Raw genomic sequence first — 137,050 nt, 5'->3', positions numbered from 1 at the left:
TTGGCACATTCTCTTCTCCTATCTTTATTGGTGGTTCTGATCTCTGTTGTCCGATGCACACATATTATATCTTCGATCTGCTTACCCTTAATCCCCTCACTTTCCAACACCCGCCACCAACCCTCCAGTTCCTTTTCCGCCTCAGCTTTTGTATCGTTCAAAAGCACTACATCATCAGCATACATAATGTTCCATGGTGCCTCTCGCCGAGTGGGGTCTGTGAGGACATCCATTACTATTGCAAACAGCAGTGGGCTGAGAGCAGATCCCTGGTGTAATCCAACGCTTACATTAACCCTCTCCTTACCACCCACGGGAAAATCGTCACATTCGTTACGATGCAGCCAACAATTTTCTTATTCTGATTTCATATTGTTATAGTTATAGCCATAAAAACTCGACACTGTGCCGCAGAGCTCATTTTTCTGAACAAAATATAGCATATACTCGTTACTATTCTGTTTGAAAAATCAATTTTTGAGTGTTGGGTGTGTATGACGTTCCGGGTAAAATTCTAAAAATAGCTGGTAAGGAGAGAGTTAAATGGATCAGTTGGGCCAACAGCTTTCCTTACCACTATTTTGTTTCCTTTGTACATATCTTGGATGACTTTGATATATTTCTCTGTTTCAAGGATGTATACTCTATCAGTATTAATACAAAAAGACACCAAAAAGGCGACTAAAACTGTTTTTATAAAAAATCAATATTATGTTCCCGCACGATCGTCCAGTTGGCGGGTTTCCCTCGCCGTACCAATCTCCACGTTTTCCCCTCGGGCCAGGTACTCATTTTACACCTGAGTACGGCCAGAGAATGTGAATAAAAAGCCTTTTCCAAGGATTCAACTCTGCGCCGAGCGAGGTTCGAAACCGGGACATTCCCATCAGAAAGCGAGTGTCATACCACCAGATCAAGTAGCCGCACATATTATTATCATCATCATCATCATCATCATCATCATCATCATCATCATCATCATCATCATCATCATCATCATCATCATCATCATCATCGTTATTATTATTATTATTATTATTATTATTATTATTATTATTATTATTATTATTATTATTATTATGCCTGTAAGGCTATATTTCATTTTTATTTTCGACGGAAACAACGCTGTTAACGACCAGGTACTCATCTTACACTTGAGTACGATGAGACAATGCGATTTTTTTAAAAACCCTTTTCCATGGACTCAACTATGCGGCGCTCAGAGAGGAACTCGACCCCGCAAAGAAAAGACTCTGGAGACGAGTGCCTTACCACAAGACCATATTATAGCCCCACTTTAACAACGCCTGCTTAAAAAAAAACAAAACAAAACACACACAAAAAAAACCCCAAAAAACAAGCAAAACAAAACAAAACACGCAGTGATAATATTGAATGATAATTAACCCATTCGTTTGCTCAGCAATAAAAATAAACACCTCCTCTCTCTCGAATCGGAAACGCCTTGGCAGAACCCTTAGTTAATTTCAATATTTGTACAAACACGCGAGAGACAATAAAGATCGCAGGAAATGGGTTTTCAGCTGAACAGAGTTATCAATAGAACTGTGTAACTGCGCAGACTAAAAATTATTATCTCATTTATCTAAAATTCGAAGAGGTGTGAGGTGGTGATAAGATTTCTTACCGTGTGGCTAAAAATATAATTTCTTAGCGTTGTGTATTCTATTTGAAAATAGACACGGAATCAACGTCAATACCGACTTATACTTATTTGCAGGTCTGATAACCCAAATTGTCATGGACTCATTGTTGTAATGAAAAGATGTATTATCAAGCCAGTGCAAAATATTGTCCATTACAACAATGATAAATCAAGCCCATAATTGCGTTAGGTTATCAGACCTTCAAATATGTGCACATCAGTTAATACAAAACGATTTCATTGCAGGCTTTGTTTTATTGCCACATAATGAATTCATTATTATAAATTAAGTCAAACTTGTATTATGCTTTTATGGTTTATTGTGAATAATAGATGTATATATTGAAGTTCTCTATAAATAAAAAAAAAACCAAAAAAAAAACAAAACACACACACACACAAAACAACAAGTATTTAAAATATTAGCCAGAAAACTTGTCCTTTAAATATCGATGGATTAAAATGATTCTAATCTTGGGGAAAACTCTCAAATCTGGAAATTGCAAAGTCCCAGGTTTGAGATTTTTTGCCAAGATGAGGCTAATTTAATCGATTAATATTTGAAGGACGATTTTTCTGGCCATCTTTTTAAAAATTCGTCTTTTATCCATAACGCGACAATGAACTGGTTATCTTTAAAACATTGTTTATTCCCTAAGCGACTTCCATATCATCTGTATTCGTTACTTAGTTTGAAGCTTCCATTTAATGTTACCATTGGCATCTATTCTTAATTTGACTAACACAGTGACCCAATATGTTAAAAGTGAATATATGTATTATACATACATAGTTATATCGGAGACAGCGATATAGATAGATAGAATTTGACGTCACTCCGGCCTTTGTTATTGTTTTTTTGCCATCTGCGTTTATGAGTAATTCTCACTAAACTGTATTAACCAGACTATAAACGTTTAAGCTTACGCATAGATTTGTGTGTGGGTCCGTTATATTTCTGGATGGCATTGTTGTGAGTTTCTTAGCCAAGCCCACACTACCTATGGAGACGCGAAATTTCTGAAGTGGCAATAAGGTTTTAATAGCAGACGATGCGTGTCTATGTCAGGCCGTGTCAAGTCGGTAAACATCCTCTCGCCCATAATAATATTAATAATAATAATACTTTATTGCATCCCAAAAAGGAAATTTTTTGTACAGACCTGTTATAATTTACACAATAAGATAAAAATACAATCGAAATAGGATGTATATATAAAAAAGGAACAGCTCCATAACCATAGCTGCGCTTTATAATATGAATAATTTCAACACTGTAAAATAGTTTAAACTCACTATAAATTGAAAATTGAAAAGATTGCAAAACAAATAAATTAATAAATTAATATTTACATTTTTTTGAAAGTAAAAATGCGAAATAATTATATGAAATGATTATTGCTTGTTGTTATAAAGCCTAATACTGGACAGCAGAAAAGATTTTCGATGTCTCTCTGTTTTCGTTGAAATAGAGAAAGGGCGACCACTTCTTTCTGACATAATAACTGATGGTCTTAGTGGATGATATTGGTCATTTAATATTTTAGTTATTTTATTTATACAAAATTTCTCGTATAAAAGATCTACATCGTCAACATCATTTATATAGCGTTTAATGGATTTTTTTTAATATTTGAATTTATTTTGTTCCTTTCTACTGCTAAGCAATTGCCTCCCCAAGCTGTTATACAAAATGACAAAACACTTTCGATTACTGCTCTATAAAATAATGCGCAGAGGGTTTTATCTATTCTAAACTGAGAGAGTTTTGATAAAAAATATGTACGTCTGCACATCTTATGCCTAATTATTTTCGAGTGTTCATCCCACTTGAGCCTGTCATCAATTGTTACACCAAGGTATTTGTAGTGAGGAACTCGCTGGACGAATTGGTCCTTTAATTTTAACGGTTCTATCGGTTCCTTCACTCTCCTAAAGTCAATCACTAGCTCCTTTGTCTTGCTTATGTTAAGCTCTAGGTGGTGGGCATCACACCAAGACACAAATCTATCAATTTCTTGCCTATAAGCCACTTCGTTGCCATTTGTTATGAGGCCTTGAAGAGCGGTGTCATCTGCAAACTTTATTAAAGGGACACTCAGGTTTTGACTTCTACAGTCATTCGTGTATATTGTGAATAATACAGAGGACAATACACAACCTTGAGGAGCACCAGTATTTGTAGTTATACAGGAAGATTTGTTTTGTCCCAATTGAACATATTGTGCTCTATCTGTAAGAAATTCGAGCACCCAAGCAATTATATACTTGTTTAAATTCAGACTAGTCAATTTTTGAACAACCAACTGAGGTTGCATTGTATTGAACGCTGAAGAAAAATCTGCAAAAAGCAATCTGCAATAGCTCTTAGCGTGATCCAGATGCCTGTAGATGTTGTTTGTAAACAGCAAAATGGCATCCTCTACGCCACGTCCTGGTTTGTAAGCGAATTGATGACTATCACTCAATGGCATAAACTGGTTCCTAATTTTAACAAGAACAAGTTTTTCTAAAGATTTCATGACTATTGAAGTCAGTGCAACAGGTCTGAGATCGTTCATAGATTCAAGTTTTTCTTTTTTGGAACAGCAATAATTTTTGAAGTTTTCCAAATTTCAGGGATCGAAACGCATTGGAGGGACCAGTTAAAAATATGTGTATAAATGGGGGAAAGCTGATGGGCACGTTCTTTTAATAATTTTCCTTTCAATCCATCCGGCCCAGCAGCCTTCCTCTCGTTTAGTTTCGAAAATACGAATCTCGTTTCTTCTTCACTGATCTCAATAGTCATTTCATCTTCCAAAGTCCTGTCTAATTTATGTTTTTCATTTTCAATATCAAATTTGTTTGCTGTGTCGAAACGTGAATAAAATTTATTTAGAGTGTCAATTTCGATATCTTCTGATATAATCGTGGGCTTTGGATTATAGTTAACAGCAGTTTTAAGCCCCCGCCACGTGTCCCGTATATCCCCAGAAGAAAAGCATTTTTCAATTTTATTTTTGTACCTGTCTCTACAACTAGATATTACTCTCTTTATCTCTTTTTGTTTTGTTTTCAGATCTTTTTTGTTTCCACTAGTAAAGAGAGTTTTCTTTTGGTTCAATAAAAGTTTTAGATCTTTTGTTATCCAAGGCTTGTTGTTAGGATAATATTTTATTTCTTTTTTACAAGACACTAGCTGTTCACAAAATTTTAAATACTCACTCACACAGTCATTCAGCTCATCCAAACTATCACATGATTCGATAAAAACATTCCAGTCAGTGCATTCAAAACAACCACGCAACTCCTCACTCACACACACTTTCGTTCAAGACCTGAACACACTTCACTACTACGTTTGATGACAGGCGATATATAGGTAATAATAATAACATATTGTGGTCCGATGAACCGAGTGGAGCTCTTGGAAAACATTTATTGGACTTGTCAACATTACAGAAGAATAGGTCGAGGGTCGATTTGTCACGAGTAAAGCACTGAACAAATTGTGAAAGTCCAGGAATTATTATATTATTGCAATGATTAAAATCGCCAGTCACAAGAAAAACACAGTCAGGCGATTTGCTTTTTTCATTTTCCACATGACTTATTAGAGTTTCCATGGCAACATTTGCATCAGCACTGGGGGGAATGTAAACTGTCGTGATGTTGACTTTAGAAAATTCTCTAGGTAAGTAATATGGCCGTGCACCCACTGTCAAAAGTTCAATGTTGTTGTTGGAAATTGACGAGATATTATTTATATTGTTGGGGTGACACCAATTATTGTTACGCACACACCACCGCCCCGTTTTTTGTTTGAACTGTCTCTATCGGTCCGGTGTAGAGAACAGTTGTCGATTTCGACGACAGATGATGGTGTGTTGGGTGTCAACCAGGACTCTGTTATACATATAATAGAGGCTTGTCTATAATCGCAGCAATGACGACACAGTGAGCACAGTTCATCTATTTTATTTTTCACTGAGCGCACATTTCCAGTCACAACGCAAGGCAAGGAAGGGCGATTGTGTCGACGTTGGAATTTTTAGCTGTAATATGTAATACCATTGAAATTGGACACGGGTTTTTGCAGCTTTCTATAGATAGTTCGAAGATGACGTCACTCAGGTCTTTGTTATTGCTTTTTGCCATCCGCGCTTATGAGTTATGCTCACTGAACTGTTTTAACCCGACTATAACCATTCATGGATACACACAGTTTTATGTGTTGGTCGGTTATACTTCCGGATGGCAATGTTATGAGCTTCTTAGCCAAGCGCAAACTATCTATATTCAGTTGGTTGATTTCTTCTCACTAAATTCTCTCAGACTATAAACGTTCTTGGTACTTGTACGATTGGCATAGCGAACAGAAATGCTGTGTATTTTATTTAAACACATACCATCAATACACAAATGTTATGTTTACCGACTTGACATTGGACACCCACATACAGAAGGAAGCCCATCCGTTTCATGTCTCCGTATATTTTCATTTTAGTCTAGGGTTATATGGTTATAATAACGAGAAATGAAGTGAGTAGGAAAGTGCCGAAGACAACATAGAAAAAAAACTTCGTCGCCATTTAGATAGATTTTGACTATGATGTACGATCGTTTTCTTTGACAACGACAGCGTTGTAACAATTACATTCAAAAACATGACTGGAAACTCTCTTTCTATACTCATTGTAATCAACATTACAAGTTTCAGCTTTCATCGTGTGATCTCTAATGTAAATGATAATACCAAATCATTGTCCTCCTCCACATCATCATCATCGTTGTCGCCGTCGTCGTCGTCGTCGTGGTCTTCGTCGTTATCACCATTATCTTCAGCAACATTATTGCCTCGCAGCATTGCTTTTATGTCGGATTCGAAAACTTACCAAAGGAGAAGTAAATCTATAGACTACAGCAATGCAAAAACATTCAAAAATGACCTCAATGAGAAAAGCAACAGCGATACTAAAGTCATTGGTACCAATGCCATCGTCGCAGAAGCAGATATATCATCAGCCACTGCAAAAAGTATCGGCACCAACAAAATCGACTCAGACACCGCGTTCCTCAACACCGGAAGTCATCAACAAACACCCCAAAACCTTCCTCTGCAAGTAACAATCGTCACTCTCGAAGCAGAAAATGGCTCGAAGGCAATCAAGACTTTGCCCTATGTCCAACCTGTCATGGAAATGGCCATCGAAAACGTCAGCGAGCTCTACCGCGGAAGAATCGATTTCAGTCTAGTAGCAGAGGTTGGAGGATGTACTAAGGAGGTCGGAGTTCCAGCAGCAAGGGTCAGCTGTAAACATAATATTTCTGTCTTTATTGGGACAGGTAAGAGAAAAGAGAGATTGATTACGTAAATACATTTGTGGCTTACCTCTAAAACTGGTATTGTGTCCGGTTGAACCAAAAGCTGAATAGTTGATTAAATTTCATATATATATATATATATATATATATATATATATATATATATATATATAATATATATATATATATCAAGGACAACTATACTGAAAGGACAATCATATGGAATCTTCAGGCAACGCTAGTGGGGGCCAACAAAAAATATAGAAAATTTACACCAAAATAACAGCAGGGGCATTATTATATGGCAAGGTCTACCTTTTTAGAGAGTGATTGTGAATTCTGGGTCCAAAAAAATATTTAATGATTATTATCATCAGCAGTGAACAGGAGTAGCCAAGAAACGGAAAGGATGAGTAGTTAGATATTCTAAAAACTGACCTAATAGTGATTGATTCAGGATGATTTCTTTAGAAGCTTGATTAATGAATGCACATGTAAAATGATGATGAAGATGAAGGTGAACAATTAGATGAAGGGGAAAGGAGATGTAAAATATCAACAAAGGGAGGTAATCTGCGGAGGATGATCCCAAGAAAAAGATGAATACCAAAATATCTACTAAGGGATACAATAGTCGGATTTTTAATAAGGGGCGCACCTTTGTCTTCTTTTTCTCAGCTGTTCACAATGTACAGCTGCAAAAATTTGTATGAACCTCTGGATAATTTTGTCCTAGTAAAATATATTTTTTCACGAATTTTAAAACAATAGGAAAGAATTTCGTTATTACAGCTATATTAAAATCGATAACTAGTAAGTATTGGAATCTAAATATGATTATAGTGTCAAAAATATGATTTTCCGCTTATCAATTTTGAAAGAATTTGTTAAAATGGAATGTTTGGTTAATTGAAACTTATATGATGTTCGTACAGAATCCGAATATGAAGGAATGACAGACATGTTTACATTATATAACAATCAATATACGTTATTGATGAATACAAATGAAAGTGAACATTACGCGCTTCCAACATTATTTTGATTTCAAATTTTTGAGAAATAGCTTGTTCTTTATGCCAAAGAGGATTACATAAATTTAATGGAGACCAGTAGAAATTCATCAATTTATGATACAATGTTTCCACAAATATGTGCTTGTGTTCAACAACAATAACATGCAAAACTGAGGGTTTATTGTGAAATAGCAATTCCATAGCTGTCCTCTTTAATTAATGACTTATCGATAGATAAAAGTGGACTTCTTTTCTCAGCCTTACGAGAGAGGAACCGATAGAGATTCCGTATCATATCGTATTGTTTAAGAGCTTATAGGTTTAAAAGAAAACTTAAAATGCTGTGTGAAACGTTCATGCATAGATACAATTTTTCAAAGTTAAATATAAACATTCATTGTTAATTTGACAATTTTGAGTATTTAATCACTAGTTCAAATGAGTTAAAGCTAGAGATTCATATTAGTCTTCGGTAATTGTGACGTGATGTAAATAAAAAGCAATAAATTACAAAGTCAAAATGGGATGCAAACTACCTTAGTTGTTACTTTATAACATTTATGTGTGTTGCTTTTATTCGGAAAATAGTATGATATGAACTCAAAACCATTAGCCGGAACTACCGTGTCACAAGATTATTTTGAAAAACGATGAATTCAGCTCTTACTTTGTGGTGCGAAAATGTTTACATTTTTAGCAGAGTAAAATCTCTAATTTTATGACAGGGGTTTTAAAGTAGATTTTTATAGGTCGTGAAGAAGAAATCTTTTTTGTGATATGGCATCACAATACGGGCCAAAATGTATATTCAGTTTATAGAAATTGATTCGGAGGTTGACACAAAGTTTTACAACTTTTGATAGAAGGACATCTGAGAAAAACTAGAAAAACATGCGCCATTCAAAAAAAATCTGACTACTATACCTTAGAGTAGCATCAGAATCAGATCCATAGTTCCCTTCCATGTAGTCAAGAGTTAATTAATAGAGTTACTTCTCAGATCATTGAGACAAAACTATACATTCAGACTACTAGTACAATCCTTTCAGTCAATAGATCCATAATTCCCTCCCATAGTCACAGAGATAATTAGAGTGATTGAGTTGGGTGAGTGTAACTGTTGTAACAGTAACATCTCAGATCATTTTGATCAATGAGGCAAAACTATATTCAGCGTACTAGTCTCATATGATTGACAGTCATATCAGCAACACCAGATCCATGTAATCGGCATAACTATATATTCAGAGTCCAAGTTCCATCATATATATATATATATATATATATATATATATATATATATATATATATATATATATATATATATGTATATCGTTAAAAAATCCGGAAAAAAATGTTGACACTATTTCAATACGAAGTAGACAGAGATATTCGATAATGTACCATCATTATCATACTTATCATCATTACTATTATTATTACCATCATCATTATTACCACTATTATTAGAAATACTCCCCTCCACCTCTCCACGCAACTACATTCCACAACACACACACACACACACACACACACACACACACACACACGCACACAATAAGAACATACTACAATATGTCACTATATTATAACAACAGGGGAAAAAAACATTAAATCTGATCATGTTTCGATTTTTACATACTCTGATCACAAGACATATGAAAAGTTCTAGCCAGCATGAAAAATAAACAGTACCGATTTCCTTTGTTTAGAACCACGATGGCCGCCGTTGCTGGGCGACGTGACATCAGACTATTGAATCCAATTGCCTTTACATTTTTGAATATATATATATATATATATATATATATATATATATATATATATATATATATATATACTTGAACTTTGTCGCCTTTTTACCCACCTAATGATAATAATAATAATAATAATAATAATAATAATAATAATAATAATAATAATAATAATAATAATAATAATAATAATAATAATAATAATAATAATAATAATAATAATAATAAATCATAATCATCATCATCATCGTCATCATCATCATCATCATCATCATTATTAGCAGCATTCTGAGCACCGAGATATCGCTTAAGCATCACCAACAATACCGTGATCAAGTCACTTAACCCATTAAATCATGGCATTGACAATGTACTAAATCTTGTACTAACTACCAACAATTATATAATTGCAAAGCGCAGTATTGAGGTGAAGTCAAAATGTTTTATTTGTCAAGAGATAAAAAAAAAAAGATTAAAAATTAGAATGCCCATCTCTGCCAGAGCGGAAAGATTGTGGACAATGGTACATGACTTTCGTAGCGTAGCGTTCTACCATCTATCGTGTTAAGACTTTAAAACGGATTTGAAAATTATAGTGACAAGCTAGATTTGTCTGTTGAAGACCGCTCTAAGGATACAGTGGGGGTCCTGAAGCAAAATGATACCAACTGGCACAAATCATGTCGCTCTCGATATACAGCCACAAAAAAAACAGAAGGCTCCCTGTGAAAAATGAGAAATCACAAGACAACTTGTCAAAGTATCCCGATCTAGCCAATCTCTCATCATCCCACTGTCCAAGGAGGCAGAATATGCGTTTTTCCTCAGATGACGGTATGACAATAAATAGGACACATTGTATGTTTTGTAGCAATAATATGGAGCTTCCCTCCATTTGATAATGACAAAAGAGATGAACGAAAATATCCGCGTGGCTGCAGAAATTATAAGCGATATCCAAATTCTCTCCATGTTCTCAAATGGTGATTTGGTTGCGCAGGAAGCTCATTATCAGAAGATTTGTCATGTCCGTTTTAAGAACATGAAAAAAAACCTGCTGTACAAACAAAGTTCTAGTTTTATTGTTGCTGAAGTGGTTTCTTCTTATTCTTATTCTTCTTCCTCTCCAAGCTGAAACTTCCTCGTGGAAGACTAAGCAGCAGCATTCACAATTGCTTTACTGGGAGTTATCCAAATTTTTCCACAGTCTTATAGTTGAGGGCAGAAACGAGTGAAGATGGTAGTCCAATCTAGATTGTGGCAACATAAATTTGCCAGGTTCCCTCTTGTTCTGTTGGAGGCTGTGTAATGACACCTGACCTGGTTTTTCTGACCTTTGGAAATTTTTTTTATTATTTTCTTCTCTCTCCTGTCCTTCAATGGGGTGTCATTTATGGCTTTGATTTGTTTCGGGATTTTGTTGAAGGAATTTCGTATCTTTTTTTTTTGGATTGATTCCATTTCCCTAATTTTGGAGATGTGATCGGGATCCCATACCGTACTGCTTTACTCGAGTGTTGGTCTAACATAAGCTTTACAGCATTTCTCTTTTATGGTTACTTTGAAGCCGAAGAGGTTTCTTCTAAAGAATCACAGGGTGGAGTTTTCCTTCCTGCATATTATGTTTGCAATGTGGTCTTTCCAGGTCAGACGATTGTTTATCATTAATCCGATATATTTTGCTTTGGTGACTTCTTCTAGTGTGTTGTTGTGTATTGTGTATTGTGGTGGTATCAGCTTCCTTTTGTTGGTAATTTTCTGGAATCAAGGTCCCGATGAAGAAGTTCTGAGTCTTCCTTCTGCCCTATTGCTCTGTACAGAATGCTGTCATCCGCAAATAGTCTCAGTTGAGTTCCTGGCGACAATCTTTCAGGCAAATCATTGATGTAGATAAGGACCATGAGGGAGCCCAGTACGGTACCTAGTGGCACGCCTGTAGTACTAGAGCTAATCCTGACAATGCTCTTTCAGTTGTTTACTGTTAGTGAGAAAACGCATTGTCCAATCGTGTGTGTTACTCATGATTCCATATCTCCGCAGTTTAATAGCCAGAGTATGGTAATGGACTTTATCAAATGCTTTACTAAAGTTTAATAAGATAGCATATTATGTTTGGAGTTGTTGATTCATGTTTTCTGCAACGTTGTTGCAAGTTGTTATTCGTTGTGTTTTACAAAAGCGCTCCTTTCTGGAGCCATGCTGTATATAAAACATTCAAGTATAAAACAGAGCAAAGAAAGTGTCCATAAATTGTCAGAATTAGTCAAGATGTATAGCAAAGAACGCTATGAAAGAGGTTGCACCCAGTCGTATGTTCACCCAACCAAATTCAGAGACAGACTCCAGACGGTACTACCAGGCCTCGACAGCTATACTTCAGGAAAGGAAACATTTTAGCCTTCAATAAGACAACATATGGTTTTCTTGAACACACTCGCATGGAAAATGCTGACAACGAGGTATTGGCTTTCAACTCTCCCAAGAAAAACGTGTTCCTCAGTCATTTGTCTAATAAATATGAATTTTGTTGGATCCTAATCATCTAAGAATGTTAATATACGTCACGAAGAAAGTCTTTCATTGTCGAAATGAATAGTTACCAGCACCACGATCATCATTAACACTATCACTACCACCACCATTACCTCATCATCATCATCATCATCATCATCATCATCATCATCATCATCATCATTATCATCATCATTACCACAATCACCACCACAATCACCTCATCATTATCACCACAGCCATCATCAATACTACCATCTCCTCAATCACCTCATCATAATCATCATTATAATCATCACCACCATCATCATCATCATCATCATCATCATCATCATCATCATCATCATCATCATCATCATCATCATCACTACTACCACTACCACCACCACCTCGTCCTCATCATCCTGATCATCATCATCATCATCATCATCATCATCATCATCATCATTACTACCACGATCACCACCACCACCACCTCATCAACATCATCATCATTACCACCATAATCACTACCATTATCACCACAATCACCTCATCATCATCATCATCATTATCATCATCATCATCATCATCATCATCATCATCAACATCACCAACATCGCTACCACCATCATCTTCATCATGATGACGACCAACACAACACCAATAAAACTAACACCAGCACCATCTCCACTCCCCCCTCCCCACCCCTCCAGTCCTCATAATAAAGCTCTACAATCGGCCCGTACGGTTCCTATATCACATAAAGTCACATTTTTAACGATAATTATTTAGGCCAAAATAATCAACTGCTTACACGGCTAAAAACAATATATTTTTAAAGCGCCGAATTGTCAACAAATATTTCATGGATTACGTCCCTTTGTTTTAATATAGCTCATATAGGCGGATTTTCATCTCCCTATTTTACACTGTTAGAAGAATTTCTCAATGTGGTTCTATATCAACATCGATAATAGTGGTCTCAAGTTACTTTGTACCAAATTTGGTGCTTTCATCACTAATTTGCACAATTTTACACTAATTACCCTCGATAACAATGTTATAATGGACAATATTTTTTTTTGAGATTTTCATTACAATGGGCTCATAATGAATTGGGATAGTTGACCTGCCAATAAGCGGTCGCCCCCCCCCCCAAATAAAAGACTGAAAAAACCCAAACAGCAAAACAAAACAATACTTTTAAAAAAAAACCAATAAAAACCAAAAAATAAAAAATAAAAAAAAGGAAAAAAAAGCAAAAAAAAAAAAAAAAACCAAAAAAAACCCCAAAAATCCAACCCCCCCCCCCCCAAAAAAAAAAACACAAACAAACAAACAAAAAAACCCCAACAAAACTGTATTGTCAATTGAAGACAGTATCGGGTGGCATTAAATAATTCATTTCGATTCTGTTGGATAATATTGGTCGTCGATATTTCAGTCTCACAGCCTTGGCTTGACTCAACAAAGATGTTGTGACAAGACTTAATGAGTACTGAGCAAACATACACAAATGCATAATTCATGAGTTTGCATGATATTGTGTTTGATGATGGCAAGGTAGAAGATTGAATTATCATTAGTGACCCTATTTATCATTTCTGTCAGTTGTGGATGGAACACTAATTCAGACTAAACACCGGATGTCGTCAGTTTGGCACATAATCAAACAAATGATGTTAATGGTAAATTTCACGATCAAATGCCGTTTGGTGAAATTAAAACTCGCAGTTAAACACTCGGTGTTGATAGATGTATAGTTAACCCCAGAATGTAAAGTGCACGGCGAAAGATCAATAAATGTACATAGTGAACTGCACTGTTAAACACATGATGTAAAGAGTGAAATGCGCGCATAAACACCGGATGTAGATATTGAGATGCAAGGTTAGCTGAACCAAATTTTAAACATGCCCTTACAGAGAGAACGTCAACATGCGTCTCTCTTACCAACTGAGGAAATCTATCGTTTGGTTACTGAGATATCATTGTTGTAAACATACCCATGGGTCATACTGAGCAAAATGACCAATTGTGACGTTTGATATTTCCCGAACTCTGAACACCTTTCACTCTGTGGGTCATTTTGAGCACACTTTGCAATGTGACCAATGACAACGAGCATAATGGAAATGTAATATATATTATCCCTATTAAGAAAGTTCTATATATGCGACGACACAAAGATGAAGAATAAAATCTGCCAGCATTGATTAATGGGCAGATTGGGCCCAATCATGTGGTGTCAAATATATTTGTGGCTTTTTGGCTTCTCCTTCTTTGCAACCTGTTGTTGAAAGACTTGAAACCCATTGTGCAAAGATGTCTTTGGAACAGGCTCTTAATTCGCATATTCACAGCAAATTCTTGTAAAAATTAGTATAAACAAGCGAGACTTACCTGATGATGCTTGTTTGTAATCATACCTGATATACAAATCAGGAAGGAAGGGTCAAATGAGAAATAAACCATCAGCCATCAACTTGTTAGAAAATTAAAGCAATTACCCGTCATGCACTAACTAAAGATTTCCAAAATTCTAATAATGTACAAACATACATTCGGGTGGGTTCAAACTTGCACGGAGGGCATTTGAGCCTTCGTTCCTGGTTTGTACATCAGTATGATGAGATTTGAGAAATGAGATTTCAGAGATAGGGCAATCGCTTCCATTCACACAGAAATCGAGTAACTTGTTACCATTACCGTGTAAGGTAACATACCTATTTCTATACATATGCATCCAACAAGCTCTGAGCCATACTTTCTGTTTGCTTCCGATAGAACTGTGAAAAAGTTGTGGTACGGCCCCATCCAGCCGCCTTCAAAATTGTGTCCACCGGCACCACTTCTTTGACTAGCAACTGACACACATGCTACACAGGTGCTGTGGGCAGAATATTTTTCCTTTTCAATCCCGAAAACTCATAAACTTTCCTTTATCCACATTGCCAAAGTTTTTCGATACTGCCTTATGTTGTTGTGGTTTGGCATAACTTATAAATAGTCTGGTCTCAGACTGCCTCAGTATACTAGTTTGTTTGAGATAAACATTCAATTATTTTACAATGCATATATTCTTATTTTATGAGTAAGCTTTAAGTTCTATGGGGGAAATGTTTTTCTAGGGTCTGTTCCAAGGGAAGACTGAAATAACCCAGGCGTCAGCTAGGGCGAGGTGACTCGCTCAAAGCCGCACAGCGCAGCGGCGGGTGATCGAACCCGGTACCTTTCGGGTACGAAGCAAAGACCGTACCGCTGAGCCATGCACTGATTTTAGATAGTTAAATAATCCCAAACTATCAATACAATTTTAAATCAAATATTACCCTGAAATTCTCTCCCGACTCAAGACTGGGTCTAAAAATAAAATCAACGCCTCTTTGCCCTTTTATATAATCCACAACCATCCACTCTTACCTTCACATGAAAAAATAGAGTATGACTAACTTATAACTAATCCAACAAACCACACAATCTAACAGGGTTTTAACAATAAAGCCTATAGAAAAACAACTTATGATCAAAAATGTAAAATTCCAATACTAAAGAAACTTGAGTGGTTTGGCCGAATAAGGTAAACCGGAAGTGGATGGCTGATGGTTTACCGCGTTCTCATTTGTCACGTAGTGAATGATTGTACTGAGGTTAGATGAGAAATGGGCACGTATCGACACTGTCTCTACCAAAAAGATAATGTGATTGCTTCTTACATGCTCCATGGTTTGTATTTAACCAATAACTGTCTGTCTCTGGAAAACCACGTGTTTCACTTTTTTGCCAGAAAACTCGTCTTTGAAATATCGATCGATTTAAATGGCTCTAATCTTGGCGAAAACTCTCAAACCTGGGACCTCTCGAATATGTTTTTCACTGTCTTGTCTTCTTTACAACAGGACGCAAGTCTCTCTTGTTGTTTACACTTTTACACATGAAGAAAATGAGAAAGTCTTGTCTGACCTAATAAAACAGTCACTGGGTCAGAGGGAACCATTGTTAATTTATAGCCTGATACAAGACACCTCAAAGACTTATTATTTGATGTCATTTTTAATGTTTGTGCAGCGTCTAGTGAGTTGTCGTTAGTAGTGCTCAAGGAAAGAAGTGATTCCATTGGTTGAGCTATTGAATACAAATCACGGTTAGTTTTCTTTTGTGGTCAAAGACTTGTCTTTTGACGTCATTTTTTGGTCAGTGTCAGGCAATAAGTTAACGATAGCTACGGTCAGAGTCACTGTCAACGCAATGGGAGCGATCTATATTCATGTTTTTGTCCAACCTAGTCATCGATCACATGATTTGTAGGTGTACAACGATTAGATATTCCTCAATAAATGTAAACACGCTGCTGTGTTTATGAAATTTGTAAACATACCAATGAGTCATGCTGAGCAAAACGACCAACTGTGATGATGAATATTTATTCTCAAACTGTGAAACTTTTCACTATGTGGGTCATTTTGAGCACACGTTGTCATGTGACCAGTAACATCGAGCACATGGAAAGGTAATATAGATCATCCCCATAGAATTACAATGTACTCTTAGGTTCTCATAATAATGATCCGATTCTAGTGTGAGATATTTTGTCCTTTTTTTTCACCTGTCGATTATGAATATATAGGTGAACATTCCTTATATAGAACGCTCTTCCACGGGACACCAAAATCAGGCTAATTAATGTTAATTATTAACTGTCAACACATAATGAATCCACAATAATGGCAATGCTCTTGAAAAAGAAATCAGAAATATTGCGACCTGTTATCTATAGAGCACAATCTGCTCTACCCACTGACGTGCACAAAGTGCTTTACAGGTGGTTCCAAGCAACATGACTGGATGAAGAGGAAATTCTGCCTGCCATTATTGATACATTGAATGGTGACGCCCGATGCTGTGCTTATCAAATCCATTTGTGGTGGTCTTTTAAGAACATCGCGCAAGTCACTCTACTTGCTTACATTACTCAATAGAAGCAACGTACTTTACAAGCAATCCGCAAGTCAACATAGCAGTAGAACTAAAAATGTAAGCCTAAAATTAGACGTGCAATCAGGGTTATGTGGTCTAGTGACATGACTATCCGCCTTCGAATCGGAAGGTACTGGGTTCGAGTCCCGAGTGGCACATGGTTTAGTCCTTGGAAAAGGATATTCACTCACATTCTCTCACCGTACTCAGGTGTAAAACGAGTACCTGGCCGTTAACAGCACTGTCTCTGTCCGAATGAAAATATTATAACATCGCCTAACAGGCGTCATGTCTCATCTTATGTATTATGTGTTTCTGTTAACTAAGGAACCCCTGTAAAGCAATTTGAACATGTTTAGTAGATATTGCTCTATATAAAAAAGCTCAAACAAGCCAAATTAACTGTGACTTTAGGCTATCCCATTCTTAAAGTCAGGTACATATATTTTACTTCCATTTTCATCTCATCTTGTCTTCTAAAAAGCCAACGAGGATACCATAATATCATTTCAATACATGGCACGATATTGGGAAAAAAAACCTTAATAAATCTCATTTTATTTGTTTTTGATTATGATATAGATATAGTATTATTTTACTCTTCCAATGAAATAGGAACCATTGTTCTTTTTGGCATCACTCTTTCCTTCTTTCCTACTACACAAGACATGTATCCAGACCACAGAAAGAGCGCATTTACACTTCCAATGAAATCGGAACCACTTTTTGGCATCACTCTTTTCTTCTTCCCTACCAAACAAGACATGTATCCAGACCACAGAAAGAGCGGTTTTACACTTCCAATGAAATAGGAACCATTGTTCTTTTTGGCATCACTCTTTTCTTCTTCCCTACTACACCAGACATGTATCCAGACCACAGAAAGAGTGCATTTACACTTCCAATGAAATCGGAACCATTTTTTTTGGCCTCACTCTTTTCTTCTTCCCTACTACACCAGACATGTATCCAGACCACAGAAAGAGCGCATTTACACTTCCAATGAAATCGAACCATTTTTTTTGGCCTCACTCTTTTCTTCTTCCCTACTACACCAGACATGTATCCAGACCACAGAAAGAGTGCATTTACACTTCCAATGAAATCGGAACCATTTTTTTTTGGCCTCACTCTTTTCTTCTTCCCTACTACACCAGACATGTATCCAGACCACAGAAAGAGCGCATTTACACTTCCAATGAAATCAGAACCATTTTTTTGGCCTCACTCTTTTCTTCTTCCCTACTACACCAGACATGTATCCAGACCACAGAAAGAGCGCATTTACACTTCCAATGAAATCGGAACCATTTTTTTTGGCCTCACTCTTTTCTTCTTCCCTACTACACCAGACATGTATCCAGACCACAGAAAGAGCGGTTTTACACTTCCAATGAAATAGGAACCATTTTTTGGCATCACTCTTTTCTTCTTCCCTACCAAACAAGACATGTATCCAGACCACAGAAAGAGCGGTTTTACACTTCCAATGAAATAGGAACCATTGTTCTTTTTGGCATCACTCTTTTCTTCTTCCCTACTACACCAGACATGTATCCAGACCACAGAAAGAGTGCATTTACACTTCCAATGAAATCGGAACCATTTTTTTTTGGCCTCACTCTTTTCTTCTTCCCTACTACACCAGACATGTATCCAGACCACAGAAAGAGCGCATTTACACTTCCAATGAAATCGGAACCATTTTTTTTGGCCTCACTCTTTTCTTCTTCCCTACTACACCAGACATGTATCCAGACCACAGAAAGAGCGCATTTACACTTCCAATGAAATCGGAACCATTTTTTTTGGCCTCACTCTTTTCTTCTTCCCTACTACACCAGACATGTATCCAGACCACAGAAAGAGCGCATTTACACTTCCAATGAAATCGGAACCATTTTTTTTGGCCTCACTCTTTTCTTCTTCCCTACTACACCAGACATGTATCCAGACCACAGAAAGAGCGCATTTACACTTCCAATGAAATCGGAACCATTTTTTTTTTTGGCCTCACTCTTTCCTTCTTTCCTACTACACAAGACATGTATCCAGACCACAGAAAGAGCGCATTTACACTTCCAATGCAGTTTTCTCAACATCACACGTTCCTTCCTTATTCATTCATTCATTCTTTTTTTTTTCTTCTCCTATCAGCATGTAGTTTTGCCATGGAAACCCTAGCGTACATGGCAAACACCTGGAATGTTCCGATCATTACCCCTATTGCTAACACGGAGTTGGCCAATCGAACAGAGTTCCCGAGATTGACCCGTATCAACAACTATCTTCAAGCGTCTGTGGTCAACACAATTATTTACGTGTTACAATTGTATGGCTGGAAAAACGTAGGTAAGATATGAATTGCGTGTTCGTGTTCGTCCTTCTCAAGAAACTTTGAAACGTCATCAATAAAGCTGATTAAAGGTGATTTACACGAGTGACTGGACCTAAAACCATGCTGGAGTGCATATAGGATATCATACCTATCTGTGTATTTCATTATCTCGCTGACAATGATGTGCTCAATAGGGAATGGGATTAGCGGATTGGACGTCACATTACAGAGAGAACGTCAATTTGGTTTTGCGCATGCGTCTCTCTCGTCCTCGCTTTCGATGAAGTGTCTCAAGCCGCTTTCACCGGAAGCGAGGATGAGAGACGCATGCGCACAACCAACATGACGTTCTCTCTCTAATAACTTTTCAGCCGGTGACGTCCAATCAAGGGACGCTACTCTTCCGCTAATCTCATTCCCTATAAGCTTGCTTGACATACAAGTGAGAGACACTGGGCGGTAATTTGAAGGGATCGTTCTCTGTAGCTACAGTAGCTGTTATTCAATCCTCTGGGACTTCACCAGTGTCGAGTGATCTCTGAAAAATCAAACGGAGGCAGGGTGCTACGCAGTCTGAAGGCTCTATCAAAATTCTTGCTTGGATGCTGTCTGGTCCTCAAGCATTTGTAGAATCCACGTTTTGAAGAAGTTTTGCATTTATGTTTTCTATCACAGGCTGTTTTTCATTGACTTGATTGCTTCTTCTGCTATACAGTCTTCTTCAATCTGTTTGAGGGTTAAAGGTTGCTTTTTAGAAAAGACAGACTGAAATTAGGCATTTAGGGCTGTTACTTTATCAAAAGCAGTGGTGAGGAGCTTCCCATTGACATTGATTGAGGCTATTCCACTTCTTTCCATTTTCTGTGTTTAATGTATGACCAGAATTTTTTTTCATACCAAGAAAAATACAAGAAAAAAAAAACATTCCCAAAAATCTGTCTTTCTCTACAAGGGATTGAACGTCAGACCTCCTGATTACCGTAACCAGGAGGTCAGAGGTTAGATTCATCAGTCTAGGCAGACTGACTTTTTGGGATGTACTTTTTCCTGTATTTTTTATTATTCGTTCTTGTTTTGTCCGACACTGTTTTATACACACTTTTCAGACCTCTATCGTACACGAGTGCCCGCTCCCTAATTTCTCAACTTAAAAGTTTGTAGAATGAATATTTGATATATCAAAATATCACCCCCCCCCCCCCCCCCCCCAGAGATCTAACATACTCAACAACTCAATCTATGGAAAGTGGGCAGAGCTGTTGGAATGAAAAAAAAATGTCTCGATTGCAAACTGTATCGATACCTATCGATTTTGCCTGTGAGGCGAGTGTTTTAACAACTGATCTATCTGCACTCCCCTACGTGTACATATCTGCAGCTCTGATAACCAAACGCAATCGTAGGCTTTTTTTAACACTCTTGTAATGGACAATTTTTTTCGTTGGTTTTAGAGTATTTCCATTAAAACATATAAAGCCAAACAATTTGAGTTATAGGGTCTACATAATATAAGTATACATGTGTACCTCAGCATAAAATGCAATGTTTCAATAGTATTTCAGTATATTTCTTAATATTAAAAAAACAAAATTGCTATACTGGTTTGTTTGTTTTTTTGTTTTTTTTTTCAGTGATGTTCGCCGACCGGGCGGATTCGGATTCCAACCTCTACAGGATATCACTAGAAAAGAGAATTGAGTAAGTTACACAGTCATAGAGGGTAGGGGGAATGAGATTAGCGGAAGAGTATCGTCCCTTGATTGGACGTCACCCATAGTCTGTGACGTCACCTTCAGCGAGGACGAGAGACGCATGCGCACAACCAACATGACGTTCTCTCTCTAATAACTGTTCCGCCGGTGACGTCACAGACTATGGGTGACGTCCAATCAAGGGACGCTACTCTTCCGCTAATCCCATTCCCTATTGATCTGCTGCCGTCATATGGTAAATGGACGAAAGCGCCAACGTAAACAAAAAATTATGAACTATTCATTTTATGGGAATCCCAGTTTCACGGCGCACAACACTATCTTGGTCATTTGTACATGCACATTGTAACACCAGGGTGGGGTGTTCCAATTCGGGCCCCCATAATGTCTCTTTCAGATCAATGACTTCTATTGGTCGCACACCGAGAGTAATTGTGAAAATAACTGTTGCATGTGTTGCAAACACCACAGGAATCTAAAGTTTTAGATAAAATACTCGTCCATATCACATTTATTATTTTATGTGTTTGGCCTTGATTGATGGGCTTTGGGTCATTGTCCAGACACCCGGTGTTCCAATTATGACACTCCGTCCGTTGTGCCAATAAGGACACCCAGTTGTGTCAATTCGGACACCCAGTTGTGTCAATTAGGACACCCAGTTGTGTCAATTCGGACCACCCTTTGAAAATTAAGCCATACAATGTTTCAATTTATTTACATTATCACCATTACTATAAAAAAAACAACAAACTTGAGCTTTTATATAGCGCAATATCCACTAAACGTGCTCAAAGCGCTTTACAAGGGATACCTGGCCAACAGCAACACATAACATGTAGGACGAGACATGACGTCTGTCAGGCGATATTACAAATTTTTGGGACAGAGACAACGCTGTTAACGGCCATGTACTCATTTTACACCTGAGTACGGTGAGAGAATGTGAGTAAAGAGCCTTTTCCAAGGACTCAACTATGCGCCGAGCGAGGCTCGAACCCAGGACCTTCCGATCCGAAAGCGAGTGTCATACCACTAGACCACATAGCCGCACTATACTTAAGGAGTGTTATTTATTATTTGTTAAATCTTTAAAAACATTGATTATTTTAATGTTCTTTAAAAGCGTGTTTTTTTTTCTTCTCACATATCTTCAACTATCTAGGCCTAGTTTTTGTTGTTGGTGATTTAATGATAACCTTAGCTGATGAATATCTCATTTTATTTGAAGGAAGAAAAAAAAGAAAAAAACTAGCACCAGTCTGTAGCAGCGGAGAAATTACATTTTACATGCGAATGAATTTGTTAAACGCAACTGATTTTTAAGGGGTGAGGGGGTGAATGGGAGTGGGGGAATGGGAGGGGGGGGGGGGGGCGAGGAGGAATATTTAAACTTCAGCCGGGTGGCTAATTTAATACAGCTGGGTGTCTGAATTGGGACAACTGGGTGTCTGAATTGGGACAACTGGGTGTCTGAATTGGGACAACTGGGTGTCTGAATTGGGACAACTGGGTGTCTGAATTGGAGCAATTGGGTCTTCAATTGGAACAACTGGGTGTCTGTCACTGGGTGTTTTGTGGCAAACGTTTTCAAGATCTATTTAAATAAATAATCTTTTTAAAAAAACCTAGATATACTTACTTATTGAGTCCAGATGATGTTCGACCTCAAAAATTTCATTAAATTTTTTTTTAAATCCTGTTCAAATGTGCGAATTAATATTGCAAATGTTGTTGCTTTATAATGCTACTTCGACTGTCAGATGCCTTGAATTCGTGAAAAAGCAAAATGATGATGATGATGGTGATGATGATAATAATAATAATAATAATAATAATAATAATAATAATAATAATAATAATAATAATAATAATAATAATAATTATTATTATTATTATTATTATTATTATTATTATTATTATTATTATTATGATGATTATTATTATTATTATTATTATTATAACATTGATAATAATAATAATAATAATAATAATAATAATAATAATAATAATAATAATAATAATAATAATAATAATAATAATAATAATAATAATAATAATACCACCATTGTATTAATTCTCAATTCGGAGATTTACAGCAAAACATCGTATCTCGCTCATGATATTTGAAATTGTTGTAGTGGCAGGTATTTCAATGATCTAGAATGAAAAGTTTAAAATATTTCTTATATAAATTCAAAATCTACCGAATCTGTCTCTTTCAGGCAAGACGCCAAAGAAGTCAACTTGATCGCATCCTTCATGGAAGCGACAAATGAATCCTTAGATTTTTACACAAATATACTGAGGAAAGCTTCGAAAAAAGCAAGAGGTATGATTGTGCGGCTATGTGGCCTTGTGGTATGACACTCGCTTTCGGATCGGAAGGTCCTGGAATCGAGCCTCGCGCTCGGTGCATAGTTGAGTCCTTGGAAAAGCTCTTTACTCACATTCTCTCACAGTACTCAGGTGTAAAATGAGTACCTGGCCGTTAACAGCGTTGTCTTTGTCCGAAAAATTGTAATATCGCCTCACAAGCGGCATGTCCCATCCTACATTTATGCTGTTGACCAGGGATCCCTTGTAAAGCGCTTTGAGCACATTTAGTGGATATTGCGCTATATAAAGCTCAATTTTTAAATTAAAAAAAAATATTTTGACGGTTTCCACAAACATGAGCATCTATCGATGTTATGCGTCTATTAAAACATTCACAACATCACCAGCTGGATTTAACGTACCGACATACAAAATGAAGTTTAACCTTGTCAGATTAAAATAGAATTTAGTGAGAACGTCTCTTAAAAATGGCTGACAAACAATAAATAAGAAATAACTGAGTGACGTTGATTTTGTTCCTTCTATTGAGTGAAATATCCAATAAAAAGTATATGGACAGTGTCGCGTGTATGAAGGAGAAGTGGCAAATAGGGAGAGAAAATAGAAGTAAAATAGTTTTGCCCAAAGACAGAAGTCGTCTGGTACCTCTTTTGTCCTGTTATACGCAGTTGGGTTAAAGTTCCTGACAACTCGACAGATAGTAATAAGGTTTTAAGTTAAAAGAAATAGGTAGTAGAAGTGGTGGTAGATATGACACGTTATATATAGTATATAAGCAGTATTGATAGACTTGTATATTGTACATTATGAGTAATGTCAATGACTGGATAGAGTTTGTATATTGCACATTATATATATATATATATATATATATATATATATATATATATATATATATATATATATATATATATATATATATATATATTTATATATTTATATATTTATATAATCATGTTGAAGAAGGTGAGAAAGGGACGAATACTGATCGATAACATCAGAAAGAGGCAGTTACGCTTTCTGGGACATGTGTGGAGAAGAGACGGAATAGATAAGTTGGTAACATCTGGGATGATCGAAGGAAAGAGAGCTAGAGAAAGACAAAGAATGACTTATCTAAATAACCTAAGAATGGCCAAATGTGACTTAAAAAGCAACCCAGATTTCATGCGCACCGCAGAGGATCGTGATTCGTGGAGACAGCTGACCGGCAACGTGCTGAAGAGCACAAGCCACGATGGATGATGATGATATATAATATATATATATATATATATATATATATATATATATATATATATATATATATATATATAAACTCTATCCAGTCATTGACATTGCTCATAATGTACAATAGATAGAATGCGCTTGGCCAAGGAGTTCACAACATTGCCATCCGGAAGTATAACGGACCAACACACAAACTCTGTGTAACCATGAACTTTTATAGTCTGGTTAATACAGTTTAGTGAGAACAACTCACAAACGCGGATGGCAAAAACAATAACAAAGGCCTGAGTGACGTCATCTGCATACTATCTATATACAAAGTCTATCAATACTACTACTATTATTTATGTTTGCTTTGGTTTATTATTGATTCGACATATTTTGATATGTTATTTGGAAATATTATGTTTACGTTTCAGTTATATCTATTGACAATTGCTTTAAAATAATACCTTTAAATCTTTGAATTCATGTTATTCAACCCAGTTTTCCTGGTGGTCAGCTTGCCAGCAACACATATGGTCAAATTACTGTATTGTGCTTCCCAACTGGGATACACAACAAACGGCGAGTTTGTTTGGTTATATATTCTTGACAAACATCCCGAGGAGAGCCAACGATTTCATCCATCCACCTACGCTGCCGCTGCCAAGAATATCTCTCAGAGTACTATAGACATGGCACGGGTACGTATGTCATCGTTCTTGTCATCAGCAGTAGCATTTATATAGCGCAATATCCACTGTTCGTTTGGTTATACATACTTGACAAACATCTTAAGGAGAGCCAACGATTTCGTCTATCCTCTTCACTACAAAGGGAATCTCTCAAAGTACTATTGACATGGCACGGGTATGTATGTCATCGTTCTTGTCTTAACATTAGCATTTATTTACATAGTGCAATATCATCATTTTTTTTAATGGAAAGGGGGAGGGGGGGAGTCGTATAGCTTATTATTATTATTAATATTATTATTATTATTATTATTATTATTATTATTATTATTATTATTATTATTATTATTATTATTATTATTATTATTATTATTATTACTACTGCAAGCAACATTTTTTTTTTACAAAGAAAACATGAATCAAGATGACTACAGGTATGTTTTAATCCCAAAGATTTATAAGGGGAAATAATCTAAATGTAATGTTTGCGATGAATACGCTTCAACAGTCGTAACGTCACCTCCCTCGTAATGACGCATGGTAACTTAGTAACTATCGGAACAATGGCGGACGCCCTTTTGAAATATTTCTCCGATGAGCATAAAAGCGTATCCAGAGGGACAAAAAATTATAAATCTGATCATTTTTTGACTTTTACACATTCTGATCACAAGACATATGAAAAGTTCTAGCCGGCATGAAACATGAAAAGTACAGATTTTCTTTGTTTAGAACCACGATGGCCGCCGTTGCTGGGCGACGTGACATCAGACTTTTGAATCCAATCACGTGAAATCCGTGTGAGTCAAAACGCAACACTGATTTTCTACTGATCACGGCAACGCGATTCAGTTTTATATCTCACCTCGTCAGAAGTTGGGGGTCCCGATAGCTCACCAGGTAGAGCACACTCGCTTCAAACACAAAGGGACCAAGCTCGATCCCGGGTGCAGTTGAGATTTTTACTGACCTCACCCCCCCCCCCCTCCTCCTTCTCTCCGCCTCTGTCCACCCAGCAGTGAATGGATAGCTGAGTCTGTTTGATTTGGCGGTAAATGTACTTTGCAATAGACTAGCGTCCTATTCAAAGGATAGCAAGTTATTGCTATTGTCTGTTTCACGCTATTGAAACCGGGATAAACTCCGGCTCCATGGGCCCAGTGGCTCTGAAGGATTACTTTTTATTTTTTATTTTTTCATTTACCAGAAGTTGGACTTCCCCTCCCAACAGAAACAAGCGCTGTTCTTCCACATTGACATGTCTGAACGTTTACTTCCCAAACAGTTCAAGGAAGAGTTGATCAGAAGATCCGTCCAATTTGGGGTCAAATACACCGACAATCATGTCAGTCTTAAAGTTTGTCATATTATCTATCTATCTAGATGTGTACCTAATTATCTACCTTTCTCTCTCTCTCACTCCGCCTCTCTCTCTCTCTCTCTCTTCCTCTCTCTCTCTCTCTCTCTCTCTCTCTCTCTCTATATATATATATATATATATATATATATATATATATATATATATATACATATATATACATATAAATATATATATATATATATATATATATATATATATATATATATATATATATGTATATATATAATGTAAATTTTCACTCACATTTTTGAGTGAAAATTTACATTATATATTAGCTCTAACCATCATTATCGAGCACTTTCGTACCTACAAGTACCCACCAACACTCATAAATATGTGTATATATATATATATATATATATATATATATATATATATATATATATATACATATATATATACATATATATATATATATATATATATATATATATATATATATATATGTATATATGAATATATAATATGAATGGATTCACTCACTTATATGGCCGATACACATGTTTCTGTGGCTTTTATCCACGTCTTCAGTCGGCATACTATGTCCGTAAAAAGATTATTCCAAATTGAGGTCAAGACTTGAACCAACGTTTTCGAGCACTCTCGTACCTACACGTACCCACCAACACTCATATGTATATATATATATATATATATATATATGGCTAGCACTATTCAGTATCTGATACTGAATAGTGGTTTTGCACTATTCAGTATCTGATACTGAATAGTGGTTTTGCACTATTCAGTATCAGATACTGAATAGCGGTTTTGCACTATTCAGTATCTGACACTGAATAGTGGTTTTGCACTATAATACGTTGTTTTTTTCCGAAACCTGACAAAGTTATGGGAAGAGTGCAGCTGTGGGAGTGAATATGGGACTCAGAGAAGTGTACACCAGTGGGGAGTGAACCTGGGACTGGGTTTCGGCGGGTTTCTTAATAAAAAGCAATTACTTTTATAATAATAATAATAATAATAATAATAATAATAATAATAATAATAATAATAATAATAATAATAATAATAATAATAATAATAAAAGAACAATAGTATAATATCAACATTAAAGTATATTTCAAGCAAATAAAATTATTAAAACAAAAGTTTAAAAAATATAAAAAGACAGAAGGAATTTTTAAAAAATATTGGGAAAAAAAAAAAAGTTACCCTTACCGGGATTTGAACTCTCGAACCTTAAGCTCAGAGTCAAACAGCTTATATGCACCATGCCATGGTGTCACTGAACTTCTAGAGAAATTTAATCATGTCTATTCAGACATTAAAAAATGTATTTGACTGCCTCTCTTATTTTGATATTTTGAACTCTGTTAATTGCACGATAGCAGAAATTTAAAAATTTCGATCAAAATATTTTTACAACTTTGAATCGGGCTGTCAGTTACTGCACATGTTCAATCTGGAAGTAGGTCAGCAGTTCAACCGAGATTGTCACACTTTTCACTCTCTCTATAAAAAAGAGTTCCTTATGGATACTGAATAGTGGCAAAGCACTATTCAGTATCTGATACTGAATAACCACTTCCTATATATATATATATATATATATATATATATATATATATATATATATATATGTATATATATATATATATATATATACATATATATATATATATATATATATATATATATATATATATATATATATATATATATATATATATATATATATATATATATATATATATATACTATTCGAATAACTATTTACTCTAACAGTTCTGTTTCATACTTATTGGGAAATCTACGGGGAGTTTTATTTCCTCTTATTTATCTTACAGCCTATCTTTCTATCTGTCTATATAGATATCCATCAGTCGATTTACTACAAACACAAACATGATATCATTATAATTAATGTTTTTGTCATTAATATTTCATTGTACTATGAACTTTGTACATTTGTGATTCATTCGATCATGAACAATTTTCAATTACCAGTATTCTATGATAGTTAGGTTCTATTTTGTTCTATTTGGTCACTTTTCACATTGAGCACGGCTGTGCCAAGCATTTTTTGACGGGTATCCCATTTCTTCCTTTCTACTAGCCCTAAAATGACCTCAATGTTGTAAAAGCACCATCTAACCTTTAAAAACAACAGAGCCCTTAAAAGAATGTAGAGTCATCTTCCTTGCTGCTCACGTCGATACTGTCTACACCAAAAGTGTCCCAAGTTGTAACCTTATAAATAAGGATAGGAGCCAAAAGAAAAGGATTAAATACATTGTGCGAGTACAAGTAGCTAGAAAGCAGTCCTTAACCCCCCCCCCCCCCTCTCTCTCTCTCTCTCTTTCTCTCTCTCTCTCTCTCTCTCTCTCTCTCTCTCTCTCTCTCTCTCTCTCTCTCTGACGCTCCCTTAAATATATTCAAGACCCTATAAATATAGATTTGTTCTCTTTTCTTTTTTTCTTCTTTTTTTTTTGTTTAGTATTTTTTGTTTTGTTTGTTCGTTTTTGTTTCGTTTTTCTCCGGACTCATATTGTTTCGTGCAAAGAATGCACAATGCAATAAATTTTGACGTCTTCCTGTGTTCTAACTTAAAATACTGATATTAAAAGCGAGTAAAAGTAAATAAATAAAAAATGATAAAAGTCGATCAAACTTCTCGAGTCAAAGTGTTAACGTTGAAAATTAAGATTTTTTTGCCAAGGGAGTACCCAAAAAAAAAAAGAAAGAATATATTATGCCTAGAAAGGAGCTCAACCCGTAGTCATCGTTATGTTATAGCCTGATACTGAAATCCAAAAGGACTGGCAGTTTGACGTCATTATTTGGTTTTTGCACCGCCTAGTGAGTTGTCGTTAGTACAGCTCATGGAAACAAGTTATTTCATTCATTGGTTGAACTATTGAATACAACTCACGATTTGTTTTCTTTTGTGGCAAAAGACTGGCATTTTGACGTCATTTCTTGGTCAGTGTCAGGCCATAACTTTACGAAGGCCACGGTATCAGGCCATAACTTTACGAAGGCCACGCTCAAACCCCGAACTCACCCCACTCCGGTTACAGTTACGCTGTGCTAAAACAGGCGGCCACCTCGCCTTCTCGCATCGGTCAAACAGTTGAGCCCGTATAATCTCTTCCGATGGACTGAATACACAGCTGTGTGGACGGAAAACAAGGTTCCTAGTTAAAACTCAAATTAGTTGAATCAGAACACGTGTTAAGTTACTTTTGCACATGTTGTATAACTGATCCATTTCAGCAACCTACCTTCAACCTTCTGGGCTATTGGGATGCTGTGCAAATTTACGCTTTCTGTGTCAATGAGAGTCTGACGGAAGGAGGAGACCCTTTCGATGGATTGGCCATTACCAAAAAGATATGGAACAGAACATTTCAAGGTTAGGTCTATTTTTCACAATGTTTTCCTTTTCATTATCATTTTAGGAATACATATTCATTTTAGGAATAACTATATATATATATTAGGAATAACTATTCACTTTAGAAATAACTATTTGTTTTAGGAATAACTATTGATTTTCATCATCATCATCATCATTGCCTTTTTCACCCTGGGTCAGGGTATAGGCCACAGACAAACAGTTTCCATCCTTCTCTATCCTGAGCCAACTTTTTTATCTCATTCCAGGTCTTACCACTTCTCTGTATATAAATTCTGTAATTCCAGAAACTCTTCGGTCTCCCAAGCTAAGAAAAGGATTTGGTTTGTCTGTCTGTGTTTCTGTAACGGTTTGAGTTTAACGGAAAGGGGTGTTAACCCTTTGCCAACCCCCAACCTGGAGGACCAGGTGACTCAAAGATGGGGGAATCACACACCATTAGTCGTCTTTTACGACACGCTGGCTTGGCGTTGGGCTATTCTTGACCCTCTCAGTTGGAATAACTATTCATTTAAGAATAACTATTCATTTAAGAATAACTATTCATTTAGGAACAACTATTCATTCTAGGAATAACTATTCATTTTAGGAATAACTATTCATTTAGGAACAACTATTCATTCTAGGAATAACTATTCATTTAAAAATAACTATTCATTTAGAAATAACTGATCATTTTAGGAATAACTATTCATTTTAGGATTATTTTTTCATCTAAGAATAACGATTATTTGTAGGAATAATTTTTCATTTCAGGAATAACTATTCATTGAGGAATAACTATTCATTGTAGGATTAACTATTCATTTAGGAATAACTATTAATTTTCGGATTAACTATTCATTTAGGAATAACAATGCCATAAAATTGTGCGGCTTTGTGATCTCGTGGTATTCCACTCACTTTCGAATCTGAAGGTCCTGGGTTCGAGCGTCACTCGACGCATCGTTAAGTCCCTGGAAAAGACTCTTTACTCACAATCTCTCACCGTACTCAGCTGTTAACGTTGTACCTGGCCTTTACCACCCTTGTCTCTATCCGCAAAAATTGTAAAATTGCTTAAAGGCGTCATAGCGTCTCGTTCAACTTGTTAAGTGTTGCTGTTGGCGGGGGACCACCTGTAAAGCGCTTTATAGCACATAAAATTGATATTGTTCTATACAAATGCTCTAGTTTTTCGTTTCTTTTTCATTATCATTTTTGGAATAACTTTGCTATAAACAGTATGCGTTTGGCAAAGTAGCCCATAACATTGCCACCCGGAAGTATTGCGGACGAACACACAAAACTATGTGTAACCATGAACTTTTATAGTCTGGATAATACAGTTTAGTGAGAATTACTCATAAACGCGGATGGCAAAAAGCAATGACAAAGACCTGAGTGACGTCATCTTCATTCTATCCACTGATAGAACGAATTTGACACCACTCAGGTCTTTGTTATTTTATTTTTGCCAGACATGTTTATGAGTAATTCTCCCTAAAATGTATTAACCAGACTATAAATGTTCAAGTTACACATAGTTTTGTGTGTTGGTCCGTTATATTTCCGGATGGCAATGTTATAAGTTTCTTAGCCAAGTGTACAGTATCTGTAGATAGTATGTGCTTGTAAGAAGCTCACAACATTGACATTGAAGTAAAACGGACCAACACACAAAACTGTGTGTAACCATGAACCTTTATAGTCTAGTTCATACAGTTCAGTGGGAAGTACTCATAAACGTGGATGGCAAAAAGCAATAACAAATACCCGAGTGACGTCTACTTCATTCTATCTATAGATAGTATGCGCTTGGCTAAGAAGCTCAAAACATTGCCATCCGGACGTGCAACGGATTAACACACAAAACTGTGTGTAACCATGAACGTTTATAGTCTGGTTAATAGAGTTTAGTGAGAACTACTCATAAACGCGGATGGCAAAAAAAAAAAAAACAATAACAAAGACCTTAGTGACGTCATCTTCATTCTATGTATAGATAGTATGCGCTTGTCTAAGAAGCTCATGACATTGCCCTCCGGAAGTGTAACGGATTAACACACAAAACTGTGTGTATCCATGAACGTTTATAGTCAGGTTAATACAGTTCAATGAGCAATACTCATAAACGCGGATGGCAAAAAACAATAACAAAGACCTGAGTGACGTCATCTTCGAATATCTATAGTTGGTGAAAGAAAGTCAAAATGGTTCTTCTTCTTCTTCTTCTTCTTCTTCTTCTTCTTCTTCTTCTTCTTCTTCTTCTTCTTCTTCTTCTTCTTCTTCTTCTTCTTCTTCTTCTTCTTCTTCTTCTTTCTTCTTCTTCTTCTTCTTCTTCTTCTTCTTCTTCTTCTTCTTCTTCTTCTTCTTCTTCTTCTTCTTCTTCTTCTTCTTCTTCTTCTTCTTCTTCTTCTTCTTCTTCTTCTTCTTCTTCTTTCTTCTTCTTCTTCTTCTTCTTCTTCTTCTTCTTCTTCTTTCTTCTTCTTCTTCTCTTCTTCTTCTTCTTCTTCTTCTTCTTCTTCTTCTTCTTCTTCTTTCTTCTTCTTCTTCTTCTTCTTCTTCTTCTTCTTCTTCTTCTTCTTTCTTCTTCTTCTTCTTCTTCTTCTTTCTTCTTCTTCTTCTTCTTCTTCTTCTTCTTCTTTCTTCTTCTTCTTCTTCTTCTTCTTCTTCTTCTTCTTCTTCTTCTTCTTCTTCTTCTTCTTCTTCTTCTTCTTCTTCTTTCTTCTTAATAATAATAATATAATATAATAATAATAATAATAATATATAATAATATATATAATAATATAATAATATAATATAATGATAATAATAATAATAATAATAATAATAATAATAATAATAATAATAATAATAATAATAATAATAATAATAATAATAATAATAATAATAATAATAATAATAATAATAATAATAATAATAATAATAATAATAATAATAATAATAATAATAATAATAATAATAATAATAATAATAATAATAATAATAATAATAATAATATGATGATGATAATATATATAATAATATATAATAATATATGATGATGATGAGATGATGATAATAATAATAATATGATATATATGATAATGATAATAATAATAATAATAATAAAATAATATATATAATAATATATAATAATAATAATAATAATAATAATAATAATAATAATAATAATAATAATAATAATAATATCACCATCATCATCATCTCTACTATAAGCCAAAATTTTACTTTTATCTAGCTCCATTATTTTCATCGGAGTTTCTTTGGGTTTTTTTTTATATCTTCAGGCCTGGAAAAGCCTGTGACTATTGGGGATGATGGAGACAGAGATTCACAGGTGACCATATCGATATATAACGAAGACGTCGGTCAATACCAGGTGAGAACAGCCCTGCTGTGGCATTTGGATCATTTTGGCATGAACGTTTTGTACTCAAATTCTATCCTGTGATAATGATAGTAATAATAATAATAATAATAATAATAATAATAATAATAATAATAATAATAATAACATTTTTCTCCTCTGGATACACTTTTATGCTCGTCGGAGAAGTATTTCATAAGGGCGTCCGCCATTGTCCGATAGTTTAGTACCAGTAACTAAGTTACTATGCGTCATTACGGGGGAAGTGACGTCACGGCTGTTGAAGCCTATTATTAATCTTTAAAGTTAATTGTAGCGATTAAAATTTTAATCTCCTAAAAAATTACGATTTTTAAAAATGTTTAAGTTGGCAGATCTGAGTAAAGGCAACACCGTGCTTCATCCATATTGTATTGTTTCCTATCCACATCCCCATCTTTGACGCTATTCCCTTTCCATCCAGACATATGCAATGAGGGCAAACAAGTCTGGAAACCTCGAATTCACTCAACCTGGTGTGACGTCATTTCCGTGGCCGCTTAGCTATGGAAAGCCCCCGCCAAACGAACCAAAGTGTGGCTATTCCAAACTGAGTTGTAGCGACGATGGTAAGGGGGTGGTGGTGGTGGTTGTGGTAGTGAATGTGATAGTGGTGTGACGTCATTTCCGTGGCCGCTTAGCTATGGAAAGCCCCCGCCAAACGAACCAAAGTGTGGCTATTCCAAACTGAGTTGTAGCGACGATGGTAAGGGGGTGGTGGTGGTGGTTGTTGTAGTGAATGTGGTAGTGGTGATGGTTATAATAGGCATTGTGATTGCTGTGGTGATGGTGATCGTGGTGATTGTGATAGTGGTGTTGGTTATGATGGGGATGGTGGTGAGTGTGGTTGTGGTGGTGGTGGTGGTGGTGGTGATCGTGGTGTTGGTTATTGTGGCAGTGGTGATGGTTATTGTGACAGTGGTGATGGTGATTGTGGTGATCGTTATTGTGGTAGTGGTGATGGCGATGGTGCAAGTGGTGATTGTGGTAGTGGTGATGGCGATAGTGGTGATGGTGATCGTGGTAGTGGTGATGATGATCGTGGTGATAGTAATGTTACCCAAGAATAGCAGATGACAGGACCAGGTGGAGATCCCTTGCCTCGTCTCAAGTGCCAGCAGGCCCAGATATGATTGAGTGAGTTGGGAAGGGTGAAACCTATCTCATGATGTATAGATAGTATGCAGATGACGTCACTCAGGCCTTTGTTATTGTTTTTGCCATCCGCGTTTTTGAATTGTTCTCACTAAACTGTATTAACCAGACTATAAAAGTTCATGGTTACACAGAGTTTGTGTGTTGGTTCGTTATACATCCGGATGGCAATGTTGTGAACTCCTTGGGCAAGCGCATTCTATCTATACTTTATCATTCAGAAAAGGGAGTGGAGCAGGCTGTTGATAATAACAAGAAATGAAGTGAATAGGAAAGTACCAGAAGACAAAAGAGAATAAAAACTTCGCGGCGGCGATGGAGGCTCGAACCCGCGACCTTACTGGTAAGACAACTCCGCCTGGCCGGGAAGATGGATAGCTCATACGGTAGAGTCACTATCTCCCCGGGCAGGCAGAGTTGTCGTACCAGTAAGGTCGCGAGTTCGAGCCCCAACTCCGCCGCGAAGTTATTAATTCTCTGTTGTCTTCTGGCATTTACTATTCACTTCATGTCTTGTCATATACTTTATCATATTTATTTGATAATTTCCAATCTTAAGGATACATTTTGAGTCTGGTTTTAGTCGCTCCATCTACAAATCTCATCGCTTTATTTTTATTTCTCAGGCAAAACGGCTGATAAAATCATTGCCAGTTCGTCTGTCCTCGTCGTCATCATCATCGTGGCAATCATTATCGTCGTCTCTCTTTATAGGTAAATGATGAAATGAATAAATGCATGAATGGATTATTCTACTGATAAATAAATAAATAAATATATAAATAAATAAATAGAAGAGGGGGGGGGAATGGTGGCAGCGTGGCTAGGCTGGATGGTCTTTGTTTCGTACCCAAAAGGTACCGAGTTCGACTACCCGTCTTATTGCATGGCCTTGAGCAAGTCGCCTCACCCTAGCTCAATTTGCGGCGCTGCACTGCGGCTGACGCCTGGATTATTCCAGTCTTCCCTTGGAATAGACCCTACAGACAAATTTCGCCATGCGAATGAAAAAGTGCATTATAATTTATTTTTATTATTATTTTATAAAAATAATAAACAAACAAATAGATATATTCACGTTCAAAAATAATGGGAAAACTTTAACAAAGCACCACCATGCTGTTAACTGTGTAAAACCGTAGCCATCGTTAACTTATAGATAGAATGCGCTTGGCAAAAAAGCTCATAACATTGCCATCCGGAATTTTAACGGACCAACACACAAAACTGTGTGTATCCATGAACGTTAATAGTCGGGTTAACACAGTTCAGTGAGCATTACTCATAAACGCGGATGGCAAAAAACATTAACAAAGACCTGAGTGACGTCATCTTCGAACTATCTATAGCCTGACACTAAAACCCACAAAGACCCATATTTTTTACGCCATTTTTAGGTTAATGGACCGCCAAGTGAGTTGTCTTTAGTAGTGATCGAGGAAACAAGTGATCCCATTGGTTGACCTGTTGAATACAACTCACGATTTGTTTTCTGTTGTGGACTTGTCTTTTGACGTCATTGGGGGGTTACCATTAGTATCAGGCCTTGAGTTTACGAAAGCCACTGGAAAACACGCCCTACTTTTGGTGTGTAGTGAGTAGATATAACAAAGTTATTATTTATGGATGTGTTGTTTTCTTTTTTTTTCGAAGTGATTGCAAAACACTGGAGAGACAGAATCGCTTCTGTGCGTAGCCATCCTTAACTTATAGATAGAATGAAGTTGACGTCTCCCAGGTCTTTGTTATTGCTTTTTGCCATCCGCGTTTATGAGTAATTCTCACTAAACTGTATTAACCAGACTATAAACCTTCAAGGTTACATACAGTTTTGTGTGTTGTCCAGTTTTACTTCCGGATGGCAATGTTGTGAACTTCGTAGCCAAGTGCATACTATCTATAGCCTGACACTGACCAAAAAATGACGTCAAAAGACCAGTTCAACAAAAGAAAACAAATCGTGAGTTGTATTCAATAGTTCACTCAATAGGACCACTTTGTTTCCATGAGCTCTACTAACAACAACTCACTAGGCGGTGATAAAAACAATTAATGACGTCAGAAGACCAGTCTTTTTGGGTCTCCGTGTCAGGCTATAACATAACGATGGCTACAGTATCAAGCCATAACTTTACGAAGGTCACGCTGATACTGACTAAAAAAATGACGTCAAAATGCCAGTCTTTTGCCACAAAAGAAAACAAATCGTGAGTTGTATTCAATAGTTCAACCAATGAAATAACTTGTTTCCATGAGCACTACTAACGACAACTCACTAAGCGGTGCAAAAACCAAATAATGACGTCAAACTGCCAGTCCTTTTGGATTTCAGTTTCAGGCTATAACATAACGATGGCTACGGTATCAGGCCATAACTTTACGAAGGCCCCGGTCAGGCGACAACGAAACGATGGCTCCGCTAATACTAACTCCCGAATGACGTCAAAAGACAAGTCTTTGACCACAACAGAATACAAATCGTGAGTTGTATTCAACAGTTCAACCAATGGGATCACTTGTTTCCTCGACCACAACTAACGACAACTCACTAGGCGGTCCACTAACCTAAAAATGGCGTAAAAAATATGGGTCTTAGTGGGTTTTAGGGTCAGGCTATAAGGATGGCTCCGGTTTTACACAGTAAACAGCATGCTGGGTCTCAGTGTCAGGCTAAAACTTAACGATGGCTACGTTCTGTGCTGCTCTAAACACCAACATGCGCACCAAAGTCTGCGACAATACATGCAGGAAGAAGAAGAGTGAATATAACTAAAATATTCCGTCGTAATTAATCATTGTTTAAAAAACAAAACTAGCCTATATTTTTCTCTATTTAAAGACGATCCAAACGCCAAGGGGAACAAGACTTGTTGTGGTGGTTAATTCAAGGGACAGAACTCGTCATGGCATCTCAGAGGACGAACGTCGGGTTGTCCACAATTTATTCCTCAAGAGCGAGCCTCAAAGGAGCAAACCAAGTGCCCGACATAGCCGTCACGTCGTCAACTGCCGCTTACAACGGCACGGAAAAAATTGCTATTTATAAGGTCAATATTAAATATTACTTATGTTCAATTTTTGTCTATCAATGTTTTTATATTCAGTCTTTAAGAGCTCTGATGTCCATACACCTCAGTTCATTCAGTTTCTATAACCTTAAAAGTTCTGTAGCACGTCTTTTTGCTACTCTCCATATATTATACCATACCATAACATAACATAGCATAACATAATCCTAACATGACATAACATAAAATAACATAAAATAACATATTTTTTGTGCTATTGTGTAGTCTTGTGGTATGACACTCGTTTCCAGACAGGAAGGTCCTGGGTTCGAGCCTCGCTCTGCGTATAGTTGAGTCCTTCGAAAAGATTCCATACTCTCATTTTCTCACCGTACTCTGGTGTAAAATGAGTACCTGGCCGTTAACAGCGTTGTCTTTATCTGTAAAATAAAATGTAATATCGCCTAACAGGCATCATGCCTCTTTCTACATGTTACTTGTTGATAACCCAGTGTGTTATGGGTCCATTTTTGTAACTGAAATACATAATCTCAAGCCAACACAAAAATCCCGCGCCCCTATCTTATGCTTGGTTTATATATCTAGTTTTGATCTTGATTTATATTTCATCTCAGTGCTTTATCTGCTTCTCTCTCTCTCTCTCTCCTCTCTCTCTCTCTCTCTCTCTCTCTCTCTCTCTCTCTCTCTCTCTCTCTCCCTCCTCTCTCTCTCTCTCTCTCTCTTTCTCTCTCTCTCTCTCTTTTTTTCTTTTTCTTTTCTTTTTTTCTCTCTCAATCTCTCCCTCCTTCCCTTGCACACACACACACACACACACACACACACACACACACACACACACACATTTTTACCTATGTTTTAACTCCTATGATGCAAATGTAATATAATATATAATTTCCTTTTCTTGTTTACCCGAAGAAGGCCAAAAGCCGAAATGTTTACTTTATTTTGTATCTTTTATAAAAGGCATTTTTTTTACTCCATTCATTTTACTATAGATAGTACGAAGTTGACGTCGCTCAGGTCTTTGTTATTGCTCTTTGCCATCCGCGTTTATGAGTAAACTCTCACTAAACTGTATTAACCAGACTATAAACGTTCAAGGTGACGCATAGTTTTGTGTGTTGGTCCATTATACTTCCGGATGACAATTTTGTGAACTTCTTAGCCAAGCGCATACTATCTATACATTTTATAGACTCATTTATGCACCTCTAGTAGAAATAACATTGTCCATTACAACGATATTGGATCAAGGCCATCATTCCATTAGTTTTAGTTTATCAGACCTTCCAATTTGAGTATTTCATCTCACTGTTTTTGGTCTCTTTCGGATCGGAAAGTCCCGAGTTCGAGCCTAGCTAGGCGCATGGTTGAGTCCTTGGAAAAGGCTCTTTACTTACATTTTCTCACCGTACTCAGGTGTAAAACGAGTACTGGGCCGTTACCAGTGTTGTCTCTGTCCGGTAAAATTGTAATATCTTCTAACAAGTTTTACTTTGATAAATGTTGCTGTTGGTCAGGGACGCTTTGTAAAGCGCTTTGAGCACATTAAGTGGACATTGTGCTATATAAAAGCTCAAGGGATTTTTTGTATGTTTGTTTACTTCACAGGGTCAACTGGTCAGGTTAAACCGACTAGACATCAAACAGGTCAAATTGACCACCGGCCTTCTTCATGATTTTAAACAGGTCAGTCGTTTTCTTTCTTTCTTTTCAAAAAGTTTAACGTTTTCTTTTCGTTTCCGTGGAACTTGTCGGATTTGTGGATGTACTCGTAAAAGACATTGTATTTTAGTGTATCTCCTCCTTTAAAGCCTCTTTGAAGACACAGTAGCTACTTCCGTTCAGTTTTCTGTGAGTGATTTTATTGATGTTATTGAATAATATTATATTATATTATGATCGCATGTGCTTATCTGTATAAACGCTTGCGAGCACTTTTGGTGGAAGGGGGCGCTATAGAAATTACGCATTATTATTATTATCATTATTATTATTACTATTATTATTATTATTATTATTATTATTATTATTATTATTATTATTATTATTATTATTATTATCATTTGTATCATTGTTATTATTATTATTATTATTATTATTATTATTATTATTATTATTATTATTATTATTATTATTATTATTATTATTGTTATTATTACTATTATTTGTATCATTATTACTATTATTAGCATCGTGTCAGATGAGCTTTCTTTCAGAAATTAGATTGTGCAGGTTACTAGTACAATATGTGCTAGTATCTGGTTATAGATAGTATGCGCTTGGCTAAGAAGCTCACAACATTGCGATCCGGAAATAAAATGGACCAACACACAAAACTATGTGTAACATTGAACGGTCATAGTCTGTTTAACATAGTTTAGTGAGAATTACTCATAAACATGGGTGGCAAAAACAATAACAAAGACCCGAGTAACGTCATCTTCGTTCTATCTATAAAGTCTGGACGATGAATGCAGAACTGGAGAGGCGAATCAATGTTGTCGAGAACATGAGTTACAGGAAAATCCAACGAGTGCCATATCTAGAACATGGAAATAGAATGTACGGCTTGTTGTCTTGTGATATGACACTCGCTGTCGCATTGAAAGGTCCTGGATTCAAGCCTCGCTCGGCGCATAGTTGAGTCCTTAGAAAAGGCTTTTTACTCACCTTCTCTCACCGTACTCAGGTGTAAAATGAGTACCTGGCCGTGAACAGCGTCGTATTAATATCGCCTAACAGGCATCATGTCTCGTTCTACATGATACACGTTACTGTTGGTGGAACGCTTTGTAAAGCGCTTTGAGCACATTTGGTGGTTATTGCGCTATATAAAAGCTCATTTTTTAAAGACCATATCATTTTAATTTCACGAAACATTTACAACCCTGCTATACTTTCCAAGGGGGTCCCAAAGGCTCAGATGGTAGATCACTCGCTTTCCAAGCAAAGGACCCGACATCGATCCCAGCTGCAGTCGAGATCCTCCCCCCCCCCCCCCCCCCCCCCTTCCTGATTGGGTACCAAGCTATGTGGACTTGTGGTTTGACACTCGCTTTCGGATAGGGAGGTCCTCGGTTATAGGCTCGCTCGGCGCATAATTGTCCTCGGAAAAGTAAAAGGCTCTTTACCACATTCACCGGCAAGTGTAAAATGAGTACCTGGCTGTTGACAGCGTTATCCCTGTCGGAAAAATAATTGTTTTATCGCCTAATAGGCGTCATGTCTCGTTCTACATGTTACGTGTTGCTGTTGGTCAGGGACCTTTTTAAAGCGCTTTGAGCACGTTTAGTGAATATTGAGCTGTATAAAAGCTCAGTTTAAAAAAAGAAATATTAGATCTCGCAGAACGTAAATCCCGATGGAAAAGCGTCCTATCCAAAGGATAGCAAGCAATTGCTATTCTAAGTTCCACGTTATAGAGACGGGGAAAAACTCTGGCTCCTGGGACCTGATGTCTCTGTATGACTATTGAAGGGGCAGCGTAGCGTGGCTAAGCGGTACAGTCTTTCGTTTTGTAACCGAAATGTACCAAGTTCGATCACCCGCCGCTGCGCAATGTGGCCTTGAGCAAGTCACCTCGCCCTAGCTCAGTTTGCAGCGCTGCACTGCGGCTGACGCCTGAGTTATTCCAGTCTTCCTTTGGAATAGACCCTACAGACAAATTCCCCCTATGGGATGAATTTTTAAAAAAATGAGCTTTTATATAGCGCAATATCCACTAAACGTGCACAAAGCGCTTTACAAGGGGTCCCTGGCCAACAGCAACATTTAACATGTAGGACGTGACATGACGCCTGTTAGGCGATATTACAATTTTTCGGACAAAGACAACGCTGTTAACGGCCAGGTACTCGTTTTACACCTGAGTACGGTGAGAGAATGTGAGTAAAGAACCTTTTCCAAGGACTCAACTATGCGCCGAGCGCGACGCTCGAACCCAGGACCTTCCGATCTGAAAGCGAGTGTCATACCACTAGACCACATAGCCGCACAAACAAAGGGAATGTTATTTATTTATCTATTTTTTTTAAAATATTTTTTTTTGCTTTTCTTTTTAACTCTCCCCTTACCAGCCATTTTCAAGATTTTCCCCAAAACTTCACACCAAACTAACACAAAAATATATTTTTTTTATCACTCAAACACAATGGCAGTAAAGTTTTGAGATAAATGATTTCTTTACCAAAATATGCTCTACAACATACTGTTCATTTTCTTTAAATTGTATGATGTACGAGAGAAATTTTGAAAAGGAACAATGTTGGTTGTATCGTAACGAATGTGACGATTTTCTTATAGTTGGTGAGGAAAGGGTTAAGAAATCTTTCCATTTGTCCAGGTACGTGAGTTGAGTCATAATAATCTAGTGCGTATCCATGGCGCCACTGTGGATGAAACCTGTGTCTGTCTTGTCATGGAAATCTGCCCCAAAGGAACTTTACAGGTAAATCACATTGTCCCAAATTTTCAAGACAATTTGTTGTTGCAATGCGATCCTGAATCCTGAATTGAGAGAATACGCGGCTATGTGGTCTTCTGGTATGACTCTCGCTCTCGGGTCGGAAGGCCAAGGGTTCGAGCTTTTCTCGGCGCATAGTTGAGTCCTTGGAAAAGGCTCTTTACTCACATTCTCTCACCATGATCCAAAAATGCTCTGGGTCTGAGGAACTAATCGTTCAGTTTCAACAACATTTATTGAATCGAAGAGGCGTATGCCGCTCTGTAGTTGAAACCAAAAATTCGTAAATCTACGAAGTTTTCGTAATACTAGGCAGATCTGATAACATTACAACATGGCTGGTTACAGGCTTAATTTAGGATTAAATCCTTTACATGCCTTTGATATGAAAAATACAATATGATCGGGGCATAGTTGAATCCTTGGAAAAGGCTCTTTACTCAAATTCTCTCATCATACTCTGTTCAAAAAATAATTGTAATATCGCCTCATAGGTGTCATGTCTCGTCCTACATGTTAAGTGTTGCTGTTGGCCAGTGACCCCTTGTAAAGCGCTTTGAGCGCGTTTAGTGGATATTGCGCTATGTAAAAGCTCAATGTTTAATTTTTTTAAAAATAATATCATTAATGTACAAGTAAACCAATGAGTAAGAAAACATAACATTCTCATATTGAAATCTTAGATGATACAACTCTCTGTCGATCAAAGTTTTAAAACTACCCAGAGAATATGCATTATTTTTTTCGAATTTAACATATTAATATTATTCCACAAGTATATTTCTGTCGTACTCTGGAAAACACATATTTAAAAATTTGGCCAGAAAACTCGTCCTTCAAATATCGATCGAATTAAATCGATCGATATTTGAAGAACGAGTTTTCTGGCCAAATTTTTAAACATGGGTTTTTCCAGAATACGGCAGATTTACCTCTTCGTGGCCTGGAACTGTCGTCTATATGTCATTCAGTTTTATTTGTTGTTTTGTTTGACCAATGACCAGGACCTCCTGGGCAGCGATCACGTGACTCTAGATGCACAATTCAAGTTTTCACTGACCATGGACATCATCGATGTGAGTTTTTACCACTTTAGTAATGATAATACTACGTAAATAATGGCCTTAGCAATACGTAATGATAATACTACGTAAATAATGGCCTTAGCAATACGCATTCCGCCAAGGCATCAAACCGTCGCCCTGGCATTCCATAAAGGAATATATATATATATATATATGTTTCTGTGAACTCCACAGTGAGTGACTCCATTTATATGTTATATTAACTCTAAACAATATTATCGAGCACTCTCGTACCTACAAGTACCCACCAACACTCATAACTATAATATGATCTAAGTGCATGCTGACATATCATATGCAGATGAAGACAATTTGTTAAGCGTTAATAATTGTTAAGAAAATTTATTAGTCTATTAGTTAATTCTGCAGGTTATTCTGGAAAAAAAAACCCATATTAAAAAATTTGGCAAGAAAAAACTCGTCCTTCAAATATCGATCGATTTAAATGACCCTCATCTTGGCAAAAAACTCTCAAACCTGGGACTTCGCGAAGTCCCAGGTTTGAGAGTGTTTGCCAAGATGAGGGGTCATTTAACTCGATCGATATTTGAAGGACGGGTTTTCTGGCCAAATTTTCAAATAATTATTTTCCATAGTACGGCCGAATTGTCTTTGGTTGATTTTCTACCAGGGTCTGTGTTATATTCACGACTGCCCATTGAAATGGCACGGACGACTGACCAGTGAAGTGTGTCTCGTGGACAACCGGTTTTCTGTCAAAATCGCCAAATATGGACTTTCTTCTTTGTATGACCAAGTAGAATTGGACATCTCCTCGCAGGAATACAAAAACAGTAAGAAATATCAAAGTTTATTTTCATTAATTTCTTAACTTTCTTTTTGTTGTTGTTGTTGTTGTTGTTATTGTTGTTGCTGCTGTTTTGTTTCAGTTAATTCTCTCCGTACCCGGGTGCACTTATTAATTCGCAGGTCTGAAAACCAAATTCTTTATGGCCGTATTGTTATATTATTAGAAATCTCAAAATAAAATAAAAAATGACGCAGAATATTGTCCATTACAACAATGTCAAACTAGGCCCAATAAGTGGGTTCGAATGTCAGACCTGCATACATGTACACGTCGCTCCTAGCCGATCATTTACATTGTTTTCCCCGAAATGGCATTCCCACACAACAATAAGTCATGAAAATGGAAGCCTCAATTTATTGAACAAAGACATATAATGTGAAGGTTTCAGATTTCCCCTTCAAATTATAAATTCCCTTTATTCATCCCGTAGGGGAAATTTTTATTTAGGGTCTATTCCAAGGGAAGACAGGAATAAACCAGGCGTCAGCCGCAGTGCAGTGCCGCAAATTGAGCTAGGGCGAGGTGACTTGCTCAAGACCACACAGCGCAGCGGCAAGTGGTCGAACTCGATACCTTTCGGGTACGAAGCAAAGACTGTACCGCTGAGCCACGCTGCCCCCCTTTATCAACAAAAAAACAAACAAACAAAAAACGATGAATGAAACACAAAAGACGAATGACAGGTGTGAGAACGGTAGAGTTAAAGTTAACTACGGCATTCTCACTCACATCTCTCATTCGTGCTTTGTGTTTCATTTATCGTGTTTGGTTGATAAAGGGGAAACCCGAAACGTCCTCATTATCTGTCTTCGTTCAATAAAGTGAAGCTACTATAATTTTCATTACTTATATTTATATTATTTATTAATTCGAGCTTCAAGCAGCAACATTTTCATCACCTACACAACACACAAATCGATGTCTTTACACACAAACTTAAAAGATACATAATTCTGTACGTGTGTATGTCTGTGAGTGTGTATGTCCTTCGAAATGAATAAGTCCTTTATTTAAATATATAAATAAAAAGAGGAAATGTGTACTTTGGGATATTCCAAGGGAAGACCGGAATAACTGGTGCGTCAGCCGCAGTGCAGCGCCGCAAACTGAGCTTTGTAAAGCGCTTTGAGCACGTTTAGTGGATATTGTGCTCTATAAAAGTTCAACTTTTTGGGGTTTTTTTTTTAATTTTAGGACGAGGTGACTTGCTCAAGTCCACGTAATGCAGTGGGTATTCGAACTCGGTACCTTTCGGGTACGAAGCAAAGACCGTACCGCCAAGCCACGCTGTCCCCTCTCACAATTCTTTATGCAATGGTCATTCTGATTTCAGGTTGTCTGTGGAAGTCTCCAGAAACGTTGAGGGCACAGCCCCACCCTGGCAGCAGGGAGTCGGACATCTACAGTTTGGGAATCATCCTCTCGGAGATCGTTTCACGCGAGGGTCCGTTTGGACAAGAGGTGGCCTATATGACACTGGACGGTAGGTTGGGATAGTTTTTTTTTTTTTAATTGAGCTTTTATAACATGGATAGTTTGCGCTTGGCTAAGGAGTTCACAACATTGTCAACCGGAAGTATCACGGACCAGCAAACAAGACTTTGTGTAACCATAATCGTTTATTGATAGTATGCGCTTGGCTAAGAAGCTCATAACATTGCCATCCGGAAGTATAACGGACCAACACACAAAACTGTGTGTATCCATGAACGTTTATAGTCAGGTTAATACAGTTCAGTGAGCATTACTCATAAACGCGGATGGCAAAAAAAAAAACAACCAATAACAAAGACCTGAGAGACGTCAACTTTGAACTATTGATAGATAGAATGAAGGTGACGTCACTCTGGTCTTTGTCATATTTTTTTTTTTGCCATCCACGTTTATGACTAATTCTCATTTAACTGTAATATCCAGATTGTTAAAGTTCATGATTACACAGAGTTTTGTGTGTTGGTTCGTTATAGTTCCAGATGGCAATGATGTGATCTTCTTAAAAGGTACATCCTATCTAAGCGCAATATCCACTCAACGTTCTCAGAGCGCTTTACAAGAGGTCCCTGGCCAACAGCAACACATAACATGTAGGACGGGACATGACACCTGTTAGGCGATATGACATTTTTATTTTCTGACAGAGACAACGCTGGTACTCATTTTACACATGAGCACGGTGAGAGAACGTATGTAAAGAGCCTTTTCCAAGGACTCAATTATGCGCAAAAGCGAGGCTCGAACTAAGGATCTTCTGATCCGAAAGCGAGTATGATTGCTGAAGTTAGGGAGAAAGATACAAAATTGTGTATATTTTGCTTATCAAATTCACTTTATGATGTCTGCTTTCTCCGAAATACCTGCTCCCAGTAGCGGGTTCCTTAGATGGGACAAAGGGAGGCGCCACGAGGCGCAAAATCTAGCTTAGGGTATATAACACAAGGATTCATGAGCCGCTGCGCTCGCTGGCACGTCAAAGATATCACAGACTTGTCTTCATATATTATGTAGCGCGAGCAAACAGCACTGTGGTGAACTGGCTCGTGAAATCTTGTGTAACTCCTATAAAATGAACGATATTGTCCTCATTCTGCTCTTTGTTATTAATAATAATAATAATATCCCTTCATCAGGAGGGCTCTGGGCGCATAACATAGATTAACTTAATCATTAAGCCCTAACACAGTACACGAACAACGCTAATTATACACATTATCAAAAGAAAGCCTGTCGGAATAAGAATGTCTTCAATCGACGCTTGAATTCCTCTAGTGAAGACGAAGAACGTATCTCTAGTGGTAGTATATTCCACAACCTTGGACCAGAATGCTGAAAGGCGCGTTCACCAGCCTTCACTCGACAGCGGGGTGTTATCAATTTGAGGTCGTTCGTTGATCGAAGCGATCGCTGTTATTGTGTTTTAGACAGCTTTCTTTAATAATTATTTCTCAGTAACTATATCAAGAAGACCATAAACGCTCAAGGTTGCACATAGATTTGTGTGATGGAACGTCATATCCGACTGGCGGAAGTTGTGATTATTTTGCCTAAACGTATAGTTTCAATGTTCACCTAAGATAAGATTTTCGCCTCCCTAGTACTTCTCTTTGCCCCACCTAAGGAACACGCTACTCTTTTTATACGCTAATCACAATCAGTTACTAATTTCTTTATTTTCCATTTGTTCATTGTAGAAATTGATTACATGATGTCTTCCTTTCAGAGATCCTCCAGAAAATAAGCTCCCCCATGTCGGGTGCCCAGGTGTTCAGACCCACAGTGGACGTACCTCCAAAAATGGCCTACATTCAGGATGTGATGGACACTTGTTGGGACGAAGACCCCAAGAACAGACCATCAGCCACAGATGTCCGAACGTTGATGAAAAAGTCTGCTGGGTTAGCTGGCTCTGTAATCCCCTATTGTTGAAAAAAAAGTGTTGGGGGGGGGGGGGTAAATTCTTCTGCATATATAAGTGTGTGGGAGTGTAGAATCGTATTGATAGTAGTAGTAGTAGTAAGTAGTAGTAGTAGTAGTAGTAGTAGTAGTAAGTAGTAGTAGTAGTAGTAGTAGTAGTAGTAGTAGTAGTAGTAGTAGTAGTAGTAGTAGTAGTAGTAGTATGTAGTAGTAGTAGTAGTAGTATAGTAGTAGTAGTAATAGTAGTAGTAGTGTAGTAGTAGTAGTAGTAGTGTAGTAGTAGTGGTAGTAGAAGTAGTATGTTGTAGTAGTAGTGTAGTAGTAGTAGTAGTTGTAGTAGTAGTAGTAGTAGTAGTAGTATAGTAGTAGTAGTAGTAGTAGTAGTAGTAGTAGTAGTTGTAGTAGTAGTAGTAGTAGTAGTAAGCCTCGGAGTCCGAATGACGCTTGCTGAGAATTGTGTCATTCAGTCATAGTCGATGAGTATAGCTGCTCTCTCTCTCTCTCTCTTTCTCTCTCTCTCTCTCTCTCTCTCTCTCTCTCTCTCTGTTGTTAATTGTTTCCATAGGTCACGGTTTTGAGGCTGTCAAGATCTTGTTGTGACTTTAGTATGGAGGGTACTGCAATATTCCTTAGTTCTTCAGGGATTAATTCGGCCTTATCTGAATCCAGAAATGTCTGATTAGTCTGTAGACGTCTCTAGCTCATGTTAATTTTTTGCTCACTAGCACAGAATCACTGGAAAATCTAAAAATTCTAAAACTATTTTTTTTTACAAATTTATATACAAGTACGGCTATGTGGTCTTGTGGTATGACATTCGCTTTCGGGTCGGAAGGTCCTGGATTCGAGCCTCGCTCAGCGCATTGTTGACTTCTTGGAAAAGATTCTTTACTCCCGTTCTCTCACTGTTCTTATGTGGAAAATGAATACCTGGCCGTTAACAGCATTGTCTCTGTCGGGAAAAAAATGTAATATCGCCTAACAGGCGTCATGTCTCGTTTTACATGTTACGTGTTTCTGTTGGCTGGGGCCCTTTGTAAAACGCTATGAGCATGTTCAGTGGATATTGCCCTATATAAAAAATCTCAAAACCTCAAGTAATTTGCAAATCTTAGAAAGAAATTTTAAAAATGTAAGGGTTATTCTATCACTCGTTGACTCAAATGATTATTTAGAAATATCTGCTAGGCCATGTGATCGGTCAATAATTTTGACCTTGGCCTTGAGAATCTCCATCTGGCAGCCCTGTTGTCAGATTCATTTGCGCATACCTACAGATTTCATCATCGAACCGATTTTAAGGCTCAAAATATTCGTCTAGCTCGATCTATGTTAATTTCTACAAAACAGTAGTGTTATAATTAAAATAGACTAGTGGTGAACCAGCAATATTTGTGGAGAAATATAGGTGATTACGAACAGGCATCCATTATAATTATTAACATATTATTCTACTGTATTGTGCACACAAACATAACATCGGGAATTATGTCATCCTCTTCTTGTTGTGGATGAGATAATTAATATATGACAGTATCAAAAGAGATTTAAAATTACGTCACCTTTTTTCTTTTGTTGCGGATGTGCTAGAATCAGTTATATTCGAAAAGAAATCTAAAGTTCAAATTAAGGATTGAGAATATATATATATATATATATATATATATATATATATATATATATATATATATATATATATATATACATGTTCTGGCCTTTCTTAGATGTTTAAAATGAGTTCTTAGCCGCCAACAGCATTTTTCAGAGATCTGAACAGGTGTGTATGAAACGGTGCCAATCAAAGGATGTAAGAAAGAAAAATACAAGACAAAAACTATCTCAAAAACCAGTCTTCGTCGATTGAAGAATGAACCTCAGCCTGATAGGCGATAATACATTTATTTTTCCCCGATAGCGGGATTCGGACCCAGGACCTTCCGATTCGCACTCGAGTGTCATCCCACAAGACCACATAATCTCACCATAACGACAAATTTCCATATGGTGATGAAACGGGAATTTTAGATTCTTTAAGAATTTTACGTTTCACCGTCTTGCATACCATAAATATGTGTGTAGTAATCACACAACCTGTTGCATTTCAGCCAATCCAGTGTCAGTGTTAGCCTCATCGACAACTTGATGAATCGAATGGAGCAATACGCCAACAATCTGGAGATTCTCGTAGAGGACAAAACGGAGGAACTTAGGGAGGAAAAGAAACGATCAGAGGAACTTTTGTATCAGATGTTGCCCAGGTAAATCTGGGGATATGAGTATATATGTATAACATATATAAATATATAATTATGCTCAACTTCTACAATATTGTTTCGAGCATTCGCTCTCATCAGGAAATGCTTCTTGATGAGAGCGAATGCTCGAAACGACCATAATTGAACATTTTATAAAAGCTGCTTTTACCAAAAAGTTGAGTATTACTATTTCATGGTTTGTTTTTATAATATATGCCCACCAAGTACCCACCAACACTCAAATATATTTATATATTATACCGTGCAAGTTGCATGTAAGCTGACTTTTGTATCAAGACGTAAAATATCTGCATTTACAGATACACACACACACACACACACACACACACACACACACACACATGTATATATTCAAATTATTTATTTACCGCACCATTAATATTAAGCACTTTTATTTTATGGTTTTTGTCTTATACCCCTCTCTCTCTCTCTCTCTCTCTCTCTCTCTCTCTCTCTCTCTCTCTCTCTCTCTCTCTCTCTCTCTCTCTCTCTCTCTTTCATTCTCTCTCCTTCTCTCTCTCTCTCTCTCTCTCTCTCTCTCTCTATATATATATATATATATATATATATATATATATATATTTATTATCATTAATGGATGTCCTGTAATTCGGAGAGTGCTCAAGAAATCAAATTAACAATTAATAGCATAATAAACGAGTAAAGAACAACTCACATTTCGTCGAGACGGCCGTTTCTACGCACAATGCGTTTCGTCAGTTGGAAATCTTCTTGGATGAAGGATGATTCCATGGTATTCATTATGAGTGTTGAGTGGTGCGCATTGGTACACGTTGAGCATGGTGAAACAGGAAATTCGGTAAACCGACGTGTTCATATATGCAGGTCTGACATCCGAACGCAATTATTGACCTAGTTTAACACTGTTGTAATGGAACATACTTTGCTCATGTTGTGAGATTTTCATGACAACAATGAGCCCATAATGAATTGGGTTGTCAGACGTGCAAATAATTTCACGTCGCGCCGGTAAACGGATATCTTTTTTTGGTATCATATCATAAGTTATTATATTATAATTATTAAGGGTTACTTAGTTCAAAAGGTTTATCCATTTTCCATTATTCTTACATTCATTTTTATTTATATCTTGTAGATCTGTGGCTGACCGCCTCAAGCTGGGCTTACAAATTCCTCCAGAGGAGTACGACAGTGTCACCATCTATTTTTCCGATATTGTCGGGTTCACCATCCTCTCAGCCAGATCCACACCCATAGAGGTAAAATAGTGCTGGGCGACCTGTGGAATTCAAGAGTCGACTCCGACGGGATAATCGTTGCTACACTGAGTTGAAATCGGAATCGATTTCATTTGGATAAAACTTTGACCGACACGACCCGACCCGACAGAACTCGACCTGACCCGAGGTTTTAAAGACCATAAAATCTCAATAAGTAGTACTGATAGCAGACGGGGAATGATTGGCAATGAAAAGAAAATGAATTATGATGGGTTGATTTCGAGCTTGTGAGGAAGCGTTCGGATCTCTCTCTCTCTCTCTCTCTCTCTCTCTCTCTCTCTCTCTCTCTCTCTCTCTCTCTCTCTCTCTCTCTCTCTCTCTCTCTCTCTCTTCTCTCTCTATATATATATATATATATATATATATATATATATATATATATATATATATATATATATATATGAAGATTAACATGCCATGAAACAATTAACCTAAGGCAAATAACCTACTTTTAAGATTTATCACCGAATGAAGCAAGTTGGCAAAGAATCTCTGTTCGTAAGATGTCGGTCCTGTCGGATGATTTTGAGCATATGAGAAAGTGTTAAAATCCCTTTCACATACACAAACAGACACACAACACACACACACACACACACATACACACACACACACACACACACACCCATACATTCATACTGTCCTCCATGTAAACATAGATATATAGATAGATAGATAGATAGATAGATAGATAGATAGATAGATAGATAGATAGATAGATAGATAGAGTGAGAGAGAGAGAGAGAGAGAGAGAGAGAGAGAGAGAGAGAGAGAGAAAGAGAGAGAGGCGGAGGGGGGGGAGGCTTGGATATATCAGGATGGTAAGGAAATCAGTTTTTCTGTTTGTTTCACGATCGGGTCTGGTCAGGATCGCAGTCGGGTCGGATTCCATTCTTGCTCCAGAGGCCTTAGGCCCGCCACTATGGTACAGATCATTAAACTAATCTGGCAAATGGCAGCAGCTGCAGCTTCTTATGGTTCACACTATTATGTTATGACGATCGACCCAATCAGCAAAGTCCGGTCCGCATTCGTGCACCGTCGCGAACCCGCCTGGTAGCATCGTCACAACACACCTTTCGACTAGATGCTCTGCCGTTTCGGGTTCTTGCCCACAGCGTGGACATATTGGACAGGAAGTTAGACCCCACTGATGTAACGTACCGGCCGTTAGGCAGCTCCTCGACCGAAGCCGATTCGCAGCTACCCAGTGTTCTCCTTTACTGGTATCAAAGCCTGGCAACTTCTCACCAAGCTTAGAGGAGTGTAGGTCCCCGCCCCCAAGAGGGATTGAATTTGTCCAAACCGACTTCCATCTCGTATGTGCAGCTCTGTCCATAGTCAGGGATTCTGCGTACAAGGGTTGCCGGGACTTAATTCGGCTCGAAACGGGGGCACCGTTCATTATGCGCATGAGAGGGGTATCCCCATTCCCTCTCTCTTTGATCTTACTTTGCCAGTTTCCCGTAATAATAATATAATAATAATAATACACATTTATATAGCGCTCATTCTCGTGTAAAACACAAGCTCTGGGCACTTTACAATATAAATATCAATTTTAAGTGAAAAAATAAAAAAATAAAATAATAACAACAATAACAATTCATAGCCAAATCAAGGATTCATATAGAGTCAAGAAAAACAAATACAGTAAAAATGTGTCTTGAGATTCTTTTTAAAAGTAGGTAAAGACTTGCACTCCCTCAGACCACGTGGTAGTTCATTCCAAATCTTGGGGCCGAAACAAGCAAACGATCTATCACCAAATTTTGTTCTTGATCTTTTTTCCGAAATTTTCGTTTGGTCATTACATGATCTTAAAGTGTAATTTTCAAATTTACACATGACCACGTGATCTGTGAGATATGCCGGTGCTATACAGGCCAAACACTTATAAACAAGACACGCTGCTTTGTAATATGTGCGCTTTTCAATGGGCAACCAGTGGAGAGAGGCCAACAAAGGGGTTGCATGATCAAATTTTTTTTTGCCAAAAACTAATCTTGCTGCACTGTTTTGCAGTAGTTGCAATTGTTTAATAGAAGCCTGAGGCAAGTTGACAAGCAGCGAGTTACAATAGTCTAGTTTCGAAAAAATGAGGGAAACAACCAATGTTTTACATGTTCCAATTGCAATATACTGACGGATCGAACTGATTTTCTTCAATTGAAAGTATAAAGATTTACAGAGAGCAGAAATGTGAGCTGACATTTTCATTTCTGAATCAAAATAGACACCCAAATTTTTCACAGTCTTTGAAACTTTGATCTTTTCACCCCCAATCAACACCTCAAGACCATCATTCACCTTCAACTGCCCTCTATTTCCCACAATCATCACTTCTGTTTTTGACTCATTCATTTTCAACTTGTTTGCATCCATCCACTCTTTCACATCCGTCACACATTCTTCCACACGTTTCACAATATTTTCGAGATTTTTAGTTTTATCAGTAGCATAAAGTTGCGTATCATCTGCATAGAGATGATAGCGCAGCCCATGACCAGTGATGACATTAGATAATGGAGAAGTATACAAAACAAAAAGAATTGGACCCAAAACAGAGCCTTGAGGAACACCAAAAGACAATGTATGTTGACGAGAAAGTTTATCTAAAATCATAACCTGTTGCTTTCTGCCATCTAAATAAGATTCAAACCACTGCAAGACAGTCCCAGACAAGCCAAAGGTTATATTAAGTCGTTTAATGAGAATACCGTGATCAATAGTATCAAACGCCGCCGAAAGGTCTAACAATGTCAGAAGAGAAACAGAACCTTTATCTAAAACATCAAGCAAATCACTCGCAACACAGCACAGAGCAGTTTCTGTGCTGTGGTAAGAACGATAAGCTGACTGAAATTTTTCCCATAGATTGTTTTCATGGAGATGTTGTGAAAGACGTCTGAGTACAACTTTTTCAAGGATTTTAGAAAGAAATGGCAGATTTGAGACGGGACGGTAGTTACTAAGGTCATTTACATCGAGATTTTGCTTTTTTATGAGAGGCTTTACAATTGCATGTTTATAGATATCTGGGACTTGTCCTGAGATAAGTGACTGATTTATAATATAAGTTATGCAAGGTAACAATTCAGGAAGACATAATTTCAAAATATTAGTTGGTAAAGGATCTAAATCACATGACTTCGAGGAAGATGAAAAAATTATTTTAGAAATTTCTTCTTCAGTTGTTTCTTTTAAACAAGAGAATCCCTGTGAACCCGAAAAAGGGTGGAAATTTATATCTTCATTTTGCACGAAGTCCAAATTGTTCCGAATTTTCGATATTTTTCCCGAAAAGAAATCTGAAAATGCATCCGGCTGCTTTTCTACCGGGATATTAGTGGGTAGACACATGCCCTTTTCTTCCCCTAAAAGTTCCTTTGAAACAGAGAAAAATTCCTTAGTGTCCCTCACTGATGACAGTTTTGTGTTATAATAGTTTCTTTTTGCTCTTTTGCAGGTGGTTTTATACTTATGCTTTTTTGCTATATATATCAGCCGGTCAATCTCAAGGCCCGATTTTCTCCACGATGCCTCTGCATTCCTTTTTTCCCTTTTGGCAGTTTTTTCACTCTGGTTAAACCACGGAGACGGTTTCCTGGAATTTATTATTCTAGTTGTCTTTGGCGCATGCCTGTCGATGACGTTGCGCAGTACCTCTTCTGTTTTCTGTGCTGATGGTATATCCATTCTTCCTAGTTCCTCTGACAGATTGTTTTTGAAGGAACTAATGTCTATTTTTTTGGTATCCCTAGACACTATCTTGACTTTCTTTGCTTTCTCTTTGATGCATTTGAGAGTTGCCAGAATCAGATTGTGGTCTGAAATTTCTTTTTTGATATTTTTAATTGATTCAACAAGCGAGGGTGTGTCAATGATGAACCAGTCCAAGATGTGCCCCAATCTTTGAGTTGGAGAGGTCACTAACTGAGTGAGGCCATGTTCATTCAGCATATTTTTTATAATTTTAACGAGACTATTCTGATCAACATCAAACTGAATATTAAAATCGCCGATATAAATTTTTCGCTTATTTGATGTGTCTTTTGATACAAAATCTGAAAATTCGTCAGCAAAATCATTCTGTCTCAGTTTGTTCTTTTTGCTTGGGGGTGGTCTGTAGATACAAGTGATTAAAAATGAAATTTGAGGGTAGGTCAATGTGGTTTGGACACACTCGAAACTTTTGAACAAAATTGGCCTGTTTTGTATTTTAGACGAAAGAGCGTGTTTGTATATGATGGCGATCCCCCCTCCTGATCGTCCATTTCTTGGGAACGATTCCATCTTGTAGCCGGGAGGTGTCATTTCTTTCATTATAGGTCTCCCTCCGGACATCGGGGGGCTGGATCGCCGCCATTATCGGGCCCCATTCTCTAGGGGTTGTTGCTAGCGTTCCCGATACTATGTGCATCGACTTGCGAAGTTTTACATCCACCTTCTCAACGTTTCTGCTTCTACCCCACACTGGAGCGCAGTACTCCGCGGTGGAATAGCATAGTGCCAGGGCGGATGTTCTCAGGAGCGCTTGGCTAGCGCCCCAAGTCGATCCCGCCAGCTTCCTCAGAAGACTATTCCGCTTCTCTATCTTCCGGGCAACCCCTTCGAGATGAACCCGATAGGTAAGACTGCGATCCAACGTCACCCCTAAATATTTTGGACGCGGCTCATATGGGAGTGGCTGGTCCCCGACTAGGACATTCAGTTTACGGGTGTGCCAACCACTGCATAAGTGAAATGCAGTGGCCACGGTTTTTGAAGTGTTCATCTTCAGGTACCACTTGTCAAAGTAGGATTTGAGTCTGGTGACGTCCTCGCTGAGTACGCTCTCGAGACGGGTCCACACTTTACTCTGAGTAACGAGTGCCCAGTCGTCTGCGTATCCCAGCCTCAGGGAGGAAGTGTTCGGCATATCGCTAATGTAAACGTTAAACAACATTGGCGCAAGTACCGACCCCTGAGGGACCCCATTCTTCAATTTCCTTACTTTGCTCGTGACGTCTCCCAGCGCGACGTGGAATTGCCTTTCCCCTAAGATCGAAGAGAACAACTTCAAGGTCTTTTTGCACCTTATGATTTTTGCAAGTTTGAGCATTAACCCATCGCACCAGACCGTATCGTACGCCGCTGATAGGTCTATAAACACAGCACCTGTTTGCTGTTTTCTCTCGAACCCGTGCTCAATATGCTCTGTAGGGGCAATGACCTGCTCCGTGGTGCACCTCCCTTGCCTGAAGCCTGCCTGCTCGGGTGGCAGGGCAGCGTCTAGGACCGGCCCCCATCGGTTTAATAGAACACGCTCCAACAATTTGTAAAGACAGCTCAGCAGCGATATGGGTCTGTAACTGTCTGCCTCCTTCGCCGGCTTCCCTGGCTTCAGGATGGCAACTATCTTCGCATGCTTCCACACTTGTGGAAGCTTTCCTTTTGCAAGGATGTCAGACATTGCCTCTGCTAGCCAGGCCCGTGCCCTGGGGCCCAGATGCGTCACCATATCGGGATATACACCATCTATCCCTGCTGCTTTGCCGTTCTTCACTTCGCTAATGGCTGCACCCACTTCTCGGGGACTGAACGGGGCCGTCCAGTCCGACTCCTCCGCAGGTAGCGAGTCCAAAATCGTACGGTACGCCTTGCGGACACCGCGCTCAAAAGCCTGATTAGGGACCCGCTTACTACGGTTCTTAATGTTCTTGGCAATTGTGTCTGCCTCGCCTTCCGGTGCAGCCTTCGCGAAATTCCGATCTGGGTCCAATTTCTTTATCAAACGCCAAGCGTGGCGGCTGGAGTGTGTAAAGTCGAGACTTTCCACGGTCTCCTGCCACCGTTGCTTCCTTCCCTCTGCCAGAGACTGAAGTAGTCTATCGGCTGCGTCCTGGGACTGGGTCTGCTGGTACTCTCGGTACAGCTCTTCCGACTCTGCTGTCCAGCAAGGGGTGTAGAATTTCCGTTTGCCCCGTGGAAAAGAGCGTTGAGCGCTTTTAACCAGTAGCCTACTGAAGCTGGTTATATTCTTGGACTTGGGAGGAATGGCAGGGCAGACCTGCTCGATATAGGAATTGAATTCCTCCCAGTCAGCCTTCCTGAAATTCCATCTGCAAAGTGGGAGAGACTGCACCCTCGGTATTGTCACCCCAGCTGTGACAAGAACCGGCCTGTGCTGGCTATGCGGAAAGTCCCCGAGGACTGTCCGTTTCACCTGCAGCGGTTCATCGTTCGCGCCTTTCGTTACGAGGGTGAGGTCTGGAGTATACTCCTTCTTATGGCGGGTACCCCGGAAGGTACCCTTGGCTGTAGGATCGTACACTAGGTGTAGGTCATTACAGTCCATCCATGAGCGGAGTTGTCTTCCTGCCTCGTTGCAGTCTCGGTAGCCCCATTCGTGATGGTGGCTATTAAAGTCTCCCAGACAGATGGAAGGATGGCTGACCACCGGAACCGGTGGTGTAGTCCAAGTCGCTCTAGGTGGTTTGTAAATATTATGCAAACACAGTCCACCTACTTCCACGGAAATTCGGTTCACCCCATTGCTGTCCGTTACGCTCTCAATGACCCTTACCTTCGATGGCTCTTTAGCGTAAACGCTAACCCCTCCTTTGAGCCTCGAAGTGTCCTCGTGTTGGACCACCGTATAGCCTGGGATCTGGAATCGGGAAGATTGCGCGCCTGAATAAAGGTGGGTCTCCTGTAACAGGAGGATATCTACGCAATGAACGGCCAATAGCTTTGATAAAAGCTCATTTTTTGCCATACTCTGGCTCTCGACGTTCAGGGACAATATACGCGTCAGTTCGCCATCCCCGCCGTCGCATTTTCCGGCAAATGGCAAAACGCACTTCCATATCAAATTCAGATGCATGAATAATATATTATATTTGTGAAAGTCCAATGGCGATGTCGTATTCATAATTTGATATGATCATTTATTAGATTGTTCTACTTTTTCTTTTCAGGTTGTGACATTACTAAATGACTTGTATTCTCTCTTTGATGGAATTCTGGGTGCTTATGACGTATATAAGGTATAAACTAATTGTAATTATCCAAAAGTAATTATTTTTCTCGCGATTTGTTTTCTTTTGTGACATTACTAAATGACTTGTATTCTCTCTTTGATGGAATTCTGGGTGCGTATGACGTATATAAGGTATAAACTAATTGTAATTATCCCAAAGTAATTATTATTCTCGCGATTTGTTTTCTTTTGTGGCCAAAGACTGGTCTTTTGACGTCATTTTGGTCAGTGTCAGGCTATAAGTTAACGATGGCTACGGCTCTACTAACAACTACTAGACGCTTCACAAAACTAAAAAAAATGAGGTCAAATTATGTCTTAGAGGGTTCTAGTGTTAGGGTAAATGTTTCGATGGCTACGCTAAGACCCACTAGGACTTATATTTTGACGTCATTTTTATTTTTTAGGTTTGTGCAGCGCCCTGTGAGTTTCGTTAGCTATGCTTAAGGAAACAAGTGATCCCGTTGGTTGAACTATTGAATACAATTTAAGATAATTTGTTTTTGTCTTTTTGACGTCGTTTTTTGATCAGTGTCAGGCTATAAGTTTTTTACTGTATTTGTTTTTCTTGACTCTATATGAATCCTTGATTTGGCTATGAATTATTATTGTTGTTATTATTTTTTTCACTTAAAATTGATATTTATATTGTAAAGTGCCCAGAGCTTGTGTTTTACACGAGAATGAGCGCTATATAAATGTGTATTATTATTATTATTATTATTATTATTATTATTATTATTATTATTATTATTATCATTATTATTATTATTATTATTAGTATTATTATTATTATTATTATTATTATTATTATTATTATAATAATAATAATAATAATAATAATAATAATAATAATAATAATAATAATAATAATAATAATAATAATAATAATAATAATAATAATATTATAAGTTAACGAATGTTACGCTCATACTGACATTTTAGTCACTTTACACCCAGGTGGAGACAATCGGCGACGCTTACATGGTAGTATCTGGCCTACCGTCACGTAATGGTTACATGCATGCCTCAAACATTGCTAGTATGGCTCTGGACCTTCTCTATGGCATCAAGAGCTTCACCATACCACATCTGCCTGGGGAGAAAGCCAAGCTCAGAATTGGGCTGCATTCAGGTCAGAAAAATACGTATCTATATGTATATCACTACACATCTATTTGTTTATAGTTTGTTATATTGTTGTTTTGTGACGTAAGCGTACCCATTCAAGACTCTAGACTACACATTCAGTACCCATCCCCGTCTTAAATCTACTTTGACTGTGTGACAGATAATGTTGAACAAATGGTCTGATTCTTCTTCTTCTTCTTCTTCTTCTTCTTCTTCTTCTTCTTCTTCTTCTTCTTCTTCTTCTTGTTCGTACCCCATCATACTGTCTCAAATTACGCAAATATCAGTTTAGGCAAGATTGTGGTTATTATCAGTCATTCTTGACATGAATCCAATTGAGAACATGAAGGATACTATGAAGAAAGAAGTACGCTGTCTTGGTCTGCATCAAAACGAGGCTGATTTATACCAGTTTCTTCAGGATATCTGGGATGCTCTTACTCCAGAGTTTATTGAACGATTCACTTTGTCCATGCTAAGGCTTGTAGTTTCCCTGTATCGAGTAAAAGGAGGCTACACAAAGTTTTAATACAGTTGTATGGATTTGCAAACTCAATTAATTGTGAGTTGCACTTATTAAAATTTCGATATCTTTTTACACAGGCATTAATATGTGCATTTGACAGAAAATTAATGCGCTTTGCACTCATGTATAACTTATTGATGATAATACTCTTCAACAGTCGTAACTTCACTTCCTTCCTAATGACGCATGGTAACTTAGTAACACTGGCTCGAAACTATCGGAACAATGGCGGACGCCCGTATGAAATATTTCCCCGACGAGCATAAAGCGTATCCAGAGGGGAAAAAAACATAAATCTGATCATGTTTTGACTTTTACACATTCTGATCACAAGGCATATGAAAAGTTCTAGCCAGCATGAAGAATAAAAAGTAATGATTCTCTTTGTTTAGAACCAAGATGGCCGCCGTTGCCGGGCGGCGTGACATCAGACTACTGAATCCAATTGATTTGTACCCAATATTATGAGTGTTCAAACGAGCGTGAACTGCACAACAAATGTCAGTATAATGATAGTCATGATAATGTTTGTTTTGTCCTTTTTTACAAAACCTTACATTTGTTTTCTACATAAGTTTTAATGGGCATGATCTATATTCCCTTTCCATGTGCTCCATGTCATTGGTCATATTATTGCAAAGTGTGTTCAAAGTGACCTACATACATACTGAAAAGTGTTCACAGCTTTTGAAATATCTCACATCACGATTGGTCATTTTGTTCAGCTTGACACATGGATATGTTTACAACTTTCATAAACAAAGCAGCGCGTTTACATTTGTTAAGACATATCCAATCAACGGAGAGCAACAAATCGTGAGATTGATGACTTGGTTGGATGAAAACCTGAATATAGATAGTATGCAGATGACGTCACTCAGGCCTTTGTTATTGTTTTTGCCATCCGCGTTTGTGAGTTGTTCTCACTAAACTGTATTAACCAGACTATAAAAGTTCATGGTTACACAGAGTTTGTGTGTTGGTCCGTTATACTTCCGGATGGCAATGTTGTGAACTCCTTGGCCAAGAGCATTCTATCTATAGATCGCTCCCATTGCCATTGCTTCGACTACTTAAACTTAAATCGATATCTGCTTGAATATTTAAGTATTTAGCAGACACGCAAACATCTTCGTGTTATCTGAAAATAACTCAGAAGTTGTAGAGAGTAGAACCGGTAGTTGACTAATTTATATTATAAAATGCAGTGTTTCACGTATTTATTATCATTTGTTATTTATTCATCTGTCTATCGTTTTTTTTTTACAATGTTGAATCACTCATTCTTTATTTATAAATTATTATTTTAAATATTTATTTTCTAACTCCTGATTTGTGTGGCTATATCATTGTGGTATGACACTCGCTTTCGAATCCGAAGGTCCTGCTGAGCGGTGCATAGTTGAGTCCTTTGAAAAGACTCTTTTCACGTATTCTCTCACCGCACTCAGGTGTAAAATGAGTATCTGGGCGTTAAAAGCGTTGTCTCTGTCGAAAAAAAAATGTTATATCGCCTAAGAGGCGTCATGTATCGTCCTACATGTTAAGTGTTGCTATTGGATAGGGACCCCTTGTAAATCGCACGTTTAGTGGAGATTGTGCTCAAATATATTTACTAAGGGAGAACCCTCAATATTTGGGAGGGGGAGGGGGGGGAGGGTATTAGGATCGGGCACTCATCGATTTTAATTATCGTACAGCATTGTGAAAATTAATCTAGATCGAGACGAATCTTTTGAGGTATGAATGATCAAGAGAGGTCTGGCAATTAAGTCTGTAGGTACGCGCAAATGAATCTGGCAACAGAGCGACATGGTGGCGTTTCCCAACATCAATTGACCGGTCATTTTGTGCAAGCAGATTTTGTAAATTATAATCATTTAAGTCAATGGGTGATAGAATTAGCCTTCACTTATCAAAGGTTTGCAAGGTCCTCGAATATCAGTTTTTAAAAATAGTTTATATAATTTTATTAGATATGCCAGCATTTCTGGGCTCGGTTGCAACAATTTAGCATGGGCTGTACAGAACAATTTTCACCTTCAACCCTAGTGTTATAAAGAATAGATTCCTTTAACTTTCTATTTTCTGTCTCTTGATTTCATCATTGAATAAGGTCTCTATTTTATAATCAGGTCCAGTGTGTGCTGGAGTGGTAGGTCTGAAGATGCCTCGGTATTGTTTGTTTGGCGACACTGTGAACACGGCCTCCAGGATGGAGTCTCATGGACAAGGTATGGATGAGTGAGTTGATGGATTGGTTGATGGGTGAATGGTTAGATGGATGAATGAATGGAGGAATTGCTGAAAAGATATATGAATGGGACAATTGGAGGAAAGATGACTGAATAGGTCGAAAGATGAATGGATGGGTGGTTGGATGGATGGATGGATGGATGGATAAATGGATGAATGAATTGGTGGATGGATGGATGAATGAATGGATGAATGGATGAATGGATTATATGGATGGATGAATGAATGGGTGGATGGGCGGGTGGATGAGTGAATAGGTGGATGTTTGAATGCACCAATTAATGAGAGGAGCGGTGGGTAGATAAATGGATTGATAGATTGATGTATGGATTAATGTTTATTTTGATGGACTAGTGTCCGATGGAAGGATGTTTATGGAGACAGATGATATGATGATGGATGGGTATATGTGTAGATGATTTGATGGATGGATGGATGGGTTTATGTGTAGATGAATTGATGGATGGATGGATGGGTTTATGTGTAGATGAATTGATGGATGGATGGATGGATGGGCATATGTTTAGATGAATTGATGGATGGATGGATGGGTATATGTGTAGATGAATTGATGGATGGATGGATGGGCATATGTGTAGATGAATTGATGGATGGATGGATGGGTATATGTGTAGATGAATTGATGGATGGATGGATGGGTATATGTGTAGATGAATTGATGGATGGATGGATGGATGGATGGGTATATGTGTAGATGATTTGATGGATGGATGGATGGGTTTATGTGTAGATGATTTGATGGATGGATGGATGGGTATATGTGTAGATGATTTGATGGATGGATGGATGGGTATATGTGTAGATGATTTGATGGATAGATGGATGGGCATATGTGTAGATGATTTGATGGATGGATGGATGGGTATATGTGTAGATGATTTGATGGATGGATGGATGGGTATATGTGTATATTATTTGATGGATGGATGGATGGATGGGTTTATGTGTAGATGATTTGATGGATAGATGGATGGATGGGTATATGTGTAGATGATTTGATGGATAGATGGATGGATGGGCATATGTGTAGATGAATTGATGGATGGATGGATGGATGGGTTTATGTGTAGATGATTTGATGGATAAATGGATGGATGGGTTTATGTGTAGATGATTTGATGGATAGATGGATGGATGGGCATATGTGTAGATGAATTGATGGATTGATGGATGGATGGGTATATGTGTAGATGATTTGATGGATGGATGGATGGGTATATGTGTAGATGATTTGATGGATGGATGGATGGGTATATGTGTAGATGAATTGATGGATGGATGGATGGATGGGTATATGTGTAGATGATTTGATGGATGGATGGATGGGTATATGTGTAGATGATTTGATGGATGGATGGATGGGTATATGTGTAGATGAATTGATGGATGGATGGATGGGTATATGTGTAGATGAATTGATGGATGGATGGATGGGTATATGTGTAGATGAATTGATGGATGGATGGATGGGCATATGTGTAGATGAATTGATGGATGGATGGATGGATGGATGGGTATATGTGTAGATGATTTGATGGATAGATGGGATGGATGGATGGATGGATGGGTATATGTGTAGATGATTTGATGGATAGATGGATGGGCATATGTGTAGATGAATTGATGGATGGATGGATGGGTATATGTGTAGATGAATGGTTGGATGGATGGATGGGCATATGTGTAGATGATTTGATGGATGGATGGATGGATGGGTATATGTGTAGATGAATTGATTGATGGATGGAATCTGCTTGGCTGTTTGAATTAATGAATGGATGGATGGTTGGATAGGTAGATGGATGGATGGCCGGAATGATGGATGTATAGATAGATTCATTGATCCATGGGTTCTTGAATGATGGTCCGCTTCGTGGCCAGGAGGGAAGCTGGCAGTTACGAAAGGCAACATGAATTTCTTATTTCATTCTTTGTTATAAACAGGCTTTTACAGCTCGTGCCTTTTTGCATTTTTTTTTATTTTTCGTTTTATGTATATATTTAATTGTTTTTTTTCTACTCTTTCTACCTCAGAGCTTCGGATTCACATGAGTCACGACTGCAAGACTATCCTTGACAGATGTGGAAACTTTTACACGGAAAAGAGAGGCCTTATTGACATCAAAGTACGTCAGCAGATGTCATTGAAACACGTAGATACAGTCTCAAACATGTACATATACACATAAAAAGAGTTTAAAAGAGTATATAAAATGTGTAAAATAATAATAATAATAATAATAATAATAATAATAATAATAATAATAATAATAATAACAACAACAATAATAATAATGATAATAATAATAATAATAATAATAAATAATAATAATATAATAATAATAATAATAATAATAATAATAATATGATGATGATGATGATAATAATAATAATAATAATAATAATAATAATAATAATAATAATAATAATAATAATAATAATAATAATAATAATAATAATAATAATAATAATAATAATAATAATAATAATAATAATAATAACAGTATATGTCTCTAACAATCTGTGTCAAAACCGTTTGATGTTGAGATGTACCAGGTGCTGGGAAAAGAATCTATCGCCACATAAATAAGAAACTTGGTGATGATTTCTCTTCGTTGTGATGAAGAATAAAAACACATTCTTATAGTACAAACAAAAACCTTAAAGTTCTTATTTCTTATCATTTCATTTCTAAATTTACTCTTTGCTGTCCGATTAATCCCGACATAATACCGTTAAGAGACGGTGGGTGACATATATTATGCTGTTTGAATGCGAGACTTGACTAATCAAGTTATAGATAGTATGCGCTTGGCTAAGGAGCTCATAACATTGCCATCCGGAAGTATAACGGACCAACACACAAAACATTGTGCAATCATGAACTTTTATAGTCGGGGTAATACAATTTAGTGAGAATCACTCACAAACGCGGATGGCAAAATACAATAACAAAGACCTGAGTGACGTCAACTGCATACGATCTATAGACGCTAAGATAACCACTCCTCTCGGACAGTCGTCATACTGTAAATAATGGCAGTGAATGATGACATAGCAAACAACACAGGATCTACTATAGATGGTATGTGTCTAAGTAAAATATTCACTGTTCTACCTCTTGATCAATAGATAGAACGTAGATGACGTCACTCGGGTCTTTGTTGTTTTTTTTGTTTTTTTTGGTTTGTTTTTGGTTTGTTTTTTTGTTTTTTTGCCATACACGTTTATGAGTACTTCTCATTGAACTGTATGAACCAAACTATAAAAGTTCAAGGTTACGCAGAGTTTTGTGTGTTGGCTCGTTATATTTCCGGATGGCAATGTTGTGAGCTTCTTAGCCAAGCGCATGCTATCAGAGGAACCGACATAGAAAACTATAATGTGTAAATTCAAACGTTTATAATACTATGATCGAGATAATCGTGTGATAACTAGTCACTCATTTGGTGGTATAAAAACAATAACAATGATCAGAGAGAGGTCGATTTCATTCACGTTATTGTTTATAAACAACTAACCATGCTTATCCGAGCACATGTGAAGGTGTGTCACAAATTCCATGTTTTCATTGGTCAACACAATCTACTGGTTAATAATTGTTATGATGTTGCTGTTTCACTTTTGTTTCATCCTCAGGGTAAAGGTCAAATGCTGACCTATTGGTTGACGGGGGCAACGGGACAAGGTCAAGGACAAAGGTCACCCTAGAGATGTTTGCATCTAATTTCTTATGATTTGGATCATTTTTCGTTGCTTTTAGCCCAGGTGCAAACATTTACAATTCTGCTTGACCGAACACATTTGATTTAACATAGTTACAATGGATTTATTTCATGGTTCAAATGGATTTGCATAATATGTGGTCTAGTGGTATGACACCCGCTTTCGGATCTGAAGGTCCTGGGTTCGAGCCTCGCTCGGCGGCGAATAGTTGTCCTTGGAAAAGGCTATTTACTCACATTCTCTCACCGTACTCGGGTGTAAAATAAGTACATGGCCGTTAGCAGCGTTGTCTCTGCCTGAAAAAATTGTAATATCGCCTGATACGCGTCATTTCTCGTTCCACATGTTACGTGTTGCTGTATGGTCAATGACACTTTGTAAAGCGCTTTTAGCATATTTAGTGGATATTGCGCTATATAAAAGCACACGTTCTTTGGGTTTTTCTTTTCATAACAGCAACAAAACCATACAAATTTTGATTGTTGGCTAGATTGTCCATGTTCATAGTCATCTTATTTCAGTTTTATCTTTTTCCAATAGGGTTCAACAGTCGTGACGTCACTTCCCTCGTTATGACGCATAGTAACTGTTTCTAAACCATAGGAACAAATGCGGACGCCATTATCTTCATCACCGCCCTGATGAAATACTTCTCCGACGAGCGTAAAAGTGTATCCGGAGCAGAAAAACATTATAAATCCGATCATGTTTTGACTTTTACACATTCTGATCTCATATGTGAAAAAGTTCTAGCCAGCATGAAAAATAAAAAGTACCGATTTTCTGTGTCTGCTGGTTGTTGGGCAGACGTGACATCAGACTATTGAATCCTATTGGCGCTCTCATTATAGATAGTATGCGCTTGGCTAAGAAGCTCATAACATTGCCATCCGGAAGTATAACCTGAGTGACGTCATCTTCAAACTATCGAGACAGCGTTTGACCGTTTATTGGATTCAATTTCGGACCGAGGAAAGAGCACGACCTTGGGAGGTCTATAGATAGTTCGAAGATAACGTCACTCAGGTCTTTGTTATTGTTTTTTGCCATCCGCGTTTATGAGTAATGCTCACTGAACTGTATTAACCCGACTATAAACGTTCATGGATACACACAGTTTTGTGTGTTGGTCCGTTATACTTCCTGATGGCAATGTTATGAGCTTCTTAGCCAAGCGCATACTATCTATATCCGAGGTTACGACTTTCAATAATATTGGTCAAAAACTGTTTTATAACACCCCAGTTGTACAATTTCCGATAAAATCATCTATAAAGACAGTAAATATGAAAATATCAGGCAGAAGAGTCAATTTAATTGCGGCTATGTGGTCTTTTGGTATGACACTCCCTTTCGGATTGGAAGGTCCTGGGCTCGAGCCTCGCTCGGCGCATAGTTGAGTCCTTGGAGAAGGCTCTTTACTCACATTCTCTCACCGTACTCTGGTGTAAAAATGAGTACCTGGCCGTTAACAGTGTCGTCTCTGTCCGAACAAAAATTGTAATATCGCTTAACAGGCATTCATGTCCCATCCTACATGTTCAATGTTGCTGTTAGCCAGGGACCCCTCGTAAAGCGCTTTGAGCACGTTTAGTGGATATTGCGCTATATAAAAGCTCAATTTTAATTAAATATTTTTCTCTCAAGTAAGTCGAGATTAGAAGTAGATTTTAGTCTAAATTAAAGTGTTAACAAACAAAAAAAAACAAACACACACACACATCACACACACACACGCACGCACACAAATCACACTATTGCATATTACTCCCCTTTGTTTTTATAATTTATCTAAGTGACATAATAAGTTATGGTGACCCAACTCAATTCAACCTCAGTTCAAGGTGAAGGTTGGCGGTCAATATGCATTATTTTTTCCTGGTTTATTTTCTAAGACGAAGAGAAGAGGGGTGTAGCCTGTAATGATTTTTTTTTAGCGTGACTAATTTATTCCCATTGTAGACTACAAGTGCAAGAGGTGTGTTATAATATACGATTTGTAATAATTAAACGAGTTATTTTTATCGTTTCCAATAACACAACGAGCTTGCGAGTATAACAATAACACGATAACAATGTAACGAGTTTAATAAATACAAACAAATGAAAGAATACGTTTATTCCACCTCTCCAAGTAAGATTATTGGACACGTTATAACCAAATGGTATGGTATTAGTACTTCTATTCACCATGTTGTGTATCGTTCTCCTTCTAATGACAATTTGACCTTAAACTAAAAACGTTGGATTTGTATTCATGAGCACCATAAAATTATTTATAATTGTTAATCAGCTGTCCTTTACATAAAATTTCACACCAATAAAATGTGCGCAAATATTCTGCAATCGTTGAATGCAATTTTCATCCAACGCGTTCAATGCCTTATTCAACGCTTAGACTCTTCGTATTTACTAAGAAATGACAAGGTTTTCCAAGGAGAGGGGTGGAATATTGGAGAGGATGGGCGGTGATAAACCCAATGCTTTTGTTAATTAACCGATTTTTTTTGTTCATTGAAAACACGGGACGATTCCGTTTTAATCATTTCAATATCTTTTTATTTTCATGTTTTTTATTACCTGGAAAGAAAATAAATAATCTTAAAAGGTTCTCCGAAGCTCTGAAATCGTTCCAGCAGCCGGTTTATCCCGGTTTTTGTAACTTGAAACATACAGTAGCAATCGCTTGCTATCCTTTGGATAGAACGCTAGTCTATCGCAAAGTACTTCCGACAGATCTAACAGATCCAGCTACCCATTTACTGCTGGGTTTACAGGGGTATCAGAAAAAAAAATCTCGATTGCACTCGGGATCGATCTCTGTCCTTATGCGTTTGAAGCCAGTGCTCTGGACCCCCAAATAGCCGGTGTAACACGCTCAAAACACTGCCATGCAATTAAGACTACGTAGTGGTTTTGGCGTAAGACCTTCATGCCATAACCACAACCGTAGTGATTTTTGCACATGTTGTAAATTAGCAATGACTATCCCGCACAAATCTTTGGGCCTCTTTTTCGCTCACGAAGTGCCCGAATTCGCGTCAAAATATGGGACGAAGCCGTTTCGTATATGCTATTTTAAAAAATTAATTACGACGCTGTTTCTCGATGAATATGACTGAAAGTTGGCACACAGTTAGAAAAAAAGGTCATTTTAGATTATGTCAAGCGACAAAACTCGTGCAATTACCAGAAGACCGTTAAAAATAGATTTTTACTCTTTGGAGTAAAATATTTCTAAAACTACCGGGCGTGGAGGTTTTGTCGCTGACAAGGTAATACATGAACATTTCTTCTTTTTGGTTGTAAAATTTCATATGAATATGACGAGTACTTTTCCCGTATCTTACAAAACACCATCCTAATTTGCTCTTCAAGTTTCAATCTTTTAATCCATTTATTACGCAAGATACAACCAAAGGTCGAAAAAAAAATGCCGAAAAAGCGTCCCATATTTTCGCGTTTTTATCGTCTTTGCGGGTCATCCAAATAAATGACACCTTTGAAACTGCATAACTTGTTTATTTATGAATGGATTTTCAAAATTCAAAAACATTTTTACTCAGTGGAGATAGGGCTTTGATGTAAGACAAAATTTTCCTCAAAAAGAGAAAAAAACATTTTTCATAGTCATTGCTATGTACATACTACAGTGTGATTTTGGCGTACGCTATGAACACTATCATTAAGCTAAAAACACAACCGCTTACAAGCCAGATTGACTTCCCACGTCAAAAACACTCTCGTAATTCTTCGTAAACCTGATATTATGCTAAAAGCACTATCCCAGTATTGGTAATACTGGATTTGGTACCTTCGGCAGAAAAAAGCTAAATCGACACAACAGATATTATGGGTGTTTTTGGCGTGAAGGTCTGTGCTATGAACACTACTGATAGTACTTTCAGCGTTGCCAAAATGACTTTGGTAGTGATTGTTGCATAGAGTGATTTTGGCTTATTACACCGGCATACGTCCCGATCAACCATTAGATCATGTTGGACATCTTTGACCACATACTGTAGTCCAATGAATTCAAGTCAGGAATAACTGGACGTCATTTATCTTAAGATATAATTCAAGTGTCATTTCTGCTATGCGTTGACAATACATTGATAGAGGAGAATGAACATTACAAAACTAGGTACAAATATACCTATCAGTCATTTGTTTTTCAACAAGACGGGGCAACTGCTTCTTACACGAGTCACACCACACTGCTAAAAACAAGTCTCATGGTGGACAGGAGATGACTTGATATATTATTCTCTACCCCCCCCCCCCCCCTCCCAACCCTTACATCTGTTTTCCGAATAGCTTTCTGTCTTTGTTTTGGAATGAGATTGGTTTTGTCCTGGCCCTTGTCGAAGTCCTTAGCTGACGGGGAAACAATCAAATGTTTAGCATTAACATTAGTTTTGGTAAATGATAATTTTTTTTCATTGTTAATCATCTCTCTGTTATGTACTGTTCTGTTAGTTATGTATTCTATTTTGGATATAGTATTCTATAATCATTTGAGTGTATTCCTCTTACTTGGATCATTTGGCGGTGTCTGGATGAAACTCTAAGGCGATCTCCAATTAAGTGCACTAATAGCGTGCTCTTGGAATCTACATATATTATGTTCCCTATTTGAACCATTCCCTTTGTCTTTCTTTTTTCATGGCTAACTTTACATATAATTTTATAATTTATTTCACTATCCCATTTTCTCCCTTTCTACTGGCGCGGAAATGACCTTGATGTGTCCCAAGCGTCGTAAAACCCCGTAACAAAGCGAACAAATAAACAAGACGCAAAATTAGAATATTTTGATAAGAAACAAGAAATGAAATGAGTAGGAAAGTACCAGAAGACAACAGAGAATAAAAACTTTGCGGCGGCGATGGGGGCTCGAACCCGCGACCTTACGGGTACGACAACTCCGCCTGGCCTGGGAGATCGTGACTCTGCCCTATGATCTATCCACGACCCCATATATGAAACGGTGCCAGACAACGGAAGAGAGAAAAATACAAGAAAAAAAACATCCCCCAAATAGTCAGTCAGTCTCCCTCGACTGGGGATTGAAGCTCAGACCTTCTCTCTCTCTCTCTCTCCCTCTCTCTCTCTCTCTCTCTCTCTCTATATATATATATATATATATATATATATTATATATATATATATATATATATATAGAGAGAGAGAGAGAGATAGAGAGAGAGAGAGAGAGAGAGAGAGAGAGAGAGACGTCGCTCCCAAATCAGTTGCAACAACAAAGCAAGGACATCTTAGGAAATAGCAATTGGTTTTGAACAAAAATGGCATGAGTGAGTCTCATTTTCTTTTTAAACATGTCACATAATCTGTTTTAATCAGGTAAAGTGTTTTAAATAAAAAAATAAACTCCCATTTTAAAAAATATGAACAATCAAATTGTTGGTTTTATTATTTTTTGAACTAAACTCACACACTGAGAGCCAAATTCATTTGAGCGAAGAAGTATGTTGACCACACAAGAGCGTCCCGGAATGGCAGAGAAAAAATCCACTTGTCGTAAGCAATCATCGTATCAGACCAGATGTAGAAAAGAGCCCCGATGGCTGCGAGCAGGGTGCGGGCACTAGGGCGTGTCTCTAGATTTGAAAGGGCGTAAAATAAAACTGTAGTCAGCATAAATGTGTAGATGAAGATGATCAGAGCCATCTGGATAGATCTCACCCACACAACAATCGTTAAAAATCCTATCCCGTTATAAGGATACACAAGCCACGAAAATCTGGGACGTTTGAACCGGTTTTGGAATCCAATTATCGATAGTAAATGGGCTGAACCGTAACTAAGAACACCGGGCACGAAAGTGGATGGAAATATCATGAATGCGTCACCCATGCTGGAGATAACAAACGCAAGAGTAAAAAATTGTTTGTAAGCCTCTTCTTTCTCCGACTCGCTTTGATTTTTATATCTATGGAAAGAAAAATAACCTAATAACTTGAAGACGTAGGTATTTCGAAAATAAGCATACATATTTATAAAACAATGACTGTCGTTAACTTTATGATAACTGCTTTCAATATTGTGTGTACTTTTTTTGTTACACATGTCAGAGTTTTTCATTGCCTTTTCTCTACTACATTTTATGGAATTTTCATGGAGTATTTTGTTGTTCTCCAACCAATCACCATTGAGCACACAATTTTCCTGGCAAATAGTAGAGCTCTCTCTGCATTTTGGTGGGTCGATGATGAAAACTTCATAGGCAACCTCCTTGTCAAAGTCTTTTGTTTCCGGGTCATGGTTACAAAAACCATCTTTACTCACAAACTCATCAATACTATAATTTACATAATTATATTCCTTTGTCCTTTTTATTTCCATCAATTTATTAGAGTTGGAATTATGTAGCCCTGTGCTATCGTTTAAATCCACTTCTGTATTGATAATGGTTTCCTTTGGCTTTCTGTCTTTTAGACAATTATAGTTTTTACCAACGTCCTTCACTTTGGAGGATGTTGGGAGCCACATGTCTTTGATCACCTGCACGTAAAAGACGAGGTACCAAATTGATGACGTTTTGATCATAATGATAATGATGGGGACGTGTAGGAATTCGTAGTTCATTGGTCTTGTGAAGGCGTAGAGCAAAAACAGCGCAATGAACGGCAAGATTCTCGGCCGTGTCCAATTCTCTAAGACCTGAAAGCAAAATGTTAAAAAAAATGAACTACGCAATACCAACCTAATATGAACAAAGTGCACTTGCAGGGGCTCCAAGGCTAGCAGCAATTCTGCAGATGTGTGGCACCATAATTGTTTTTTTTGTTTTTGTTTTTTCAACATAGACCACGCTGTTACTTGCTAGATGCCCATTGTACACCTCAGAATGGTGGCAAACTATGATTAAATAGTGTTTTCCAAGGTTTCCAAATTTCGCTGCCAAGTGCTGTATTTGGAATTTCAATCTACAATGTCGGAAGCTGAGTGTCAAATCATTAGACCGCAAGCCGCACAAAGACAACAATAATGATAATACAATAATATAGTAAAATATAATATAATGCTATTCAAACTGTTTGAATACATAATAATGGTACTACTACTACTACTACTACTACTACTACTACTACTACTACTACTACTACTACTACTACTACTACTACTACTACTACTACTACTACTACTACTACTACTACTACTACTACTACTACTACTACTACTACTACTACTACTACTACTACTACTACCACTATTACAACTACTATAACTGATACTACTACTACTACTACTACTACTACTACTACTACTACTACTACTACTACTACTACTACTACTACTACTACTACTACTACTACTACTACTACTACTACTACTACTACTATTACTACTACTACTACTACTGCTACTACTACTACTACTACTACTACTAAATACTACTACTAACTACTACTACTATTACTACTACTACTACTACTGCTACTACCACTACTACTAACTACTACTACTACTACTACTACTACTACTACTACTACTACTACTACTACTACTACTACTACTATACTACTACTATACTACTACTACTACTACTACTACTACTACTACTACATACTACTACTACTACTACTACACACATTACTACTATATAAATGTACTACTACTACTATACTACTACACCACTACATACACTACTACTGATACTACTACTACTACTACTACTACTACTACTACTACTACTATACTACTACTACTACTACTACTACTACTACACTACTCTACTACTACATAATACTACTACACTACTATACTACATACTATACTCTGCACTACTACTACTACTACTACTACTATACTAATACTACTACTCTACTACTACTACTACTACTACTACTACTACTACTACTACTAGGTGTTTGTGTATTAGTGGTGGTGCAGGTAGGATGGGGTGAGAGGAGAGATAATTTCTTCCTTGAACCCGTTGCAATCATATACATACTCCCTACAACATATTATTATTATTATTATCATACATTTTACCTCCATGACAATATTCTGAGCTTTACATCGTGTCATCTTCATCACCGTAACACTACACAGACAAGTCGACGACACAGACTCAAACACAGTCACCTCTGAAATAAATAAACAAGTAAATAACACAAAGTTGGAACGACTGTAGCATCGTGGTTCAGTGACATGGTCTTTGCTTGGTACCCGAGTGGTATCAAGTTCGAACACCCGATGCACTGTGTGGCCTTTAGTTATCACCACCATCTATCATACTTTGCGGCGTTGCACTGCGGCTGACGCCTTATTTATTCCAGTCTTCCCTTGGAATATACTCTTAAAGCCATACATAATTCCCTATATGGGATGAACAAAAGGACTTTTAATTTATTTTCATTTAATTATTTTATGTTCAAAGTTTAGTTATTCTTTAGTCCTCTCCTTACTATCTGCAGCAAAACCGTCACATTTTGTTACGGCACAATTTGCATTTTTCTTATCAGATTGATTTTGTACATCACACACTTTGAAGAACAATCTTTGTTTTATTCATCATCATCATTGCCTTTTCACCATGGGTCAGGGTACAGGCCACAGACAAACAGCTTCCATCCTTCTCTATCCTGAGCTAACTTTTTTTTTTATCTCATTCCATGTCTTATCACTTCTCTGTATATCAGCTTCTTTAATTCTTCTCCGTGTTCCTCGTGGTCTTCCCCTTGATCTTCTGCCCTGAGGGTTCCAGTCCAATACTTTCTTTGTTATAATGGAGTCATTCTTTCTAAGGGTTTTATTAATAAGAACATAAAGTTGCTTTGTAGAGAGATTGTTTGAGTTTAAAAAGTCATTTTTTTTCTGCTGGGTAAGCCTGCCATTTTGGGGGAAATACTGAAAATGATTGGTAAGGAGAGAGCTAGATACAGAAGATCAAACTGAAAACGAATACGACCAAAACCTATGAATTGTAAAAACGAACACGGTCAAAACGAATGAATAGTAAAAACGAACACGATCAAAACGAATGAATAGTAAAAACGAACACGATCAAAACGAATGAATAGTAAAAACGAACACGATCAAAACGAATGAATAGTATAAACCAACGCATGTCTGGTCTCAATTTCCCTCCATATTAATTCGATGAAATAAATTCTCTGTCTCCTATTTCCTTTAGTAAATTAAAACAGACATAATATGACTATGACATAATGACAAACGTTTTTTTTTTTTCTTTTATAGATAGCTCACATCATTGCGGCTATGTGGTCTAGTGGTATGACACTCGCTTTCGAATCGGAAGGTCCTGGGTTCGAGCTTCGCTCGGCGCATAGTTGAGTCCTTGGAAAAGGCTCTTTATTCACATTCTCTCACCGTACTCATGTGTAAAATGAGTACTTGGCCGTTAACAACGTTGTCTTTGTCCGAAAAATTGTAATATCGCCTAACAGGTGTCATGTATCGTCCTACGTGTTGAATGTTACTGTCGACCAGGGACCCTTGTAAAGCGCTTTGAGCACATTTCGTGGATATTGCTCTATAAAAAAGCTCAATTGCCATCCAGAGGTATAACGGATCGACACACAAAACTATGCGTAGCAATGAACGTTCATAGTCTGGTTAATACAGTTTAGTGAGAATTACTCATAAACGCGGATGGCAAAAAGCAATAACAAAAACCTGAGTGATGTCAATTTAACTTCATTCTTTCTGTTTGTTTTTGTTTTCTTTGTTTCTTGTGGGCTTTTTTTGTTGTTGTTTTTTTTTGTTTTGTTTTTTTTGTTTTTACTAAACGCATAGATCTAGCGATGGGCCAACTTCCCGTCTATTTAAAAATTGAGAAACATACAAACGCAAGCATCAATGAACAAACCTTACTTTGACTTCAATGTTTCCATAATGAATATCTATTCACACCTCTAGCTCGGGTTGTGTCAAATGACAGGAAGTAGGATGCTATAACAACAATATTATAACATCATCAATATTGTATACATTATCATTTCTTTCATTAACCCACTACTCGTCGAGTTTGGTTTTAATCTAGGTGCACATTGATGCGATGCGCTTAGCTAAAAAAATCAAACTCATAACTTCCACCAGCCGGATGTAACCTACCAACACACAAAACTATGTGTAACCTTATAGATGGTGTGCGCTTGGCTAAGAAACATACAACATTGCCATCCGGAAAGAAAATGGACCAACACACAAAACTATGTGTTACCTTATAGATGGTGTGCGCTTGGCTAAGAAACACACAACATTGCCATCCGGAAAGAAAATCGACCAACACACAAAGCTATGTGTAACTTTGAACGTTTATAGTCTGGTTAATACAGTTTAGTGAGGATTACTCATAAACATAGATGGCAAAAAAAACAATAACAAAGACCCGAGTGACGTGAACTTCGTTCTATCTATATTACCTTTCCATGCGCTCGAGGTCACTGGTCACAGAGCAAATGTGCTCAAATTGACCTTTAGATAGTATGCGCTTGGTTAAGAAGCTCATAACATTGCCATCCGGAAGTACAACGGACCAACACACAAAACTGTGTGTATCCATGAACGTTTATAGTCGGGTTAATAAAGTTCAGTGAGCATTACTCATAAACGCGGATGGCAGCAGCTTCTTATGATTCACACTATTATGTTATGACGATCGACCCAATCAGCAAAGTCCGGTCCGCATTCGTGCACCGTCGCGAACCCGCCTGGAGCATCGTCACAACACACCTTTCGACTAGATGCTCTGCCGTTTCGGGTTTTTGCCCACAGCGTGGACATATTGGACAGGAAGTTAGACCCCACTGATGTAACGCACTTGCCGTTAGGCAGCTCCTCGACCGAAGCCGATTCGCAGCTACCCAGTGTCTCCTCTTACTGGTATCAAAGCCTGGCAACTTCTCACCAAGCTTAGAGGAGTGTAGGTCCCCGCCCCCACGAGGGATTGAATTCGTCCAAACCGACTTCCATCTCGTATGTGCAGCTCTGTCCGTAGTCAGGGATTCTGCGTACAAGGGTTGCCGGGACTTATTTCGGCTCAAAACGGGGGCACCGTTCATTATGCGCATGAGAGGGTATCCCCATTCCCTCTCTCTCTTTGATCTTACTCAGCCAGTTTCCCGTAATCGTTTCCCTCCGGACGTCGGGGGGCTGGATCGCTGCCATTACCGGGCCCCATTCTCTAGGGGTTGTTGCTAGCGTTCCCGACACTATGTGCATCGACTTGCAAAGTTTTACATCCACCTTCTCAACGTTTCTGCTTCTACCCCACACTGGAGCGCAATACTCCGCGGTGGAATAGCATAGTGCCAGGGCGGATGTTCTCAGGAGCGCTTGGCTAGCGCCCCAAGTCGATCCCGCCAGCTTCCTCAGAAGACTGTTGCGTTTCTCTATCTTCCGGGCAACCCCTTCGAGATGAGCCCGATAGGTAAGGCTGCGATCCAACGTCACCCCTAAATATTTTGGACGCGGCTCATATGGGAGTGGCTGGTCCCCGACTAGGACATTCAGGTTACGGGTGTGCCAACCACTGCATAAGTGAAATGCAGTGGCCACGGTTTTTGAAGTGTTCATCTTCAGGTACCACTTGTCAAAGTAGGATTTGAGTCTGGTGACGTCCTCGCTGAGTACGCTCTCGAGACGGGTCCACACTTTACTCTGAGTAACGAGTGCCCAGTCGTCTGCGTATCCCAGCCTCAGGGAGGAAGTGTTCGGCATATCGCTAATGTAAACGTTAAACAACATTGGCGCAAGTACCGACCCCTGAGGGACCCCATTCTTCAATTTCCTTACTTTGCTCGTGACGTCTCCCAGCGCGACGTGGAATTGCCTTTCCCCTAAGATCGAAGAGAACAACTTCAGGGTCTTTTTGCACCTTATGATTTTTGCAAGTTTGAGCATTAATCCATCGCACCAGACCGTATCGTACGCCGCTGATAGGTCTATAAACACAGCACCTGTTTGCTGTTTTCTCTCGAACCCGTGCTCAATATGCTCTGTAAGGGATGAAACGCGGATGGCAAAAAACAATAACAAAGACCTGAGTGACGTCATCTTCAAACTATCTGTATAGTGAAAAGTGTTCACAATTTTCAAACTATCTAACATCATAATAAGTTCTTTTCTCCAGCTTGACTCGGGTGTGTTTACAACCTTCATAAACAAAGCAGCGTGTTTACCTATGTTTATAAATCAAATATCCAATCGTTGGACAGCAACAAATCATGTCATTGATGACTTGGTTGGAAGAAAACATGAATATAGATAGTTCGAAGATGACGTCACTATGGTCTTTGTTATTGATTTTTGCCATCCGCATTTATGAGTAATGCTCACTAAATTGTATTAACCAGACTGTAAACGATCATGGTTACACACAGTTTTGTGTGTTGGTCCGTTATACTTCTGGATGGCAATGTTATGAGCTTCTTAGCCAAGCGCATACTATCTATAGATCGCTCTCATTATAACCTCGTGTTAAGATTGTTGTGGTCCCAATAGCTCAGTTGGTAAAGCACTAGCTTCATACCAGAGGGAGCGAGATTGATCTCTAGTTAAGTAGACATTTTTTCTACCCCCCCCCCCCTTCCTCCTTCTGTCTACCCCGTAATGTCAAGGTAGCTGGGTCTATTAGATATGACGGAAAGTACTACAAACTTTGCAATAGACTAGCGTCCAAACTAAAGGGTATCCAGCAATCATTATTGTCCTTTTCACGCTAGAGAAACCGGGATAAACTCCGGCTACATAGAGTTAACGAAAGGAATAATTTATAACATGTAACGAAGTATAATATTTTGGTGTTGATTGAGTGCATGTACTACAAATACAATTAAGAGCCCATAATAATTTTGGGTATCAGAACGTAGCCATCGTTATATTATAGCCTGATACTGAAATCCAAAAGGACTGGCAGTTTGACGTCATTATTTGGTTTTTGCACCGCTTAGTGAGTTGTCGTTAGTAGTGCTCATGGAAACAAGTTATTTCATTGGTTGAACTATTAAATACAACTCACGATTTGTTTTCTTTTGTGGCAAAAGACTGGCATTTTGACGTCATTATTGGTCTGTATCAGGCCATAACTTGAGAAGGCCACGATCAGAATCAGTTTAAAGATGTCAGTCTGTTTGTCTGTGTGTCAAATCGTAGCCATCGTTCACTTATAGATAGTATGCAGATGACGTCACTCAGGCCTTTGTTATTGTTTTTGCCATCCGCGTTTGTGAGTTGTTCTCACTAAACTGTATTCACCAGACTACAAAAGTTCATGGTTACACAGAGTTTGTGTGTTGGTCCGTTATACTTCCGGAAGGCAATGTTGTGAACTCCCTGGCCAAGCGCATTCTATCTATAGACTGGCACTGACCAAAACATCACGTCAAATCACAAGTCTTTTGCCACAAAAGAAAACAAATCGTGAGTCTTATTCAATAGTCCAACCAATGGGATCACTTGTTTCCTTGAGCTCTACTAACGACAACTCACAAGACGCTACACAAACCTAAAAAACGACGTCAAATAAATAAAATAAAATAAAATTCCCTTTATTCATCCCCATACAACGCCACTACTACATCATCTCATTCATCCTGTTTTGTTGATAAAGGGGAAACCCGAAACGTCTATTTTATGTTTTCGTATATTAAATCGAAGCCTACATTCAATTTCACATTGGTATTTATTGAGATTCGAATCGCACGGCTCATAATGATCTCTTAATAAGGCAATAGGGAATACAAAAGTGTTATGTCAACAACAACAAAATTTATTAAAAGAACGGAATAATAAGTGTGTATGAAATGTACCAGACAAAGCAAGAAAGAAAACGAAAAAGAAAAAAAAACAGCCCCCCCTCCCCCCACCCAAAGAAAAATAAATAAATAAACCGGTCGATCCACACTTTTTCAATTCTTTATCTTACACCGGTGCCAGCTCCTTAATTTCTTAATTTGATGTAAAATCTGGTTCCAATCTCATTTGAAGTGTCTAACCACACTTCTGTTGGACTGGATATATATTTTTTGTATAATGATCTTTGGTTTTCGACGGGGGGGGGGGGGGTTATTTTACCAATAGCTCAGTTGGTAGAGCAGTCGCTTCACACGCAAAGGGGCCAAGATCGATTTCGGGTGCAGTCGAGATTTTTTTCTAAGTCAAACTAGACGTATGTCAATCGGTAACTTAGATTGCCCTGAGGCGCGTGCAAAACAATAGCCAGTTTGTCAGAGAGAAATAGAGAGAGAGAGATAGATAGATAGATAGATAGATAGATAGATAGATAGATAGATAGATAGATAGATAGATAGATAGATAGATAGATAGAGAGATAGATAGATAGATAGATAGATAGATAGATAGATAGATAGATAGATAGATAGATAGATAGATTAGATAGATAGGATAGAGAGGAGAAAGAAAAGAGATAGAGAGAGATAGATAGATAGAGAGAAAGAAAAAGAGATAGAGAGAGATAGATAGATAGAGAGAGAGAGAGAGAGAGAGAGAGAGAGAGAGAGAGAAATTGATTAAAACAAAAAAAAAATTAACAAAAATTAACTTGATTTATATTATTTTTCTTTTCAAATACATTCACTTAATCAATACTTTTTTTAAATAACACTAGAGCCAGTGAAAATATCACTAACGTTGGCAAAACTGGTGCCTATGGTTATTAACAGAGTAAAAACAAATAAAGAATGCAGAGAATTATAGTGAATTATTATCACCAATAAAAAAGATAATAATAATAATGCTAATAATAATAATAATAATAATAATAATAGTGATAATAATAATAATAATAATAATAATAATAATAATACACATTTATATAGCGCTCATTCTCGTGTAAAACACAAGCTCTGGGCACTTTACAATATAAATATTAATTTTAAGTGAAAAAAAAATTATAATAATTCATAGTCAAATCAAGGATTCATAGAGTCAAGGAAAACAAATACAGTAAAAATTAAAGAAAATAAAGATAAATAATAAAGAAAATTACAATTTGCCGTTGAAACAAAGACTTGAGCTTTTATATAGCGCAATATCCACTAAATGTGCTCAAAGTGTTTTCTTTACATGGGGTCCCTAGACAACAGCAATATTTAACATGTAAGGACGACACATGACACCTTTTAGGCGATATTACAAATTTTTTTTGTCGAACACAGACAAGGCTGTTACCGTCTAAGTAATCAATTTGTACCTGAGTATGGTGAAAGAATGTGAATAAAGAGCATTTTCCAAGGACTCAACTATGCGCCGCTCGGCACTCGAACCCAGGAACTTCCGATCCGAAAGCGAGTGTCATACCACCAGACGAACATAGCCGTTAAGAGGTTAATATTAATAGCTTTTGACAGACCTGTTTTCTCTGCTCATGAATATTCAAAACTACGAGACGGAGTGTCATTTGTTTATGTTAATATTATTGATGTACATGTACATAACAATATGCACTCTCTCTCTCTCTCTCTCTCTCTCTCTCTCTCTCTCTTTCTTTCTTTCTTTCTTTCTTTCTGTCTTGCTCTCCCCCCCCTCTCTCTCTCTCTCTCTCTCTCTCTCTTTCTTTCTTTCTTTCTGTCTCTACCCCCCTCTCTCTCTCTCTATCTCTCTCTCACTCTCTCTCTTTCTTTCTTTCTTTCTTTCTGTCTCCCCCCTCTCTCTCTCTCTCTCTCTCTCTCTCTCTCTCTCTCTCTCTGTCTCTCTCTTTCTCATTGTCTCTATCTGTCTACCTCTCTATCTAACGTTGTGTGTGTGTGTGTGTGTGTTTGTGTGTGTGTGTGTGTATGAGTATGTTTGTGTTGCTTCGCTGTCTCTCTTTCTCTCTCTCTCTCTCTCTCTCTCTCTCTCTCTCTCTCTCTCTCCTCTCCTCTCTTTCTCTGTGTAGATATATGTCTATGTGTGTGTTTATAATTTACTTGAGATTTAATACGACCTTACCAATATTGCCTTAATAAAAAGTTCCCCAAGCCCGTAACTTTATGAATAAGCATAGGAGCCCCCCCCCTCCCCCCCCCCCCGGTGCGCAGTACAAGTACAAAGCAGTCCTTAACCTCTCTCTCTCTCACTCACTCTCTCTCTCTCTCTCTCTCTCTCTCTATATATATATATATATATATATATATATATATATATATATATATATGTATCTGTCTGTCTGTCTGTGTGTCTCTCTGTCGCTCCCTTAAAATATTCAAGACCCAATAACTATAAACTTTCTCTCTCTCTCTCTCTCTCTCTCTCTCTCTCTCTCTCTCTCTCTCTCTCTCCCTCTCTTTTCTTTTTTTTTCTTTCTTTATTCCTTTCCTTGTTTTTTTTTGTTTGGTTTTTTTTTTTTAGTTTGCTTTTGTTTTTGTTTGGGTTTTTTGTCCGTTTTTGTTTCGTTTTACTTCGGACTCACATTGTTACGTATAAGTAATGCACAAGGCAATATATTTTGACTCAATAGCTTAGTGGATTAATTTCAATAACTATCATAACCAACTTCTAGACTAATTGAATTGTCCGATTAAATCTCATTTCTAAATTATCTCAGATTGAATTTGAACAATTTCATCAAGTACAAAGTAGTTATTGTCCCAACAAGCCTCGCCTGATCGTGGCATTATAAGAGAACCATAATAGTCAGCTTAAAATCCATGTCTATTTAGCTTAATTACAAGTGAACGAATTAAACTTTTTTTTCCAGGAAAGAGTCTCTCATATCCAAAGTCCTCACTACGTCCTAAATCAAAATAATAAACTTAAAAGTTTGTAAAAGTATATAAAAATTTTAAAATGTCAAAAGTCGATCAAACTTCTCGATTCGGGCGTTACCAGGAATGGTGTCAACGTGTTGAAGTTGAAAATTAAGTATTTTTGCCAAGAGAGTACACAAAAGAAAAAAAGAAAGAAAGAAAATATGCCTAGAAAGGAGCTTGAACCCCTATCTCAGTTAAAGTGACTGAAATAAAACAGCCGGCCACCTCGCGTTCGGTCAAATAGTTTAGCCCTTATATATAATCTCTTCCGCTGTGTATTCAGTACCCTGGTCTGGTGTAAGGAAAACACAGCTGTGTATTCAGTACACCAATGTACGGAATACACAGTTCCAAACAAAACTGTTGATTAGATACGTATAAAAAGGTTAAGAGTCAATCGTAGAATAGTTCGGGTGATTTGCATCTACTAATTATCTGGGTATTGTTTTAACTACGGCACTGGCTGCTCAGCTTCATGAGAAAACAATCGTGGGCGATATCTCCCAATCGATATATTTTACGGCAACCATTTCTATTATGGATTATACACAATGGTTAATAGACATAGCTTGCGTTTTCAAATGCAGTCACCAAGCTACGAAAGTTGGTAATCTTATCGTTTCCTGGGCTCTAATTCATGGAGCGGGACTACGACGATAGTCTGAGACTATATCGGTAGTCTCTGACTAAAAGGCGTAGTAAGCTATTCATGAAGCCGGACTACGCGAAGTCTAAGACTAAACAAGGGACTAAACGGGTGAAATTTACACCCGCGATTTAGCAGGTGTAAATATCGTAGTCTGGGACTAAATTTCCAAATCATAATATGTGCTATACGCTGGTGGGAGTAATTGTACTGCGATTAGAACAAGGCTACCCGACAGTTTTTAATTTTATTTTTATTTATTTATTTATTTATTTATTTATTTATTTATTTATTTATTTATTTATTTATTTTTTTGGTTTTGTTTTATTTTATTTTATTTTCTCGAAGATTCAACAATCGCACATACATTCCTCATCTTGTCCATTCCAAACACATTGCAGGTACACATATTGTTTCATAGTAACTTACTACTACTACTACTACTACTACTACTACTACTACTACTACTACTACTACTACTACTACTACTACTACTACAACTAGTACTACTACTACTACTACTACTACTACTACTACTACTACTACTACTACTACTACTACTACTACTACTACTACTACCAGTACCACTAATACCAATACTACTACTACTACTACTACTACTACTACTACTACTACTACTACTACTACTACTACTACTACTACTACTACTACTACTACTACTACTACTACTATTACATTTCTATAATGTCTTTTATCGTCAATTATTTTCCAGAAATTTCACGCCGCTCACTGGCCTCATCATTTCTATCACACCACGCTAACGATTCGTTCACACTCCAACCATCGTTGAGTACAGACGATCCAATTTATACTGCATTTCTTCTTATTTGTTTTCAACGTTTATTTGTTTATTGTTGTGCCGACGAAGGGTTTGTATCCGAAACGCCCATTGTCTGTATTGTTTCCACCGATTCCTATCCATCTTCACTCTTTCGTTAGTATTTTCGGGACCCCATGCTTCAGGCAGCGCCCACCGCTCTCTACTAAGAACAATGCTCCACCGTTGATAAGAATCATTTAAGTGCCATCGTTATTTATATTTACTAAAAACATTACACACACACACACATTCTCAAACAATTTTTACAGTCCTAAACTTGTCTCACACCATTTTTATTTGTGGGGCAAAAAAAAAAAAACAACAAAAAAACAACAACAACAACAAAACGATCAAAACAAACACGAAGAAGAAATAGATATGATTTCTGTGCCACTTCGTATGACGCATGCGCAGCTGGAAAAGTAACACATTTCTATGACGTTTTGTGATACGTTTCCGAGGAATCCCCAGTTAAAAATAGATTGACCTCTGTAGTCTGAGACTTCGCAAGCGTAGTCAGAGACTTGTTAGTCAGGGACGAAGTCTGACTCCATGAATAGCTTACTTTCCGTAGTCTCTGACTTCCCAAAGTCTTAGACTACAAAGTCTCAGACTTTGCTATAGTCTGAGACTACCATAGTCCCGCTCCATGAATCAGACCAGGGGCGGTTGCAGGCTGTTTATTTTATATATATATTAAGGATTACGCCGATTGAGGCCGTGTAAAGAGACACAGAAACGAACGTTTTGGCCACAAAAATGTGAGTGACAATTTGTAACATATATATATATATATATATATATATATATATATATATATATATATATATATATATATATATATATATATATATATATGTATATATATATATATATATATATATATATATATATATATATATATATATATATATATATATATATATATATATATATATAAACATTTGAAATATAATTAAGATAGTTTGACTTCTACAACGTTGTTATCGAGCGTTGCTCTCATCAGGAAGTGGAAGTGAAAGTAGATTGTTGTGTTTTCGTATTTTTATAGATTCGTGTTTATGGAGGTTCGTAATTACATAAAAGGTGTTTGTTTCTATGTCTGCATGAGGAAGTTAGTTCGTTTCTTCTGTTGAGTGTTGCTATGTTCGGTTTAGTGATGATGAAGAATTTTTCTTCCAAGCAGAGGTTGCAAATCTTAGAAGAGGGGGAGTACGACTGTGCTCTGGAGATGATTTTCCATGTGATGCTGTGTTGTATGTTTTTTTCTTTGAGGTTCCAAATGTGTTCGCTTAGTGTAGTAGAATGTCGTTTGTGTATGTTTCTGAAGGAAGATGTATGCAGGTTGTATCTGGTTTTGAATGGACACTCGGTGAGGCCAATGTATGTTTCTTGTTTTGGTGTGTCTGGTCGTGTTACTGTGGCTTGATAAATTACGTTTTGAGTCAGGCAATTGCCGTTTAGTGGGCATGTTGTCTGGGTCCTACAGTTGCATTTTTTCTCTAGGTTGTTGCTGGGCTGATCTGGCTGTGATAGTTTTCGGTTATTGTTGGATGAAATAATGTTTTGTATGTTTGGCATGCATATGTATCCTATTTTGATGGTGTTTTTGTTCATGATTGGGTGTAGAACGTGACCGGGAGGGAAGCATTTTTGTAGTAGATTGAAGAATTTGTTACCGATAGAAGTTGTCACATTCTTGCTGTAGGGTGGGTTGAACCATGTTATGTGTCGTTTTCTTTGTCGTTTTTTTGTTGGGGTGGTAATGGTCTCTTCCACATATTCTAGTTTGTAGTTATATCCACTTTTTTGTAGTGCGTTTGTGTACGGTGGGATTGCATCGTTGAATATGTTGTTGTTTGTAGAGTTGTTAGATAGTCGTTTGTTAATGCTCTCGGGATGTTTTTTATTATAGATGGCGGATGATTGCTGTGTCTATGAACGTACAATGGGATGTTGTTGGGTTTTGAAAATGGTTGATAGGTGCCGTCGTTTAAGTTGATGGTTATGTCCAGGAAGTCGAATGTTTTTTTGTTGGCTTCAACACAGAGAGAGAGAGAGAGAGAGAGAGAGAGAGAGAGAGAGAGAGAGAGAGAGAGAGATATTAGAGAGAGAGAGAGAGAAAATGTTTCAAGTTGCTGCAGATATTTTATTTAGTTTAGGTTCGTGTATATTGTTACCCTCCAATTAAATACGAGGCAGCATCCTTGTTTTGTTTGTCTTTAAGGGTTTTACGGTGCTTGCAACACATTTGACTGTTTCCCTCTCTGTCAGGATGTCCGGCCAGGGCCAGGACAAAACAAAGTAATCTCATTCCAAGACAAAGATAGAAAGCAAGTTGGAAAAATAGATATAGGGGGATAGAAGACACAGTGAGTACCTCCCTGTCCACTATGGGAGGTCAGGAACCCAACCCAGGCAGCACCCTTGCTTTGAAACGTTCTCTCTCTCTCTCTCTCTCTCTCTCTCTCTCTCTCTCTCTCTCTCTCTATCCATCTATCTATCTATCTATCTATCTATCTATCTATATATATATATATATATATATATATATATATATATATATATATATATATATATACAAACTATTTATTTTTACACAATTTGCAGAGCAAATATAACAATTTTTCAAAGCAAGTACATGTCAAAATCTAATTCGGCGTTATCCAACGCAAATTCAACTATCCAGATCAAATTCGTCATCATCTATAATAATTTAGCTACGTCACTTTAAGTTGATAAAATTCAAACTTTTAAAAGACCAATTATGAACATTTTCCAAATCGAATTCACCGTTTCCAGTGCAAATTGAACATCAACAATTGTATTACAGAAATAAAATTAAAACAATATAAAATATAACAAAATAAAATAGCATCATCATCATCATGGTCGTCGTCGTCATCATCATCATCATCATCATCATCATCATCATCATCATAATCAAGATCAGTCAAGGGCCAAGGGAGCTCACTCTGATTGTGTCAACAAATTAGATTCCCTGACGACTCAGTTTATCGTCTGCTACTTGATCTTCTGATTACCGGTCAATAACAAAGTGTCTTTTTGTTTACGATTTACTTCAAACTTCACACAAAGCAAGATGCCGAGAATATCTTAAAACAATGAAAACAAACAAAGGAGAGATCGATATTGATATTTTGACATTATACTCGCTCAGCAAAGGGAATAAATATGTCAGCGCCTTATTCCATACTGGGAATAGGATTGAACTACCCGATCACATAATAACTTGCTCAAAAATCGAAATTCAGCCAAACTCCTTCGATCAGGAGTCCACGTTCTGATTGAAGATCCTTTACACTAAACAATGCGAAACGTATTGTCAGCGCTAATTTTTATTTATTTATTTTTTTTTTTTTTACGATTACACAAGGATGGACACAATAGGGTAATCGCAATAGGAGAAGACCACTGGAAACTAGAAGATCAGTGGAAAGAGATGGCATCCCAGTTGAACCTGGGAGGTGGCAGAAGATAGAACTCACTGGCGCTCCATATTGTTGACCTTATGTTTTATTAAAAAACCAAAAAGGAGTAATTATTATTATTATTATTATTATTATTATTATTATTATTATTATTATTATTATTATTATTATTATTATTATTATATTATTATTATTATTATTATTATTATTATTATCATTATTATTATTATTATTATTATTATTATTATTATTATTATTATTATTATTATTATTATTATTATTACTATTATTATTATTATCATTATTATTATTATTATTATTATTATTATTATTATTATTATTATCATCATCATCATCATCATTATTATTGTAGAAGAAGAACAACAACGATGTCAACAAGATCAAGAACAAAAATAAGAAAAAAGAAGAGGTAGGACCAAATGCAGGCCAAACAGTCAAAAAGTGCATTGTCAATAAGGGACAGAATTGGCTTTAGGCATCATGTCAACACCACAGCAATCACACAAATCAACTAGACCAATTACGTTCGACACAATGACCTAAATGCTAAATGCTAAATTTAGTTAGCCTTGTCCCCAACAGTCACTCAAGATTACTGAAAAAGCAGATACCGCCGAGGGCCAGTGATTGTTGTGGAGTTGTAGTAATGGGATTCATCATGGTAATAATTACATGCAAGAGGTCTCTAATACAGAAGCTGTCTATGAAAGGGTGACTCTTTTTCTATCTCCTCCATACTACACCTCCTCATCCTTCTTCCATTTTCGCATTTGTGCTATATTTGTGTAGAAAAAACTATTCTTGCATGCGCAATGAAAACTAACGGTTAATTTAGGTTAAAGTGTTACGACCTAGCAGATTTTCTTAATATTAATTTGAGTCAACAAGTAATAGAATTCGGCTGAAATCTAAAAAGGTTTGCAAGGTATATCAGTATCAGTCTGTAAAAAATAGTTGTAATATTTTTAGATTTGCCAGAGTAATTCTGTGCTTGATGATAAACATTTAACATTGGCTGTTTGGAACAATGTTAATCTTCAACCCTAACGTTAAAAAAATAGAATAGATCCTATGTGTTTTGACCTTCAATATCATTAAGTATCTATACAGGGTGTTTAAAGGCCAGTTGGTCTATAAGTGGAAAAGACTTTACAAAGGACATACTTTTAAGTTAGTCTTAGTTCATATACGTCTTCAGTTGATTGCCTCTGAAAATATCCCTACCCCGCCCAGGTTAAGTCTAAGACTAAGAGACTAAATTTTGAAAATTGACATATTACAGTAGCCAAAGTATTTTTTTTTCTGGAATGAACAAAGAAAATCAGAATTGTTGCCAATAAGAGCTTTAAATTGGCGCTCGAATGAAAATTTTCGCAAGTCCAGGAAAACTTCTTTAAACTCTGTTATAAGAAAATCAGAGGCAATCGACTGAAGACGTATATGAACTAAGACTAACATATTAAAGTATGTCCTTTATAAAGTCTTTTCCACATATAATTATGAACCAACTGGCCATTAAACACCCTGTATTGATACTTAATGATATTGAAGGTCAAAACGCATGGGATCTATTCTATTTTTTTAACGTTAGGGTTGAGGATCAACATTGTTCCAAACAGCCAATGTTTAATGTTTATCATCAAGCACAGAATTACTCTGGCAAATCTAAAAATTATAAAGCTAGTTTGTCAGTCTGTTTCTATTATCTAATTAGAAATCTTTTTATTTAAAAAATTAATATATATGTGTTATCCAAATTCCATCAACATACATGCATAATCCTAAAAGTAACAACGATCCAAAGAACACCAAATGTGTTGCTCTGCTTTGGAATAAGACAAAAAATTCGACGCCAAAAAGAAAATCAGTAGCGCGTCTGGAACCCATGATTTCCAATCATTGCTGAGACAAGTCTCCCCATAGAGCATATCAAGGGGTTTATTTATGTCATTTTGCTGTGGTGTATTTTACTCTTTTCAATATCTTTTCAATACCGTATTGAAAAGATTGTACTTACGGGTAAAGATGCTGGGAAGAAAAGAAAAGGGAGATAGAGGATAGATTACATTGACAATCTGAACAGATGGATTGGTGGAGGAGGAACAGGAATCGAACTATTGAGAAAATCTGAGGACAGAAAAGAAGAGGGAGACAGAGGATAGATTACATTGACAATCTGAACAGATGGATTGGTGGAGGAGGAACAGGAATCGAACTATTGAGAAGATCTGAGGACAGATTTGGTTGGAGGGACATGATCGCAGATGTCTGCAACAGGCTTGGCACTTGATGATGATGATTTTACTCTGATTCAACGATATTCTAAAGCTCATAAGGATCCCTTGGTTGGCACTGCTGATCCCTTGTAGTTCTTTTAAGGAAATCTCAGAGGTGCTCAATAAGATTGGGGTCTGGATTTACAGCCGGCCACTGGAGCACCGAGGTCTTATACTCAATTAGCTGATATTACACAGATGCTTTCTCATTGGCTCTCATTACTCTGCGTTGACCAGCCCGCCATCGATCCTCACATGTCCATCCAGTGTTGAATTTTGTGACAGTTAGTTCTAAAATTGAAAAGCTGTGCAAAATCAGCTACTGGCCGTTTAGCGTGAATATGGCAAGGTGGATAGGCTCTCTCTCTTCAAAGTACAGTTTCGGCATGTCTTCAAGAGTAAATGAATTGTAATCAAAGTGTTAACAAAATGATTTCATGTAGATGATTTTTTTTGTTTGGTTTAAAGCAGCGGATTACTTAAAAACAGTAACAAACAATATGGCAATGTTCAGTCAGGTCAATTTGGTGCGAAAGGATTCTGTTTCGATAATGTAAAACTTTACGTTTTCACGATTGTCCCAGTATCAGTCTTTACAATTTCTTTTCTGTGTAATTTCCAAAGTCGAAATATCAACGTTCGCCATCCACGCTGTAATTTACAAATTGCAATATAACTAAGCATGCATGTGGTTTATAAATGATCTTTTAGATGATATAAATTGTTTTTAACGCTAACGCATACAGCAGTAATTTAGCGTGTTAAAATGTTAAGTTCTTTTTGTATATAATAATATATTATAAGTAAATGAACAAAGAAAGAAAGAAAGAAAAAAAAAAGATAGAAAGAAAGAAGTAATAGCTAGATAGATAAATGAACACATATGTAAATAGATAAAAAAAAAGTATAAATGTAAAATCCCAAATTACTTTAAATGTGTTGATGTCTATGGACATTCATTAACCCAACTATGATAAAACCCTCTGGCAAAGACGTGACCTAAAAGTATTGCAAAGGTTATATATAGCTAATAACACCGTAGTGGAATTGCTGTACGAGGACTAGGGACTTCAATATTATGACAGTGACGGAACTACGACAGGAATAGAATTGATCATAATTCTGGATGGAATGATTTTTAGAACAATGTTATGATCAAAGGGAAACAACTGTATAATTATCAAAACAGAAATTCTGATCGCCAATAATAATGCAGTTATATCCCTTTGATCATAAACTTGATCAGGTATTCTTTTGCTTTAATTTTTTATTTTGCTATAAACAAGCATAACATATTGACTCTTTTGTTGTAGTCTGGGCTTGTTTGAAATTCTAAAATGGTGCTGAATGTGTACATTTTTTTTCTTATAAGTTTATAATTTAGCTGCACATTATGATATTAGACCTGTACATTATTTACTACCAAATGGTATCCTAAGTAAATTTCGGTCTCTTCCATGTGATGATAATAAATAATTCTTCTAGCAAGTAATTTACACACAAAAATAAGTGGATCTGTAAAAAGACAATTTAAACAGAATGCGCGAAAAAAAAAAACAATCCCCTTTAATATCTTCGATTGAATACGAACTCGTGACCTCTGGATCGGATTGCCAGTCCAGCGGTGCTACCCATTGCGCTACAGACATGTGTGCCATATCCTTCTAAATGTAGATATATAATTAAATCAAAATATATCTACCTTGTAAAAACCGTTAGAGATAAAGGTTTGAGGCCAACTGTTACTTCTTTTATTGATAACAACAACAAAAACGAGATAGAAGAAAATGGATGAAATACTAAACAGACTATTTTGTAACATAGGCAATGGATGTCTGGTTTCATTTTCATACGACCAGCTACAGATGAGAATATAGCATTGTGAATATTATTAATAAATAGACAAAGGAAGAGATAATATCCTTAAGTGTTGCAAGGGCTGTACAGCTAATGAAAACTTAGTGGAATTTATGTCCAGTGTCTCGGGGTCTCTAAATTCTGAAGGCGATGGAAGGATGACAGGCAATGATATGTTCATTCAGGGTGCAATTATAACGAGGTTTTGGTCTAAGGGAAACAACTGTGTAATTACTTACATGAGAATCCAGGTCGTCCGTAATAAATGAGTTACATCCCTTTGACCATAAACCTGACAGGATGTTCTTATCTCTTAAAATTTCAATTTGGCTAGAAATAGCCATGTACTCAGCAGTATTTTTGGTCAGTGTTTGTTTAAAAGTCTAGAAACATTGCTGAATCTGAGTCAATATTTTCTTACAAATTTGTAATATTTACAAAGACTGAGCTGGAGACAATAATATTTAACGTGTTATCTTTTTTTAACAACTAAAAAAAATAAGAAATAAAATAAAAAATAAAGAAAAGAAAAAAACCTCCAAAAAAGAAAAACAAAAACAAAAACAAAAACATACAATCAAATAAACAACATTTTTTAAAAACAACTCACAAAACAAACAAGCAAACAAAAAAGAAAATTTTTAAAAATCCCATCTAATTCAGAGCGATGCTCTCCTGATCGAAGATGCCAGGTTCAATTTAGATTTTTGAGCAAGTTATTTTGTGATCGGGCTGTTCAATCCTTTCTCAGTGTGGAGTAAGCCGTTGACCGATCTATTCCCATTTGCTGAGCGAGTAGAATGTAATCCTCACTGTCAAAACATCTATACAGTCTTGGATTGTCTTCATCGCGTATTTTGTTGTAAGGTTGCCTCGGCATCTTGCTTTTGGTGAATTTTGATGTAAATCGTAAGTAAAAAAAGGTAGGCACTTGTGTTTTTGACCGGTAATCAGAAGATCGAGTAACAGTAGCAGACGATAAACTGAGTCGTCAGAGAAACTAATTTGTTGGAATAATCAGAGTGAGTTCCCTTGGCCCTTGACTGATGGGCAGACAAACGGTTGATGATGTTAATATTGATGATGATGACGACGAGACGACGATGATTGTGATCTAAGAGAGATAATTATTACATTATCTCATCCCCTAGCCTAGAAAGGTTGTGTGGGAAGATGACCGACCGGTTGATGAGTATAAAAATGTAACTATATGTGTTCAAGTGTTTGTAAGTATGTCGTCTGGAGGAGGCCTTCCGAAAGCTCCTACATTCCCGGTATTCTTTTTAAAAAAATAATGTTCCAGTAAGGGGTTTGGGCTTGGGAGGGGGGAAACTTTTTGTAAAATTTAAAATGTTCTAGTAGGGGTTTGGAAGGGGGGGGGGGGGAGAGACTTTTTTAAAAAAAAGTTTCCCCCTCCCAAACCCCCTACTAGAAAATTATTTTTCCCATTTTTAATTTTTAAAGGAATACTGGGGATGTAGGAGCTTTCGGAAGGCCTCCCAAGAAAAAATCCCCAAAAAGCATCCTACCTCTATGGTGTACTCTCTCGGAACTTGTGCCGTCTAGATGTCGTTTTCTATGTATCTCTATCTTTCTCTTCTTCTCTCCATCTTGGCTCATCATAATCTAATGATTTGGGCATGGAGACTTCTACCTTTGTTCTATTTAATTTTCTGTTACAGGCCGCATTTGTCTGCTATCTTAGCAAAAGCGGTAGCCTTCAATCCCCACCCCTCTCTCTCTCTAACAATGATGATGAGTAATATTTTAATTTGATTTGTTTCATTTTGTTTTCATTTTATTCCTGTAATACAATTGTTGTTGAATTTGCACTGGAAACGGTAGCAGCTTCTTATGGTTCACACTATTATGTTATGACGATCGACCCAATCAGCAAAGTCCGGTCCGCATTCGTGCACCGTCGCGAACCCGCCTGGTAGCATCGTCACAACACACCTTTCGACTAGATGCTCTGCCGTTTCGGGTTCTTGTCCACCGCGTGGACATATTGGACAGGAAGTTAGACCCCACTGATGTAACGCACCGGCCGTTAGGCAGCTCCTCGACCGAAGCCGATTCGCAGCTACCCAGTGTCTCCTCTTACTGGTATCAAAGCCTGGCAACTTCTCACCAAGCTTAGAGGAGTGTAGGTCCCCGCCCCCACGAGGGATTGAATTCGTCCAAACCGACTTCCATCTCGTATGTGCAGCTCTGTCCGTAGTCAGGGATTCTGCGTACAAGGGTTGCCGGGACTTATTTCGGCTCGAAACGGGGGCACCGTTCATTATGCGCATGAGAGGGGTATCCCCATTCCCTCTCTCTTTGATCTTACTCAGCCAGTTTCCCGTAATGGTCTCCCTCCGGACATCGGGGGGCTGGATCGCTGCCATTATCGGGCCCCATTCTCTAGGGGTTGTTGCTAGCGTTCCCGACACTATGTGCATCGACTTGTCAAGTTTTACATCCACCTTCTCAACGTTTCTGCTTCTACCCCACACTGGAGCGCAATACTCCGCGGTGGAGTAGCATAGTGCCAGGGCGGATGTTCTCAGGAGCGCTTGGCTAGCGCCCCAAGTCGATCCCGCCAGCTTCCTCAGAAGGCTGTTCCGTTTCTCTATCTTCCGGACAACCCCTTTGAGATGAACCCGATAGGTGAGGCTGCGATCCAACGTCACCCCTAAATATTTTGGACGCGGCTCATATGGGAGTGGCGGGTGTGCCAGCCACTGCATAAGTGAAATGCAGTGGCCACGGTTTTGGAAGTGTTCATCTTCAGGTACCACTTGTCAAAGTAGGATTTGAGTCTGGTGACGTCCTCGCTGAGTACGCTCTCGAGACGGGTCCACACTTTACTCTGAGTAACGAGTGCCCAGTCGTCTGCGTATCCCAGCCTCAGGGAGGAAGTGTTCGGCATATCGCTAATGTAAACGTTAAACAACATTGGCGCAAGTACCGACCCCTGAGGGACCCCATTCTTCAATTTCCTTACTTTGCTCGTGACGTCTCCCAGCGCGACGTGGAATTGCCTTTCCCCTAAGATCGAAGAGAATAACTTCAAGGTATTTTTGCACCTTATGATTTTTGCAAGTTTGAGCATTAACCCATCGCACCAGACCGTATCGTACGCCGCTGATAGGTCTATAAACACAGCACCTGTTTGCTGTTTTCTCTCGAACTCGTGCTCAATATGCTCTGTAAGGGCAATGACCTGCTCCGTGGTGCACCTCCCTTCCCTGAAGCCTGCCTGCTCAGGTGGCAGGGCAGCGTCTAGGACCGGCCCCCATCGGTTTAATAGAACACGCTCCAACAATTTGTAAAGACAGCTCAGCAGCGATATGGGTCTGTAACTGTCTGCCTCCTTCGCCGGCTTCCCTGGCTTCAGGATGGCAACTATCTTCGCGTGCAAGGACATCAGACATTGCCTCTACCAGCCAGGCCATGCCCTGGGGCCCAGATGGGTCACCATATCGGGATATACACCATCTATCCCTGCTGCTTTGCCGTTCTTTACTTCGCTAATGGCTGCACCCACTTCTCGGGGACTGAACGGGGCCGTCCAGTCCGACTCCTCCGCAGGTAGCGAGTCCAAAATCGTACGGTACGCCTTGCGGACACCGCGCTCAAAAGCCTGATTAGGGACCCGCTTACTACGATTCTTAATATTCTTGGCAATTGTGTCTGCCTCGCATTCCGGTGCAGCCTTCGCGAAATTCCGATCTGGGTCCAATTTCTTTATCAAACGCCAAGCGTGGCGGCTGGAGTGTGTAAAGTCGAGACTTCCCACGGTCTCCTGCCACCGTTGCTTCCTTCCCTCTGCCAGAGACTGAAGTAGTCTATCGGCTGTGTCCTGGGACTGGTTCTGCTGGTACTCTCGGTACAGCTCTTCCGACTCTGCTGTCCAGCAAGGGGTGTAGAGTTTCCGTTTGCCCCGTGGAATAGAGCGTTGAGCGCTCTTAACCAGTAGCCTACTAAATCTGGTTATATTCTTGGACTTGGGAGGAATGGCAGGGCAGACCTGCTCGATATAGGAACTGAATTCCTCCCAGTCAGCCTTCCTGAAGTTCCATCTGCAAAGTGGGAGAGACTGCACCCTCGGTATTGTCACCCCAGCTGTGACAAGAACGGGCCTGTGCTGGCTATGCGGAAAGTCGCCGAGGACTGTCCGCTTCACCTGCAGCGGTTCACCGTTCGCGCCTTTCGTTACGAGGGTGAGGTCTGGAGTATACTCCTTCTTATGGCGGGTACCCCGGAAGGTACCCTTGGCTGTAGGATCGTACACTAGGTGTAGATCATTACAGTCCATCCATGAGCGGAGTTGTCTTCCTGCCTCGTTGCAGTCTCGGTAGCCCCATTCGTGATGGTGGCTATTAAAGTCTCCCAGACAGATGGAAGGATGGCTGACCACCGGTACCGGTGGTGTAGTCCAAGTCGCTCTAGGTGGTTTGTAAATATTATGCAAACACAGTCCACCTACTTCCACGGAAATTCGGTTCACCCCATTGCTGTCCGTTACGCTCTCAATGACCCTTACCTTCGATGGCTCTTTAGCGTAAACGCTAACCCCTCCTTTGAGCCTCGAGGTGTCCTCGCGTTGGACCACCGTATAGCCTGGGATCTGGAATCGGGAAGATTGCGCGCCTGAATAAAGGTGGTCGTCCTGTAACAGGAGGATATCTACGCAATGAACGGCCAATAGCTTTGATAAAAGCTCATTTTTTGCCATACTCTGGCTCTCGACGTTCAGGGACAATATACGCGTCAGCTCGCCATCCCCGCCGTCGCATTTTCCGATTGGCAGGCCGCGAATCGATTGATGCATGGGACGTTTGCTTTTTTCTCGGACGTGCCGACGACCCTGGCGACACAAACGCGGTATTATTTGGCTAGGCGGCAGACCGCTTCGCCATTGACGGGACTGATTGGGACTCGACATAAGGATAATAGTGTGGCGCCCGGGATAGGGCTGCTATTCGGGCACCGGGTTTGGATCAAATTTAGTCACACACCGGGGCGAGCAGCTCATGTGGCTCGTTGGCTCGATACCCGGGATGGTCTCGTGACGGTCGACCGGGATTTACACCTTTGCCCTCCCGTGTGCCTCAAGCCCCCTCACCAACTGCAAGGTAAAGATCCACGAGGGGGCTGTAAACGGTGAATTTGATTTGGAAAACGTTCACACTTGGTCTTTTGAAACTTATGAAATTGATCCAACTTTAAGTGACGTATAACTATAAATAGGGATGACGAACAAAAAAAATTAAATTGAGCTTTTATATAGGGCAATATCCACTAAACGTGCTCAAAGCGCTTTAAAAGGGGTCCCTGTCCAACAGCAACATATAACATTTAGGACAAGACATGATGCCTGTAAGGCGAGATTATAATTTTTTCGTACAGGGACAACGCTGTTAAAGTCAAGGTACTCATTTTACACCTGAGTACGGTGAGAGAATGTGAGTAATGAGCCTTTTCCAAGGACTGAACTATGCGCCGAGCGAGGCTCGAACCCAGGACCTTCCCGCACGAGTTATCAGAGCTGCATATAAGAAAATGGATGTCTGGTTTCATATGGCAAGATTCAGATATGAATAAAACATTTTGAATCATTTTAAGCATTGCGAAACCATTGAACTTTGATAAATTTATTCTATTTAAATGCGTATAGAAAATAAATAAATTAATAGATAAATAAATGAATGAATAAATAAATAAATGAATATCGACATCAATGAATAGACAAAAAAAAAACAACAACAAACAAACAAATATAGCCGTGCGACTACTGAGAAAAGTAGAACGGCTTTGAACCTCAAATTCTAAACGTGACAGAAGGATGACAAGAAATGATTTGCTCATTTTGGATGGAATATTTTTATTATGAAGTTATGGTCTAAGGGAAACAACTGTGTAATTATTAATATGGGGAATCTGGGTCATCAATAATAATGCAGTTATATCCCTTTGACCATAAACCTGAAACGATGGTCTCGTATCAAGAAGCTTATAATATGAACTGGAGTGAGAGGCGGTGGCGTCACGCGTGCCATGCAAGGAACCATCGCCGCACGTGCCCATTGTGGCATGATAAGGCTATTTTGCTTTGGGGCAAACAATACCGGCATGGGTCTGTGTGTGACCTCATACTTAATTACAATTACAAGCATGTGTTGTCACTGGTTGCCATAACCGAAAACAAAAGGATTCCATTGGGAGTTTTCACTCATAAGTCACGGATGTTTGTTAGCCCATTTTATCTCTAAAATCACTAATTTGCTATCAATATTCAATCATAGTCCTCTTCCTCCTTTATCCCCCTCCTCCACACATCTTCTCTTTACTCACATTCTCTCACTGTTCTCAGGTGTAAAATGAGTACCTGGTCGTTTACAGCGTTGTCTTTGTCCGAAAAATTGTAATATCGCCTAACAGGCGTCATGTCCCGTCCTACATGTTAAATGTTGCTGTTGACCAGGAACCCCTTGTAAAGCGCCTTGAGCACATTTAGTGGATATTGCGCTGTAGTAAAAGCTCGATTGTTTGTTTTTTTTAGACCTTCTTCTGTTATTCACTTTTCAGATGATAATTCAACGATAATGACTTTGAGTCGATAGACAAAAGCTGTTCTTGTCGGCTATATATTTATGTTTTAATACAGTATAATATAATCTGTAGTAGTAACGTTTTGCTGTTCCCGACAATCAACGTAACATATTGTTATGTCTTGTAATTTCCACTATTTGTACACGTGTATATCTATCAACATTTGATTCATTACCAATGTACAGCTGTTATCTAGATTGTTACTTTTACCGGTATAAATACAAATATTTCAGGTTCCCCTTTTCCGACCCCGAGCGACTCATTCAGTGGATTAGCCGCGTGTCACGCCAAGATACATGTGGAAACCCATGGAAACCTACAAAATACTCTAAGATTTGCAGTGATCACTTCGTTCCTTGAAATTATGAGCTTGACACTGAAAAAAAAGTCTTACGCAATAGTGCAGTTTCGTCTTTATTTCCTTCCCACCCTAGTCATAAACAACCAACACCTAAACCTCGTCGAAAATCCCCCAAAAAACGTTCTTTTCAAGCTGACGTCAACTGTACTTTCAACCATGAAAGTGACACAGAGGTGTCCGCAAAATGTAGCAGAGTAATGATAGACCATTGCTATACACACACACACACACACATTGTCACCATAGATTCTCAACTTTGTGTTTCTACATTTTTTGCATGCCACGTCTGTAAATATACTTAATATTATTATTATTATATTATTAATATTATTATATTATTATTATTATCATTCCAAGTAAAAGACAGAAAGCAAGTTAGAAAACAGACATACAGGGATAGAAGACACAGTAAGTGCCTCCATGCCCACTATGGGAGGTCAGGAACACCACCCACAGAGAGAGAGAGAGAGAGAGTGAGAGAGAGAGAGAGAGAGAGAGAGAGAGAGAGAGAGAGAGAGAGAGAGAGAGAGAGAGAGAGAGAGAGAGAGAGAGAGAGAGACGACGAGAGAGAGAGAGAAAGAGAGGTGAGAGTGAGAGAGAGAGAACGAGAGCGAGCGAGAGAGAGAGAGAGAGAGAGAGAGAGAGAGAGAGAGAGAGAGACAGAGAGAGAGAGAGAGAGAAGAGAGAGGTGAGAGTGAGAGAGAGGGTGAGAGTGAGAGAGAGAGAACGAGAGTGAGCGAGCGAGAGAGAGAGAGAGAGAGGAGAGAGAGAGAGAGAGAGAGAGAGAGAGAGAGAGAGAGAGAGAGAGAGAGAGAGAGGAGAGGAGTGAGAGAGAGAAAGAAAGGAGAAAGAGAGAGAGAGAGAGACAAAGGGAGAGAGAGGAGAGAGAGGAGAGAGAGAGAGAGAGAAAGAGAGAGAGAGAGAGAGGGAGGGAGAGAGAGAGAGAGAGTGAGAGAGAGGAGAGAGAGAGAGAGTTAAAGGGGTATCAATATGATTCGTGGGCCTTCTAGTTTTAGTTTCCACGCCACATCCCCGGGGAGGCGAGTTGGCATGGCAATGTGTATAGAGGGCATTGGTCCTGCGCCATCCTTCCACGTTCAGTCATTGGCTTATTCATCCATTCACTGATGTCTTGTGACCGTCTTCTTCTTGGTCTCCCTCTTCCTGTTTTACTTTCTAGAAAGATGACATAGATTCTGAAAATTCCATTTATACAAAGAAAGAACAAAAAACTATGAAACTCTTGTCATGTTAACTCGTTTTATTGTGAGAAATAATAATAATAATAATAATAATAATAATAATAATAATAATAATAATAATAATAATAATAATAATAATAATAATAATAATAACAACAATAATAATAATAATAAATCTTTATTGTCCATAAATATGGCAATTTGTCATTCAGGTGCATTTATTATAACATTATATGATAACTATAACATTGAATAGATATTTCACTCCTACCAATTTTTTTTCTCTCTTCCCCTCTTTCTCTCACGTGTGCGCGAACACATACAAGACATAAAACAGATGCATTTCGTTTTCAATTTGTTACATTGTGGCAATTCGAAAACCAAATATTATCATCATTATCAATTGATCAATTAATCTAACATTAAATAAATTAATCAGTCAACACATCAGTCCTTGGTTTGGCTATACCATATGAAATATTCAACATTTTATTGCTGATGGAACGAACGTTGGTTTGTACTTTAGTTCTACATTTAATATGGCAAAACTTCTCCCTAATGGTAAAAGATTGAATTCGTGGTATAAAATATGTTTTTTATTCTTGGTAATTGCAAATGTTTTCCTTTCCATTGCTTTTCCATGATAATAACAATAATCTTTAAAAGTGAAAACAAAAAAATTTAAAGGTCATTGTTCTATTTTTTTTGTTTTGTTTGGTTTTTGTTTTCAAGGGTTTTGCGTCGCTTGAAACACATTTATGCCATTTCAGAACCAGTAAAAAAGGAGAAAATGGGATAGTCAAAGTTATAAATTTACAATTAAAAGCACACAATTACAAGAAAAAGTAAGATGTGGGGGAATTGGTTCAAATAGAGAACAGATGAAAGTTCCAAGAGCACACCATCAGGGTATTTAGTTCGAGATCACCTAATTGTTTCATCTAGACACAAGCACAGGTCCCCACTAAGAGAAATACACTCAAATGCTTACAATTCATTATACATTATATATTTAAAACAAAAAATATATAAAAGTACAAAATAGGGAGATGATTTACAAGGAAAAAAAATTATCATCTCCAAAAACTAACACTATACACTTGATTATTTCCCTCTCAGCTAAGGACTCTGGCAAGCTCCAGGACAAAACCATATGATTGTGGTCACATTCCAAGACAAAGACAGAAAGCAATTCAGAAAACAGATATTGGGGGATAGAAGACACATGGAGTGACCTCCTGCCCACCCAGACCCCACCAAGGCTGTTGATCAAATCATTATATCAAGGGCATCCGATTCTAACTTTTCCAAGTGCCATGTGTGGTAAAAGTAGTTGAGTTTTTTGGGGGGGTTTTTTTTTTTTTTTTGCCTTATATTAACGCCTAACCCCTTCTCAAGCCCTTGTAACCTAAAGAGACTTAACGCAATCCTATTATTTGGCGGGAGCTGTCATGAGATCTAAACTAGACCTGCCTACTTCAGAATTAAAGAATTCGTAATTTTTAGGAAATAAAAATCGAAGTGACTCTAGTTAACTTTAAAAATCAACAACTTACACTAAGACTTCAATATCCTATCATTAATTATGTAGTCTGGCATCAACTTTCATTTCAAAAAGTTTTTATGACTTACTTAGAGATGATCAGAAATGTCTGAAATTGGAGCCAAGTTTCGTAAATTATACTAATTTTCTGTGACAGTAGGCAGGTGTGTATAAACTCACGTGACAAGTGGTATTGTAGAAGCAGCACTGTTTTAAAAAAGGTATTCTCAAAATGACCACTTGATATGATTAAATACCAGATTGGGGAGGTGGGTCAGATTTTGTTCTGTGCGTTATAATGACCAAAAACACCCCAAATGGACAAAAACAAGGAGATAAATAAAAAAAACAGAAACCTTACCATTAATGGTGTGTGTGTTTTGGCAAAATACTCACATATTCTGCCCATAAAATCACTCGTACAAGCACACAATAACCTTTGATTCTTATAATCTGTTATAGGGATGATAAAGAGAACTAATCACCCAAATGGCACTATGAAAACAATAACAAAGAGCAGAGTGGCATAAACTTGACTATACCTTCTACCATGATTCCCCTCCTTTTCCTCAACCGATTGATCCCATGAAAAAATGATTTCAACTAATTGGTGTAAAATAATAATCGGGGACGAGGGACTCAAAGCAAAATAAATTCAATGCTGGAAATCGTAATATTATTCTTTAGATATTTGTAATGAGAATTGACATAAGTCCTGTTTGCTTGATTTTGATAATATGGCAAGGAGAATGTCTGGTTGATCACACTCTGGGCGTCTTTAGATGGAATTTTATTTGACCGATCATAGTTATCCACGATACGTTGTTTTGCATCTAAAAGTATAACTGAAAAAAAAATTGAAAACCAATTAAATGAGATATATAGAAGCATCGTCAATGAGCAATCATTGCATTGTACCCAAAAGGTACCATTAAAAACTTTTTCCAAATGTATGACCTTGAGCATCGACCATCTCATTTTGTAGTATTGCAATATGGCTAGCTCCTGGCTTATTTCAGTCTTCCCTTTGGATAGGCCCTAAAAAATTTACCCTTGGGGATGAATAAAAAAAGGGAATTAATTTCTATTTAAGACGTTTCTGCCTTTGGTTTCCTGCAATTTCCTTCAAGACAGCAATAACTTAATATCAAATAAATACAGTAGAGATACTGCTCTCTTTTTTTAAAACGACAATATTAGTGTATGACGAGAAGACAAAACCCAATGTGATAAAACTTGTGAATCATCGTGTCAAGTTTTTTGTTGTTTTGTTTTCTTTTTAGGAGTTATAAAGTGCTTGCAACACTATTAGATCATTTCAGGCCCAGTAAAATGGAAGACAATGGAATAGTTTAAAAAAAAATCCGAGATTTATGATTAAAGGCATTTGCGAAAATGTAAGACAAAGGGGACGATAAAAAAGAGAACAGATGTAGATTCCAAGAGCAAACCATAAATGCCCTTGGTTTGAGATCACCTAGAAGTAGAAGTCCATTTAGACCCTGGCACAGGATCCAACTAAGATGATTACACTCATATGTTTACAAAATATTATATTCAAAACAAAAATAAAATAATAGTACACGACAGAGAGATGATTTACAAGGAAAAATATATCATCTCTTAAAACAAATAATATACATTCGACTGTTTCCATATCTGCCCTGGGACTCCATTAGGATAAAGTCAAAGCCAAGGAATCGAATTTCAAGTCAAAAAAAGAAAGCAAACTGGAAAAAGAAAACATGTACTGGGGGGATAGAAGACAGGGCAAGAGATACCTCCCCCCGCCCACCATGGAGGTCAAAAGACCCTAAAAAATGTCAATTTAGTATTTATGACAGGAGGGTTGTTTTTGTTTTTAAGGGTTTTACAGCGCTTGCAACACATTTAGGTCATATCAGCGCCAGGAAAAAAAGGAAGAAAATGGTACTAAAAAGTTCTAGAATTAAAATTAAAGTACCCAAGAAAAAGTAAGACAAAGAGGAATTGGTTCAAATAGAGAAAAGATGTAGATTCCAAGAACATGCTATCAAAGAACTTAGTTTGAAATTACCTCCCATTACTTTAACTATACATTTGATTGGTTCCCTCCAAGCCAGGGTATCCAGCTAGGGCCAAGACAAAACCAAGTAATCTCATCCCACGACAAAGACAGAAAGCATGCTGGAAAACAGATTTTGGGGGATAGAAGACACAGTAAGTGCCTCCCTGCCCACTATGAGAGAAGGAACAAGATGTACAAAAATTTCTACTTCCAATCATTTTCAAGAAATTTAAAATGAATTTCAATACCTACCCAAAACAAAAATGGGTTTTTAAAAATAAAATTCAAAAGCAATGAGTACATGCTGTACATAATTTTGTGCAGCAAAATAAGCTTTACAAAATGGCTTGGTTCTTATAAATATATCAAAGAATCTTAAATTGATGTCCAAACAAACTTCAATTAGATAAATCATTGCATTGAAACGAATATCGATGAAGATTTTCATATAGTTGGTAAATAGAGGGTAAAAGACAAAAATGATAAAATCTAAGAAATTTCAACTATTGAAGTTGAAGGAACAAAACTCATTCTATTCAATGTATGCATTTATTTCAACTCAGCCTCTGCAATGGCTCAGTTGGTAGAGTACCCGCTCCACATGCAAAGAGACCAAGATTTCTCCCAGATGCAGTTCAGATTGTTTCTGACCCCCCTGTCCATCTAGCAGTGAATGGGCAGCTGGGACTGTTAGATCTGGCTGGAAAATACCTTGTGATAGACTAGCGTCCTATCCAAAGGACAGCAAGCGATTTCTATTTTCCATTCCTGGCTATAGAAACAGGCCGGCTCCATCAGCCTGATGGCTTTGAAAGACTACGTTTCAAGTTGATCTTAAGAATAAATTTTAAGTATACCAGGCTCACCCATATAAAACTGTATTGAAGTGATTGGTCATATTTACAAATTACAAATCAGGTGTTGGTATAAATAAGGATGACTGTACCTGGAGTGACTCTTGGGTCCAAGACAACGTCAGTCAAATTTGTGATATCCGAGAAGGAGATGCCAGGATTAAAATCAGTACTATATTCATATCCACAATAAACTGACTGTGATCTACAGGATATTCCTAAAGTGGAAATCAATATTGAAACCAATGAGATGAGATTTTTTTAAAAACCCAAAAAACAGGCATGCATAAATCACAAAATCTTGTAGTATTCAATTTCCATCTCAAAATAGAAATTTCTCTGCGGGCAATAAGCAAAACTATGAACTCCACATAATCAAACCAGTAAACTACGAGTGGATTTCTAGCTGCCAGGTATTTTCCGCCGAAGATAAGGCTGGAAAATTTTAGACTTACTCAACTACCATTTTTGAGCAGTCACTATGGATCAACAGATAAAGCCATTTATGTCAAATTTGTTAGGTAAAAACATGAGAATGTGGTTAAAATTGAATGGTGAAAGTAGAGAGTACTTGTGGGCTGCCTAAAGCCTGAGACTGTCTTAACGCCAATGACAAGATGGTAATATAAAGAAAAAATAGGAATAAAACAATATATTTTTAAAATAATCTAGACGTCTATTAAAAATATTTTTATTCAAAACGGCCTTAAATACTTAAGAAGTAATTTCTGACTTGGGATACCCATGATGTATGCACAAACTGTTGATTTTAATGTAATTCCTTTAAAAAAAATAATTCTCATTAAATGTCTAAAAGAAATGGAATTCTCACTCGGTTTTTACCAGAAGTGCTCATACAATTGAGTGTGTAACTTAATAGATCATCTTCAATTGTAATATTTAATTTTCTTAAAATTCTCAGGTCAACTAAGTCTTGTGAGACAGCACTGAAAACTTTCAGTGGAGATTGGCACTTTATAAATTTTATTGATGTAATATTATATTAATATTATATACAGTACAAGGTGATTAAAAAAGAATATGGCAACACTATCACGCAATATTTTAAAAAAAGAAAAACAATAGAAAACACTAGCTTGGACACATGTGTAGTAAATACTTTCAAGTTTTTATTTCATGTTTTATAAAGGTTCAATGTGGCCACCAGCCAGCAATGCGGACAAATCAAGCTGATACTGATATGAGAATTCATCCCAAATGAGAGGCAGCATGTCACGGTCCACCGTGTTGATTGCAGCTGTTATTCGATCTTTCAAGTTATCGATACTTGTTGGAAGAGGTAGAAAGTAAACTTGGTCTTTAACACACCCCCTTAAGAAAACGTCACACACAGTAAGGTCTGGAGATCTAACAGATCAAGCACACAGAGCAAGGTCTTCAGCATCTCTCCTCCCAACCCAATGCCAAGGCACGTTTTCATTCAAATAAGCTCTGATGCCAAGATGCCACAATTCAGCTACACCAGAAGTTATACAAAAGACAGCGGTGACATTGACACCCAATCAAACTGAGAAAACGACTCTATCAAATAACCACTAATTCAGTCCGATACAATACCATAGACTTTAAATACCTGTAATTATTTTGACATATTCTGTTAGAATCATACTGTATTATAGGGCAAAGAAGTCATGACATCACACCTTCCTCTGTTCTGGTTCAATGGAAGTGTGTAATAAGACTTCGTACAATGCATAAACAATGAATTGGTTACATATTGAATCATAAGGTGGCATAACTATTATAGTAGCAAAATGTATAGGCATATTCTTATGATTACGGAACATTAAACAGCGACGATGGATGATCTTTATTAACCATATTTCTTTAGATTAGAATAAAGTTGCCATCATTCTGAAACCAGAGAATCAGTTGCACAAGGCATGTATCCAGTCCTCTGCAGGACTGGTTGCACACTTCCAAGGAGATTGGAACCAATACTTTGACATCACATTTTTGTTCCCTATTGAGGTTGGGAATATATTTTAAAACTTTTTATTCAACATCCAACACAATTTTGCAATTCACTCTCACCTTCATTTGCATTGATATTTTATTTTCTGCTTTCTTTGCTTTGACATACAACAAACCAACGAATTTTACAACGAAAATGGCCGATGAGAAAAATAAACATGAAAAAACAAGCTGAATTATAGATGAAGTGACAAATTAGAGAGCAGGAGATAAAAATCTGAAAAGTTCATTTAGAGTGAAGTCCCAGTCGAGCAGGCTGATATTCTGGGATAATTCTTCTTGCATTTTTCTTTCTGCTCTTTCTAGCACTGAGTCACACAGGTGGGGGCAGCGTGGCTCAGCGTTTGGTCTTTGCTTCGTACCCTAAAAGTACCAAGTTCGATCAACCCGCCGTTATAGTGTGTGGCCTTGAGCAAGTCACCTCGCCCTAGCTCAATTTGCGGCGCTGCACTGCAGCTAACACCTGGGTTATTCCAGTCTTCCTTTGTAATAGACCCAAGAGACAAATTTTCTCTGTGGGATGAATACAGGACATTTTATGTATATTTATTTTTATTTATACAAACCTCTGAAGTCAGAATTATAGTGACTTACTTTCTAAAACCAACGTCTGCCTGTGACCAGGGATAGCCCACTGGTCTTGAATCAGACCTTTTAAATCCTTTAATGAGTTCCAGTAATCCATCCATACTACATACTTTGAATTCTGGTCTGAATACTTTGTCACTGTGACCCCGACTGTGGTCTTTCTTGGAGAATCTGATGGAGTCACCCACAAAAAATAAAGTTCAATTCATAAACTTGAGATTTAAATCAAGAAAACAAAATCTTGAGCTTTTATACACTAAATATCCTCAAAATGCTTTACTAGAGTTCCACAGCCAACAGCAACATTTTACAATTTTTTTCCGACAGAGACACTGTGATTTACCAAGAGGTCACCACTCTGTCTCTCTTTACCAGTGGTCTGGTATGGCAAAGGCCTGTAGTCAGTAAAGGGAGTAAAGGGAGTAGTCTAATTGGTCTGATAAATAATGACATAGCCAGGTGACAAATGTTAAGCTATATCACTCGTGTATAGAATGAAGTGCTCTCTTTCAGGTGAGTAAATATCATTGATACCATCAGTATAGTTCTTTCTTAGGAAAACAGCAAAGTAGAACCATCATATTTTCTCAACATTTATTTTGTAAATCAAACCATTTCTGGAATCCCTACAACAACAAACAGACGTTGCAGTTTATCGCTATTACACACTAGTACATGTGCCTACTTTCTATGCACTAATGTTAATCCAACTCAACAAATATGTAACAAGTGTAGGGTGGGGTATCAAATTTCACTGGGACTGGGAATGTCCAGCAGTCTATGAGATGTCTTACTCTAAGGCTATCGTGGGTGATGAATTTGGACCAGTTACACAATATTAACAATGGCATGATCATTTCCTGGACTCCCTACTGACCAGGAACACTTTACAATACCAATTTTAGAGTATTCACATGATAAGTTCTCAGTTATACTGTAAGTTTTTCATATAAATGATAGTAATATTATTAATTGTAGCACATGGGTTTTGCTTTAGACATGATACAAGTAGCCCTATACTACAGTGGTCTCTGTCTATAAGCACAGTCCTTAGGAATCAAGCAGAGCATGTTTATAGCTGGATCATGCTTATAAACGGATTTAGTTTGTTTTTTTGGTTTAGTCTATGTTAAATGCTCACATTAAAGTGAAAATAACTTTTTCCTCTGTGTTTCCAGATGTGTACATTATGGCATGCACTGGGCTGCACGCTTGAAACTGATGTTGGTCTATGAAAAGTCATTTGGGGGGGTGGGGGGGGGGGGTTAATCTAATATATATTTAGGTGTATAAAACTCTTTCTTTTTTGCTACAATAAGCAATGGCGTTACGTCGTAAGTATGGGACAGGGGGGAAGGAGGGGGGGGGGATGTAAAGAAGCTTGAGATTGTTGCTTGTTTGACTTATTGATTGGTAGCAGTTATGTATGTCATCCTCTATTTTGTGAACTGGTTCTGACTCCGTTGAAAATAAAATCTGATGGTTTTTAATCTTTGTTTAAAATCTGAGATTGTTGGTGCCAAGTGCAGATTTATAGTATAAAATAGACTTCAACAGACACATGATGTGTGAAATCAAGTAAGTCACAGACAAAGAGTACATGTACCAATATTTTCTTCTTACCTCACATCGTAATCACACACAACACTTATGTAAACAATCTGTGGTCATCAAAATGACTGACTTGATCAACGATTAAATATGACCACATCTGGTGACAGTCTAAGCCTTCCCTTCCCTTATCCCGTTTCCAGGACTGTTACGTCACCTAACTCTGCCCTCTCCCCTGATAGTGTTTCAATGAGATGCAGAGCCTACCTATTACTTTCATTAAAAAATGTATGTTCGTCATGCATTGTCCATTTCATCACCAATGTGTCAATTGTTTTGTGAAAGTGAAAGGGAAATGAAGTAAGAATGGAACAGTTGGGTGTGAATAATACTTTGCTTGCATACCATTTTGATTCTGGCCCAGCGGTTTTCTGCACAGCTTGCAGCCGCAAAATTAGGGAAAATTTTCTGATTTGCATTGCAACCACAAAATCTGAACATTTTGCAAATTTTGACAAATTCTTTGATTCTTTTTAAAAATTAATTTAGCTAAATATGTGTTCCCCGTGGTGATGAAGATTATTATTGTAATTTTGTTTTCCAAACTTTGTGCCTATTTCCAATTCAGCATAATTTCTGGCAAGATTTGCCATATTTTGTCCAATAATTTTGCATAATTTTGAGTTTGAATTTGTGTAATTCCGTGGGGATATTTCCTTACCTGGTTTGCATGTAGTTAGTTGTGAGGTGTGATACAACATATTTATAAACTTGCAAAAGTTTGCAAAATTTGCTTATTTTCTACTGCAAAATTCCTCATTTTCTTAGCAAAATTTTGAAATATTTTTTGAAAAAAACTGCAGGGTCAATTCTGTTATCTCTGTTTGTCAATCTTTGGTATTAAGAGAAAATTCTATTTTTCCTTTTTTAGTTATTTGATTATTTTCCTCGGATATGATGAGAAAAGTTTAAAGACATAATGCCTGACCAACTGTTGATCAAGAGAACTCGTTGAGTCCTCATAAGACACGACACGATAACCAGCTAGTCACTGTGGATCGCTTTGAATATAATAAATAATAGATATACAATGATTGTCTATTCATATTGTTTTTATTTTACATTTGTTATCTTAAAAATTTCAATTGATATGAGTTTCAACGAGCATCAACTGAAATTATGATCATAACATATATATAACGAGTGGTATAAAAACAATATGAATAGACAAGAATTATATAGGGTGCAAAATTATGACACTATTTCAGTACGAAATATACAATCAACAAGAACAAAATCTTAAGTTAATTCTTGCCAAGTTTAATTAATCAAAAATGCTCTATTGGTTAAGAAACTATGCCAGTTATACCAAACTCGTACGTATAAATATCGCGATATTGAAAGTTTCGAAATTTGCGTCTTGTTTGTTGGCAGCTAAACCACATTGGGGACCAAACCAGGTGTTTCTTTGCCATAGCCAGTCTTCTTCTTTAAGCTTATCCCGCATTTTGCAGGGTTGCCATAATGAATGCCACATCTCCATGCATCTCGGGTCAGTACATCATCTTCCTCCACGGCCCAGTTCTTTCATAACGTCCTTTAACTCATCCAATCATCTAGTCTTCCCGAGCCGACACCGCTAGCACTTCTTTGGCCACTTCAAGGATTGTATCCGCAGTTCTTTTCCATTCCTTTGGGAAATCAATTCCTAGTCTGCCTTTCACCATTGAAGCAAATATTTCTTTTCGCTCTTCCTCTTTCCAAATGCCACTTTCACAAGAACAATCTTACATTGTGCTGCCACTCTCTCTCCCGGCAAACTGCCACAATCTGATACTCCCTTCAAATTTCTCCTCCAGCACAACAGGTAATCCACTTGTGTCTTTCTCACATCACTTGAATAAGTCACTCTGTACTCGTCTTTCTTTCTAAAATATGTATTTAGTATTGCCAGATCCATCCTTGCTGCAAATCTTACAATATCTTCGCCTTTCTCATTTCTGCTGCCATACCCATACCTTCCCAACCATCTCTCCTCTCCGATATTGCTTTCTCTAACGTGCCCATTCAAGCCCGCACAGATGAAAACTCTTTCTGATTTGTCGAACATTTCCATTTATTCATCAATCTCCTTCCAAAATAATTCCTCCTTGACTTGTGGACAGCCTATCTGGGGTGCGTATGCACTCACGGTAGTGATTTGCTCCATGTTGACTACAATCTTGATCCACATAAGTCTATCGGACACCCTTAGGACTTGTAATAACATTTTGTGCAAGTTCTTTATCCAGGATGATAGCCACTCCATTTCTTGTGGCCTCATTTCCCTTATAAAATATTTTAAACCCTCCACCCTTTCTGATTCACCTTTCCACTTTGTTTCTTGCACACATAAAATGTTAATTTTTCTTCTTTCCATAGCATCAGCGATTTCCATTGATCTGCCTGTCATACTTCCAACATTCAATCTTCCAATCTTGATCTCCACTCCCATCCGTTTCCTCGACCATCTTTTACACCTTTCCTCCTTTTGTGGGTGATCAGCAGTCACTGAATTTCCACTGCCATCCTGCTGGCCAATAATGACAGAGGCGGTCGTTATTATCCCGGGCCTAGGCCGATCCAGTATGATATTTCTGATTTCATTCATTCATTAGTTGTAGCTTGAGTTTTACTGCCCGGATACCCTTCCTGAGTAAACACTGCCTATTTATCCGGGCTTGTGACCAGCCTCACAAGGTGCTGGGTTGCACCCCACAAAGGGTTAGCCATAGCCAGTCTGTGACTGAAAATGTGATTATTTTTTTTGAATGATGTTTTCAAAGGGTGGTTTGTTGGTGGTTTATTTTATTAAGTTGTGACTTCGAAGTGATAAATCACTTTTGATAAGGTAACTGTTTATTTCAAAGGAACATGAACTCTGAAAATATATTCTAAAATAAAATAGAAGTAAAACATCGAGCTAAAGTCTTTTTCTTCCACTAAAATAGGCGATACGTCTAGGTACCCTATTCAGTTTATTTTTTGTGTCAAGCTTATTTTGGGGGGTATTATAGTTGGACGAAAGGACTTACCTAGAGTCGCTTAACTTTCGCATGCTTTTTGGTTTTTGCCTGCATAATTTAAAGATTTTTTGGCCTAATTCTGAAGGGCCAGAAATAGGGAAAAGAAGATTAGACAAACAATCCACTGATGTAACTATTTTGACATTAGATAAAAATCCCTCTCTGGTGATCATACTCAAATGTTTACATAATATGTTTTTATGTATATATTATATTCAAAAACTAATTAATGTAAAAGTACATAACAGAGAGATTATTTATGGGGGGAGGGGGGGGGGGGGGGGGAATGTCATCTCAAAACAACACCCCCCAGCAATGGAACTCCACCAGGACCAGGAAAGAAAACTAACAATCTAAATCCAGAACAAAGGCAGAGAGCAATGTAGAAAGTGAAAACATATATGGGGGTGAGGGATAGGAGGTAGAGCATGGCTAATGTCCTGTTTGCCATTCATAGGAGATGAGGAGAACTCGGCCAGGTACAAGACTGACACGGTGGATCAAAAATAAATCAACATATAAGAAAGTAAACCTCATTTGGTGAGGCCTTAGGATATCTTCTTCAAGTACCGTGCCAGACATCGGTGATCATGGTACGTCATTCATTTCTCTGATCAGATAACCTCAGAGAACTAATATTACTCTTCTCTTTCTTTGTCACCCAGCTGTTCAAACTATTCATATATGTTTTTCTTGGTCTACCTTTACTCTTTTTACCTTCTATCTTTCCCGTGCGAGCAAGATGTTCAATACATTTATGTCGATTTAGGTGCCCTAAAAATTGCATTTGTCTTTTTGTCCTTAGGATATAAAGAATGAAAAAAATACAATAATGATGAAAGCCCCACCTCTAGCAAATGTTGTTCCATCTGTAATATGGGATAGATTTGTAATGCCATAGTATGATAACTTCTCGTTGTAGGTCAGAGCTGAATTCTTGAATGCCAAACCTTCAGGAGGAGGTGACTCGGGCTTGAAATATGGGTGAAGAAGACATTTCACTTGGAGTATGGAAGTTGACGGATACACATCCAGGTTACAGCCATCAACCAGAATTGTCATTGCTGTAAACAATTAAAAATTATGTTCAACAAAATATTGTGTATGTGTGTGTGTGTGTTTTAGGGAAAGGTGTACGTATGTATTTGTGTGATATTTATATTCTTTAGAAATAGTGTATTGTTTAATTCAGAAGCTTGCTTGCTTGATACACATCATCGTTACTTCACTCTTTGGGCAGATCACCAAAATGGTTTATGGTGACCACATCGTCTCAAAAAGTTGTTATGTCAGGGTGAATGAAATGTCGAACAGTGATAATAAAGTTTAATTGATAAGAAATGTGAGATTCTAGTTTACATAAATTTAAGAAACTAACTTTATTATCCCAAAGAAATTTTGTAAGTAGTAGTCCAGAGCCCATGGAGCTGTTGTTTTGTTTGTTTTGTTTTTAACCGTGTTACAGCGCTTGCAACACATTTAGTGCCAGTAAAGAAAAAAAAATGGAATAGTCAAAATATTCTAGATTTACAATCAAGCACTCAAGAAAAAGAAAGACAAAGGAGAATTTGTTCATATAGTGAACAGATGTAGATCATAATTTATAGGCAGAATGGTAGTAAATTGAGATATTGAAAGCATACACAATATTGGTTTTTATTTTATACTGATCAATCAAAATCAAAGTGTATTTTTTTTTTAATCTTATCTTTGTTTTTAATGCTTTCAGTAAAATTTATTTTTATCTTCGTTTTAAAATGTTGATGACAGCAATACAAGTGCAACTAATATAATATTTAGAATGATCGTCATATTAGCCTTCTTTAATGATTCTTTTCACAAACTAAAATGAAATCCATTGACATTCTTTGTTTTGTTTTTGTTTTTAAGGGTTTTACAGCGCTTGCAACACATTTAGGTTATATCAGCGCTAGTAAAAAGGAAGAAAATGGGATAGTAAAAAGTTCTAGAATTACAATTAAAGCACCCAAGAAAAAGTAAGACAAAGGGGAACTAGAAAGAAAAAGGGATCAGATGTAGATTCCAAGAGCATACCACCAATGTACTTAGTTTGAAATCACCTATAAGTCTCATCCCGACACAAGCACAAAATCCAACGAAGAGGAATACACTCAAATGCTTATGCTATACATTAAAAATAACACATATAATAATACATAACAGAGAGATGATTTACAAGAAAAAAAAAAGATCATCTCCCAAAACAATAACTATGCATTTGACTGTTTCCCTCCCAGCCAAGACTCCAACCAGGGCCTGGACAAAACCAAGTAACCCCATTCCAAGACAAAGACAGAAAGCATGTTGGAAAACAGATATAAGGGGATAGAAGACACAGTATGTACCTCCCTGCCCTGACATTCTTTTTTGTTTTTTCTCTCTTACCACATAATGACATAAATTCTTTCGTGGAACCTTATCAGTTTAACTGTTATGACCAATACAACTATTTGAGAGGTATGGAAATTGTAAAAAATAAAATAAAATAAAATAAAATAATTTAAAATATATCAAGAATAAATCAAGAAAATAAAATCAACTGCCCATATGACGGTACTGCATAGGAACATAAATGCATATATCTACTTTTGTTATTAATTAAAACTCATGTGATACAGCTGATGAGTTTTGAATAACTTTTTTTAAAAATTTAAGTGCACCAAAATTTACAAGCACTTAAAATTAGATCCACATTTTGCGATATCTAAATAAAACTATAAATACAAACCTCAAGAATATCAAATTTGCACTGATTTTTCAAATTAAAATGATAAAGTGAAAGAGGCATTTACTGTTTTACCGTTATTTCAACATATTATAAGACCTTAAATATCCATAACTGCACCCACTGGCAATGGCACTGCCTGATACCAGTTAACCTTCACAGACCACACAGGTATCGGGGAGGGTTAATGGCCCCTTGGGAGTTCTGTCTGAGCATTGTTAGGGACATCATGGGTGTTACTAGAACCCCTAGGAACATCATGGAAAAGGTGCATTCAAGATACAAAATTTTTTAAGTTTTTGTTGATCAACCCAGCATTTCTTCTACCTACATATCTCTCAAACTGATGGCTATAATGACACCCACCTTGCTCTCTAGATTTTGCCTTCAGTGCATCAACCACCAAAGTAAGCACACAGTCACGCTTGATTCCGTATTCCACCAACAGTTTCTTCTCATCCAGGACCTGATCATTGAAGACTAGGGCTTTGTGGCTGTCTAGGGGAATCCCCAATTGGTGATGACTCATGTGGATTGTTGTTAACACATCTGTCCTAAAATCGACATCAACGTTTGTTCCTTGTCCATCCTCTGTTTTAACAAAAACGTCCCACGCTGATTCTGAAGGAAGAAAAATGCATGTCTATCAATTCTTTTTCTGTAGGTCCCTGGTTCGAGTCTAGATCAGGGTGGTGAAAAGTTGAGTCCCTGAAATAAGGCTCTTCAACACTCACATATTCCCACAACTGCCCAATAATTCAGGAGTACCAGGCTGGTAACAGCATTGTCTCTGTCAAAATATGTTAATAATTCCTGACAGCATCACGTCTCGACCTAAATGTTAACTGTTTCTGTTGGATTGGAACCCCTTCTACAGTGTTTTGAGCACATTTAGGGGATATTTCACTAGATTATATCTTAGGGTTTTTTAAAAACAATTTTAATTTTTTTTAAATTCTAGTCCTTACATAGGGTGTCAACACACAATGCAAGGAAACAGGATATAACTTTAAAAATCAGGATTTTCCCCAGAAAGCCAGAAGTTCAAAAACCTTTAATTCCAATCTGGTTCAGTATATATTGTGTCATTCAGAACTGCAAGTCTTTATACTGAAGCCTAAAATCACTTGTTGACTCAAAACGCATTTATAAATATCACTACATCACGAGAAAAAAAAAATATAAAGGAAAAATGGGACATCAGAAAACTTGTAAGGATTTATTCAATGTAAAAAATGGGAGGAAAATCCTGGGTAAATAAATACAGTGCAACCTCTAGATACTGACACCCCGGAATAACAACACCCCCTGGAAAGTGACATTGACCTCTGTCCTGATATTTTTGTTATTTGTTATTAGAAATAAAACCCCCGGAATAGCGACATAAATTTGAGTAAAACCCCTGTTTAACGACAACGTTATAGCAATAAATTGCAGTTAAAACAAGTGCTTGATACCCAACCATCCTCATCTCGTATTCTTAACCAATAAAAAAATGCTTTCTTTTTTTCCCAATGTTACCGACCAGTCAGAACACACGTTTACTAATACATGTTGTAATAGCCAAGAAAACAATGACAACCTTTTGTTCACTTTATTATTTAAAGATTGTAAGATGTAAGCTACTAATCTTAAGTGTTTGTAAATTTTGGTGCACTTATATAAAAATTTCGGTATATAACAACTCATCAGCATCGCATGGATTTTAATTAATACTAATTAAAAGTAGATGTGAGCATCTGTGTTCTTGTGCTATAATATCATTTTGGCAGTTGATATTCTTAATTTATTCCTAGTTTTGTTAAATAGCGTTTGAGCACTGTTTACGATCAAAACAATGACAATACACAATGGAGAGTGAAAATGTAACTTTGCAAACAGGAGAAATACACATTCTAATGTCGTTAGGGCATGTCTTCTCTCAGGCACAGGTCCGCGTATGAATTCACGGGTCTCCCCACGCCCCCCCCCCCCTCCCTTTTTCTGCCATCTTGAAAACCCCAGAATAATGACACACCTGAGTAACGACATAATTTTCCAGTCCCCGACAATGTCGTTATCCAGGGGTTGCACTGTATGAAGTGAGCAGTTCTGGTGTAAAATCAGGATTAAAAATAATGAAAAAGCACCTTTTTCAGTGAGGACTATCTCAGATCTGTCGTCAACTTGCAAGTTCTCCAAAGTTTTTTCATCATCAATCAACCTTGAATCACGAAATGTCAAAAACTGATAGCATGGGCTGATCCCTGTCTTAGCCCTTATCAGAGATTTCAACATGGCAATGGTATGGGTTGGCTTGACATCGATGGTTATTTTCTTCCCAGTCCCTAGAACAATCAATACCTGCATGTCTGGGGATGGATAAAAAAAAAAGTCTCAGTGAAAAGTCAAAACAGTCTGTACAAATTAAAAATACAAGTGATACAATTCAATAGGAAAAGCCAGAAGAAAACACGGAATAAAAATATCACGTTGGTTGAGAATTGGAAATCAAGACAGCTCAGATTGATTGTAGTGCACTTTCCCGTTTGAGATTTTTTCTGACCCCCCCCTCCTTATCTAGTAGTCCTTCAGAGCCCATGGAGCCGGAGTTTATCCCTGTTTCTACAGCATGAAATGGATTAAAACAATTGCTTGTTACCCTTTGGATAGGACGGTAGTCTATCCCAAAGTATTTTCACAAGATCTAGCTGGTGGACAAGGGTGGGAGAGGTTGTCGGGAAAAAATCTTGACTGTGCCTGCAAACAATCTTTTTCATGTGAAGTGACTACTAACAGAGCAATCAGGACCCCTCATCCCACCCCTCCTTTTTTTATCCAGCAATGATAGGGTGGTTGGATCAGTTAGATCTGGTGGAGAGGAATATGCAACAGGCTAACATTCCATCCAAAAGCAGCAAACAATTGCTATTGTCTGTTTGATGCACGGTCCTTATGGCTCTGAAAACCTTACATACTTTTCTTTTGAGGAGAGGGGGTGTAAAAGCACCTTCTTCTTGAATTTGAGAGAGAAGTTGGTGCACTGTGAACTGAGCAACCCATCTCTCCATTAAAACAAAAAAAAAAGAAGAAAAATATGGTTTAAAACTAAGCTATATAAACATGATACATACACAGACAAACTCATGGTTAACGTTTATTTGGGTTAAATATTTAACTTTGAAATAAAAGTAAAAGAAGGATCCTGGGCTTGACTCTCAAACATTGCGATAATGATAATTCGATTCTCTCTTGTCTTATTCTCTCCTCTTCAATTTTTATTACCGTCATCATCATTGATATAAGAGTCTGGTCCAACCTTTCTTAACTCTTTCAGCGCCATTGTCCGCACTGTGCAGCCAGAGCAGAATCTGTTCAACTGGCCAATGGCCGCACAGTGCGGCAGCTCTTGAAAGGCAAAAACATAATGTAATCCAATCCTACTTTCTACAAAAGTACTATAAATTGAACCAATGGTATCATTTCTTTCATCAAAACATTCAATTGACCCTAGTGGGGGTAGGGGGGGGCACTTTAATTGAGATTTTGCACCGAATTTGAATGTCGCTTTGTCTTAGCTTGCTATTCTCATGCTGCCTCGATCAGGTGTCAGCCATTTTGTGATGGAAATACGAATATAGCCTTAGCGCAGAAAGAGTAAAAACAAGTCTAAGTACATACTCAACTAAAGATTTAGGGCCTGTAAAACCTGTGTCACATTCCACTCGACATACCCGCAAATTTCTAAATAAAAAATATTTTTAATCTCCACTTCATCCGAAATCAATATCCATCCCTTTGTGTATGAAGCAAGTGCTTTACTAACTGAGTAATCGGGACCCCCAAAGGATGAATCAGATGTCATAAAAAAAAAAAAAAAATTTTTTAAAGATTACATTTCTGTTGGTTGAACTTTTATGGGTCCTACATAAAAATAAAAACCTAACCCAAGGCTCCTTTTTTTTTTACCATAAATTTCAATTTTTTAGCATCTAAATCGCCCAGACATAATACCCTATTAAGGACGTTGGTCCCTTATTCTATTTCCACAAGATAAACCAAACAAATCACCTCTGACAGTGAGTCCAATTTCAGAGTCGTCATCAACTCCGAGGTCGTCCAGAGTTTCCTCATCATCTGTCAGTGACGTGGTACCAAACGTTAGCACCTGAAAGCATGGCTTGACACCTAGTTTGGCTTGTATTAGAGATTTCAGCCATGCTACGGTGTAAGTGGGGTCCACATCTACAGATATTTTCTCTCCCATCCATGGAACAACTGAAAGCTGAAAGCCTGGGGAGAGGAAAGGGTACTGTTGGATGGGCTGACTAAGACCAGCCCCCAACCCCAGATTGAAAGATATTAAACAAATATGATAAAATGTAAATTGCTTGACTTGATAGATTTCACCCTTCCCCAGACTTAAGGAAAAATAAATTGGACAGGTTATTTCAATGTCAATATTTATCATATAAAGATGTTTAAAAAGTGGCCAAACTGTGGACAAGGGTGAAATCTATCAAATGATATACATGACCATATCTGTCTTTTATTCTGGGGGGCACATCTGAGAGCTGGATTCGTCACCTAAACAGGTCTAAGTAAAACACATTCTACACATTCTAATAGCTTGAATGACACTAAATTTTGTGCATATTATTGGTGATTCGTAAACAATATCTGCCTACTCTAATGTTGTTGATGTAGTTTTCCTGTCACTGTCACATCCTCTCTCTCTCTCTCTCTCTCTCTCTCTCTCTCTCTCTCTCTCTCTCTCTCTCTCTCTCTCTCTCTCTCTCTCTCTCTCTCTCTCTCTCTCTCTCTCTCTCTCTCTCTCTCTCTCTCTCTCTCTCTCTTTGTCTGTCTCGTCTATCTATCTATCTATCTATCTATCCATCCATCCATCTACCTACCGACTTAAGGATCTATCTATCTATATACTTATATACCGGTCTAATGTGAAATGCCTATCTATAGATTATATATCTACCTTTTCAGTTACTTAGTATGAGATGAGAGTTGGTTACATATCAATCTACCTAACAATCTATTCAACTATCTATGCCTTTCACCTGCTACACGTATAAGCATAAGTACCTATTGTCTGACTAGCTGTATGGTCGCCTATCTGTCTGTCTGTCTGTCATTAAGCTTTATTGGTCATTAATACCCTGATGATGCCCTGCATCGTGGAATTATACCAAACTTCTGAAATTGTTGGTAGCGATTTATATCTTATGCTTTCATCAATGATGTTGGCATATTCGATGACATTATCTTACTTTGTGAATATCCATTTTATTAATAAATTCAATTATCATTGTATTACTTATTTTGGCTTTATCACCACTCGACTCACTTTGAGGGCTGAGTACCAATCTTCTTATTCTTATTATTATTTCGATGTCACTATTTTGCTTTGAGAATATTCTTTTAATACGTTCAATTCGCCACTCAATTCACGTTGAGGGCAGAGCTCCAATCTTCATTTTCTATTCCATTATATAATATATATTGGTCATTCGCCTCCCGACTCACGTTGAGAGCATTTTCAATAAAACTATTCGATCATATCTTTATTTGAAAGTGTCGCCCCCTTCCTAGTAAGAACCCATTACGACCCTGCGTCTTCACTTGGAGAAAACCCACCATATCTTGAGTGCAAAATAAGAACTTGCCTTGTTTGTTCTCTCACTTCCTCTTCAATCATTCCAACCATTCAGTGCGAGAAGCCTGCCACGCTGCCTGCCAAAACAGCAGCACAGCAGCAATACCAATGACCAAAAACAACATGACACAACAACCATTCAACTCAAGATACTAAATCTCCCTCTTCAAAACATGAAGATACTACATGAGTATAGCTGCATCCTTTGCTTTTGAGTGAATGGGACTTTTAGGTAATGTCAAAATAGGTACTTGAGCTGAGTGGGTTCCTCTACCTTCCATAGTGGGCAGAGAGGTCCCTTATATCTATTTCAATGTTGTTCTGCATTATTTACTTCCTGGTCGTGTTGTCGATCCACAGCGGGGAGAGAGGCAGTCAAATAGCACCTTTTTTTGAGAGATGATTTTTTTTCAGATTACTCAAAATAATGCAGCCAGACTCATGTTACCCAATAACCAAAAATACCTGACTGTCAACAAGTCTCCTTCTCCGTGAGTTACATTGGTTTCCTGTGGAAAAAAGTTGTCTATAAGATTTGTACTGTTGTCTACAAAGCCTTGAGCACCAACAGTCCCTCCTATGTTAAAGACCTTCTAAACATATATGTCCCCAATAGAAATGAGAGGTCAAGCAATGACCAATCAATCCTTGTCAAACCTAAGCCATTGCGTAAAATAAGTGAACAATCTTTTCAATTTTCGAAACTCTCTCCCATCACACGTGAGATGCTAGGATTCATTGACAACTTTCAAATCTCGCTTAAAGTTTTATCTTTTTATGTCATAATGTTGCAATACTATTATCATATTATGTTGTTGTTAAATTGAATTCATGTCACGTTTCCATCAAAATTGTCTTACTGTAATGTTTTGTTTTATATCACTGTAAAGCGCTTAGAGCCTGTGACAATGGGGTAAAGCACTACATAAATACCATTTATTATTATTATTATTATTATTATTATTATTATTATTATTATTATTATTATTATTATTAAGTATTACAAACAAGCACTACAACCAATAAGTACTATAACGAAGAACTACAACCAAGTATTATTAAGTATTACAACCAAGTACTACAACCAATAAGTACTATAACGAAGAACTACGACCAAGTACTCCAACCAATAAATACTACAACCAAGAACTAGAACCAAGTACTAGAACCAAGAACTACAACCAAGTACTAGAACCAAGTACTACAACAAAGCACTTCAACCAAGGACGACAACTAAGTACTGCACAACAAAGGCACTACAACCAAGCACCACAACCAAGTATTTCAAGTACGACACCCAAGTACAACAACCAGGTGCTACAACTCAACACATTTGACAAAATCTAAACATTTCAGTACCACACACAGCTTACCAGTCCAGTCTGAAAGCTTGGCTCGCATTAAAGACATCATCTGGTAGGGAATAAACCACGAGTCATAATCACAGGAATACAGTTTTTGAAAAGGTAATCACAATAAATAAGTGACAAAATAAAATATATTTGAACAAAAATATTTCAACAAACAACAATCCACAACTGTCAAGATGCAGACATAGCACCTGTACCACACTATCCTTGACATACACAATCAAGAAGCAGACATAGCACCCGTACCACACTATCCTTGACATACACAATCAAGATGCAGACATAGCACCTGTACCACACTATCCTTGACATACACAATCAAGATGCAGACATAGCACCCGTACCACACTATCCTTGACATACACAATCAAGATGCAGACATAGCACCCGTACCACACTATCCTTGACATACACAATCAAGGTGCAGACATAGCACCCGTACCACACTATCCTTGACATACACAATCAAGATGCAGACACAGCACCCATACCACACTACCCGTGACATACACAATCAAGATGCAGACATAGCACCCGTACCACACTACCCTTGACATACACAATCAAGATGCAGACATAGCACCCGTACCACACTATCCTTGACATACACAATCAAGATGCAGACATAGCACCCGTACCACACTACCCTTGACATACACAATCAAGATGCAGACATAGCACCTGTACCACACTACCCTTGACATACACAATCAAGATGCAGACATAGCACCTGTACCACACTACCCTTGACATACACAATCAAGATGCAGATATAGCACCTGTACCACACTACCCTTGACATACACAATCCAGACATCAAACACAACATATAGGCAACAGAATGTTTCCCCTTGAACCACAAAGGAAAAATTCTCTACTTTCCCTGGGATCGATCTCGGTCCATCTGCATGTGAAACAAATGCTCTACCAGGTAAACTATTGGGACCGCAAAATATTCTCAAAGAAGGCATTTATTTTTATCTCATATTGAATGAAAATTAAAAGATTCAATTTTAGACATCAGATTCACACCGACATGACACTGTTTAGAGAGGATAGGTCACAAATTATCTGGTTTATAAAGGGGACAGCCACAGAAGACAGTCATGACAGTACACACACACAGACACACACACAAACACACACACACAATGCCTACCTTTTCTTCCAATTCTTGTTTTTGTACTTTGGACTTTTCTGTCTTGACCATTGCCAATTTTCTCTCCAGTCTAGAAACCTGGAATTATATTTTTAGTAAACTAGTGGAGAACCTGCAATGTTTGTTTGGAAACAAAGGCTCTTATTTCAATTATTATACTACTGTATTGGGGAAATTAACATAGACCGAGACAAATCTTTTGAGCAATCAACGATCAAAATCAGCCCGCTAATAAATATATAGAAGCATGCAATCTGGAAACTGGGCGGCCAGATGGCAATTTCCAACATCAAATGACCTATCATAATGAGTATCATAATACCCTGGTGTTGTCGCTGTCAGAGAAAATTGTAATATCGCCTAACAGGCATCATGCATCCTTCTGCATGTTACCTATTGCTGTTGGTCAGGAACGTTTTGACCCATTTAGTGGATATTGCGCTACATAAAAAATAATAAATAAAATGCTTTGGACAAAACAAAGGGATTCAATCGATAATAAAAGCATTCTTGTTTATGGGGGGGGTTCTTTAAAAAACAAAATAAAAGAAAGTATAAAAGGACAATTAAAAATCGAATTGAAGACAAACACACAAACATTCTTTCCTGAACACCAAGAGCCAGTGCATACAAACATCATATTAAAACATATTATCATCATCATTGCCTTTTCCCCCCTTGGTCAGGGTATAAGCCACAGACAAACAGTTTCCATCTTGAGCTAACTTTGTTATACCGTTCCTCTTTCCTCTCCCACTGGTTTCTGCTGTGTTCTTTTTCTCATGTTTTCTTTTTTCTTACACTTCTCCAAGAAGATTATGTCATCAAAGTTACCATATTACTATTACTATTAAAACCTGGCAACCAAGCAGAGAAGTAGGCAAATTCAATTCCCTCACCTTCTCCTCCAAATCATTTCTGTGGCCATTCACAAGCATCCGATTAAATACTTTTTGAATGCTTTCAACCTTGCCCAGTTCTTTCCAGATTTTTTCGTTTGATTTGGTTACCTTAGAATGAACAAAAAAAAAAAGAATATTTAACAAAACTGACAACCAACTGTCCATTGACATAATAAGCTTTCTCTACACAAACCCTTAAAGCCAAAACTGTCAAACAGCAAACATCAAAATTCATTGGGCAATTCGAGTTATTTTGATTAAATATTTATTTTACTACATCCATTTTTTTTTTAAATGACTTTCTCCATTGACATGGTAAGTGACATGAGAAAAATGAAATTCATGAGATAGAAAGACCCAACCGTGAAAACTCACCTCATTTTGCAGCTGGTCTAATCTGTCAGTCAAATCATGTTCCAACCCCAACATAGCTGCCTCCCCCTTACTGTCATTGCTGTCCAATCTCTTTCCCTTTTTCACAACTTTTTTCAAGTGGAACACTTCCTTTTTGAGGGAGAGATTCTCCTCTTTGAGTTCCAAGATCTCAGAGTTCTTCTCCTTGTCTCTTTTCTCCAGGAAGAGAAGTCGAGACTCGAAAACCTCCATTCTTGGTGTAGTTGGCTCCATTGCTATGAGTGGCTGAAAACAGTAGATTTCAAATGACTAGATACAAGAAATATAAAATAAAAGATCACAATTTATTTTTTCTATTGAACACTGCTTTTCAGTGCAACAATACAACTTGCTCATAAGCGAGCACACATCATAAGGAAGGAAGGGGGGTTGGTGCATGGAGGTCGGGGAAAAAGGTCACTGTTACTATGGCAGAGACCCTTTTATTTTAACCAGACTGATTAGTTCCTTATTATATTTTTTAAAAACGGGACTGGATGAAAACTTTCATTTTAAATGAGATTTTATCTTATACGAATTTATCTTATCTGGACCGCACTAAATAAATCTATTCTAGACACTAGGACTGCTGGTTGCACTCAAGATCTCCAGACCATAATTTTAATCCATCAGACATTTTTGGGATGACCTTGACTGAAGAGTTAGAAATGCCAATCCACCATGGACATGCCAAGAGCTTGGCGTTGCTTTGAAGCAAAAGATGGCAAGAAAGTCACCAGAGGAAGAGCCTTAAAATTAACAAGTCCATGTGCATCAGTAATTCAACCTGGTCGGGGAAGAAGAGTGATGGCACACCACATATCAATCACATTTGAAATCAAGATTCCATTAGGTATGTTTGAATAAAGTTATCACCCTTGACACATGTGATTGTTCAGAAGTCTAGATTTGGAAATGAGGCTGTTGTGTCTTGGACTTGGAGTGACAAAATATTATGAAATTCCTAAACCTGGTGATGGTGGTTAGTGAATATTAAAGTCGTTATTAGAGAATCAGAAATGGATTTTGTAGACAGTTGTCACAAATAAGGCCAAATGCAAGAATATCATATTAAGTATAAACAAGAAAAGTTCTCAACAAAACGTGAAGACAACTCTTGGATATGCCACTCTGATACTGATATTTTATTATAATATTAGTACAGTATTAGGGACTTTGCTTAATTGGGACAGCCACTTTATTGAGACGATTCCTGGGAACAGAATTTTTTCTATATAAAAAAATCATACCCTTTCCAGTTCCCAGCTGTTTCACTGGACGAAATTTGACAATCCGCATAAAAGAGATTTTGTTGTTGTCTTGATTAATTTAAAACGATGGTTCATAAAATGCAAATTAGTCTAACGAGACGGTGAACTGGGCGTGTGGTCATATCGTTCATCACAGAGATATGAACAAATGAATTTACCTATATCCCCTTGTGGTGTCTATCGTGACAGCCAATCAGGTGTATGGTCGAACCGTTTGCCATAGTCATCACAGAGGTGTGAACAATAGAATTTACCTAAATCCCTTGTCAGTGCCATTGACTGCCATCGCCACGTTCCTGGTCATGGGTCAATGGCCATGATGCTAGGTTGACAGGAAAACTGACCAATGGTGCGATGGGTAATGAGTGATGGCTTTGTTTGTTCAAAGCTGTCGTAATTTTGATTTGCATTAAATTTATGTAATTATCAATAATTAAAATATTTAAAAAACAACAAAAACAGACAAACAAAACAAAAATACAAACCTGTACAGCCACGGGAGACTATTCAGATTTAGTCTGAATAACCGTTTGTTTGTACATTGGAATTTTGAGTTCGAATAGCCATGGGAGACTTTTCAGACTCCGAGTCCCGAATAGCCGCAGCCTTGCAACTAAGTTAAATCGAATCCAAGAAACTATGGACATCCTGCCATTTGATTCTTTCCGTATTTGTTGTATTGGGCAGATATATATTCGCCAGGTCCTACGTTATTTTCAAATTCAAAAGCACCCAGCCTCATAGAACCCCAAATGTCTCATTTTAATTGTATTTATTGTATTGGGACTTTGCCACTTTGACTTTGTCATTGTCAACTCGACAGCCCTGCAACACAATTCATGGGGGCTGTCATTATCCCCAGACACCTGTCTGGGGATATCCAAATTTCGTTATCCCCAGACACATATTTAAACTCTGCTCTTTTAAACAATTATCCACATTCCAGAATATGAAATGTTTCTGAATGCACATAGAAGTAAGGAAAGTTAATAAAATATCTATAAAAACATAAAATTAACCAACATTAAATCAGTTGCTACTACATATACACAATATGCGTCGACTGCGGTTTAGTCGTCTGCCCTGGAAGTTTTACCAGAATCGACGTTGTGGGTTCAAATCCTGGTTCCACCACTTTTTTTTTTTTTTTTAAATTCCGTCTTCATTTTACAGAACGTTGCAGGGGATAAATGTCCCATCCATCCTCCCCCCCCCCCCCCCAACCCACTCTTTTTTTTTTGTGCGAGTCTATTCTTTTCTCCTTTTTGTTTGACCTTTGGTTCCGTTTCTGAGCATGAATCTCTTAAAATTGTTTTTATTTTTTTTAAAAATAATATTGTTTGTTTTTTTCTCCTCTATCTGACCATTTAGTCGCTCTCTGAATATTTCTGTTTGTTTGCTTTTTAATTATTTATCCTTTTTAGTCACTTTTTGAGATCGGAGTTGGGACAAATATGACAATTTGCTAGAAACTAGAAAGGAACTGAGAGAGAGAGAGAGAGAGAGAGAGAGAGAGAGAGAGAGAGAGAGAGAGAGAGAAAGAGAGATAGAGAGAGAGAGAGAGAGAGTTTTAAAAAAAAGAGGTGGGGGGAGGATGGATGGGACATTTATCCCTTGCACCGTTCTGTAAAAAGAAGACGGAATGTAAAAAAAAAATTTAAAAAATAGTGGCGGAACCAGGATTTGAACCCGCAACGTCGATTCTGGTAAAAGTTCCAGGGCAGACGACTAAACCATTCGGCCATGACACCCATTTCGAAGTCGACGCATATTGTGTATATATGTAGTAACAACTGATTTAATGTTGGTTAATTTTTTGTTTTTATAGATATTTTATTAACTTTCTTTACTTCTATGTGCATTTGGAAACATTCCATATTCTGGAATGTGGATAATTGTTTAAAGGAGCGGAGTTTCAAATATATGTCTGGGGATAACGAATTTTGGTTATCCCCAGACTGTCTGGGGATAACGAATTTTCATTATCCCCAGACAGGTGTTATAGAGCAGTAAAGTTGGCTGCCCCAAACGTAAACAATAACAAGTTGCTGGTGATTTTCGTTAGGGACCGGAAAAATTTACGCACAATATAGGTCTCCCAATTTTGTAGTTTGAGTTGTAGGCAATACACTTTCAGTATTGAAAATATGTTTACATAAAATCTAACAGTTGCAGAAATAATAATATAAGGCTAAATTATTATGAAAATCAGGCTCCGAATAATTTTCGTTTTGTTCACACCAGCGCAATAATTTGCTCTGGTCTAAAAATAGATAGACTGTAACTTTTGATAAATTTTACCTTTTGTTCCATAAAATATCCATATCTAGACATTATTTGATGCATGATCGAGTATTTATGAATATGTGTTTCTTTTGCCACCTAACAGCAAAATTTTAAAGGTTATTTTTTTCTATAATTTACATTGGAACGTGAGCTGTCAAGACAGGAACATGTGGTTTGCCATGTGCTTCTCGACCTTTGTTTACGTTTGGGGCACCTAACTTTACTGCTCTATTGTTATCCCCAGACAGGTGTCTGGGGATAATCACAGCGATTCATGGGCACATCAATTAAGAGAAACATGAATGTTAACGAATGAGGAATCGCGAGGGGTAGACCAGCAATATTAATATACTTTTTATGCTCTATGTTTGATCATAATAATAATATGAATATATAGATATAGAGATATCATCTTAGGAGAAGAAGATAAGAGTGGGGTTTGAAATGATTATGAAGTTGAAGGAGTCGGGAGAAGATTATGATGGCAATTTTTTTATTTGAAAAAAAAAAGCATGCGATAAATAACGCTTAAAATATTTACCTTGCTAAATCAAGATTTAAATAAAAACAATAGACGACGAAACTATTACTGTAGCCGTAAATTGTCTATCTCCCTGGAGTTCATGAAGTAATAAACCTCAACCTTCATTCGACAGCAACCAGCCGCGGACGGAACGGTGACTGGTGACAGCTACAGCTGTATGTCAGTTGTGGTTTACTTATGTTGCCAAATACATAACTTGAAGTAGCCATAGCCATAGATATGTATGGTCGACAAGAAGCTAGGATACTACTTCAAGGACGGTACATATTATGATCGTATAATGGAGACAGTGCATTCACATTGATAGAGTGTGTCTTGTAAAAACAAGTCTAGGGGATCAAAACATTATATCCTGCAAATTTTGGTCGCATTAAAATCTTATCTTCGTTTCTCCCCTGAATGTCGATGTGGGTGATGGTCGATAATTTTTATTCAAACTTGTTTTTTTGTTTGTTTTTTTTTTTTTATTTGATAATTCCCTAATTATTTTTGCATTATTTGGGAGAATTATATTCGTACCCAGATGTAAAATGAGTACTTTTCGAAAAAGAAATTGTAAAACTACCCTATCTCCCTCTTAATACCTTGTGAATTTAAATTAAATCATAAATAAATCGGAATTTATTTTTTCTTAATCAAGCATTATTTTGAATAATTCCACAGGAGAAGAGTTTTTTGTTTATTATTTGATACACTCGCTTCGGTCGATCCTGGGGTCGAGCCTCGATCGGCACATAGTTGAGTCCTTGGAAAGGCTCTTTGCTCACATTCTCTCACCGTACTCGGGTGTAAAATGAGGACCTGGCCGTTAACAGCGTGGAAGTGGCGGTGACGTCACTTAGAAATTTCAAATAATCTCCTGGCCACAGTTCGTCATTGGAAAAGAAGAAATAATATAATAATAACGATGATACTAATGTCGATGCTAATTATAATGATAATTTTGGATGATAATGATGATGACAGTAGTAGTAGTAGTAGGCGTAGTAGTAGTAGTAGTAGTAGCAGTAGTAGTAGTAGTAGTAGTAGTAGTAGTAGTAGTAGTAGTAGTAGTAGTAGTACAAGATTAGCCGACTTTATCAAACGATTCTATAAAACAAAAATATTTTAGTTTGGAACTAAATTGCCAAACTGTCAGCATGCTTTTTACATCCGTGTACGCCCCTCACCATTTCTCAGAACTCAGAATCGAAACCGTAACCCTGTGGTAAACGGCGCCCCCTGTTTACTTGTGACCGTCCAAAACTTTGTGACTAATGAGTATTAATTAAGAGCTACTCGATTGCAATAAAGATGTGAAGAATAAGGCCCCCAGAATTAACTAGTTACTTTAAAATTAAGAACGAATAAAGATTTGTTTAGGATTATATAAAAATAAAGATGCAATTTAATTAAATGAGATGAATAATGGTGATTACAGTTAAAAATATAAATATGAAGATATTACGTATCTTATGATACTGTTATAAAATGCGGGTAGACTTGTGGGGTTCCACCTCCAGTTGAGAATGGTTGTATTATTCCTCCGACGGGCTCAGCCTTGATCCTTTCTCGACAGTGACTGAACTGGCAAAGGCATAAGCTCCGGCGTCTTGATGGGTGGAAATCAAAATTAAGCAAATATTCCACAAAGTCCCGAAAGATAAAAATCTTTATATATAAATATCAGGGGCGGTTGGTCACATTGTATTTAAGGCGGCACAAATCCGAAATACAGAATCAAATTTTATTGGTCTAGTTAATTTAACTTAATTTGACCTACTTTGTATGTGTGTGTGTGTGTATGTGTGTATGTGTGTGTGTGTGTGTGTGTGTGGAGGGCGGTATTGCAATTGTTTGCATATATGTGCGTGTATTTGTGTGTGCGTGTATGTGTGTGTGTGTGTGTGTGTGTGTGTGTGTGTGTTAGAATATTAACGAGACGTACTCACAAAAGAGCATCAATTATCTTGGACAAAACTTGTCTGGTAACTTTCACCTGTTCATTATAACGACTCACAGACGCAGCATGTCCTGTTTCCAACTGATTTCTTATATCTACAACGTTGAAAAGTTTATATTTAACAGCATCTGTGACATGGCTATTTGATTCAGAATGTTTCTTCAGTGCCTGAGAGATGTGCGCAATATCACTGAATCCTCCTGTTGTCCGTTATAGCATACATCACCAAAAATCAAGCAATAAAAACAATGAAGCGTTTTACGGCTTTCACTGGCAGTAAGCCATTCAACATTTTAAAAATAATCATTATTCAATCGGCGCTGTCTCCTCGGAGTGTTAGAAACTAAGTTAAAATTCACTGGTTTGTGTGGACCTAAATCTTTCACCACTATTTTCTCTTGAGGGGATAAGTGTCGGAATTGATTATCAATTAAAAAATCAACATGATTCATGATTGGTTACAAATTACAGATATAACTTTTTAAAATAAAATGATTCAAGATAAAAACAGGTAGGTTTCATAAACAATGACAATAGCGATAATACTTTTCTCTGAATACTAACGACTAACGGTATGACAGACAACTTTAGAATAATAGAATTTAAAAATCCACATTTAATTCCAAACGCAAAGCGCTTGTTAACTTCACACACAATCAGCGACATCTTTATAATTATACTATTATTAGACAATGCACACAATACAAGTTGAGTAGGGATCGTTGGGAATGTGCGGGGATGAAGGACTCCGTGGGGTCAGGGATTTTTATTTATAGTACCATGGGGCTCTTCTCGGTGCATACTTTGTTTACTGTTCTTTTTTATATTTAATATATATTTAAGCAAAACAAACAATGATAAAATATATATTTATTGCCATTCTCTTCATCCGTATATCTAAGTGAAGCAAAGCCTCTTCTTTCAGTGATAAAACTGATATGGTTTTAATTTATCCCAAGTAGGACCTCAGGGCGTGCATCGCTAGATTGGCCGTCTTGGCCTAATTATTTTAGCAGTGAAAGACAATTGGTCAGAATCAGCGTGGGTGCGCAACCGGATGCGCGGGTTGACGGAGGTAGGAAACAATAACAAACCCACATGGTTGCCATTACCTCCACCATCATTCTCGCTCACGGTTTGTGGAAAGCACTTCATTACAGGCACGTAATAGTGAATCTAGTTTTTGTTTTGAACATTTCTATTATTATTCTTTGTAAATTGACCCATATTAAAAGAAACATACAAACAAAACAGGCATGACCAGTCACTAACAATGCCGTGTAGTGTGTAGACAGTAACACAGTACGGTGAACATGACTGACACTGGGATCGGAATGTCGGAACCCATGAGTCGTTCGCAACTCTGCCTCACGTATTCATTTAATCAGTCAATTTAATTTTTTTTAAGCTTGCGTAAAACATACAAACAAAAAAGACATGACCAGTCACTAACAATGCAGTGTAGTGTGTAGACAGTAACACGGTACGGTGAACATGAATGACACTGGGATCGGAATGTCGGAACCCAGTAGTCGTTCGCAACTCAGCCTCGCGTACTCATTTAATCAGTCAATTTAAATTTCATTTAGCTTGCCTATTCTTCAAGTTTATGATATATTCACTTTTTCTATTTAAAAAGGGTAATCCAAACAGACCATAAAAACGATTTTATAATAAGCCGACTTCAACTTCCATCACTTACGACACGAACTTATTTTGGGTGGTTTTTTTAAACAAAACCGTTTGACTCAAACTAAAGCTTCGGCATTGGATAAGGAGCGAGGTCCCTGTTGCCATCTTGCTTAGTTTATACAGAGACTGGGTTGCCAGCTTGGCTGTTCTTGATAAATAGTAGTAAATAGCACAACCTTGTGCAATGAGAGATAGAGAGAGAGAGATTTTGAACAAAAAACGAATATCTCTCTCTCTCTCTTACCCTCTCTCTCTCTCTCTCTCTCTCTCTCTCTCTCTCTCCCTCCCTCTCTCTCTCTCTTCATATTTCATCTGTCACACTGTTTGACAATCTTCTTCACCTGGCTCACTTGTACTTGTAATATCGGGTGTAAGGTAAAATTTTGAACAATTATTATTATTTATAAAATGCAGAAACTTTGCAAATAAACCGATAGACTAGATATTAATTCGATTCGAAAAGTGGAACACAAAAGGAGAATTTGCGAATACCCGGTCCAGACATAAGCGTCATGGTCTTATTTATAAAGTGCAGAATCTTTGCAAATAAACGGATAAAATAGAGATTAATTCGATTCGAAAAGTGGAACACAAAAGCAGAATTTGCGAATGCCCGGTCCAGACATAAGTGTTATGGTCTTATTTATAAAATCTAGAAACTTTGAAAATAAACGGACAAGATAGAGATTCATTCGATTCGAAAAGTGGAACACAAAAGCAGAATTTGCGAATGCCCGGTCCAGACATAAGCGTTATGGTCTTATTTATAAAGTGCAGAAACTTTGCAAATAAACGGATAAGATAGAGATTCATTCGATTCGAAAAGTGGAACACAAAAGCAGAATTTGCGAATGCCCGGTCCAGACATAAGCGCTATGGTCTTATTTATAAAGTGCAGAAACTTTGCAAATAAACGGAAAAAAAACAGATTAATTCTAATCGAACAGTGGAACACAAAGGCAGAATTTGCGAACAACCGGTCCAGACATAAGCGTTATGGTCTTATTTATAAAATCTAGAAACTTTGCAAATAAATGGATAAAATAGAGATTAATTCGATTCGAAAAGTGGAACACAAAAGCAGAATTTGCGAATGCCCGGTCCAGACATAAGCGTTATGGTCTTATTAATAAAATGCAGAAACTTTGCAAATAAACGGATAGACTAGATATTAATTCGATTCGAAAAGTGGAACACAAAAGCAGAATTTGCGAATGCCTGGTCCAGACATAAGCGCTATGGTCTTATTTATAAAGTGCAGAAACTTTGCAAATAAACGGAAAAAATAGAGATTAATTCTAATCGAACAGTGGAACACAAAGGCAGAATTTGCGAACAACCGGTCCAGACATAAGCGTTATGGTCTTATTTATAAAGTGCAGAAAATTTGCAAATAAACGGATAAGATAGAGATTAATTCGATTCGAAAAGTGGAACACAAAAGCAGAATTTGTGAATACCCGGTCCAGGCATAAGCGTCATGGTCTTGTTTAAATGAAACAATGCCATTAAAAAAAATATATGGTCAATGAGTAATTAAGCTAAATATGCGGAGTTCAATTAGATAACTTGATCTGTGAATTTTTTTTATAATTAGCTGTTTTTATTCTCCATCATTTAGGTTATGTGATTAAGTTTATAATTGAAATACAAACTTTATCTCACTTATCAATGTTTTGCAATAAAGGAGAGTGTGAGTGAACCTGAGTAAAGGAAATTATTTGAGAGAGTGATATTTATCATGCTTTTCAGTTTGTAGTTGAATTCTAGAATGGATTCTTTATAGTTCTCATTGATTGTATGTCAGTGTGTCAGTCTTTAGGACACCGATTACCCTAATGCGGCCACAATTTACAATGTGACGGCCACAAGCCCGTTAAACGCAGAGTGGGGTATTGTTGTTTGCAAGTAATGCTATGGTTTTAATAGGATATCTGTCTCCTATTAAAATACATTCCTGTGTTGGATTTTGGATTAAATTCATGTCTTCTTCGGATTTTGGGATATTTAATTTTCATGGATTGTGATTGTGATTTTCAAGACTATTAATGTAAGTAAATGCCCAAATAGATATTTTTATTCATTTATTCTTTATTTATTTTTTTTAGTTTTGTTTTGTTTTGAAGCATTTATTATAAGAAATATTGTACATATGCACTTATACACCAAAGACTATATCCTTTCAACTGCTTATTATTATTATTATTATTATTATTATTATTATTATTATTATTATTATTGTTATTATTATTATTATTATTATTATTATTATTATTATTATTATTATTATTATTATTATTATTATTATTATTATTATTATATAATAATAATGATAATAATTAATAATAAGTGCATTGAGTGAAATCCCAATCATGGTTGCCCAAATAAAACTGGCGCTAGAATCCCGACTACCTGTCTAAACGAATGTTGTTTGTACGATACATACTAACTGCACGTTCCATATCGGGGCAGAAAATATACGTTTGGTTTTATGAAATTAAAACAGTAGTCCCACATTGTTCTTTGATGTTATTTGTGGTTGCATTTGCTTTGAAACTTACACATTATATTGTGTTACATTGTTTACAAAATATTTCTGGTACTCGTATGCATGTGTAGTCAACGGACCACCGGTCAATCGTGTTCTTTATTATTTTATTATTAATTTTGGCTTGACATCTTACATATGTGAATTTGACAGGTTGTTATGGATGGTAATTATAACATTAAGTGATTTTTAAACATTTTTACGGCGTTTTAAATGTCTTTCTTGCATTCATTGCCGAGCACCTCCACTTTTCTGTTACTATTTTAACGATCAGCTGATTTTCTCTTGCCTCCCCTTTAATTTCGCGGACTTTTTTCAGAACGAGGCGTGGGAGTGGCTAATAGTTAGTTGGGGAGGGAGGGTGGAGGGAGATTGGGGAGTAGTAACTAACTTTCTTCAAGGTACAACGGAGTATAGGATAAGGACAGGACGGCCAAACGAAGACTGGCTCATATAAACAAAAAAAACTTCCCCACCACACCACACCCTCCGCTCATTGTCACCCCGCGCAGGCATCGGGGGAAAGATGAAACGTGCCGATTTGACGCTACCTTCGCGGAGCGACGCACGAGTCATCAAATATTAAATTCAAAACAAAAAGCAGTATGTGCTAAATTTTTAATTTTATCAAAATTGTAAAATTGAAGTTTTCTGTTTGGTTGACATGCTAATCTACGGAAAATATAGGGCGGCACAAAACAACTTCGCTCTATTGACCGACCGCCAGTGATAAATATATATATATATATATATATATATATATATATATATATATATATATATATATATGTGTGTGTGTGTGTGTGTGTGTGTGTGTGTGTGTGCGTGTGTGTGTGTGTGTGAGAGAGAGAGAGAGAGAGAGAGAGAGAGAGAGAGAGAGAGAGAGAGAGAGAGAGGAATGGAGTGGCTGGCCGTCCGGGCATATATTGTAGAGAGAAGTGAGTCAAGAAAATTAGACCTATCAGCTTTTATAATAAGTGGCTACGTGACATAAGGTAGAACGAAAAGTATTCATTAATTTGAAATTAATTCGAGGGAAGGCTATTAAAGGAAAGATGATCTAATATTAGAAGGTAAAGTTTTTCTAAGCCTACCGAAATATAACTGGAGTGAGATGAATTCAGTTCTTACTAAAATAAAACTTTCATAAATTAAATGTGAATAATCGTTACTGTGACAAATACCTCGAGGTAAGTTCAAGGTTGCAATACTCTTCAGCAGTCGTAACGTCACTTCCTTCCTGATGACGCATGGTAACTTAGTAACACTGGCTCTAAACTGTCGGAACAATGGCGGACGCCCGTATGGAATATTTCTCCGGCGAGCTTAAGGGGTATCCAGAGGAAAATAAAACCCCATAAATTTGATCATGTTTTGACTTTTACACATTCTGATCACAGGGCATATTATGAAAAGTTCTAGCCAGCATTAAAAATAAAAAGTAATAATTTTATTTGTTTAGAACCAAGATGGCCGCCGTTGCCACGCGGCGTGACATCAAACTATTGAATCGTATTGTCGTTTTCCATAGCCAACGTGAGGTTTGCTATTGTTGTTGTGATTTTGTTTTGTTTGTTAGGTCTTTTTCATTTGATTGTTTTTGTGTTGTTGTTTTTCTTTTTGTGATTTGTTGATTGTTTGGTCTGCTTTGTGTGTGTGTTGGGGGGGGGGGGGGGGGGGGGGGGGGGGGTTGGTATTTTTGTATTTTTTGGCATTTTAATTAATATTTAAAAAATAAAATCAATTTCACTTTAGTTGACGTGCAATTATTTGCATATTTGTACACGTCGCACTTAGATAGTCAATAGTCAAATTTAAGCTAATTTCATAACTTATAAGTACAGATTATAATAATCACCCTTAAACTGGGAAGACGAGGTGACATATTTTTTTCCTTTTGGATTTCACTATCAGGCCGTAACCATCGTTATGTTTTAGCCTGATACTGAAATCCAAAAGGACTGGCAGTTTGACGTCATTATTTGTTTTTTGCACCGCCTTGTGAGTTGTTAGTAGAGCTCAAGGAAATAAGTTATTTCATTGGTTGAACTATTGAATACAACTCACGATTTGTTTTCTTTTGTGGCAAAAGACTGGCATTTTGAAGTCATTTTTTGGTCAGTATCAGGCCATAACTTTACGAAGGCCACGATCAGGCACTGTATAGATAGTATGCAGATGACGTCACTCAGGCCTTTGTTATTGTTTTTGCCATCCTCGTTTGTGAGTTGTTCTCACTGAACTGTATTAACAAGACTATAAAAGTTCATGGTTACACAGAGTTTGTGTGTTGGTCCGTTATACTTCCGGATGGCAATGTTGTGAACTCCTTGGCCAAGCGCATACTATCTATAACATAACGGTGGCTACGGTGTGACACAGGAAACGGCAACAACAGACGTCAAGTTGATATGACATTGATGAAAGACAACATTTCTCCTTGCATAAATCATGCACTTTTAGGACTTCACGGTTTCACGGGTTGCAAAGAGTGTGTAGGGTAACGTAGCTACCAAGAGCTCTCACTTCTCTTAACCGCAATGCTATTGTCGCGTGCCAGGCGAGACAGCGAGGTGGGTGTGCTCCGCGTGTATCATGCGCGCAAGGCTTACTGATACAATGAAGAAAATACGAGTAGAAGACGGAAAATTCGTGGCTTCACCAAAAGCGGGAAGTGAGAGCTCTTGGTAACATAACAATCGTTACCTACACGCTCTTTGCGGGTTGTGACACGTCCAGTAAGCAGCTTTACAGGAAAGGGGAAAGTAAGACCTTTACCGGGAATGTGAGTAAAGAGCCTTTTCCAAGGCAAGGACTCAATTATGCGCCGAGCAAGGCTCGAACCCAGGACCTTCCGATACGAAAGCGAGTGTGATTCGAACCTTGCTAGTTTAGGTTTGAAAATGTGAAAAATAAATATATAGATAGTATGCGCTTGGCTAAGAAGCTCATAACATTGCCATCCAGAAGTATAGCGGACCAAAACACAAAACTGTGTGTATCCATGAACGTTTATAGTCAGGTTAATACAGTTCAGTGAGCATTACTCATAAACGCGGATGGCAAA

The 137,050-nt window shown here is 37.5% G+C and overlaps 3 protein-coding genes across 7 annotated transcripts; 1 reads left to right on the top strand and 2 right to left on the bottom strand.

Annotated features, from left to right (window-relative positions):
- Positions 1 to 16,533: 16,533 nt before the first annotated feature.
- LOC144958934 (atrial natriuretic peptide receptor 1-like) lies at positions 16,534 to 65,901 on the top strand. The gene is made up of 22 exons (XM_078891233.1): positions 16,534 to 16,540; positions 19,371 to 19,565; positions 21,183 to 21,249; positions 23,489 to 23,595; positions 25,320 to 25,519; positions 26,718 to 26,867; positions 30,129 to 30,267; positions 35,446 to 35,533; positions 37,659 to 37,866; positions 39,460 to 39,537; positions 42,194 to 42,298; positions 43,318 to 43,389; positions 44,030 to 44,192; positions 45,543 to 45,692; positions 47,427 to 47,601; positions 49,726 to 49,878; positions 51,014 to 51,137; positions 58,121 to 58,189; positions 59,143 to 59,317; positions 61,975 to 62,073; positions 64,151 to 64,242; positions 65,756 to 65,901. The coding sequence occupies exons 1-22, from the start codon at positions 16,534 to 16,536 to the stop codon at positions 65,825 to 65,827; spliced, it is 2,688 nt and encodes an 895-aa protein (XP_078747359.1). The 3' UTR covers positions 65,828 to 65,901.
- Positions 65,902 to 71,239: 5,338 nt separating this feature from the next.
- On the bottom strand, positions 71,240 to 73,950 carry LOC144958658 (uncharacterized). 2 transcript variants are annotated; one of them, XM_078890777.1, is made up of 2 exons: positions 73,855 to 73,950; positions 71,240 to 72,526 (listed from the first exon to the last, which is right to left on the bottom strand). In XM_078890777.1, exon 2 carries the CDS (start codon positions 72,449 to 72,451, stop codon positions 71,294 to 71,296), a length of 1,158 nt encoding a protein of 385 aa, XP_078746903.1. In that variant the 5' UTR covers positions 72,452 to 72,526; positions 73,855 to 73,950; the 3' UTR covers positions 71,240 to 71,293. The 2 variants fall into 2 exon arrangements, with proteins under 2 accessions (XP_078746903.1, XP_078746901.1); XM_078890775.1 differs by having other exon boundaries at positions 73,862 to 73,950.
- A 26,185-nt stretch (positions 73,951 to 100,135) lies between these two features.
- LOC144958657 (polyubiquitin-like) lies at positions 100,136 to 127,994 on the bottom strand. 4 transcript variants are annotated; one of them, XM_078890771.1, is made up of 12 exons: positions 127,799 to 127,994; positions 123,683 to 123,946; positions 123,305 to 123,415; positions 122,406 to 122,483; positions 121,250 to 121,289; positions 118,280 to 118,501; positions 116,359 to 116,580; positions 114,596 to 114,850; positions 112,332 to 112,547; positions 106,874 to 107,038; positions 104,377 to 104,502; positions 100,136 to 102,228 (listed from the first exon to the last, which is right to left on the bottom strand). In XM_078890771.1, exons 2-12 carry the CDS (start codon positions 123,932 to 123,934, stop codon positions 102,023 to 102,025), a joined length of 1,893 nt encoding a protein of 630 aa, XP_078746897.1. In that variant the 5' UTR covers positions 123,935 to 123,946; positions 127,799 to 127,994; the 3' UTR covers positions 100,136 to 102,022. The 4 variants fall into 4 exon arrangements, with proteins under 4 accessions (XP_078746897.1, XP_078746900.1, XP_078746898.1 ...); XM_078890772.1 differs by having other exon boundaries at positions 101,189 to 102,228; positions 123,683 to 125,817; positions 127,540 to 127,913; XM_078890773.1 differs by lacking the exon at positions 100,136 to 102,228 and adding an exon at positions 103,326 to 103,549 and having other exon boundaries at positions 127,799 to 127,969.
- Between the last annotated feature and the right edge of the window lie 9,056 nt (positions 127,995 to 137,050).

Source organism: Berghia stephanieae, chromosome 13, assembly GCF_034508935.2.
Source record: "Berghia stephanieae isolate SIO BIC M18660-M18661 chromosome 13, UCSD_Bste_1.3, whole genome shotgun sequence".
Lineage (NCBI taxonomy): Eukaryota > Metazoa > Mollusca > Gastropoda > Nudibranchia > Aeolidiidae > Berghia > Berghia stephanieae.
The sequence above is the reverse complement of the archived record's forward strand: the minus strand, read 5'-3'. Positions and strand labels throughout refer to the sequence as shown.

Bases quoted from the DNA above. Each gene is read 5' to 3' on its own strand.
- LOC144958934 (XM_078891233.1), top strand. The intron at 30,268-35,445 runs GTTAGGTCTATT...TTTATTTCTCAG, and splicing joins ATGGAACAGAACATTTCAAG to GCAAAACGGCTGATAAAATC. The intron at 42,299-43,317 runs GTAAATCACATT...ACCAATGACCAG, and splicing joins GCCCCAAAGGAACTTTACAG to GACCTCCTGGGCAGCGATCA.
- LOC144958658 (XM_078890775.1), bottom strand. From the start codon at position 73,903: ATGAAGATGACACGATGTAAAGCTCAGAATATTGTCATGGAG. The intron at 72,527-73,861 runs GTAAAATGTATG...TTTTGCTTTCAG, and splicing joins CTCAGAATATTGTCATGGAG to GTCTTAGAGAATTGGACACG.
- LOC144958657 (XM_078890771.1), bottom strand. From the start codon at position 123,934: ATGGAGCCAACTACACCAAGAATGGAGGTTTTCGAGTCTCGACTTCTC. The intron at 118,502-121,249 runs GTAAGCTGTGTG...TCCTCTCCCCAG, and splicing joins CAAGCTTTCAGACTGGACTG to GCTTTCAGCTTTCAGTTGTT. The intron at 107,039-112,331 runs GTGGGGCTTTCA...TGACTCCATCAG, and splicing joins TGGAACAACATTTGCTAGAG to ATTCTCCAAGAAAGACCACA.